The sequence below is a fragment of the Perognathus longimembris genome, chromosome 12 (assembly GCF_023159225.1).
Source record: "Perognathus longimembris pacificus isolate PPM17 chromosome 12, ASM2315922v1, whole genome shotgun sequence".
NCBI lineage: Eukaryota > Metazoa > Chordata > Mammalia > Rodentia > Heteromyidae > Perognathus > Perognathus longimembris.
The window spans coordinates 866,956-997,795 of NC_063172.1; the positions used below are offsets into that span (position 1 = coordinate 866,956).

At 63.9% G+C, this 130,840-nt stretch overlaps 13 protein-coding genes across 24 annotated transcripts in view; 8 read left to right on the forward strand and 5 right to left on the reverse strand.

Moving 5' to 3' along the window:
• The window catches only part of Iqank1 (IQ motif and ankyrin repeat containing 1), an 11,998-nt gene extending 11,151 nt beyond the window's left edge, over window positions 1-847 (reverse strand). Inside the window, 1 exon segment of the mRNA XM_048359216.1 lies at window positions 766-847. Coding sequence (XP_048215173.1) covers window positions 766-847 — 82 coding nt within the window.
• A 3,258-nt stretch (window positions 848-4,105) lies between these two features.
• On the forward strand, window positions 4,106-10,968 carry Fam83h (family with sequence similarity 83 member H). 2 transcript variants are annotated; one of them, XM_048358917.1, is made up of 5 exons: window positions 4,106-4,250; window positions 6,321-6,782; window positions 7,101-7,265; window positions 7,336-7,460; window positions 7,623-10,968. In XM_048358917.1, the coding sequence occupies exons 2-5, from the start codon at window positions 6,336-6,338 to the stop codon at window positions 10,249-10,251; spliced, it is 3,366 nt and encodes a 1,121-aa protein (XP_048214874.1). In that variant the 5' UTR covers window positions 4,106-4,250; window positions 6,321-6,335; the 3' UTR covers window positions 10,252-10,968. The 2 variants fall into 2 exon arrangements, with proteins under 2 accessions (XP_048214874.1, XP_048214875.1); XM_048358918.1 differs by lacking the exon at window positions 4,106-4,250 and adding an exon at window positions 5,517-5,602.
• A 1,258-nt stretch (window positions 10,969-12,226) lies between these two features.
• Mapk15 (mitogen-activated protein kinase 15) lies at window positions 12,227-16,948 on the reverse strand. Its single transcript, XM_048359123.1, has 11 exons — window positions 16,766-16,948; window positions 16,269-16,367; window positions 15,734-15,763; window positions 15,507-15,597; window positions 14,835-14,965; window positions 14,361-14,524; window positions 14,103-14,242; window positions 13,546-13,606; window positions 13,216-13,353; window positions 12,604-13,132; window positions 12,227-12,521 (listed from the first exon to the last, which is right to left on the reverse strand). Exons 1-11 carry the CDS (start codon window positions 16,832-16,834, stop codon window positions 12,255-12,257), a joined length of 1,719 nt encoding a protein of 572 aa, XP_048215080.1. The 5' UTR covers window positions 16,835-16,948; the 3' UTR covers window positions 12,227-12,254.
• Window positions 16,949-21,150: 4,202 nt separating this feature from the next.
• On the forward strand, window positions 21,151-21,787 carry Ccdc166 (coiled-coil domain containing 166). The gene has a single exon (XM_048359132.1). The coding sequence runs from the start codon at window positions 21,151-21,153 to the stop codon at window positions 21,754-21,756; it is 606 nt and encodes a 201-aa protein (XP_048215089.1). The 3' UTR covers window positions 21,757-21,787.
• Window positions 21,788-23,789: 2,002 nt separating this feature from the next.
• Znf623 (zinc finger protein 623) lies at window positions 23,790-33,382 on the reverse strand. Of its 4 annotated transcripts, none has more exons than XM_048358960.1 (2): window positions 33,289-33,382; window positions 23,790-26,615 (listed from the first exon to the last, which is right to left on the reverse strand). In XM_048358960.1, the coding sequence occupies exon 2, from the start codon at window positions 26,541-26,543 to the stop codon at window positions 25,047-25,049; it is 1,497 nt and encodes a 498-aa protein (XP_048214917.1). In that variant the 5' UTR covers window positions 26,544-26,615; window positions 33,289-33,382; the 3' UTR covers window positions 23,790-25,046. The 4 variants fall into 4 exon arrangements, with proteins under 4 accessions (XP_048214917.1, XP_048214916.1, XP_048214918.1 ...); XM_048358959.1 differs by lacking the exon at window positions 33,289-33,382 and adding an exon at window positions 32,568-32,868; XM_048358961.1 differs by lacking the exon at window positions 33,289-33,382 and adding an exon at window positions 29,349-29,766.
• Window positions 33,383-36,477: 3,095 nt separating this feature from the next.
• Gfus (GDP-L-fucose synthase) lies at window positions 36,478-50,605 on the forward strand. Of its 2 annotated transcripts, none has more exons than XM_048358535.1 (12): window positions 36,478-36,550; window positions 37,213-37,368; window positions 37,712-37,826; window positions 38,770-38,898; window positions 38,981-39,054; window positions 39,188-39,321; window positions 39,439-39,503; window positions 39,694-39,760; window positions 40,084-40,163; window positions 40,366-40,465; window positions 40,576-40,808; window positions 50,591-50,605. In XM_048358535.1, exons 2-11 carry the CDS (start codon window positions 37,223-37,225, stop codon window positions 40,626-40,628), a joined length of 963 nt encoding a protein of 320 aa, XP_048214492.1. In that variant the 5' UTR covers window positions 36,478-36,550; window positions 37,213-37,222; the 3' UTR covers window positions 40,629-40,808; window positions 50,591-50,605. The 2 variants fall into 2 exon arrangements, with proteins under 2 accessions (XP_048214492.1, XP_048214491.1); XM_048358534.1 differs by having other exon boundaries at window positions 40,598-40,808.
• Window positions 43,055-47,208, forward strand: Pycr3 (pyrroline-5-carboxylate reductase 3). Its single transcript, XM_048358536.1, has 6 exons — window positions 43,055-43,199; window positions 44,507-44,571; window positions 44,904-45,083; window positions 45,302-45,514; window positions 45,803-45,895; window positions 46,011-47,208. The coding sequence occupies exons 1-6, from the start codon at window positions 43,109-43,111 to the stop codon at window positions 46,191-46,193; spliced, it is 825 nt and encodes a 274-aa protein (XP_048214493.1). The 5' UTR covers window positions 43,055-43,108; the 3' UTR covers window positions 46,194-47,208.
• Window positions 49,386-52,677, reverse strand: Tigd5 (tigger transposable element derived 5). Its single transcript, XM_048358533.1, has one exon. It carries the CDS (start codon window positions 52,675-52,677, stop codon window positions 50,779-50,781), a length of 1,899 nt encoding a protein of 632 aa, XP_048214490.1. The 3' UTR covers window positions 49,386-50,778.
• Window positions 52,678-53,193: 516 nt separating this feature from the next.
• Eef1d (eukaryotic translation elongation factor 1 delta) lies at window positions 53,194-66,010 on the forward strand. 5 transcript variants are annotated; one of them, XM_048358530.1, is made up of 9 exons: window positions 53,194-53,264; window positions 60,781-60,904; window positions 61,160-61,231; window positions 64,578-64,634; window positions 64,917-65,016; window positions 65,087-65,187; window positions 65,289-65,510; window positions 65,628-65,822; window positions 65,911-66,010. In XM_048358530.1, exons 2-9 carry the CDS (start codon window positions 60,788-60,790, stop codon window positions 65,947-65,949), a joined length of 903 nt encoding a protein of 300 aa, XP_048214487.1. In that variant the 5' UTR covers window positions 53,194-53,264; window positions 60,781-60,787; the 3' UTR covers window positions 65,950-66,010. The 5 variants fall into 5 exon arrangements, with proteins under 5 accessions (XP_048214487.1, XP_048214488.1, XP_048214484.1 ...); XM_048358531.1 differs by having other exon boundaries at window positions 53,209-53,264; window positions 60,784-60,904; XM_048358527.1 differs by lacking the exons at window positions 53,194-53,264; window positions 64,578-64,634 and adding an exon at window positions 57,937-59,269.
• An 817-nt stretch (window positions 66,011-66,827) lies between these two features.
• Window positions 66,828-72,543, forward strand: Naprt (nicotinate phosphoribosyltransferase). Of its 3 annotated transcripts, none has more exons than XM_048359038.1 (13): window positions 66,828-67,088; window positions 68,673-68,800; window positions 68,883-68,965; window positions 69,103-69,233; window positions 69,314-69,429; window positions 69,678-69,874; window positions 69,955-70,095; window positions 70,267-70,351; window positions 70,474-70,554; window positions 70,639-70,741; window positions 70,861-71,015; window positions 72,244-72,351; window positions 72,431-72,543. In XM_048359038.1, exons 1-13 carry the CDS (start codon window positions 66,863-66,865, stop codon window positions 72,491-72,493), a joined length of 1,617 nt encoding a protein of 538 aa, XP_048214995.1. In that variant the 5' UTR covers window positions 66,828-66,862; the 3' UTR covers window positions 72,494-72,543. The 3 variants fall into 3 exon arrangements, 2 of the variants coding, with proteins under 2 accessions (XP_048214995.1, XP_048214996.1); XM_048359039.1 differs by having other exon boundaries at window positions 68,898-68,965; window positions 72,431-72,516; XR_007212822.1 differs by lacking the exon at window positions 70,861-71,015 and having other exon boundaries at window positions 72,431-72,472.
• Window positions 72,544-74,005: 1,462 nt separating this feature from the next.
• On the forward strand, window positions 74,006-80,498 carry Mroh6 (maestro heat like repeat family member 6). Its single transcript, XM_048359217.1, is given in 19 exon segments — window positions 74,006-74,433; window positions 74,800-74,952; window positions 75,118-75,272; window positions 75,822-75,939; window positions 76,346-76,511; window positions 76,514-76,529; window positions 76,613-76,750; window positions 76,894-77,008; window positions 77,099-77,158; window positions 77,160-77,243; window positions 77,321-77,494; window positions 78,795-78,873; window positions 78,876-78,961; window positions 79,342-79,384; window positions 79,387-79,460; window positions 79,602-79,671; window positions 79,674-79,703; window positions 79,932-79,997; window positions 80,089-80,498. Coding segments are annotated over 19 exon segments (2,328 nt in total). The 5' UTR covers window positions 74,006-74,142.
• A 3,644-nt stretch (window positions 80,499-84,142) lies between these two features.
• On the reverse strand, window positions 84,143-87,915 carry Gsdmd (gasdermin D). The gene is given in 15 exon segments (XM_048359069.1): window positions 84,143-84,274; window positions 84,276-84,391; window positions 84,394-84,475; window positions 84,569-84,642; window positions 84,731-84,748; window positions 84,751-84,831; window positions 84,834-84,873; window positions 84,945-85,117; window positions 85,207-85,281; window positions 85,428-85,484; window positions 85,658-85,760; window positions 85,894-86,062; window positions 86,518-86,710; window positions 87,110-87,330; window positions 87,664-87,915. Coding segments are annotated over 14 exon segments (1,440 nt in total). The 5' UTR covers window positions 87,327-87,330; window positions 87,664-87,915; the 3' UTR covers window positions 84,143-84,232.
• An 8,222-nt stretch (window positions 87,916-96,137) lies between these two features.
• Window positions 96,138-130,840, forward strand: part of Zc3h3 (zinc finger CCCH-type containing 3) — a 79,820-nt gene continuing 45,117 nt past the window's right edge. The window contains 5 exon segments of the mRNA XM_048358759.1: window positions 96,138-96,246; window positions 98,262-99,112; window positions 99,114-99,547; window positions 100,840-101,036; window positions 129,060-129,210. Coding sequence (XP_048214716.1) covers window positions 96,159-96,246; window positions 98,262-99,112; window positions 99,114-99,547; window positions 100,840-101,036; window positions 129,060-129,210 — 1,721 coding nt within the window. The 5' untranslated portion in view covers window positions 96,138-96,158.

Below are 130,840 nucleotides of genomic sequence, written 5' to 3' on the forward strand. Positions count from 1 at the left end.
GAAGCTGGCCCGGGCAGGAAAGTCCCCGTGAGACTCTCCTGTCCAGCCAGCCACCCAGAAAACCAAAACAAAAACCTAGACGTGGAGCCCAGGTTCAACTGGTAGAGCACTAGCCGTGAGCACAGAGGCTCGGTGACAGCGCCCAGGCCCTGAGTTCAAGTCCCACTATCAACAACAAAAAAAAGAAAACTGCAGGGAGGAGATAACCGTTGGAGGAAGGGAGGCGGCGAGGGGAAGGCTCTGCCCAACCCCAGCAGGACCCGGCCCAGCATTTCAACTAGGAAATGCCCTGGAAAGGGGGCCTCTGGGCAAAGCAGCAGTGGAGACCGGGAGCCGGGTGAGAGTAGACTGCACACTTAGCCTACTGCCCAACTTGGATCCAAGCCTGCTCTTTTTGTTTTTTTTTTTTCTTTTTGCTCAAGGCTAGCACTCTGCCACTTGAGCCACAGCGCCACTTCCAGCTTTTTTCTATATATGTGGTGCTGAGGATTCGAACCCGGGGCTTCGTGCATACGAGGCGAGCACTCTTGCCACTAGGCCATGTTCCCAGCCCCCCCCCCAAGCCCTGCTCTTTCAAAGCCCCTTTTTGGCCCCCTGCCCCTACCCTCTCCCGGCCTTCAGGGCTCTAAAGCTGTGCACCCACCTCCGCCCACCCAGGGCGGTGGAAGCACAAATCAGAGCTCTGAACCACCAGCCCGGGTCCAGCTGCTCCCAGGGACGCGCTCCAGGGGCCCGCGGCTGGGTGTCGGGTCAAGGGGCACTCACCGGCGGGGCGGGGCCTGGGCCCGGCAGGCGCGGCCGGCCCCTTCTTCGAGGCAGCTTTTGGGCCCCCCTTCCTGCTGCTCATCCTCCTGCGAGAGGGAAGAGGGGCTCAGAGGCACGGGGGGCAGGGCGCTGTCCCCCTGGGGCGCCGGGCCCCTCCCCGCCGCTTCGCCCTCGCCCTGACCTTGGCAGACGCTGCGGTCGGGTCCCCGGGTCCCCGAATCGGCGTCCTGGTGGAGAGTCACCCCGAAGGTCCTTTCCTCCAGGAGCTCCTGGCCTCCACGGGTCCCGGGCTGGGTCAGGTCCTCCCTGGGGGCCGAAGCAGCCATGGAGGGTCCGTGTGTAAAGGACCTGGGGAAGCTGGAGGCGACCCTGAAGATAGGACCGTGATGGCCAGGAGGACCAGGAGGGGACTGAGGTGCGGCTGGCAGGAAAGGCCGGAGCGAGCACCCGGGGGGGGGGGGGGCTGGACGAAGGCCGAGACCCAGGCCAGGGCCTAAGTGGGGGTCAAGGGGACCTGGGGCAGACTCGGCCCCTAGGGGCATCTGAGGCCTCCGCGTGCACACTACCGGGGGGGGGGGGATGTGTGTGCAGCGGTGTGTGCGTGGGGCCCCTGGCCTCGTCGCGGCTGAAATTTGCAAGGTCCCGGGTGCGTGAGGGACTCTGGGTATACCTGGATGGTTAGCTATGTGTGAGGGAGCCCCCCACCCCCCGCTCCTGGGCAAGCATTCCCTCGCGGTGCGGTCCCCATCTGTGGGACAGGAGGAGGTGTGAGTGGTCAGCTTGAGAGGTTTTCTGTGTGTTTGAGGGGTTCTCTGTGTTCGAGGGGCTCTGTGTGAGGGGCTCTCTGTATAAGTGAGGGGTTCTCTGTGTGTGGGTGAGGTTCTCTGTGAGGGCTTCCGTGTGTGGAAGATTCTGTGTGTGTCAGGGATTCTGTGTGTGAGAGGTTCTGTGTGTGGGTTCTCTGTGTGTGTGTGAGGGGTTCTCTATGGAGCAAGGGGCTGTGTATGAGGTTCTCTGTGTGAGTGAAGGGCTCTCTGCATGTTAGAGGCTCTTTCTGTGTGAGTGAGGGGTTCTCTCTGTGAGTGAGGGGTTCTCTCTGTGTGTGAGGGGTTCTCTCTGTGTATGAGGGGTTCTCTGTGCATGAGGGGTTCTCTGCGTATGAGGTATTCTCTGCTTATGAGGGGTTCTCTCTGTGTGAGGGGTTCTCTGTGTGAGTGAGGGGTTCTCTGTGTGAGTGAGGGGTTCTCTGTGCATGAGGGGTTCTCTGCGTATGAGGGGTTCTCTCTGTGTGAGGGGTTCTCTGTGTGAGTGAGGGGTTCTCTCTGTGTGAGTGAGGGGTTCTCTCTGTGTGAGTGAGGGGTTCTCTGCATATGTGAGGTTCTCTGTGTGAGTGAAGGGCTCTCTGCATGTTAGAGGTTCTTTCTGTGTGCGTGTGAGGGGTTCTCTGTGTGAGTGAGGGGTTCTCTGTGTATGAGGGGTTCTCTGTGTGAGTGAGGGGTTCTCTGTGTATGAGGGGTTCTCTGTGTGAGTGAGGGGTTCTCTGCGTATGAGGTGTTCTCTGCGTATGAGGGGTTCTCTGTGTGAGTGAGGGGTTCTCTGTGTATGAGGGGTTCTCTGTGTGAGTGAGGGGTTCTCTCTGTGTGAGTGAGGGGTTCTCTCTGTGTGAGTGAGGGGTTCTCTGTGTGAGTGAGGGGTTCTCTGTGTGTGTGAGGGCTTCTCTGCATATGTGAGGTTCTCTGTGTGTGTGAGGGGTTCTCTGTGTGAGTGAGGGGTTCTCTGTGTGAGTGAGGGGTTCTCTCTGTGTGAGGGCTTCTCTGCATATGTGAGGTTCTCTGTGTGAGTGAGGGGTTCTCTCTGTGTGAGTGAGGGGTTCTCTGTGTGAGTGAGGGGTTCTCTCTGTGTTAGTGAGGGGTTCTCTCTGTGTGAGTGAGGGGGTCTCTGTGAGTGAGGGGTTCTCTGTGTGAGGGGTTCTCTGCATATGTGAGGTTCTCTGTGTGAGTGAGGGGTTCTCTGTGTAAGTGAGGGCTTCTCTGCATATGTGAGGTTCTCTGTGTGAGTGAGGGGTTCTCTGTGTGAGTGAGGGGTTCTCTGTGTGAGTGAGGGGTTCTCTCTGTGTGAGGGGTTCTCTGTGTGAGTGAGGGGTTCTCCGTGTGAGTGAGGGGTTCTCTGTGTGAGTGAGGGGTTCTCTGTGTGAGTGAGGGGTTCTCTGTGTGAGGGGTTCTCTTTGTGTGAGTGAGGGGTTCTCTGTGTGAGTGAGGGGTTCTCTGTGTAAGTGAGGGCTTCTCTGCATATGTGAGGTTCTCTGTGTGAGTGAGGGGTTCTCTGTGTGAGTGAGGGGTTCTCTGTGTGAGTGAGGGGTTCTCTCTGTGTGAGGGGTTCTCTGTGTGAGTGAGGGGTTCTCCGTGTGTGTGAGGGGTTCTCTGTGTGTGAGTGAGGGGTTCTCTGTGAGTGAGGGGTTCTCTGTGTGAGTGAGGGGTTCTCTGTGTAAGTGAGGGCTTCTCTGCATATGTGAGGTTCTCTGTGTGAGTGAGGGCTTCTCCGCGTGTGAGCGGTGCTATATGAGTGAGGTTTTCTCTGTGTGAGTTCTGTGTGTGCATGTCCTGCATGTGTAAACATCTCCTGTGAGGCTCTCCCGTGTGCGAGGCTCTCCTGTGAGGGTCTCCTGTGTGAGGGTCTCGCGTGTGCGAGGATCTCCTGTGCGTATCTTCTGTGTGTGAGGGTCTCGCGTGTGTGAGCGTCCCCCGCGTGGGAGGGTCTCGCGTGTGTGAGGGTCTGGCGTGTGTGAGCGTCCCCCGCGTGGGCGGGCCTCCCCTGCGCGGCTCTCGCCTGCGTGCGTGCGTCCCCCGCGCGCCCCGTCGTCCTCGGCGGGCGGGAGGCTCCCTCGCGTGAGGGTGGGTTGGGTGGGGCGGGAGCCCCGGGGCGGGGCGGGGCGGAGTGCGGGGCTCGGCCCACCCCGGCGGCGTCCCCGCCTCGCCCGCCTCACCTGCGCCGCGACCCGCCCCGGCGGCCGCCGAGCGCCCCGCCCCTCGCGTCAGGCCGCCGTCTCCTAGCGACCCAGACGGAACTTCCGAGGCCACCCGACTTCCGGGGCGGGGGGGTCAAGGGTCAGGCGGGGGGGTCAGGCGCCGGGGCTCCCCGCGTTCGGCGGCCCGCGGGCGCGCTCGGGCGGCCCCGGGCCGGGCGGCGGGCGCGGGGCGCGGGGCGCGGGGCCGGGCGGGGTCCCGGGCGCGGGGGCGCCGGCGGGGGTCCGGGCCGGGGTCAGGAATGCGGGCGCGCCGGGGCGGGGCCGCCCCACCCAGGTGCTGCCCGGGCAGGCCGGGCGCGGGCGGGCGGGCAGGCGGGCGGGGCGGGGCGGCGCGTGAATCAGGCCGCGCGGGCGGGCGGGCCGCGCCGGGGAGTGGCTGCCGGACCGACCGGACCGCGAGGCCGCTGGGCGGCGGTCGGCTGCTGCTGCCCCTGCGCCGAGACCCCTCGCACCTGGCCAGGTAGGGGCCCCTCCCGGCGGGCGGGCGGGGCGCGGGGCGCCGCGGGGGGGGGGGCCGGGCCGGGCCGCCGAGGGGAGCCAGGGGCCCCGCTGGCGCGGGCGCGGGGTCCCCGTGCGGAGCGCGCGGAGACCTGGGAGCCCTGGCCCCCGCACGGGGCAGGCAGATGGCAGCCCCGGCTTCCCGTCGCGAGCGCGCCCCGCGGCCGGCGGTGCCCACCCGCGGGCCGCAGCCCCGCGCCTTCCGGCCCCGTGGAGTCTCCCCTCCCCGTTCCCCGCCCCTCCTCGCCCGCCCGGAAGCCCCAGGCCCTCCCGATGGCCCGGGGCGGGGAACCCCGGTGCCTGCGGGTCGGGCGGACGGGGTCCCGGAGCCCCGCAGGCCCCGGGGCTTCGGGTCAGAGCCCCTGGTCTGGGTGGGATGGGCCCCTTCCCCCTCCTGGGGCCCAGGGGGTGCGCCCCGGTGGGGAAGCAGGCCGTGGAGGCGCTGCGCGCTCCTGAGCCCGCCAGGGGTAGAGGCGTGGAGGGCTGCGGGGAAGCCGTCGTGCCCCGGGAGCCCCTCATTCCAGTCCGCAGGCCACATGCTCCTCACACCCTCCTCCCCAGTGAGATCGCCGGGCAGGAAGGCAGAGTCCCTTCCGGTGTGTTTTCCCCATACCCGGAAGCGCCCCCATACCTGTGGTGGACAGGCCCCGCCCCATGATAGACCCCCCCTGAGCCAGTGGCTGACCCTGCTCGCGAAGGCCCAGGCCGCGATGGAGCCCACCAGGCAGCCGGGTGGCAAGCTGCCTGCGGGCAGGAGGGCGGCCCTTCTCAGGTGCGCGGGCCAGGAGGCACCCCGAGGCGGGCGAGCCGCCAGAGGGCCGGGCACCAGCGTGCCTCCGCCTCCCCGCGGGTACTGCACCACTTGGGTTATCCTCCCGCCTGCTTCCCTCCCCGGAGCCGCACCGGACTCGGGGTCACACGCAGCAGGCCGCGACCCTCCCCGTCAGCCGAGGGTCTCCTTCCATCAGGCCCCGCCGCCCGCCAGCGCAGCTAGTCACATTTCCAGGTCCCTTCAGCAGAACCAACGTCTGGGAGGCTGTGTGCGCGCGCATGTGTGTGTGTGTGTGTGTGCAGGAGGGGGGCTCGCCGCGTCCTGAGGCTGTGTGTGTGTGTGTGTGTGTGTGTGTGTGCAGGAGGGGGGCTCGCCGCGTCCTGAGCGCAGAAGCAGCAGGGCTGCGGGAGCCCCCCATCCCCGCCCCCCCGGTGCTGCGTCCAGTGCCAGGAGCAGGCGGGCTCAGGTGCCCAGCGACGGTGTCTGACGGGAGAGGCTGGGCACTGGGACGGCCTCCGGCTCCATCCTCAGGGCCGCCGGCGGCAAGTTCAGGGGTTAACTCAGGCTCGGAAGGTTCTTGCGTCATGGGAGCTGTGTGGGGCCAGCGGGATGAGGTTGTGAACAGAGGTTTTAGCTAGGATGGGACAGGACAAGATGGGTGGGTGAGGCCGGAGGAAGAGGAACGGATGGGCACGGACAAAATCTAGAGGTCAGAGAGCTGGGATGGGATCGTGGGGGTCTGAAGGCTACACCCTGAGCATGGGAAGGGGGTGTGGCCAGCGCGAATGGGCGGGGCTTAAGGCCACCACCCCGGGATGAGTCAACCCCTGCCCTTTGTACTCCACTCCCCCAGGCCAGGTGTCTTGTAGAGGGGAGGCAGCCGGCCAGAGGCCGGCCCAGACTTTCCCAAGAGGGGCACGGTGTCACGGGATTCACCGAAGGACGCGTCTGGATTATGGTTGTCTAAACCAAAGTAACTGTATAAAACCTGTTCTTAGAGAAAAAGGGCCAGAGCCATTGCCTAGAAGTGGGGTGCCGGCACTCCTTGGGTTCCGACTAGAGCGGAGTCCCAGGCAGCCAGCCTAAAGACAACGCTGGTTACCTGTGACCCACCTGGCATCGCTGTGCCCTCCGCCTGGCTTGAACCCTGGAGATCCGCCAGACACGGGCGGAATGCGAGCCCATCCATGCGTGCGGCAGGCGCCCCCGCAGTGTGCCCGGTGCCCCTGCCCCCGGTAACGCGTCTCCCTGCCCCTCCAGGCCCCCGGCCCCACCATGGCCCGCCGCTCCCAGTGCTCCTCCCAGGGGGACAACCCCCTGGCACCCGGATACCTGCCGCCGCACTACAAAGAGTACTACCGCCTGGCGGTGGACGCCCTGACCGAGGGGGGGCCCGAAGCCTACAGCCGCTTCTTGGCGTCCGAGGGCGCTCCCGACTTCCTGTGCCCCGAGGAGCTGGAGCACGTGAGCCGCCACCTGCAGCCCCCGCAGCACGGGGCGCGGGAGCCCCCCGAGGGCAGTCCCCCCGACGTGGACATGGACGGCTCCTCGGGCACTTACTGGCCGGTCAACTCGGACCAAGCGGTGCCCGAGCTGGACCTGGGCTGGCCTCTGACCTTCGGCTTCCAGGGGACCGAGGTCACCACGCTGGTGCAGCCTCCACCCCCAGACAGCCCCAGCATCAAGGACGAGGCCCGGAGGATGATCCGCTCCGCCCAGCAGGTGCATGCACCCTCAGGAGCTGGGGGGGCCGGGGGAGGTGCGCCCCCACCTGGCCTGGAGGACGAGTAAGAGAAACGGGGCAAAGAAGAAGCAGCGTCCACGGGTGCTCGGTCCCTGCTGGCCGGGATTCGTCGTGCAGAGACACCTCTGCGGCCCTGTCGGGTGGGCCCAGCCAAGCCGAGGGGCTCAAGGGCGGAGCAGCTGCACCTTGGGGCTCTCTCTGCCCCGGGGCGTTTCAGAAGCCCTCTGGTGGTGGCCTGGGCGGCGAATGGGTGCACCGGAGGTGGGCCCACCCTCCTGACCCAAAACTGCCCCCAGGTGGTGGCTGTGGTGATGGACATGTTCACCGACGTGGACCTGCTCAGCGAGGTGCTGGAGGCCGCCGCCCGCAGGGTCCCGGTCTACATCCTGCTGGATGAGATGAACGCACAGCACTTCCTGGACATGGCGGACAAGTGTCGCGTCAACCTGCACCATGTGGATGTGAGTGGCCAGGCCAGGGGGAAGGGGGAAGGGGGGGCTCTGGCCTTGGCCTGACTCCTCTCCCCCTCAGTTCCTGCGCGTCCGCACCGTGGCAGGCCCCACCTACTACTGCCGCACGGGGAAGTCCTTCAAGGGCCACGTGAAGGAGAAGTTTCTGCTCGTGGACTGCGCGGCCGTGATGAGCGGCAGCTACAGGTGTGTCTGGCGGGGTGCCCCGCAGCCCGGGCCTCCTGGGCGGAACCCCCCAGCCCCCGGGAGCCCCGGGCCTCCCGGGCCCCCAGCACCTGCGTCCCGGGCCGGTGTGTGGGCCTCGGCGGCCGCGCGTCCTCCCCTGACCCCTGCCCGCGCCTCCCGCAGCTTCATGTGGTCCTTCGAGAAGATCCACCGCAGCCTGGCGCACGTGTTCCAGGGCGAGCTGGTGGCCAGCTTCGACGAGGAGTTCCGCATTCTCTTCGCGCAGTCGGAGCCGCTGGTGCCCTCGGCCGGGGCGCTGGCCCGCATGGACGCCCTGGCACTGGCTCCCTACGCGGGCGCCGGGCCCCTGGTGGGCGTCCCGGGGGCCGCGCCGCCGGCTCCCTTCTCCTTCCCTAAGCGGGCGCACCTGCTGTTCCCGCCGCCCCCGGACGAGGGCCTGGGCTTCCCCTCCTTCCTGGACCCCGACCGCCACTTCCTGTCCGCCTTCCGCCGCGAGGAGCCGCCGCCGCACCTGGGGCTGCGGCCGCTGCCCCGGCGGCTGGACCTGGAGACGGGGCCGGGCGCGGAGCTGGGCCCGCGGGGCTTCCTCCAGGCCCGGCACCTGGAGGTGGACGCCTTCAAGCGGCACAGCTTCGCGGACGGCGCGGGCGCCGTGGAGAACTTCGCGCGGCAGGTGTCCCGGCAGACCTTCCTGAGCCACGGCGGCGACGCGCTGCGCTTCCAGACCAGCCACTTCCACCGCGACCAGCTCTACCAGCAGCACTACCAGTGGGACCCGCAGAGCGCGCCCGCGCGCCCGCAGGGCCTGTTCGAGAAGCTCCGCGCCGGCCGCGCCGGCTTCGCGGACCCCGACGAGTTCGCGCCGGGCCCCGGGCCGCGCTTCCCCGAGCTGGGCGCCGACGGGCACGGGCTCCAGCGGCTGGAATACGTGCCGTCCAGCGCCTCCCGCGAGGCGCGCCACGGCTCCGACCCGGCCTTGGGGCCTGCGCCCCGCGGCCCGGAGCCCGGCGGGGCCCCGCGCCCCGGCCCGAGCCGGGGCTTCCCCTGCCAGGCCTGGGGCCGGCCGGGCGCGGAGCACGCCGGCGCGGAGGCGGAGCCCGGGCGCAGGGGCGGGCCCGAGGGGCGGGCCGGGCTGCGGGACTGGCGCCTGGCCTCCTACCTGAGCGGCTGCCACGGCGAGGACGCGGGCGAGGAGGGCATGCCCCTGGAGGCCGAGGCCCTGGACGACGACGTGCTGGGCCCGGGCCGCGACCTGGCCCCGCCCGCCCCGCGCGGGCCCGCGGCTTTCCCCGCCCAGGGCACGGGGAGCGGCGGCGGCGGCAGCGCGGAGGACGCGGGCCTCGCCAAGCAGGACTCGTTCCGCTCGCGCCTCACCCCGCTCATCCAGCGCAGCTCCCGGCTGCGCTCCTCCCTCATCTTCGCGTCGCAGGCCGAGGGCACCGGGGGGCCCGCCGCCGCCGCCGCCACCACCGAGAAGGTGCAGCTGCTGCACCGCGAGCAGGTGGTGAGCGAGGCGCTGGGCCCCGGCGGGGAGGCCGTGCGCTCCGCCGCCTCCACCAAGGTGGCCGAGCTCCTGGAGAAGTACAAGGGCCCGGCCCGCGACGGCGCCGTCACCGTCTCCAGCCACAGCAAGGCGCTCGTGTCCCAGGTCTGGCGGGAGGAGGCGGCGCCCTGCGGCCCCGGCCCCGGCCCCGAGCGCCGTAGCCTGGAGAGCTGCCTGCTGGACCTGCGCGACTCCTTCGCGCAGCGCCTGCACCAGGAGGCCGAGCGGCAGCCGGGCGCCGCCTCGCTCACGGCCGCGCAGCTGCTGGACACCCTGGGCCGCGGCTCCGAGCGCCTGCCCTCCCGCTTCCTCCCCGCCCAGGGCCGGGGCAGTCCGCCGCCGCCGGAGGGGCCCGGCGCCCACCCCGCGCCCCGCCCTGAGCCAAGGGGGAGCCCCACCTCCGCCTGCCCCGCGCCCGGGTTTCCCCCCCGCAGAGGCAGCCCCACCGCAGGGTTTATTGAGCAGAAAGGGGGCCCCGAACGCCGGGGCAGCCCGGTGCCTCCCGTGCCCGAGCGCCGGGGGAGCCCGGGACCCCCGGTGCCCGAGCGCAGGGGCAGCCTCACCTCCGGGGAGTGTCCGAGGACGGGGCCGGGGGAGGAGGCGGCGGGCGGCCCCATGGAAGCCCTGCGCAAGGGGTCCCTGCGCCTCCGGCAGCTGCTGAGCCCCAAGAGCGAGCGGCGCGGGGAGGAGGAGGGCGGCGCCCCGGCTCCCCAGGAGAACGGGCAGCCGGAGAGCCCCCGGCGGCCGTCGCTGGGCCGCGGCGACAGCGCGGAGGCCCCCGAGGAGCGGGGCGGGAGGGCGCGCCTGGCCTCGGCCACCGCCAACGCCCTGTACAGCAGCAACCTGCGGGACGACACCAAGGCCATCCTGGAGCAGATCAGCGCCCACGGCCAGAAGCACCGGGGGGCCGCCGCCCGCGGCAGCCCCGAGCCGCGCCCGCCCGCCGCGGGAGACCTGGCACCGGACATGTCCGACAAGGACAAGTGCTCGGCCATCTTCCGCTCGGACAGCGCGGGGCCGCAGGCGCGGCTGAGCCGCACGCTGCCCGCCAGCGCCGAGGAGCGGGACCGGCTGCTGCGCCGCATGGAGAGCATGCGCAAGGAGAAGCGCGTCTACAGCCGCTTCGAAGTCTTCTGCAAAAAGGAGGAGGCCGGGGCGGGGGACGGCCTGCCCGAGGAGGACCCCAGGGACAGCAAGGTGGGCAAGTTCATGCCCAAGATCCTGGGTACATTCAAGGGCAAGAAGTGAGCAGCGCGCCGGGCCCCTCCCGGGGGCGGCAGCCCTGCCGCGCGCTCCGAGCCTGCCCTTCCGCTCGCCCCTGGCCCGCGTCTGAGTAGCGGCCCCCGGGCCCTGGTGCTAAGGCTGTGCGGGACCTCACTGGGCGTTTCCGGAGCCCCGCTCCTGGGACCCGCCTGCTAGCTGTTCCCCGAGCAGCGCTCCACTTGAATTCGCCTGGCACTGCCCTGCCTCTCGGCCTTTCTCCCCGAATCCCCCCTCTTAGCCTGCTCCTCCACCTTCTCCTCGCACTCGGCCCCTTTGGGGGCAGCCCCTCACCTCGGGGCCCCACCTCTGTCTCAGGTCCTCCTCACTTGGTGCCTCCACTTCCTGATCTGCCTCGGGGCCCTTTTGTCTTCTCAGGGGCTTCTGTCTCAGGGCGCTGACTCCCCGCAACCTCGGGGACACACTGCCTCCGTGTCCTGCAGCCACTCTGGTTTCTGGGTCTGTCCTCTCGCCGCCATCTCCTTGCGGGGCTTACCGGCTTTCCTCCTCGGGCCCTGCCGCCCTCTTGGTGCCCGTCCTCCTGCTATGTGGTGAAGGTAAAGCTGTCTGTGGGCAGCGTGTGAAGATAGGGGTGGGGGTGATCCCGGGGTGACAGGGGAGCCCGGTGGACGGGCCACGGGGGGGCGTGGGGGAACCCAGAAACACCACCCCACTCCCAGGCTACAGCCCCCTCCAGCCATTCCCTGGGCAGCACTAAGAGGCCAAGAGGGGAACGCAGCACAATAAAACAGTCTGGATGGACACCTTGTGCCCCAGCCTCCTTAATCGCCCACCCAGGTGCCGCCCTCAGCCATGCTCCAGGAAGAGGCTGCAGGCGGAGGCTTGTCCTCGGCAGACACGGGGCAGGGCCCCTGTCCTGCAGGTCACCAGCGCGTGCCAGCTCCAGGGGGTCTTGGTCCTTTCCCATCTGTGGCCAGCACACGGGATCTGTCCAACTTGGCTTTTTGTTTTTTGTTTTATTTTTTTATTCTTGCCAGTCCTGGGCCTTGGACTCAGGGCCTGAGCACTGTCCCTGGCTTCTTCTTGCTCAAGGCTAGCACTCTGCCACTTGAGCTACAGAGCCACTTCGGGCCGTTTTCTGTACAGGTGGTGCTGGGGAATCAAACCCAGGGCTTCATGTATACAAGACGAGCACTCTACCACTGAGCCATATTTCCAGCCCCTAGTCTTTTTTTTTTCTTCTTCTTTTTGTATTGGTCCTGGGGCTTGGATTCAGGGTCAGGGCACTGTTCCTAAGCTGGTCCCGTAGAAAGATCTTCCACTATTATTAGGTGCTAGCTATAGCAATGTGAAATGTTTCTGTAGTTGGCTATTGTTTTTCCGGCCTGAGCAGGAAAGCTGTGAGAGTTTTCTAATGAGTCATGAAAAAGCCAGCACTAGAGCTGTGGTGGGCACTTGTCTGGAGTAAAAAAAAAAAAAAAAAAAGCTAAGGGACAGTGCCCAGCCTCGGTTCAAGCCCCAGTACCAGCTAAGAAAGAAAGGAGACAGGGCCACGGAGTAGGCAGCAGGGGGGTTTTGTTTTGTGCTTTACTCAGGCGTGGGGGGGGGGGGGCGCAGCGGTCCTGCTTTTGTTCCAGAGCTCAGTGTGAGGGTCTCAGGACCTCCTGCCCAGGTAGGAGTGGCAGCAGGGACTCGGCCAGGCTTCAGAGCTTTGGCCTTGGCGTGCATGCTGTCCCTACCTGTGTGGCCTTGAGCCCCAAAGTGTCGCTGTTCAGAGCTGACAGGTTCCAGGCTGTCAGCATTGGCCAGGAGCTGGCCGTTCACCTGGAACCCTCTGCGTCCCGACTAAGCCCCTCTCTCTCCACATCTTCCCAGCCCTCGGAGCATAGTGCACGTGCCGGGGACGGCAGCCCCCAGCTGTGGATGGTAACCTTGACCCCCAGCGCCCCTCCCCTTACCCGCAACCCCAACGCCTTAGAACGGAGAGCCTGCTGGCCGGCGCTGAGACTCGGGCTTTATTGGAGGACATCTTAGGGGCTTTGCAAAGGGGCGCGGCAGGCGGCCTGCGGCCCGGGGCCAGGGCGCTGGTCCAGCGGGCAGGGGGGTGAGGGGCTCGCGGGCTGTCTGGGGAGGGCAGGCAGGAGGCCCAGCGCCGAGCGCCCCACGGTCCCGTAGGCCTGGGAGTAGCCTCCGAGCGCGGCCTTGGCGGCGCCCTGAGCCCCCTGGGAGACCCAGGACCCGAACATCCTGCGGCCGGGCCGGGCTCCGGGAGCCTCCGGGGGCAGCCGGGGGGCAACCTGCAGGCCAGAGAGGCAGAAGGAGGGAGGGATGGGGAGGGGTTGGGGGCGGGTGGGGGGAGGCAGGGCGGGCCAGGCTCACCTGCCCGCAGTCCCTGGCTCGGTGGCTGCGAACCAGGACTCGGTTGGCCCCCTGGGCGGCGGCCTGCGAGGCCAGGGACGGCGAGGCCTGGGGCAGGCCCGGCTCCCCCTGCGGGGGCAGCGCGCCCGCCCCGGCGGGCTCTGCGGGACCCCCGCGCACGCCGCCGCCCGGCGCCCGCGCCCCGGCGGGCAGGGCGCTCCGGGCGGGCGGCGCCGCGGGTCTCTGCGGGATGGGAAGTTCGAGCCGGGGCTCAGGGCGGGGGCCCCCGTCCCCCACCGGCCCTGAGGACCGGGGCGGCGGCGGGGCACACACCCCGTGCGGGCCGGGCCGGGGGTGGGGTGCGGGGGTCTGGGCGGGGCGCCCCGGGGCCCCCGGTGCCCCGCACCCCCGCGGCTCCTCGCGGCCCGCGGCGAGGCCCAGCGCCCGGTAGAGGAGGCGGCGGTACTCGCGCGCGGACGGCCGGTCTCCCTGGGGCTCGGGGATCCGCACGTCCGCCCCGCACGTCCGCTCTGGGCCTGGGCGGTGGAACCTGCGGGTGCGGAGGGGGCGCTGGGAGGGCGCCGGGCTGGGGCCCCGGCCCCGCGCGTCGGGCGCGCAGCCCTCCCGGCCCACCTCTGCACGTAGGGGTGCCGCAGCGCCTCCGCCGCTCGCAGCCGCTTCTCCGGGGCCCACACCAGGAGCCGCCCGAGGAGGTCCAGGGCCTCCGGGGGGGTGTCCGGCGGCAGGAGGCTGCCCAGCGTCTGCCGCGGCCTGCAGGCGAGCTGCCCTGTCTCCGCCGCTCCGGGCCCGGCCCCTGGGAGTCGCCCACCTCACGCATCCCCTCTCCCAGCACCCTGGTCACTTGCTGAACTTGGGGCGAGCAGGAGAAAAGCAGGGCAGGCCGCGCTGCCCGCCGCGGAAAGGCGCCCCGTCGGGCCACACCTCCCCTCCCCTCCCGCTCACCCGGACCGCGGGCCGCCGCGCAGAGCCCAGGCGCTGTAGTCGGAGCCCAGAGCGGAGAGTTCTGGGGGCGGGAGGGGGGCAAGGCCTGCCTGATGGGGGGCGGCGGCTTAGCCCCCCCCAGCTGTGAAGAGGGGCCCTGTGAGTGCCCTGGGCCCTGCACCCTTCCTGCCCACACCTGCTCTTTGCCACCTTCCTCCACCTCCACCCAGCGCTCCACCGCCCTGGCCGGGCTGGGACCTCAGCTGAGCGGCTCTGCGGGCCTTGCCCCACCCCCCGGGGCCCTCCCGAGGCCCCGCCCACCGGGGGGGCCCTGCGCGATGCCCCGCCCCCGGAGGTCCTGCCTGATGCCCCGCCTCCCCAGGGGGCCCTGCCCGAGGCCCCGCCTCCCCAAGGTCCTGCCTGACGCCCCGCCTCCCTGGCAGCCAGCTCCCCACGCCAGTCCCTCAGCTGCCCCCTGGGCCCGCCACCGTCACAGCGGGGCTCCATCTCCAGCCCTGGTGCCTCCTCGCCCAGACCCCTCCCTGCGGAAGCACTGCCCCCCACCGCGGCTCACCCACCCTCCGTGGCCGGTGGGCCGATGGTCTCCAGGATCAGCTCCAGCTGGTGGAGGGCAGACGAGCCCTGGAACAGGGGCCGCCCGCGCAGCATCTCCCCCAGGATGCAGCCCAAGCTCCACATGTCCACCCCGGGGGTGTACCTGGGGCAGGAGGGGAGCGGGTGAAGGGCTGCTGGGAGGCAGAAGCAGGGGTGAGGTGGTGAGGGCAGGGTGGGCCCGGGGTGGGAGCAGCCCCTGGGACCGACGTGGGCGCTGTTACCGTGTTGAGTGGAGCAGCACCTCCGGGGCTCGATACCAGCGGGTGGCCACGTACTCGGTCAGCGCCTGGCCCTCAGGCCCCACGGGGGCGTCGCCCAGGGAGCGAGCAAGGCCAAAGTCACAGAGCTTCACGGAGCAGCTGGCATCCAAGAGGACGTTGGACGGCTGGAGAGAGTGGTGCGTTGCTGCCCAGGCGCTGGGCCCGGGGGGCAGGGGTGGGGCCCTTGGGAGGCCCTGGGTGCCTGGGGTGGTGGCGTGGCCCTACCTCTGGTGCCTTTTTTTTCTGGTCCTGGGGCTTGGACTCAGGGCCTGAGCACTGTCCCTGGATTCTTTTGCTCAAGGCTAGTAGCACTCTGCCGCGTGAGCCACAGCGCCCCTTCTGGTCTTTTCTATATATGTGGTGCTGGGGAATCGAACCCCAGCTCCCTGCATGCGAGGCGAGCGCTCTACCCCTAGGCCACATTCCCAGCCCGACCTTCTGGTCTCGATGGATGACCCTCCTGGAGTGGATGGACTCGGTGGCCCGCAGGAGCTGGTAGAAGATGTAGCGCTTGTGGGCGTCGTCCAGCAGGCTGCCCTTCTGGATGACGGCGTGCAGGTCGGTGTCTGCGGAGGGGCGGAGCCGGCGAGGGCTGTGCGGCCAGCCTGGGGTGAGCCCGCCCGACCCTCGGCCTGTCCCGGGCGCTCCCTGCCTGACCGCTCAGCACAGTCTCCACCCTGCTCACCAGCTCGGGGCACAACAATAAAGCCGCCCTGCGGATTTCTTTTCTTTTCTTTTTTGCCAGTCCTGGGCCTTGAACTCGGGGCCCAGGCGCTGTTCCTGAGCTTCTTTCTGCTCAAGGCTAGCACTCTGCCACTCCAGCCACATTCCCAGCCCTGGGTCTATTTTCATACTCTCATGTCACCCTTGTTTTATAAACTGAGAGGAAAAAGGCAAACGTAGCTGCAAGTGGGGAGAAAGCAAGCGCCCCATGGGAGCAAGCAGTGGTCCCCACCAGACCAAGAGGCCAACCCTTGCCAGCTAAGTGTCCTTGGGCACAGGGCACAGCCAAGACCCCTAGCTCTAGAAGGGACCGGGGCGGCAGAAGGGCAGAGAGGCCACGGGGTGGGGCAGAGAGGGGGTAGTGGCGGGCGAGGCCTTACGGACCCATGGACTCAAACACCAGGTAAATGTCCCGGTCATTCTCTGCCGGGACCACGGCAAGCAGGCGGATGATGTTGGGATGCCCCGCAAACGCCTGCGGAGAGTCGGGTGCTGCTGGAAGGCCGGGGGCTGGGCTCGGGCATCGAGGGGCCAGCTGCCCCCTTGTCTGTGCAGATCTGAGGCTGGGAGGACAGACGCGGGCAGGGCCGCCGGCGTCCTCACCTACTCACCCGGAGAATCATGACTTCCCGGAATGTCCTCTGCAGGAGACAGAAGCACGCCCCCCCCATCAGCCCGCCCTGCGGGGCGCCGCCGTGAGCTCCCCGGAGCTTCCGCCCCCCCATCAGCCCGCCCTGCGGGGCGCCGCCGTGAGCTCCCCGGAGCTTCCGCCCCCCCCCAATCAGCCCGCCCTGCGGGGCGCCGCCGTGAGCTCCCCGGAGCTTCCGCCCCCCCCCAGCCCGCCCTGCGGGGCGCCGCCGTGAGCTCCCCGGAGCTTCCGCCCCCCCCCCAGCCCGCCCTGCGGGGCGCCGCCGTGAGCTCCCCCCCCCAGCCCGCCCTGCGGGGCGCCGCCGTGAGCTCCCCTGAGCTTCCGCCCCCCCTCAGCCCGCCCTGCGGGGCGCCGCCGTGAGCTCCCCGGAGCTTCCGCCCCCCCCCTAGCCCGCCCTGCGGGGCGCCGCCGTGAGCTCCCCGGAGCTTCCGCCCCCCCCCTAGCCCGCCCTGCGGGGCGCCGCCGTGAGCTCCCCGGAGCTTCCGCCCCCCCCTCACCTGAGCGTCCGTCCTGTCCCGGAAGGCATCGAAAATCTTCTTGATGGCCACCACCTGCCCCGTCCTCCTATCCACGGCCTTCCACACGATCCCATAGGCCTGGGACGGCAAGGTCAGCGCGCCGGGCCGTCCCCGGCCCCCAGCCGACCCCGCGGAGGACCGCGGCCCGGGCCGGGCCCTGGGCTCTGGGAGGAGGGGGTGGGGGCCGGGAGCTCGGAGCGGGGGGGTGGGGCCGGGAGCTCGGAGCCGGGGGGGGGGGGGGGGACGGGGCCTCCGGGGAAGGCAGCGAGGGCGGGGAGGTGGCCCCGCGGGCACGAAGCTGGGGTTCGGTTCCCCAGCACCACGTACACAGAGAAGGGGCGCTGTGGCTCGGCGGCAGAGCGCCAGCCTCGAGCCAAAGAAGCCAGGGACGGCGCTCGGCCCGAGTCCACGCCCCGGGACTGGCGAGAACCCCAGACAGCAGAAAACGCAGCCGGGGAGAGGGGCCCTCCGCTCACCCCCTTCCCGAGCCGCCGCTGCAGCTGGTATCGCTGGGCCACGTGGCGGTCCACCTCCGCCGCGGCCATGGCGCCCCGGCAGCGGCTCCGGGCGGCCGACGCCAGACGCCACGCGGGGGAGCGGGGCCTGTGGACGGGTTACCGCGGGAACCGGCCCGGGCCCGCTCCGCGCCCTCCCAGCCCGGCGCCGCCCCGCCCGGCCCGGCCCGCCCCTGCCTCCCCCTGGCCACTCCCTCCCAGCCCGGCGCCGCCCCGCCCGGCCCGGCCCGCCCCTGCCTCCCCGGCCCGGCCCGCCCCTGCCTCCCCCTGGCCACTCCCTCCCAGCCCGGCGCCGCCCCGCCCCGCCCCGCCCCTGCCTCCCCTGGTTACTCCCTCCCAGCCCTGAACATAAAGAAAAGGAATTAGATCAAGAAACAAGATGTTGAAGAAACACCTAGAAGATGCCAAAGGGACTTACAGTGCCGCTCAGAATCCATCTATTATAGATTTTAAAAAGTAGATATTGAGAATATATTCAATAGAATAATGGCAGAAAACACCTCAATCTCAAGAGAAGGCCACTCTTGTGACAAAAAGGCAAAATGTGGTAAGGAACACCTTATATACATTATAGTAAAAACACTACCTATACAGAATTAAACAATATTGAAAGCTGCGGAAGAGAAGAGACAGGTACTTAATAACAGAAACTCATCAGATTATGAGATTTCTCAGCACAAAGTAAATAAATACAAAGAGGTCATGGAAAGACATCATTCAAACCTTGAGAAACAATCACCAACCTAGACTAATGTAGCCAACAAAGCAAAAGGGATGGAGAAATTGAAACCTTTGTAATTGATGGAGAAATAAAAGGCAGAAGTGGTACCGTGGCTCAAGGGGCAGAGTGCTGGCCTTGAGCAAAAGAAGCTCAGGGACAGCACCCAGGCCTTGAGTTCAAACCCCAGGACTGGCAAAAAATAAAAATAAAAGAAAGAAAGAAAAAAGAAACACACCTGACTGTCAGACACACACAGATCAAAAGTAAAAGGATGGAAAAAGACCTCCCAGCTGGGTGCTGATGGCTCACACCTGTACTACTAACTACTTAAGAGGCTGGATCTTAAGATCATGATTCAAAACCAGACTTGGCAGAAATATCCTTGAGATGCTTGAGATTTCCAACCACACACAAAAAAAGGCCAGAAATGGAGGTGTGGATGAAGTGGTAGATTACTAATAGTTAGGGACAGCACCCAGGCCCTGAGGTCAAGCCCCAGGTCATGCACACACAAAAAAAGAAAGAGAGAGAGAGAGAAAGGAAGGAAGGAAGGAAGGAAGGAAGGAAGGAAGAGAACGAAGCCTTTCAAACTAAATTGAAAGCAGGTAGAAGTAGCCATACTTATATCTGATAAAACAGAGTAAAAACTGAAATCATTCTGAAGAGACAAAGTCACCTCATATTAATAAGAGAAATGACACATGCTAAGTGAATTACAAATAGCAGCACACCTAAATTGATTAAACAAATGCTAATAGATTACAGGTATTGATAAAAAATACCAGCACAATAATAGTAGAGACTTCTATACTGGACACTCACCGATAGATAGGTCATTAAAAACAAAAAACCAGGGCTGGGAATATGGCCTAGTGGCAAGAGTGCCTTCCTGGTATACATGAGGCCCTGGGTTCAATTCCTCAGCACCACATATACAGAAAACGGCCAGAAGTGGCGCTGTGGCTCAAGTGGCAGAGTGCTAGCCTTGAGCAAAAAGAAGCCAGGGACAGTGCTCAGGCCCGGAGTTCACAGCCTAGGACTGGCCAAAAAACAAACAAACAAACAAAAAAAAAAACCCAAACCAGGCACCAGTGGCGAATGCCTGTCATCCTAGCTACTCAGGAGGCTGGGATCTGAGTATCGAAGTTCAAAGCCAGCCCATGTAGGAAAGTTCATGAGACCCTTATCTCCAATTAACTACCAGGAAATCAGAAGTGGCATTGTGGTTCAAGTGATAGTGGTAAAGTGCTAGCCTTGAGCTGAAGAACTCAGGGACAGGGCTGGGAATGTGGCCTAGTGGTAGAGTGCTTGCCTAGCATACATGAAGCCCTCGGCTCCATTCCTCAGCACCACATATATAGAAAAGGCTAGAAGTGGTGCTGTGGCTCAAGTGGCAGAGTGCTAGCCTTGAGCAAAAAGAAGCCAGGGACAGTACTCAGGCTCTGAGTCCAAGGCTCAGGACTGGCAAAAAAAGAAAAAGAACAAGAACTGAGGGACAGTGCCCAGGACTAGCGTTCAAGCCCCATGACCAACAAAAAAAAAAAAAAAATTTTTTTTTTTTAGTCCCAGAATTAAATGATGGCACCATTGGCTAAGTGGATTTGGCTGACATCTACTGGTTATTTTACCAAATAGCCTCACAATACCCCTTCTCAGCAGCCCATGGGACTTTCTAAAATAGAATACAAACTAGGATACACAGAAAGTCTTAAAAAATACAAGAAGATCAAAAATCCTTGTATATTCTTATCATCCATAATGAAATTAAACTAGAGGTCAATTGCAAGACATAGTACAGAAAATAACTACACAGAGATCAAACAACAAATTGTTAAATGGCATGCGGGTCTTTGAAGATTCGAAGAGAGAAATCAAACAGTTCTTTGATCTAAAGAAGCTTCAAACACAGCCTACCGGAACCTTTGGAATAGAGAGGCCGGGCCGATGGAGGCCCAGCGCCAGCTGCTGAGCTGGGCGGCACCCCGGCAGCCTTGCCCAGAGCGGGCCGAGCCTCCTCCAGGAAGTGGGGTGCAGGCGGGTGCGGGTTGGGCCCTAGCACTGAAGTTGAGGTGGGCAGAGGCCTAGGTGGAGACGCTGGGCTGGGTGGTGCTGGTGTCATTTTAGCCGCAGTTTAGCCATGGCGAGGTGGGGACAGGAAGGGGACCAGAAGTTGGTTGGTCAGGACAAAGGTAGGTGAGGCGGGAGTGAGGTGACCCAAACTACCGCGGGTCAAAATCAAAGACGTGGGGAGAAGAAAGCTTCCGCGCTGCCGACAGCGCTCAGCGCTCACCCCTGGGGAGAGAGGCAGCGTCCGGGAGCCGAGCGAGCCGGGGAGGGCTGCACACTGAGGCCGGGGCTCAGCGGTGGACCTCAGGGACCGGGCTGGGACCCCCGGGGGCCCCGAGGCTGTCAGATAGGCCGAAGCGTCTAAGGATGGGCGCCACTCACTCACACCCTCCCGGCAAGGCTGCGGACCCCCGGCCGCGCGGCGCCCCTCCGCCCCTCCAGGACGCAGAGCCACGGGGCGCCCGGGAGGTGCCCTGAGCAGTGCCCCGGTGCGGCCTCGGAAGCCCCGGAGGAGCTCGCGGGCCCCCGGGCCGCGGGCGGGGCACGCGCACCGGCTCCGCGCCTGCCAGGCGCCCCGTTCCCACCCCGACGGCGGAGGGCTCCCCAGGGCGGGAGAGGGCGCGGGGAAGGACCTGGTGAGGTTTCCCGGCAGGAGGCCTCACCCAGGGGTGCGTCTCAGGCGGACGGAAGACAAGAGCCATTAGCACCCTGGCACGGAGACCGTGGGGGCGGCGGGGCTGGGGCCCGGGTCGCTTAGGAGCAGAGGAAGGCCCGGCTGCGGAGGCTTCAGCCCCGGGAGCTCCGCCCCTCTTCCCGCGGAGCTCCGCCCCTTCCCCCGCGGCCCCGCCCTCCTCCCCTGGCACCCTGCCCCTCCCTGTGCGTCTCCGCCCTTTTCCCCCGAGGCCCCGCCCCTTTCCCATGGGGCTCCGCCCTTCCCACGCCAGCCGCGCCCCTCCTCTCCTGCCCCCGCCCCTCTCGTGGGGCCCCGCCCCTCCCGTGGCCCCGCCCCTCCCGCCGAGGCTCCGCCCCTCTTCCCGCGGAGCTCCGCCCCTCCCGCCGCGGCTCCGCCCCTCTTCCCGCGGAGCTCCGCCCCTTCCCCCGCGGCCCCGCCCTCCTCCCCTGGCACCCTGCCCCTCCCTGTGAGTCTCCGCCCTTTCCCCCGAGGCCCCGCCCCTTTCCCATGGGGCTCCGCCCTTCCCACGCCAGCCGCGCCCCTCCTCTCCTGCCCCCGCCCCTCCTCCCGTGGCCCCGCCCCTCCCCGCGGGGGGCCTTGCCCTCCCCCCGCCCCCCGCCCCCTTCATCCCAGGATTCGGAGGATCCGAGGCGGAAGGAACGAGGCAGGGTGGGGAGAGGAGAGCGACTACATTCTACTGCCATAGATACCGCTCGGACATCAACAGCGTCCGTGTGGGACGCGCCCCGCCCGGCCACCCCGGTGTGGGCCCCTGAGGTGCATCCCGACCCTGGGCCAGGGCCCGGGACCTGGAGGCTGAGCCGGCGGAGCGGGCAGTGCGCCGCACGGAGCCCTCAGGGGTCCTAGCGCCCCCAACCCCAACCCATGGCGCCTAAAAAGAAGCGCGGGCCGAGCGGCGGGCGCGAGGGCGCGGAGCCGCCGCTGTCGGAGCGCATGCAGTACCTGCAGCGCGAGTGCCAGATGCTCTCGGAGCAGCTGGACGCCTGCACGGGCGGCGTGGAGCGGGTGCTGCGGGACAACGCCGTCCTGGACAGCGAGTCGCTGCGCATGCGCGAGGAGAACCGGCTCTTCGGCAACTACCTGGCGGCGCGCGCGCAGCGCTGGGCCAATGCCATCATCACACTGAACGAGAAGAACCGCGTGGACTTGGCCCAGATCCACTGGCAGCGATCCGAGCTCGCGTCGCTCTACCAGGGCCGCGAAGACGGGGTGCGCGCGCAGCTCCAGGAGATGGAGACCCGAGCGGACCAGATGGCCCGCCAGGTCCAGGAGCTGCAGCCCTACAAGGCCAGTGCACGCGCGCCCCGGGGCGGGCCGGGGGCCCCGGCGAGGCGGGCGCGGTCCCAACCCCTGCGCTGTCTGCGCCCCCGCCCCAGGAGCTGCAGCTGGAGCAGCTGGCGCGGATCCGGACGCTGGAGCGGGAGCTGCTGCACATGCGCGTGGAGCACACGCAGCTGCTGCACCGGGTGAAGCGGCGCTTCCTGGACGACAAGGCGGCCTTCGAGCGCGAGGCGCGCCAGCACGTGCAGTCCCTGGGGCGGCGCGCGGAGCGGGAGGCGGCGCGCGCGCTCATCGCGCACACGCAGGGCATCAAGGCGGACAACTGGCGCCTCCGCCAGGAGCTGCTGCTGCTGCTGCACCGGGCGCGGCTGCTCGCCGGCCTGAGGCGCAGGCTGCTGGAGCAGCGCGAGCAGCTGCGGCGCGAGCACCAGGACGCGCGGGGCCTGCAGAGGGTGCACGGCTGGCTGTGCCGCGGCCCCGGGGGGCCCACGCTCTGGAAGCCCCCCGCCCCGGCCCCGGCCCCGGCCCCGGCGGCCGGTCCCCTCGGCTCCCCCACCCCCAGGACCCCGTCCATAGTCTCCCCGCACCTGGCATCCCTGGCGCCCATCGAGGGCCCGTCGCTCCCCGTTTCCCCGCGCCCGTCGGCGGGGTCCTCGCAGGCGGCTTCCCAGGTCCCGTCGGCAATGGCGCTGCGCCCCGCTTCTCAGGGCCAGCTGGCCCCCCTGCCAGCCGCCCCCCAGCGCGGCTCCAGGGCCGGATCCCCCGGCGGCCGCGCCCACTCCCTGACCCCGTCCCGCCCCAGCTTCCACCGGCCGTCGCGGACCCCGTCCCGCCGCGGCTCCAAGGACTCGTCTCCCACCCCGTCGCCCGGGAGCTCGGACTCCTCGTCCGTGGCGCCGTCCCGCGAGGGCTCCCGCTTCTCCACGCGGTCCTCCTTGCGAGGGGACGCACAAGACACGCTGGCCGCCGCCAGGTCGGAAGGGCCCGCGGCCCCGCGCCCCAAGAAGACGGTGAACATTGACGACAAGGCCCACGTGGTCTCCGGCTGAGCGGGAGGCTGGCGGTGGGGCCCGGCAGGCGGCATTAAAGGGCGACCCGCACCCGCACAGCCCCTGCGCGCCAGCTCCGAGTCCGTTTCATGCTCCCCGTGTGGTCCGCTGGGATCCAGCGGGGGTGGGGGGGGTGGGGGAGTGGGGGTGGCGGCAGGCAGATGGGAGGGGCCTGAGGCCTGCGAGTGGGAGGCCTGCGGGGAGTGGGGGGCCTGCGTGGGGCCCGAGGCCTGTGGGGGGGGGGGGCCTGCTGGGGGGGGGGGCGCCTGCGTGGGGTCCGAGGCCGGGGGGGGGCCTGCGGGGGGGGGGAGGCGTGGGCGCACGGCCTACAAAGTTCAGTTTAGGCCCCTCTGCCATCCGAGGCTCCACATCAGGACCCCCCCTGCCAAGGCAGAGGCCATCAGGCTCCTCAGCCTCCGCCACCCAGGGAGCAGCCCCAGAGGTCTGCAAACCGCCCCGCTCACCCTGCTCTTGGCCAAGAGATTTGTAACTTGGCAAAAAAAAGCAGAGATACTCACCTGAGAAATTAAAACGTGCAAACACACACTTCTACAGGAAAGTGGTTTATTCTTGAGTCAAAACTGGAAAGCCAAATTTCCACAAACAAGGAGACACGTGGCTGAGGGCTCGTCTTTGCAACGTCACACTGCCCAGCACTCACAACTACAACACAGCCTGGTTTCTAAACGCACAGAGTGAGTAGCGGGACAGGGGGGCAGGCCTCAGAGCCAGAGGAGGTTCTGGAATGCTGAGCTGCTGCAGAAAGCCATCACCCAGGGTGGAGGTCCGGCTGGTGAGAGGGAACTTGGTGGCTGGCACCCTGTCCTTTTCTTGGCTGTGGCGGTAGTTACCGTGCTGTAGGGACTTCCATGTCTTTTCACTTGGAGTGGGTGTTGAACTACACGGAAATGGTGTCATAACACCTGCGTCTCTGCCACCTGGAACACTCCCAGTATGGGTAAGTTTTCCAGAAAAGAACACGGTATGTCCTTGATGACTGTCTGTCCACTTGAGACATCCACGGTGCCTGGAATTCACTGAAAACTTGTAAGGCCAGGCCCCAGTGGCTCACATCTGCAATCCTAGCTTCTCAGGAGGCTGAGATTTGAGAATTGAGGTTCAAAGCCATCCCAGGCAGGAAAGTCCACGAGACTCTTATCTCCAATGAACCACCAGAAAACCACAAAGTGGCGCTGTGGCTCAACGTGGTAGATGGAGGGCCTTGAGCAAAGGAGCGAAGGGACAGCACCCAGGCACCAAGTTCAAATCCCGTAACTGACCAAAAGTCAAACACCTTAAATTATGCCATTATAGACAAGACTTACATCATCTCAAAGCTGGTGGTTGGTGCTCAGAGGCAAAGACGAGCGGCCTTGCCGGATGGGAGGGGCTGTGGCCTAACCCCGCCTGCTCTCACCCCCTCCTCCTGATTGTGTGAAGGCCGCCTCTCCCGTGAGGCCACACCCGCCTGCGTGCCCCGTACCGCGGGGAGCCTGGAACCCGCTGGCCCACGTCTGTGTGGTGGGCGGCGCCTGGCTCCTCCTCTTCCACAGCTGCACCGCTGCTCCTTGTAGATCTCGGCAGGAGACGCGAGCCGGAGGCAGAAGAGACGAGAGCGGAAACGATCTTGGCGCTGGTACGACGGACACACGCGCCGCACCTGGTGTGCATCCTTGAGTGAGGACGAGGCCTGAGGGCGGTGCACGGCCAGGGCTGCCGCTGGACACGGCGGGGGGGGGCGGGGGGCACTGGGTTGGACGGGTGGCTGAGCAGCTCTATTAGGAAGGACAGACATCACCGATGCTAAGCCAAGGGCCCCCAAGCCTGGCACGGTGCCACCCCTGTAATGCCAGCCTGGCTACACAGTGACACCGTCTGGAAAAGGAACAAAAGATGCCAGTTACAGACTTTGGGGTGTCTTTTGTTGCTATGTGCTAGTCACTGGGGACACGAACCAGAAATGAGGCAAGTCATAATTCTGGTATTTCAAAAGAAACACGGAGAGGGTTAAGCAGGAAGCATCTGAAGACCGCCCGCACGGCTGAGCACCTGGGCGGGATGCTCACGAGGCTGGCGTGGAGAGGAGGGGGGCGGGGGGGGGCTGTGGAGAGCATGTGACCGGCATCCGCAGCAGCCGTGTGGCCGGGAGCTGAGCCAGCGAGGAGGCAAAGCTGCAGGACGCGGGGCAGGGCTGGGGCGGCCAAGGGAAGCACCTCGGTCCACGTCAGCGGGAAGGCCGCCTCCTCCTCCACGACAGGAAGATAAATACAGTTCTGCCCGGCAGCATTCGGCTCGAGTGCTGTCACTGTGCATACAATCTAAAAACCTGCTCTTGCAAACCCCCAGCCTCACACCTCAGCTCCAGGAAAGCTAACTGGTCCCTGGCACAGGCCCTGGGGGCAGGCTGAGCCCACCCCGTCCCCAACCGCATCACGGACTGGGGGAGTGGCTGCCTTCTAAGCCGCCCGCCGGAGCCTCCGGATCTGTGACCCTCTCGCCCAAACGGAAGGCGGCCTCGCCCAGGGGAAGCCCTTCCTGTTGGACCAAGGCGGGGGGCGGGGGCCGGGCAGCGCGCTCATAGAGCCTCTCTTCCGTGTGCATCTTCTGGTGCTGGAGGAAGTTGGACCTCTGTATGAAGCCCTTCCCACAGTAACTGCACGCGTAGGGCTTCTCCCCCGTGTGGACGATCTGGTGCAGGAGCAGCTTGGAGCTCTGGATGAAGGCCTTCCCACAGTCTTTGCACTCAAAAGGCCTATCCCCAGTGTGGATCTTCTGGTGCTCCGTGAGGTGGGCTTTCTGCAGGAAGGCCTTCCCGCACTCCTTACACTCATACACCCGCTCCCCAGTGTGGATCTTCTGGTGTCGGATGAGGTAGGAACTCAGGAAGAAGGCCTTCCCACACTCGTTACACTCATAGAGTTTCTCCCCCGTATGGATTCTCTGGTGCTGGGTGAAGTTGGACGTTTGGCTAAAGCGCTTGCCGCACTCATGGCACACATAGGGCCGTTCCCCGGTGTGGATTCTCTGGTGCTGAATAAGCTTTGAGCTCCGAATAAAGGCCTTTCCGCACTCGCGACACTCGAAGGGTCTCTCCCCGGTGTGGATCCGCTGGTGCTCGATGAGGTCGGAGCGGTGGCGGAAGGCCTTCCCGCAGTCTCTGCACTCATACTGCCTCACCTCGGTGTGGATCTGGTAATGGCGGATAAGGCTGGAGCTCCGGATGAAGGACTTGCCGCACTCGTTGCACTCGTAGGGCCTTTCTCCCGTGTGGATTCTCTGGTGGCGGATGAGCAAGGAGCTCTGACTGAAGCCTTTCCCGCACTCTTTGCATTCAAAAGGCCGCTCTCTGGTGTGAACCCCCTGGTGCCGGAGCAGGTCGGAACTATGGCAAAACGCTTTTCCACACTGCGAACACTTGAACGGCTTTTCCCCCGCGTGAACCTGCTCGTGCTCCATCAGGCTGGTGTAGTGAGTGAAGTCTTTCCCACACACGTCACACACACACAGTCCGTCTCCCGCGTGGACGCTCTGGTGGTCGGCGAGGGGCGACATCTGACCGAAACCTCTCCCACACGGACTGCGTGGGTAAGGCTTCTCCCCGGCGTGAGAGATTTGATGTCTAACTAGATCTGAACTGAATGGGAAGCTTTTACCACAAATGCCACAGGAATGCACCTCACCTTCTATAAAATCCCTTTGAAGTCTAAGAAGGCTGGAGTTCAGAAGAGAGTTTCTTCCTGACTTAGCACATACCTGGGCTGTGCCTCCTGTCTGGATTTTCCAGCGGGTCACCGTCCCCTGCCCGAAGCCCTCTCCCTGTGAGAGGGAGCTCCCCGGGCTCTGTCCCTCTGGGCTCCCCAGCCTGGACTCACGGGCTTCCCCAGACTCGGGGGCGGGGGGCTCCATCACGGTGACACTGTCCGACATCGCCTTAGGTGAATCTTCATCCTCGGAGATTCGGGCTTCAGTCGCCTTTTTGCCAGCAGCTCCTAAGACGATCTGGAACGAGAGGAGATCATGTTGCCTCCCGTTAGAGCTGCTGAGGCGAGTCAAGACTCAACTCCCACCCCCGCCTCACCTCCACGCTCCCGACTACGGCTCTGGTGTGGCCCCAGTCGGCCATCCTCACGGGGGACAGGGCTGTCTCCAGCTCCACAAGTAGTCCTTGGCACCCAGCGTTGGTCTGACCCTCAGGGCGTCCCGCGGGGAGTGGGGCAAACGGGGTAGAGCTGGGATACGACTCAAAAACCAAGACGTGTGACTGGAAGGAACACTTGCACACGTCTTACTAGCCCTTCACATCCCGCCTTCAGTTTCTACCCAGTGTGGATCCCACATTCCACAATACTGCATTTGATTTGTTCCACATATTACGCACAGAACCAATACTTGGTTACAGCGGCCGCTGTAGCATTTCTTGTGTCTTTGCAGTGCTAGGGAGCAAACCCAGGGCCCCATGAACACCCGGCCAGATCTCTACCACTGAGCTCCATTTCCTGCTCAGCAGCAGATCTGGGGTAGGACCTGCTGACCTTCTAACCTGTAATCATCTAGCTCCCTGAACTAAATCTCAGGCTGCTTAGAATGGTTACTATGGTTTCTTTCTGACTGGCGTCTCCCCTGCACTATTGTGTGTGTGTGTGTGTGTGTATACACGTGTAGGTATCGGGCTTAAACTCATGTCCTCCTACTCATTTGCCTTTTTTCCCACAGCTGGTGCTCTATCATTTGAGCCACGCACCCAGCTTTTCTGCTGGTTAACTGGACAGAGAGTCTGTCAGAACTGTCTGCCAGAGCTAGCTCTGAACCTCGATCCTCGGATCTAGGCCATTGAGAGGCTAGGGTTACAGACATCCACAAAACCTGTTACTTTGCACAGTTGGCACTGCACTCCCTCGGGTTTCATACACGCTCAACTCAGCCAACCCCGGTTACACATACTCGGAAAAGCATTGTCTGTGCTGAACATGCAGAGACTTTCTTCTTGCCCTTACTCCCTGAGAAATAGTGTAGCACCTAGTTACACAGCACTTACAGTGAGGATGGTTCAAAATGATCATTTAAAGTAGACAGGGGCAGGTTGCTGATGGCTCACACCAGTAATCCTAACGACTCAGGAGGCTGAGATTTGAGGGTCGTGGTTCAAAGCCAGTCCCGACAGAAAAGTCCACAAGACTCTGTCTCCAATTAACAAGCAAAACGTCAGACTGGAGGTGTGGCTCAGAGGGTAGAGTGTCAAACACAGAAGCTGTCCACAGGCTCTGTGCGGCACACCATCTCCTACGCAGGATCCCTGGCCTTAGTATCTGGAGAGCTGAGGGACTGTCTGCCCCATTGCTGGCCGAGTGCTCTGCACTGACAGACCTGCCTGGCGACTGAAGAGCTGAGCTGGAAATCGCCCCCCACTTTCCCGGCCCTTAACCCCACTGTGACTTCAATGAGAAAGCAGGGGCAGTGAGGCGACCCCCTGTATCCATCCACCCGCTCTCTGGTGGCCAAAGTTAAGCTGCCCTCAACCCAACTCCCGGTGCTCCCGACCTTCTCTCCCATGGCCCCTCCCACCCCCCGAGCCGCCATCCCTAGCAGTGTGGAAGCAGCTGTGCTTCCCCCCACCTAAGGCAGGAGCAGGGGAGCCGAGGCCCAGGGACTCGTGCCTGCCTGGGAGAGACGTGACCGGCACACCCAAAGGCAACCACTCGTGCCTCCATCACCTTTCCTTTCACGAGTCCTGGTTCCCATCCCTAACAATCCATCTTAACACCAAACCAGAGCCAACCATGGCTGCTCATCCAAGTCCTCCTTGCAGGGAACCTGCCGGCTGGCCGACTCCCCTTCTCCAATCTCCTTATCACGGGGTTCCTGGACTTGTCCTGCCTGGGACTCCTGGTTCTCTGCCTTCCTTACCGACGAGCAGCTGCTTCCCAACCTGCGCTGGGTTCCAGGTCCAGTGCTCAGGTCCCTGCTCCACCTCCTTCACTCGGAGGTCAGCAACCTGGTGGGAGCCCCGCCCCTTCTGGAAGCCAGCACTGGGCCTGGAGCCTGAGCTCCTTCTGACTCCCACACTCCACTGGCTCCCAGCCCGATGTCTTCACTGGACGCACTGTTTGTCCTGTTTATCAAACTTTCCCTTTTTTTTTTTTTTTGGCCAGACCTGGGCCTTGGACTCAGGGCCTGAGCACTGTCCCTGGCTTCTTTTTGCTCAAGGCTAGCACTCTGCCACTTGAGCCACAGCGCCATCTCCGGCTTTTTCCATATGTGGTGCTGGGGAATGGAACCCAGGGCTTCCTGCATACGAGGCAAGGACTCTACCACTAGGCCACATTTCCAGCCCCTGAGCTTTACGTTTACATTTTTGCTTAAGGCAAACTTTCTACCACTCGAGCCACAGCTCCACTTGTGGCTTTTCTGGTAATTAACTGGAGATAAGAATCTCACATACTTTCATGCCTGGGCTGGCTTTGAACTGCGATCCTCAGATCTCAGCCTCCTGAGAAGCGAGGATTACAGGCGTGAACCATCAGCTCCTGGTGAAACGTTCCTTCTTAAATATACTCTTTATATAGTGAGAGACCCATAGTTCCATTTGACAGGCTACAACTGGCACAATAATCCTTAACGCTGTGTTCTGTTCCTGCATCCAATCTGCCCACAACCTGTAACTGGGGCCTTCACCTGCACCCAACTCAGTCTCAACTCAAAACCCCAACGCCATTCTGCCATTTCTCATCTCACCAAGGCAGTGGTGATCTCTTCACTTGCCTCCGTTCTTCTGTTTCCTCCTTAGAGCCAGAGTGATTCCTTAAATGCATGAATCAGATGTTGGTTTTCTGCCCCAAAAGTTACCAGGCTCACCCATTCCCTGACTACTTCGAAGAAGCCAGCATTCTTCAAGTAGGTGCGACGGAGATGGCAGAGCCAACTGCCTGGCATAACTGTGCATCTGGGCCCCCCACCCATCCTGAGGGCCAGCTGTTTCCAGGGGTGCATGTTTTGGCTGTTCTTCCACACCAGGAGTTCCCAGTAGGACAAGTTCTACAAGGAAAGGCAGCAACAAGGCAGTGCTTTCAGCCAGTGAGCAGCAGAGCCTAAGTGGCAGGGTGTGAGGAAGTTCAATGCTACTCCAAGGCCTCCATGGGTCCTGTTCTTCCTCAACAGCGTCAGGACTGCAGGACCCTCACGGCCCAGCCAGGCAGCGCCGAGAACACGCCTGAGCAACCCCACGCACTCCCCACAGGCCAGGTGGACACAGGAGCAAGGGACAGCACCCAACGCCATCACCCAACCTGGAGGAGCTAAGGTTCAAAGTCAGGTCTCTCTTCCTTCAGTGCCCATTCCTCATGTAAGACCTTTATCTTCTCAAATGTCACTCTTTTTACAGGGCTGGGGATATGGCCTAGTGGTAGAGTGCTTGCCTCATATACATGAAGCCTTGGGTTTGATTCCCCAGCACCGCATATGTAGAAAAAGGCCAGAGGTGGCGCTGTGGCTCAAGTGGCAGAGTGCTAGCCTTGAGCAAAAAGAAGCCAGGGACAGTGCTCAGGCCCTGAGTTCAGTGCCCAGGACTGGCCAAAAAAACAACAACAACAATGATTATTTTGCTTACAAAACTCAGGGGCAGCACCCAGCCCTGAGTTTAAGCTACACACACACACACACACACACACACACACACACACACACACACACACACACACACACACTACTACTTAAGAGATCAGCAGGGGTTTGTAGTAGGAAAGGAAATTTTTTTGTTTTATGGTGCCAGTCCTGGAACTCAGGTCCTGGACACTATCCCGAGCTTCTTTTGCTCAAGGCTAGCAATCTACCATTTGAGCCACAGCTCTACTTCTGGACTGATTTTCTGGTAGTGAAGTTGAGGTAAGAGTTGGCATAAGTGCTTGGGCTGGGCTTTGAGCATGGATCCTAAGCTCTCCGCCTCCTAAGCAGCTAGGATTATCGGTGAGAGAAATCAGTGCCTGCTGAAAGGAAGATTACTTTTAAGGTTGTCATTTCTCTTAACTGAAAAAGGAGGGGTTGCGGTGGGGATGTGGGTGTCTTTGGATGTCCTGATATCTCATTACTGTGTAATTGTTATTTTATGTAGTGGTAGGAACTGAATCCAGGGCCTTGAATATGATAAGTACTCTACTACTCCATCACTAAGCTTTACTCCCAGACTGACTTTTATTTTTAAAATGAGTACATGCTACCTGGGAACAAGCTTTCATCTGTTTACAGGAATAGCTAGAAACTGTATGTATGTTTCTTAATAGTTTTCAGAACTTCTTTAACTTTAGAGAAAGTGTTAAAGAAATTCTTTGCTGGGGCTGGAAATATGGCCTAGTGGTAAAGTGCTCTCCTCATATACATGAAGCCCTGGGTTCGGTTCCTCAGCACCACATATATAGAAAAAAGCTGGAAGTGGCGCTGTGGCTCAAGTGGTAGAGTGCTAGCCTTGAGCAAAAAGAAGCCAGGGACAGTGCTCAGGCCCTGAGTCCTCGCCCCAGGACTGGCAACATAAACAAAAACAAAAAAAGAAATTCTTTGTTGCAGAACTGGAGTTTCAGTCGGTCTGAACCACACTCCCAGCCCTCTTTGGGTTTAGTTACTTTTCAGGTGGGGGGGGTCTTTCTTTTCTGCCCACTGCCATCTTCCTGTGGCCTCCCCCATGGCCAGGACACCAGATGTGTGCTGACTAAGGCGGGGGTCTTGCTAACTGATCATCCAGGCTGGCCTCAAACCATGATCCTTCCCATCTCTACCCTCTAGGAAAAGAGATCCTAGGGCTTGAACTCAGGGTCTGGGTGCTATCCCTGAGTTTTTGTGCTCATGGCTCTCTACCACTTAAGCCACAGCTCCATTTCCCCCTCTTTGGTGGTTAACTGGAGATGTAAGTCTTATGACTTTCCTGACTGGGCTGGCTTCCAACCACAATCATCGGGTACCAGCCTCCTGATTAGTTACGATCACAGGCATGAGCCACTGGCATTTGGCAAGAAAGTTTTAAAAAACAGAATATATCTTACTTTGAAGGAACATTTATCTCAAAACCAACAATCTTCAGTTTCTGCTTAGCTCCTACTATAAACACATCATATTCCTGTTCAGGGATTACACAGATCAGCTGGGTCTGAGTTCCCAGGTGAGTTATCAGTTGTCTTCTATGCATCCGGAACATTGGCAGTTTTTCCTTAACACTAGTTTCCTTGGAATCATATGTCCATGAATACTAAGGGTCTACTGTATAACTAAAATTAAGTCAGCACCTTTCATTTGAGGGCCCTTGAACAGAATGAATAAAAGGAAGTAAACTATGCCAGGTGTCTGGCTGATGGCATGACCCTTTCTTGTTGCAGCATGTGGAATCTGCTAGAAGAAACACCACAGCTCAGTAGTCAATGCTAAGTGTCAGCTCAGCGGCAGGGCGGGTGGGGTGTCCCTAAGGTGTCCCTTACAGCACCAGAAGCCTGGGTTTCACATCTGAGGTGGTGAAGGGATGTCCTGGCCTCCGCTGTTAAGTAGCCAGGCAGTCTCTTGCTCACAGACCACAGAAAAGGAGGTGTGTGGACAAGGAATGAGAAGAGCAGGACAAGAGGGTGCGGAGGGGGCCTCAATGCCTGTGCGGGCAGGGGTCTGTGCCCATGCCACTGCAGTCAGGGAGGAGCCTGCGCCATGTGCAAGGCACGGTTGTTCACATTCTCACAACCATCCACACACTTCCACTTGACCCACTCAAAAGTCAAAAGTAGAACTGAAGCCAGCTCTGCCAAAGACACCTACAGCTTTTCCTCTTCCTGACAAACCGAGAGTTCTTTCATCAGCCATCCTCCACAACCTGATCGGATTCATGACACCACCCTTGTTTCTGGGCCCACTACTTCTGACTACCCCATCTACAATTCCAATCGTGAGAGTTGTTGGGGTATTCCCAACTTTGCCCTCGCTCCTTACCACCCCCAACATCCTTCCAGGAGAACCGAGAATCCACCCATAGATCCAGGAGAGGGCCCGGCCCCGTGTGCAGGCGGGAGAAGCCCCTTTCTGTGCCCCACAGACGGAGGCTGGGAGCGTTGTGTTACGTCTACGACAGAGCCAAGCATGTCTCCGATCCTAGGCAGGCGGAGGACACTCACTGCTCTCCTTCGTTGGGACCAGAGCTCAAAGGGCGATGACTTCGAATACCCCAGGCAGCTGTCACCGTGAACACCACAGGCAGTCTGCTTCTAAGGCCCCAGGGAAACCTTTGGAGAAGCCACCCGGGCCCCAGGACTGGCCCGCTAGGGCGCAGCCACCGCAGGAGGGCGTGGAACGTCCACGTCCCTGGCCTCAGCACGGAGGCCGGCCGACTCCGCCGCGGTCTTCCGGGGGGGAAGCCGGAGTAACGGACCGGGCCGGCTGAGCCCTCGCCCGGGCCGACTCTGTGGGCCGCACCCCTTCCCCACCTCCAGACCCGCAGCCCAGAGAAGCCTGCGCGGAGGCCGGAGGGCCCCGGGGGCGCGCGGGCAGGCGGGACCCGAGGCCAGGGCAGCGAAGCCCGCGCGGGCCGCCCCCAGCCCCCGGCGGCTCGACTCCGGCGGGCCGCGGACAGAGGCGGGGATGGACCGCACGAAGCTGGGCCGGGCGGCCCCGGGCGCTCGCCGCCGCCGCCCGGCCCGCCCGCAGCCCCACTCACCCGCGCCCGGCGGCGAGGCCCGCGAGCCCGACGCAGCAGCCGCAGCCGGCGCGGGCCACGGCGGCACGCACCGACAAAGCCGCCGCGGCCGGAAGTCGCCTCGAGCCCCGCCCGGAGGACTTCCGGCGCCGCTCCAGCCCCGCCCGGCGCCTCTCGGTGGTCGGAGCTTCCGGCGGAAGCGGGGCCGGAAGCAGGGGCGGGCCCCTGGGACCCGGGGCGCCGGAGCCGGCCCCCGGCGTCGAGCGCTCGCCCCGCGGAGAAGCCGCCGCTTGCGGGGCGGAGCCGGGCGCGCGGGGCGGGGCCTGGCGTGCGGGGCGGGGCCGGGCGTGCGGGGCGGGGCCGGGCGCGCGGGGCGGGGCCGGGCGCGCGGGGGACGTCCCCGGAGGCCGGCCGGCCTCACCCCCAGGCCCTCGGAGCTCGGGGAGAAGCTCCGTCGCCTGGCCCGGTGCCCGCCTGGCCGAGAGGCCGGGCGCGCTGCTCAGACCCCGACCCCGCGTCCGCATCTCGCGGGTACCTGCACGAAAGGAAAAGGCCCAACGCAGCACTCCACCCGATACGGAGGGTGCGCACGCCAGACGCCCAGGGGGGCCTCGAACCCGCCGCCACCACGCCGCCCGCCCTCAGGCTGTGCCCAGCGTCGGCCCCTCGCCGGGGGGGCGGGGGGGAACGGCGCTCGGCCTCCGCAGGGCTGGGGCTGCAAAGGCGAGCGTCCCACGCACCACGCACGGGTGGTCGCGCGTGTGAGGAAGCAGAACCGGCAGGTGGTAGTGCACACGATTACACGTAGTAACTATCATTCCAGTGACGTCTGAGCCGTTTAAGCAAGCAAAATACTCTGTTTAAGTCTTGGTTCTGGGTGTAATTGGTATTTAACTTCTTTATTTACCTTAAATCTGTCTCTGGAATTTCCCCTAAACTAAAACATGCAAATTGAGTAGCGAACACGCTTGACCTTCCACCTCCCTTTCTTTGGCAAGGGTCAAGCCGCTCTAGGTCAAGCTGCTTTCCGCTGACTTGGGGCGGCTCAGCCCCTTTAGCTGGGACCGAAGGTGAATTTCTTGGTCTGGATGTATCACACAGGCACATCTAACAGCAAGATGCCCTGAAAACTGGCACCACAGTAAATACAAATCCGGGGGGCGGAGGGGGCGTGGCTGCTCACTTCAGGATGCCTGCATCGATGGCTGCTATACTTAGCCATTTTTGTTGTTGGCATTTTGTTTTATCAATTGGGTCCAGAGGAATCAAACTTGGTCCACTGTTAAATTAGTGATAAATCAGCTCTTAAGTTAGGTTCAGATATGTGAACCTTCCTATAAACAACTGGTGGGGTCTAACAAAATCTCTTCAAGAAAGTATCCTGCCTAATATGTCTACCTGACCTAGAGAAGGGATAGAAAAACAGGGTTTAAGGTATCACAAGAAATGTACACACTGCCCTACTATGTAACTGCACCCTTTTTGCACAACACCTTGTCAAAAAATTTGTGTTCAATTAATAAATTAAATTAAAAAAAAAAGAAAGTATCCCACCTGAAGATCATTATTTTTCCTTGCAAATATTCTTTGTGTTGGGAAAATGGAGGAGAATGGAAAAGGAATAGGCTGGACTCTATCCCCAACGGGCAAGGACTGTTTATTGAGGAACAGCGAGGGGCTCAGACCTTCCCATGGGATTGGAAGCTGTGCTCCTAACTGGATTTTGGGGTGGGCTTATGTGGGGCTTAGCAAGGAAATAGAAAACAGAAAACGGGTTATGGTCCCAGGGTGATGTCCTCAACCAGGCCCACAGTGGGATGCCCCACCTGGGGTGAGGAGCTATTGTCCCCTAGGGACCAAGGGTGCTGCCCTTGGCCAGGCCCAGATTGGAGTAACTGCCTGCTGACCGCGGGCGAGTGATCAAGCGTGTTGTCTTGCTTGACTTTGGGAATGCGGCTGGACTCAATCCTTCGTGTTCCATGTTTAGATACATAGAAAGAATGGGCCTAGAAGGGAGAGGCAAGTAACCAGTCCTTCATATAGCGTCTTTGGATACATAAAAAGAATGGGCTGAGAGGGGAGCAACACGTAGTTATGAGAACAAAGCAGATTCCCATCACTTTGTACCTAGAAGTCATCTTCTTAATTGACACTTGAGAAACTGTCTCAGAGCATTGCGGGGAAAGCAGACAAATGAGAAAACTATTTGCTCTTTTTTCTCCTTTTCATGAAATGTTGCCACTTATGAGGGAGCATAAAGCTTAAAGCGAAGAAAATAGTATCTGCTATTAATCAAGCTATTCAGTAATATAGCGTGTATCTGAATTCCTGGCTGTTGTTGCCCATGTCTCATTTTCCCTGTCCTAATTCACTGCTGCCAAAGAGCTGGGTGCATTGGCTCACGCCTGCTATCCTAGTTAATTAGAAGGCCAACATGAGGGCATTACAGTTTGAGGCCCCCTAGGCATAAAGTTATGAGACTCTCCTCTCCAACAATCAAAGCTAGGCTGGGTAGAACCTGCCAATTTTCCTGGCTATGATGGAATTGTAAATAGGAGAGGCCCGGCCAGCCAGGACAAACAGTGATCGGCCAAAGAGACTGGTGAGAGCTCCCTAACTCGCAAAAAACGAGGGGCTGGGGTGTGGCTAAAATACAGCCACGTTAACCCCTCCGTACGAAGAGCGACCAGGAGGGAGCAAGCTGAGAGAATCTGAATTAAAACCCCAGTCTGAGGCCTGGGGCCTGGGGTTCAGAGCCAGCCCCAGCAGGAAAGCCCCGAAGAGAGAGTGGAGTGCGGCTCCCGGAGCAGGGTGGCAATCCTGGGGGGAAACAACAACTCAGCACAGCACCTAGGCCCGGAGTTCAAGCCCCAGGCCGAGCGCGGGGGGGGGACACGGGGGGCGGGAGGGCGCGGGGGGACCGGGGTGGTGGTGGGAGGGGAGGGGGGGGGTCGGCGGTGGGGCGACCGGCCGGCTCGATCGTCCAGGGCCAAGGCCCGCAGGGCCGGTCCGGCCATTCTAACTCGCGCCCTCCGGCCCCCGGAGCCCCCGCCCCGCGCTCCGCCCAGTCGGACAGGACTCCATTTCCCAGGAGGCCGCGCGGCCGCGACTACGTTTCCCAGGGGCCCCCTCCGCGTCGTGCCGTGGCAGGTCGAAGACTCCATTTCCCAGCGTGCCCCGGGAGGGGGCGGGTCCCGCCAGGGCCCCGCCCCCCGCCCGGCCCCGGGTGGCCGCCGACGCCCGCGCCGGAAGCTGCTGTTCCCGCTGGTGGGGCCCGGCTCAGGTGAGGCCGCGGGGGACAGCGCCGCCCCCCTGGGGACCGAGGCCCCGGGGATCGGGGCGGCGAGCCGGCCGGCCCCGTGCTGCGGGAAGGCGGCCCGCCTCGGAGCCCTCCGCGGGTCTCGGCCGGGCGCCCCTCCCGCCTAGGGGGCCGGGGAGTCCGGAGACGCCCCGCAGGGGCCCGGGGCTTCCAGCTGAGGGTGTCCCCGAGGGGGGTGGCGTCTCGGGGCCGGGAAACCAGACGCTGGGCCTGCCCGGGAGGGAGCGGGCCCCCGAGGGCCCTCGGGCGTAGCCAGGCACCCGGGGCTCCAAACGCGGGCGCCACCCTGGCCGGCCGGCGGAGCGTGAGCTTTGGCCGTGAGCGGCCCCCCTGACACGCGCACCCCAGCCCCGGGGTGTCTGCCGCCCTCCTGGCCACTGCGGGGAGGGGGGTGGATGTCCTGGCCCTCAGGTAGAGAGGCTGTTTTGGACTGCAGCCGCAGGCTCCGTGGGGAGCCGCGCCGCCGGGGGGCGGGGCGGGACGCCCTTCGGATGCATGCCTGTGTCGGGGGCCCCATCCCCTTCCTGAGGAGCCCGGTGCTCCGTGTCCACCGCCTCAGGAACGGGGGGAAGGGGAGGGAGGACGCGGCATCATGGCCTTGACCTCACGCCCGTTTGGTCCTCCAGATCAGCTAACATGGGTGAGCCCCAGGGGCCCATGCGGACCCTGGTGACAGGGGGCTCTGGGCTGGTGGGCAGAGCCATCCAGAAGGTGGTGGCAGATGGGGCCCAGCTCCCTGGAGAGGAGTGGGTGTTTGTCTCCTCCAAGGATGCAGATCTCACGTGAGTTGTCATCCCCAGAGCACCCCACTTTCCCATGAGCTCTCTAGACTGAAGAGCTCTGGTCTGGCTCTCTTCCTGAGCCTGGCGGTAACCACGGTCTGGGCCCTGCCTGCCAGCTGACTGGCCTGGCCCTGGTGTGCTGGCTGTGATGTGAACAAACACCTTCCATCCCTTCCTGGAAGCCCACACCCTAACACCTGCGAGGCAGGCACTGAACATGGCTACGTGTCCCTTGGCTGTTCCTCCCACTGTGGCCCCACCCAGCCCCTGCCCCCACTGCCCCCACTGCCGGGTGCTCTTTCCTGAGGCCTCCATGGGGCCCCTGACATCCGGCTCCCCCCAGGGATGCAGCACAGACCCAAGCCCTGTTCCAGAAGGTCCAACCCACCCATGTCATCCATCTTGCTGCAATGGTGGGGGGCCTGTTCCGGAATATCAAATACAATTTGGACTTCTGGGTAAGTTGAGGGGACGGCAAGCCCTTGGAGCCAGGAGTTCAGATCTGGGAACTTCCTGGCAGGCTTCCCGTGCATGCACACAGGGTTATGGTGCCACTCCAGGCAGTCCCTGTGTATTGGCCTTGGTGGAAGGTAGCCCGTGAGGGGGTCCCAGTAACCCACCCTCGGTGTTGTAGGCCGAGAGGCGTTTACCCTAGTAGAGTAGATGGAGAGCCGACCTGCAGGATTGGGAAGCTGAAAGAAGCCAGTGTTACCATGTTAGCTGGAGGCCTGAGGCCTGCTCGCTGCCGGACTCTCAGCCCTGGGAAGGTGCATGCTTGCACGACTCCCCAGAATGAGGTCCACCGTGTGCACAGGGGTGCCTGAGTGGCTGCGGGGTGTGTCCTGGGAAGAAGGGGCACAACCTAAGGCCTCTGCCTGTGCTTCCCCCGCCCCTGAGCGCTGGTCTGCCGTCCTCAAGGTGACCTTGTCCTGGGCAAGCACTGCAGTCAGAGGCGCCCACCAGATTCTGCCCCGGAGCTCTGTCATCTAGACTCTGGTTGTCCCAGCCCTCCCAGCCTCTCCCCTGTCCCGGGACCGGCTCAAATACCCGGCCCCTTCATGTCAACTCAGGGGCCCTGCAGGGCACTGGGGAGTAGAGTTGGGCCTGAGTCCTCCGTGGTGAGTGGTGGAGGGACCCTTCTCTCACGTACTTGGAGCCCCACCCCAGCCGTAATGGCCCCCCAGCTCTTTCCCATCGTCTACCGCCTGCCTTGCACCTGCAGCCCTGTCGTGTGGGCCTGGTCGGGCGGGGGCTTCTGTAAGGTCAGTGCTGGGAGAGTTGCCTCGCCCTAAGAGCGGTTAGGACGCACAGGTCCTGTCCACGCCTGAGTGGCCAGGGTAGGCCCCGCACCTCTGTACCTGGAGAACCTGGGCCTCCTGACCCCCAACCCTGTCCCCGCAGCGGAAGAATGTGCACATCAACGACAATGTCCTGCATTCAGCCTTCGAAGTGGGTGTGCGTAAGGTGGTCTCCTGCCTGTCTACCTGTATCTTTCCCGACCAGACCTCCTACCCTATTGATGAGACTATGGTAAGGGGGCAGGGCGCTCCGGGAGGAGGGACTTGGGCAGAGCTGGGAAGTGGGGGGCTCAGTGTACCTCTTTTCCCCCTAGATCCACAACGGGCCTCCCCACAGCAGCAATTTCGGGTACTCCTATGCCAAGAGGATGATTGACGTGCAGAACAGGTGTCCCCCCATGCTCTTCCCAGGCCCCGAGGGAGGGGGCAGAGGGCTCAGGCCCTGCCGGGCGCCGGGGCTGGCCGGGCGGAGGGGTGGGCGCGGGCCCTGGCATGAGGGCAGGAGGGCTGTGCCGCCACAGGGCCTACTTCCAGCAGCACGGCCGCACCTTCACCGCCGTCATCCCCACCAACGTCTTTGGGCCCCACGACAACTTCAACATCGAGGACGGCCACGTGCTGCCCGGCCTCATTCACAAGGTGCACCTGGCTAAGAGTGAGTGCGGCTGCCCGGCACACACCTGGCTGGGGGCGGCCCTGGGGGGGCTGGGGGCGGCCCTGGGGGGCTGGGGGCGGCCGGAGCGCTCTGACACCCCCCCCCCCGCACCCGCAGACAGCGGCTCGGCGCTGACCGTGTGGGGCTCGGGGCAGCCACGGAGGCAGTTCATCTACTCGCTGGTGAGAGGGGGAGGCAGACCCACGGGCGGGGGGAGGCGGCAGCGTCCTGGGAGTCCCTGGCGCCCCTGAGCTCCGCAGGAGCAAGGGCTGCCGTCCAAGACAAACCCACGAGGCGGAGCCGTGGCCCCTGGGGCCTCCAGGGGGGATCTGCCATCTCCTGGTGACCCTGCCCTGCCCTTCCGACCTCCAGGACCTGGCCAAGCTCTTCCTCTGGGTCCTGCGGGAGTACAATGAAGTGGAGCCCATCATCCTCTCAGGTGCGCCCCCAGCCCCATCCTGTCCCCATAGCGGGAGGGACCCCAGACCTCCAGGCCCGTCCCCATGGTGGGTAGGACCCCCCATGGCTCCCCTCCCCCTCCCACAGTGGGTAGGACCCCCCACGGCCCCCCTCCCCCTCCACAGTGGGTAGGACCCCCACGGCCCCCCTCCCCCTCCACAGTGGGTAGGACCCCCACGGCCCCCGTCCCGCCCCCCACAGGGTAGGCCCCCCGTCTTAGGAGCTAGCAGAGGCGTGGGGGCAGGAGTACCCCGAGGGCCTGGCTGGAGGCCTGACTGGCCTGGGACCTGCCCCTCCGCGCAGTGGGTGAGGAGGACGAGGTGTCCATCAAGGAGGCGGCGGAGGCCGTGGTGGAGGCCATGGACTTTCACGGGGAAGTCACCGTATCCTTCAGCTCGGGGGTGGGGCGTGAGGGGCGGCTGAGCTGACACGGAAGGGTTCCCTGACGGCACCTGCCCTGCAGCGGGGGGCCGGCTGCCGTCCCCCAGGCCTCCCTCAGGCAGAGGCCAGAGGAAGAAGGTGGAGGTGGGGCCGGGGTGGGGTGGTGGCCGTTCCTTCTGCTGTCGCCCTGACTGACGTGCCCAGTTTGACACCACCAAGTCAGACGGGCAGTTCAAGAAGACAGCCAGCAACGCCAAGCTTCGCGCCTACCTGCCCGACTTCCGCTTCACGCCCTTCAAGCAGGGTGAGCCCCCTCCGGCCGCCGGCCTCGCCTCCCGTGGCCCTCTTCCCCCGCGCCTGCACCGTCCGGGCATCGGGCCGGGGGGATGTCCACGCCCTCCGCTTCCTCACCAGTGCCCCACGTCTGCCTCCCCAGCCGTGGCGGAGACCTGTGCGTGGTTCACTGAAAACTACGAGCAGGCGCGGAAGTGAAGCCCCTGGCCGGGGCGGGCAGCCACCGTCCACAGACCTCGCCAGGAAGCGAGGGCACCGCCCAGCGGCCGGCCACAGCTCAGCCCCTCTTCTGGGGTCTCCACGTGTGTCTGTCCTCAGGGAAAATAAGGCCTAGGCTGGCCCCACTGTCCCACGTCTGGGAACAAATAAAATACATTTCCACAGGCTTGCTCTCATCACCTGTCACCCTCGCACTAGCACTGTCTTGCCAGCCTGGCTGCTTACCAGATGCCCCATCTATGGGCTGCTCAGCCCTGACAGAACAGCGGGGCCCAGGGCCAAAGTCCCTGGAAGGAGGCCCAGCACCGGAAGTGTGGGAGTGTGGTCAGGCATGGCCTGTCAGTGGGCTGAGGTGTGGGGCAGGTGACCCTGGTCACCTGTGACCCTGGTGGTGCCCAGCCCCTCCACACGTGGGGGTGGGTGCTCACCGAGGCCTCTGGGCCTCCACCCTCACTGCCTTGGGCAAAGAGGCCGGGGCTGAGTTTGGACACTCAGTGGATGCATTAGACCCGCAGGGGGGCAGCCCGGTTACTGCGAGGCTTGACCTTCCCTAAGTAGTTAGTTGGGCCAGATCTGGGCTCGGGACTCCTGAGCCCTTAGGACTCCAGCCTGGCCTGTGCTAGATCAGCTCTGGCCACCAGCGAGGTGGCCTTCATCAGCCTCCCCTTCTCAAGGAGCAGAAAACGAGGTCCCAGCCAGTGCTGGGAGCGCGGGGTGCAGACCAGGAAACGGCAGGTCTGGGCACCAGAAGCCACGGCCAGGGGCAGCTGCACTGGGCCCTGGCCTTGTCTCACTCGCTGCAGCCCCGAGTCATTGGGTTGTGGCCCCATCCACTTGGACAACAAGGTTGATGACACAGGGCTGAGGCACCATCCCTTCTGCCTCCCCTCAGTCCGGGCACTGAGCCACTGCTGTTCTGGAGGGGGAGGGAGGGCGTGGAGATGCCATCCTGAGTCTGGACAGGGACCTGGAGGGCCAGAGGGTGCAGTAGAAGTAGCCACAGGTGGGCAGAGGTGATAGTTTGCCTGGTTCCTCAGGTGCTGGGTTCACAACCTGTAGCCCCTACAGCCAAAACTCACATCCAGAAGGGTGGCCCCCACCTGTCCTATCCCCTAGAGAACCGAGCCCATTAATGTTCATCTTCCTGGATGCCCAGGAACGTCTCAGTGCAGCCCAACCTTCCCAAACATTCTTCCCCTCCGTCCCTCCGCCCGTCTTCTTTCTCAACCCCGACTTACCGCCTGGTCCGGTGGCTGCAGTTTGTAGCCTGATGTCCCCCTCCGACGCCCAGGGACTCCTCGGAGCAGGCCACACCTCTGTCCTCCTCTGCTGGCTCACGCTCCCACACCCCGACTTCCTGCAAACCACATCCTCTGACCAGTCCGCCAACCAGAGAGAAACAGGGCTTGGAACAACTTTCACTGCCACCCCCACCCACCCCTCCTGCCTGGAGGAACTGGCCTCAGCGGATGGGGTCCACTCCTAGTCGTGAATGCCCGTGACCCGGCCATAGGGCCTGGCCCCTGCGTGAACTGCCCTTCCCTCGGCTCTGGCAGCCACCAGTGTGTGAACTCACTGTCGTGACGATGGACAACCCACTAGATGTGCACAGACACCTGGGTCAGAAACCAGTGTTCTCCCCACCTTCTGCCTCCTAACTGATGGTCACTCACTGCCTTGACTCTGCCAGTATGTGGGCCCGAGCCCCGCCTCAAACACTCTCGGGCATTGATGACAGTGTCTAGGCGGAAAGAGGCCCGAGGCCCGGAGCCCTCGAGGTCCTGCGGGGCGCCGCGTGGCTGCCCGTGCGTGGCGAGGGCCCCGCAGCGTGGCGTCGGTCGGCTTCCCGCCGCTGTAACAGGTCCCTGAGCAGATGAACTGGCACGGACGGAAGGTTCATTCGGGGGGTGTGGCCACGGCGGGGCGGACCCCTGGCTGCCAGTGCTCTCGTGGCGGGGAAGGCGGCGGCACATTCGAGCGGAAAGGTGCGGGGAGCGAGTCTGCGCTCGCTCGTGGAGCAGGACGGGGTCCCGCTGTCCTCTTCCAGGCACCCAGGACCGGAAGGGCTCTCCGCGGGGCTCCGCTCGGGCGCCGCGGCCTTGCTGCGGCCCTCCCCACGGGCATGCCCTCGCGCGGCTTTCGGGGCGGCTCTCACCTCGGGTCTCCCCGGGTGGCACGGGCGGCATCCTCGGGAGCCCGGGCCCGAGCCTCCCCCCCGGCCCCGCGGCCCCCGGCCTCCCGCGCGCGCGGCTGCCTGCCTGGCCCCGCCCCCGGACACGCCCCCGGAGGCCCCGCCCCGGAGGCCCCGCCCCTCCCCTCCGCCAATGGGAGGCGAGGGGTCCTGTGGCCCTCTGGGCCAATGAGCGGCGAGGGGGCGGGGCCTGCTCCGCGGACGCCGGCGGGCGGGCGGGCGGGCGAGCGAGCGGCCGGCGCCATGGCGTCTGCGGAGTCTGGCCCGCAGCGCGTGGGCTTCGTGGGCGCAGGGCGCATGGCGGAGGCCATCGCGCAGGGCCTCATCCGAGCAGGTGGGGCGGCGGAGCCCGGGCGGGGGGCGGGCGGGCTTTCCTGTGGGGAGGATGCACGTGGCCCGGGCGGGGGGCGCGAGCCCTCGGGGTGGGGGGGGGGCTTGGCCCGGTCGGGGCGCGCGCGGCAGCGGGGTCCCGGGGCCCCGGGCCGGCAGGGCCGAGCGCCGGCGGCCGGGCCCCGCCTCGGGGTCCCTGCGGCCCGCAGCTGCTGCCCCACTGGCCACGAGCGTGGACGGAGCCGATCGGAAACGACGCGCGCCCTGAGTGTGTGGAATAAAGAAAGGCCTTGCCTGACTTGCAAGATGTCGAACAAAAAAGATGACACCTCCCAACTTTTAAACGGCTTGCCCGCGGGACAGGCGCCCCTCCGGATGCGCTGAGTTGGAATCAGAACGACCCTTGCCGGTCGCTTCCAGCCTTCTCACCGCGACTCGGTCATTACCCTGGATAGCAGTGCCTTAGCGGCCAACTTCCCGGCTTCGTGGCCTCGGCCAAGTTGACCTTTGGGAGTTTCTAATTCTCCCTCTGTTTGTGCACCGCACCGCTCCTGGAGGTGGACAGCTTTGTGGGACCAGATAATCCCCCTGGGTGTGGAAGAATGGGATGGTCAGGGTGAGGAGAGGGGTAAAGTTATCCTGGCCAAGGACCACTGGCAAAGAGGAGGGGACATTGTTGCTGCCCTGACACTAGGGCACAGCGTTAAAAAGAAAAAAAAATCCCTTAACGTAGAGTACAGATAGAGCTGGTGACCTTTGGCTCTCTGCTTTCAGTCATACTTCCAAGTCCAGAGGTATCACAATATTTTATTGCAAATCTTAGGTGTGTATCTGTAAAACCTGGCCTCTCAGCAGCCTCCCGGGACTGCTCGGGCTCATTGAGACGCGTATTGAATGTTGCCTTTCCTACTGAGGTGTGTGGCCGACACCGATTTGACTGTGTTCAGGTGGTGGTGTGCTTCTGTGTTTTACCTTACGGAAATCTAGCCCAATCCCCTCGGCCCGAGCACCACAAAGGCATGTGGTTTCTACTAGATGGCCTCATCCACCATGCCTCCTTAGACCCTCGGGGGCTGTGTCTTCACTGCACCAGACGTGCCCCTGACCCTGGCCGCTGACATAGCTGCTGGATGGAAGGGAGCTGATTGCTGGGCTCTGGGTTCACCCACATGGCTGCTTTCAGTTTCTGCAGAGCCTGGGGCCAGCCAGCAAGGGGCTAGGGGTGGGCTCAGCTTTGCCCAAGAAGGGCCAGGCAGACGCACCCTTTCTCCCCACCCCTCGACAACCTTCTGCCTTTCTCTTTCTCTCCAGGCAAAATAGAAGCTAAGCAGGTGCTGGCTAGTGCGCCCACAGACCGGAACCTCTGCCACTTCCGGGTGAGTGCAACCCAGGGCCTCGTCCCTCTGAGACGGTCGTCAGGGCCAGGGAAGGGTGGCTGATTAGCTGAAGGGTTGAGGCTGTCCGGGCTAGGTTAGGGCAAGGGGGCCCGAGGACAGGAAGAAAGTCAAGGTTGTGGAAGGCCAGAGCAGACGCAGGTACATACCTGCCTGTTCTCCCCTGTGGGGTCTGGGAGGAGCAGGCATTTGAAGTGGAGCTAGGGTAGACACTGCGGCAGAAGAGGGCAGAGGGGCCCGTGGGACCCCGGAGGGCCGTGGTGTGGGAGGACCCCTCCCATAGCCCCTGGCTCTGGCCGTGGCTTCCCGTGCAGGCTCTGGGCTGCCAGACCACGCACTCCAACCAGGAGGTGCTGCAGAGCTGCTCGCTTGTCATCTTCGCCACCAAGCCTCACATCCTGCCGGCTGTCCTGGCCGAGGTGGCCCCCGTGGTCACTCTCGAGCACATCTTGGTGTCTGTGGCTGCTGGGGTCTCCCTGAGCACCCTAGAAAAGGTGAGTGGCCCGTGAGCTGTGGCAGGGGTAAGGGTTTGACCCAGGCTTGGGGCAGACGGCCTCCCAGCGCTCTGCACAGGTGGCCGGTGGCCCGTCCGGGCTCGGTGTCTGGACTCCCTGTGCCTGGCACGCCGGGACGGGGGGGACTGCAGCCGGCTTGGGGGGGCGGCACCGCAGGCCCTGCGCCACAGGCGCCTGACCTCCGTCTCCCTGGACAGCTGCTGCCTCCAGGCACGTCCGTGTTCCGGGTCTCACCCAACCTGCCCTGCGTGGTCCAAGAAGGGGCCATGGTGCTGGCGCGGGGCTGCCACGCCAGGAGTGAGGAGGCCCGGCTGCTGCAGAGCCTGCTGGAGGCCTGCGGGCGCTGCGAGGAGGTGCCCGAGGCCTACGTGGACATCCACACGGGCCTCAGCGGCAGCGGCGTGGCCTTCGTGAGTACCGCCCTGCCCACGCCCCGACAGCAAGCCCGCCTCCGAGCGTGGCCCTTCTGCGTCCTGTGCCGGCCCGGCTCAGCCCGCTGCCCCTGCTCCCCTCGGAGCTCTGTGTCGTGGTGAGCTTTAAGCATGGCTCCCTCCTGAGCCCAGGGTCCACGCCGGCCCTGGGCCCTGCATCTGTGGCCCTGCCCTGGGCCCGGCCCGGGTAGTTCTGAGCTTCCTCTAGACCGGGTTCCGCCCCCGAGGGGTGGTTCACCGCCCTCCCCTCTCCCCACCCCCCTGCAGGTGTGTGCGTTCTCTGAGGCCCTGGCGGAAGGCGCCATCAAGATGGGCATGCCCAGTGGTCTGGCCCACCGCATTGCTGCCCAGACCCTGCTGGTGAGTGAGCGGGTTCTCGCGTGGTCAGGAAGGTCGGGGCGCGCCCTGCCTCCAGCGGACCCCAGAGGGGGCCGCTGGGCTTCCCCGGGTCACCGTCCTGACGCCTTTTCCCCAGGGGACGGCCAAGATGCTACTGCAGGAAGGGAGACACCCCGCCCAGCTGCGGACAGACGTGCTCACGCCCGCCGGCACCACCGTCTATGGGCTGCACGCCCTGGAGCAGGGAGGCTTGAGAGCGGCGGCCATGAGCGCGGTGGAGGCCGCCACCCAGCGGGCCAAAGAACTCAGCCGGAAGTAGGGCCGGGCTCCTGAGGAGACCGCCAGCCACTCGCCCCGACACAGCTGCACGGGGCGCCCGGACGCCCCGCCCTCCTCTGCCCTTCCCCTAAGGATCGTACTCCCCTCTCCTTACCCCGGGGAATGTCGCCCCTACCTCTGCAGACCTCTGCCCCTCATGAGCCCGCCGTCACGGGGGCAGCGTTGGTCCTCGGTCCCTTGGGGTGGGTGGAGACCACACGCGGAGCGCTGGGCCCGGAGCCCTGGCCCTTCCTGGGGTTTCTCATCCCAGCCGGGAGCCTGGCGTCTGGATGGCCCTGGAAGTGCTGCGGGGCAGGGCCCCGAGGGAGGTTGGGAGAGCCCAGGGTCCCCCAGCCCGAGCGGCCAGCAGGTAGTCTGCTCTCCCCCGAGCTGAAGCGGGGCGATACCCAGGAATCCCACCCCACAGAGCCGTGCCGGCTGGGTCTCCCACGGCCCCCGGGCAGCCCCTTTTGGAAAGACTCCTGAGATGGGGAGGGTGGGCTCTGTTCCGATGGGAGCACCCTTGCCTCCCCCCGGGCGCGGGCGGCTTGAGGGCGGCCACTCCCCCGTCAGGAGTCCACGAGAGCTTTGCACCTCTGCTACCACCACGCTGGCCAATGTCCCTGCATGGAGCAGCAGGTGGGGAGGAACGAAGCCTTGGGAGCGAGGGCTAAGCGGCACACCACGGGGTGGGGGGGGACTTGTGCTGGCCTCCTCCCACTTTGTCCCCTGCTCCCGGGCGCCGCCCTCCAAGGCTCTCCTGGGCCTCCCTGGCCACACAGACCCCAGGAGATTGACCCTTTCTTGCTTCTATCCAGCAATTTCCTGAGGCGGAAGGGCACCCACCCATCACTGCGGTTTGGGGCAGTGGTGTCTTCTGGCTGGGCGATAGTCAGGCTATCACTCCGTCTATAGACAGGGCCCGTGGCATGTATGTGACAGGAACGGATGGCCTATCCCTCGACACACCACCTACCTGCTGCTTAAACCTCAGCTACCTACCCTGACTGGCTCTGATGTCCTCGTTTGTGAGATGGGAATAAAGGCCCCATCTTGGAGCGGTGAATGAGCTGGCTTTGATCATGCCTGTCACTCAGGTGGTACTGATACGTGACCACCCGCGGTCCTGCACTCTGGCCTGTGGGTCCCCGGTCTGGTGCACGTCACCCCTGCTGGAACCCCTCAGGTAGCCCACCTACAAAGGGAGTCACTGTGGAAGGTGCGCTATCACCCGTCTCCACAGGGACAAGACTGGGCTCGGCTGGGGGCATGGAGGACACTCCTCCATTGCCTAGTCTTGGCCTAAGTCACAGACACAGATTATCCAAGAGGGGTGGTTTTGTGGGTACAGGGCTGACTCCTGCCCGCCAATACTCTTTCCCAACTACATGCCACCAGACTAAGCCCACCGCTTTCCCAAGACAAGCCGGAGGGTATGCCCATGGCGTCTTTCTAAGTCAGCACCATCCCATTCTTGCAACCCCCCCCCGTGGGTGCTCCAGACCCAAGTACCAGATCGAATCACAGAAGTACAACCGACACGAAGGCTGATCAAGCCGACGTGCTCACCTTTATTACACGTGTGCCGCTGCACTGCCTGGTGAGCTCCGTGTCGGCAAGGGGGCACGATGGGCCCCCCAGCGGCACAGCCCAAGCCACTGAAGACACCCTTGGGCAGTGTGGCTGCCAGCCTCCCCTGGCCCCCCACAGGCAACGGCACCCCGGTAGAGGAGGGGGATGCAGGGCCTCAGCGTTCTCCCTCTTGTGCCATGTTTTCACTTGCAGTCCAGCCCATACCCAGGTGATCACGCTCCAAGCACACATCTGGGGGCAGAGCTGCTTAGGACTGCTCCAAAGCAGCTGCCCCCCCCCCCCCCCCGGAAAACAGCAGCCTGGTGGTAGCTTACCAGAAGCCACACTCCCCTCTTTCCATGCTGGTCTCTTGTGCCCAGCCCAGAGCTCTGGATAGCCCCAGTGTGAGGACCGCAGTCTGTCACAGGGCCAGTGGGGAAGGCTGGCTGAACCTCCCAGGCAGTAGGGACCCCACCCACTGTGGAGATCAGGCAAAACCCCCACAGCAAGAGGTCCAGGATCGGGACAAGGCCTGATAGCTACCCAGCAGCTGCAGATGGCTGCGGAGGAACTGCAGCCTTGATTCTGCCACCCCCAAACGGGGAACAGGCCAAGTGGGTCTGCAGCCATGAGCACCCAGCGGGGCCCACAAACCTGAGGTCCCTGTTAATTTGCACTGAGCCCAGTGGAGGGGTGGGGTGGTTTCCAGCCAGCAGCAGTGCTAGGGGCTGAGCGTGCTGCATAGTGTAAGGTGCCGCGGACCCAAGGTCACAGGACCTGGTAACAACTCCGTCAGCAGGGCGCAGTCACCTGGGTCTCTCCATATGTATGGCATTACTGCATCTCTTCAAGGGTAACTTTTTTTTGGGGGGAGGTCCTGAGGACCAAACCCAGGCTTTTTTCCACATGCCAGCAAATGCCACTACACAAACCTCCCCTTGCCCCATCAGACAGGAAGGCAGGCAGGCTCTCTGCGGACTCTAGCTTCTTTGGGCCCAGGCCCGCAGGGGACTCTAGCTTGTTTGGGCCCAGGCCCGCAGGGGCAAAGCCGGAAGGTTGCCCTGGTAACCTCACAGCAGGAGCAGCCTGGGTCAGCCACGCCCCAGGGCAGCCTACACCTCTGCCACCGCCTGGCAACGGGGTTGGGCTGGGCTGGGCTGGGCGGCAGCTCCTCACCTGGGTGCCTGGGCCCCAGCCCAGCCGCTGGGGCCTTACTCGCTCAGCCATCTCCAAACGCCCAAGGCTGTGGAGGTGTGCGACAACGGGGAACAGCTGCCCTGGGGCGTCCAGATGGGGCCCAGCACACACACACACACACACACACACACACACACACACACACACACACACACACACACACACACACACACACGCCTGCCTTTCCCACTCCCAACTCCTCTGCACCTTCTCTCAGCTCTGAGACACACAAGTGGTTTTTATTTATTTATTTATTTATCTTTTTCTCCAGTCCTGGGCCTTGAACTCAGGGCCTGAGCACTGTCCCTGCCTTCTTTTTGCAGCACTCTGCCACCTGAGCCACAGCGCCACTCCCAGCCTTTTCTGTATAGGCGGTGCCGAGAATGGAACCCAGGGCTTCGCGCGCGCGAGGCAAGCACTCTACCGCTAGGCCACATTCCCAGCTTCACATGTGAGTTTTGAATAGAGACGGGAAGCCGTTCTGGGGAGCTGTTCTTACAAATGCCTCGATGGAACCACTTTGGGGAAGTGCACCCTTCAGCTGCCCCACTGCCAAGCCCGTACACAGCTTTCCCTTGAGTGTGCACTTGTTTCCCGAGTCTCTGGCTTTGGGACGGGTGACGACAGGGAAGAGCCCAGGAGGCAGGCAGCACCTCTCGCCACCCCCCTGCCCCTCCTAAACCGAGACCCAGAAGAATCTGGATGGGACATCACAGGGAGAGGGAATTTAGACAGCCCCCGGAGCCCTTTCTCCTCTCAACCTGGGCCCCTTGGCAGTGTCGAAAGGTAGAAAACGCTGGGGTGGGGGAGCAGGCTGGGAAGAGCCCTCGTAGGGGACACTAAGGCACTAAGACACTGGCGGGCAGTGAACGGGGCCTGACACAGTGGCCAGTGGGCGAGGGCAAGCTCAGGAGAGCCTGCCCGGCGGTTGGTCAGAGCACCAGGGGTCAAATCCGAAGGTGTGCCAACCTAGGGAAGTTTATTGTTAGGGACAAGTCTGCACCTGGGCTGGGAAGGTGACTTCGTGGTAGGGCGCTTGCCTAGCTCGCACGAAGCCCTGGGCTTCCATTCTCAGCACCACATACACAGAAAAAGTAGGAAGTGGCGCTGTGGCCCAAGTGGTCGAGCGCTGGCCTTGAGCAAAAGCAGCTCAGGGACAGTGCCCAGGCCCTGAGTTCAAGCCCCCCCAAAAAGTCTATACCTGCTGCTGTAGGTAGAGGTATTTCAGAACCCCAGGAAGTGCTGGACTTCCTCCTCACCCCACTGTGACAGGCCAGCCTGGGCCACGGGGCTGGGCCAGTTGCTGATGCTGACCCAGAACCAAGCCAGAAGTTTCTAGAGCAAGGGCAGGAGCAGCCCAGAGACCACCCCGTTCTGCCCGGTTCTCATGGCATCTTCTGAGGAGTGTCTTTAAAAGCAGATTTAATGTGCTTAAAAAAAAAAAAAAAACCCAACCAAAAGCCAAGCGGTATACCTCCCCCCTGAGAGGAGGGGAGGTAGCACCCGCAGCAGGCTGCGGAGGAAGGGAGCGGCGGCACCCAGTGCACACAGCAGGCCAGGGAGAGGCCAGGGAGCCCCACGGGGGCCAGAACTGCCGACAGGCGCTGTGCGACCGGCTATGCAAGAAAGCTCACTGCGCGCGCCGCCGGCCCAGCCAGCCAGGGGCCTGCTATCCCGGGAGCTGGGAGGCCGGGGCGGGTGCCTTCCTCCACTAACTCCTCCACGCCCGCCAGTCTCCTGCACCACAGGGTGAGCGGGCCACCCCGGAGGGAGACGTGACAGACTGGGTGCCCTTTCCCTCCCGGTGCACCAGAGGGTCACACCCCATCACCGGGAGCCACTGGGGAAGGCCCCACACCCCCCAGCCTCCGGGCCATGGAGATGAGGGAGCGCAGCTGCACCAGCCTCAGGGGCCCCACTTCCCTGGGGTCCTGGCTCTCTAGCCACCGCAGGGCTGTCTCCAGCCCCCAGACGGCCTCCCCGGCGGTGGGCACCACCAACACCCCCCCACGCTCAGCGGCGGCATCCTCCTCCTCCTCTCCCCCGCCCGTGCTGGAGGGCAGGCTGGCTGGTGAGGGAGGGGCGGCGGCGGCCAGGGGAGGCTGCCAGGCGGGGTCCCCCTCCGCCACGCGGCCCTCCGGGAGGCCCCCGTCATCATCCAGGTGCAGCCACTCTGCCATCTCCTCAGGGGCCATGCGCTTGTAAGCCAGCGCGGCCAGATGGGTGAGGTCTGTGAGCACCCTGCTGTGCTCGGCCGCCTCTTCCGCCTGGTGGACAGGCTGCTGCCCGGGTTCGAAGGCCGCGTGGAGACGCAGCAGCCAGCAGCGCTCGATGCTGCCGGCCTGCACCAGGTCCCAGGAGAGCCCGGCCAGGTACAGCATGTCCTTGAGCCCGAAGCTGCGGATGAAGTCCAGCGGGGAGCCGCTGGCACAGGACACGGCCAGACGCAGCAGCTCCCTTTTGTACAGATGCTTGAAGGCCGCTCCGACCCACTGCTCCAGGGGCGCGGGGATGTGCGCCCAGCCGTTGCCCTTGGACAGGAAGAGTAACCGAACGGTGCCGTCGGGGGTCTGTAGCTCCTCCGGGGACTCGAGGGGCTCGGGCTTACAAAGTAGCCTTGGGGTGTCCCGGCCCTCTTCCAAGGGGGGCACCCCTGCGGCCCACCTCGGGCAGGGCGGGTGGGCCACCAGCAGCACGGCCTTCTGCTGCAGGCAGCTCCGACGTAGGTAGCGCTTGACGCCCGGCACGAACTCTTCAAAGAACCAGCCTCGCAGCAGCGGGCGGCTGAGCCCGGCGTCGGGGCTGTAGCGGTAGGAGGCGGGGAACTTGTCCTGATTGTGGTGGCGCAGGCTGGGGGGGTCGGGCATCTGCCCGACGACCAGGGGCTTCAGCTTGTGGCTGCCCGTCAGGTTGGCGGCCAGCAGCACGGTCACTCGGTCGCCCCGCCAGCGCCGGCCGCCGCGGCCCCCCGCGCCCCGGGGCGCGGCCTGCTCGGGAAGCAGCCTCCAGTAGAGGCCGGTGACGTCGGCGTGGTAGATCTGCTCGTCGCCGTAGCCGCCCTCGCCCGGGGCCGGCGCGGCGGGCGCCGGGTCCGCGGCGGGCGCCGGCTCGGGCGCCTCTTCGACGGGCGGGCGGGGCGGGGTGGCGGCGGGCGGGCGCTCGGCCTCGCTGCCGTAGACGCGCCGGCTGGCGATGCCGTGGCGCTTCTGCCAGCGCCAGAACCAGCCGTGGCTGGCCTTGAAGGTGCAGTCGGGGCCGTGGATCTGGCGCGCGAAGGCCTCGGCCTGCGCCTGGATGGCGGGCCCGGAGAGCGGCACGCCGTGCCCGCGCAGCGCGAGGAACCACGAGTAGACGGCGCGGTCGATCTCCTCCTCGTTGGCCAGCCGCATCTTCTTGCGCTGCGTGCCCACCTCGCCGCCCAGCTGCTCCAGGAACCAGCGCAGCTTGGGCTCGTCCTTGAGCCAGCCGCGCAGCGTGCCGCCGGGCACGCCGAAGTCCCGGCACACGCTGGCCTGCCGCTCGCCGCCCTTGACGCGCTCGATGGCCCGCAGCTTGTCCTCGATGGAGTAGGCCTTGCGGAAGGCCATCTTCGCCGCCACGCGGGCCCGCGGGCCCGGCGCGGCGGCGGGGGGCCGCGGCGCCTCCCTCGGGCGCCCGGCCGGGGGGCGCCGGCCGCGGGCCGGGGCGGAGCCGGCCGGGGAACTCGCGGGGTACATGGCGGCGGCGGCGGCGGCGGCGGAGACCCGGAGGACCGCCGCGGCGCCCCAGCCCCGCTTCCGCCTGCCCGCCCGCGCGTCTGCCCGCCCGCGCGCGCGCGGGCTTCCCGGGGCGGGGCCGGAGGGCGGGGCCGCCGGCGGCCCTCCCTTTTGTCTCGCCGGCCGGGGCGGCGCCTGCGCGCTGGGCCCGCCGACTGCGCCTGCGCACGAGCCGCCGCCGCGCGCAGCTTCCGGAGCGCGCGCCCGCCGGCCCCGCCCCGGCTCGCCCGGACGGCTCCACTGCGCGGCCGGGGCGGGGGCGCCGGGCGGGCCGCGGCCCAGCCCCAAGCTCGCGGCGCCGGCCGCCTCGACGGAGAGCGGACTCCGAGGCCATCCGGCGCCCGCTGGCCGCCGGGGCGCCCCCGGCACGCGCGGCCCCGCGGGCCCCGACAGAGCGGCGGCGCGCGCGCGACCCCGCGCCCCCCCCCCCGCGGCCGAGGTGGTGCGCCCCGCCCCGCTTCCGGTGCGTGAGCCGGCGCACGCCGAGTCCTCCGCGGTCCCGCGCTCCTCGCACGTCCTCCTCCGGGTCGTCGCCCCCTTCGCCCGGCGTGAGTACCGCGGCCCCCGCCGCTGGCGCCGGCGCGCGCGCCCGGGAGGTTCGAGGCCGGGGCCCGCGTCGTTCGCCCTGGCGCCCGCGGCCCGGCGCGGGGGGGGGGCGGGCGGCCTGCGCGGGGAGGCGGGGAGGCGGGCCGGCGTCCACGTGGCCGAGGCTGTGGGCCGCAGCCGGCCCGGAGCGCGGCGTGGAGGCCCCGGGAGCCGCCGCCGGGGAGGCCTGGCGTCCGGGCGCTCGCCCCGCACGTGTTTGTGAGGCCCTGGGGCCCCGAGGACCCCCCCACCCCCCGGCGGGCGCCCTCCGTGCGGGAGTCGGTGGTTCGCGGGGAGGAGCGGGCGGGAGCCTTGCAGGCCTCTGCCCAGCCCGACACCTAGCCGGGTTACCGGCATGGACGGACCCCCGGGGCCTCCTACCCCCCGGGGGCGCCCTCCGCCTTCCTCGAGCCCAGCCTGTCGTGTGCGTGGCGGATGACGCCGAGATATCTTTCTGGACACGGCAAAGGACAACTGTGACCGGAACCCCCGCCCCGGAAAGACTTTCTCATTCTCCTCGAATGCCTGGCACATAAGCCCGAGTGCAGGGCTGCCTGGCCCTAAGCCATAGGATGGCAGAGACAAGAACCCACCTGGAAGCAAGAGAAAAGGAGCCCCCCGTCCCTGGCGGCGGCGGTGGTGGCAGACCCCACGCCAGCCTCCACCTCCTCGGAGGGAGGGGCCGGCCCCGTCTCCTAGTGAGCTGGGGAGTTTCAGAGCAGAGCCCTTCTGGCTGGCTGGCTTCCTGCCCCTTGAAGGGCCAGCCCTCCACTCTTGGCTTTGGGGGAGCTGAAAGGCTCGACAAGGTGGGCACGTGGGCTTGGCAGGGTTTTGTTCCAAAGAGTAGCTGGTGCATACTAGTATCAGCCGTTTCGGGCTCGGGGCAGGGAAGGCTGGGAGGTCCGGACTCGACCTGTGCTGGGATCCCAAGGCCATGTGTGCACATTGGAAGATGGAGGGAGGCAGTGAGACATTTTGTACTTTTGTCGTTGTCGTGTATGTGTTTTGGCAGGTACTGGGGCTTGAACTTGACTTGATGCTCTAGCTTGGTTTCCTCCTCTGAAGGGGGGGGAGCTGCCACTTGAGCCCACACCACTACTTCCTCCCTGCTTTTTGCTGTTTAGTTGGAGATTTGACTTTTCTGCCCAGGCTGGCCAAAGCTAGGATTACAGGCATGAGCCACCAGCAGCCAGCTGCAATGGTACATTTCTGTGGACTACGTACGTGTGTGAAGAGCATGCCCTGGGTTTCAGTCCCCCTCCTGTCTTGATGGCTTTCAGTGGCCATTGCACTTGGAGCCTTAATTATCCCATGCGCTAGTCCCCAGGTAATTTAGTTCAGGTCCGGCATAGGTATTGGGAACGGCTGCAAAGGCTTGCGTTATTAAGCAGGCCGAGTACCACAGGCCATGACAAAAATAGAACTGATGAGCTAGCATTTGAGGCAAGGAAGCTGTTGGGGCTAGCTAGACCTGGGCTGGAGCGATTTGGGTAGCTGCAGCGTCAGCTCCAGGCCTCAGCATGTAGGCCTCTTCTGCCATACGACAAGTCGGTGGTTCTAAGTAGGGCTGAGGTAGGCAGGATTGGAAGCAGTGAAGCAGTGAGTGGGAACTTCAGGGTGTGGAATTTAACCCCCCAAAAGGATGAAAAGGCCAGGCACTGGTGGCTTAGGTCTATAATCAGCTACTCAGAAGAGTCCACGATACCCTATCTCCCACCAGAAAATCAGAAGTGGAGCTGTGGCTCAGAGTGCTAGCCTCGAGCAAACAATGTCAGGGGCAGCACCCGGGCCCTCAGTTCTAGCAAGGTCCAGGACTGGCACCACAAAACAAAAAGGGTGAAGGATTGGATGCTGGTGCTTCTTCCCTGCCATCCTGGGAGGAGAGGGGATCAGTTTGAGGCCAGTCAGTGCAGAAACGTTTGGGAAGTCCCCCATAACTGCGCGCGTGTCATCCCAGGCAACGCCAGAAGCCAAGTTAGATCAGGATGCTAGGCAGAAAAGTCCAGAAGGCATCCTTCTCCACCAAAGGGAAGCAGTGCCCTATGGGACAACCAAAAGCCTAAAAACAGTAGGTGGCTGTGGCTCAGGCGTGCATCCTGGCGAAGCCCTATCCTAAAAGTAGGTAATGAGGCCTAGTTCAGTGTGCCAGCCTAGCAAGCGTGAGGTCCTGAGTTCAAACCCCCAGTACTGCCAGAAAGGAAAGGCAAAAGTATCACTCCTGCACACACATGACAGCACTCTGGCCACCGCGCTGGCACCCTCAGCATTTCACGTGCTAACCTCTGCCCTTTTGGACACCAGACAGAGTTCTACTGGACTGCACTGGTTCACATTCTCGGGCAGGTGGACACCGAGGAAGGTGTGGCTGGGGTGGGGGTGTGTGGAGCTGAGTTTGCTGGCAGGTTGACCCAGTCTTCTGCCCCCCTCACTATTCTACTGCAGCACAGGCTGCTTGAAGGGGTTGGGGGTAGGGCCAGGAAGCTGATCTTGAAAGCCTTCACCATCCATCCTGGTGCATGGAGATAACTGGGTTCTAGCCACCATGGCTGGCACTGCTAGCGAAGCATGTCCTTGGCAGAGGCTGGTAGGTGAACAGAGACTGTGAGAGGCCCTGTGCATACTACGGAGGCTGCAGCCAGTTCCTCCGAGTGCTCCTGGTGCTGTCTCCAGGCTGACACGGCCAGTACCACCGGCAGACCCACCCCCCACGGCACCACCCACCGACTCCCTTCCTCCCAGTGGCAGTGGGATGCGGCGCCTCTGGAAAGAGCTCCACTCAGGCTACTTCCCTCTGGGTCCTCGCTTTCCTTACACCTGAGCCTGCTTCTGTGGCAGCTGGCTCTCTTCATTGTCCTCCCTTCTCTTTTCAAGCTCCTGTCCCAGCCTGGAGAAGCCAGAGACGAGCTTCATTCCCCACGAGGGAATGTGGCTGGCCAGGGTACTCTGCGGGGGCTCGTAGCTTACGTCCCAGCGCCTTCCAGGAGGGGCTGACCCCGTGTAGGCGGCTTGAAAGCCTTACTGTGCGTTGGGTGGGAGCCTGGGCTGCAAGCCCTGCCCACCCCACCGTGAGCGCTGGGCCTGGCTGCAGCAGGGTGCACAGCCCATCAGCCCTCGGGAGGACCCTGACTCATCTCCACGCAGGTTCCTTGGGCTCAGAGGAGGACAGCTAGGAGAGGGTGGCTCCCGAGGGGAACCCCGAGAGCTACATTTCAAGGGCTGAGTCGGCGTGTGGGCTAGACAGTCACCTGAGGTTCTGCGGGGTGGCTCTGTCCTGCCCGGAGCTTTGTAGCCGCCTCCGTAGCCCCCCACCCCCAAGGCCCAGCCTGCTTGGGCTCTCCTGAGCGGCCGTCTGGGGCAGCTGACCTTTCCCACTGGTCTAACCTTGGTGCTTTTCCTTCATGCTGTCCTAGGAGGCCAAAGCAAAAGTAAGTACACCTTCCTGTTGGCTTGTGGCCCGAGGGAGCGACGTATTTCTGGCACGTTTCTGGCCCTGTCCCTTGCTGGGCCCACGCCTTAGAGGTGGCGTCCTCTCCCGGAGCCGAGGCCCCTGCTCCCCGGGGGGCTGCTCCGGGAGCCTGGAGTGTGGTCACTTGGGCAGTGAGGCCAAGTCCCCGGCTCAGTCTAGACTTGCCGCTCTGAAAGAGCCAGGCCGCCAGGTGATGTGCTAGTGAGCTGGGGGTCCGTCAGGCCTGCCTCCAAGCCAGTCCCCGTCCCCTTGGCAACAGTAAGTGATGTCACAGTACCTTGCCTCCGGGTCTCTTGCCCCTGTCCCTGCCAGTGCCCCTGAAATCTGCCCTTGGTAAGTGAGGGGTGGCCTGTCTGTCCTGGCCTCGGTGGCTCCTGGCAGTGGAAGGAGCCTGGTGGCTTCCCTCAAGGAGCCCCTGCTCTTACGTAGAGGTGGGCATCCAGCTAGGACCTCTCTCCAAAGTCCTTCTCCTGGGTGGGACTTGGGTGTGTGAGGAGAGAGCCCTGGACAGGGAGCTCACCGTTGCCTTCAGCTAGACTGTCCTCCAGCTAGGACGCGGCGGCCGGCCCGTGGCCTGGCCTCAGGCTGCGCCACGCCGCCCTGCCAGGGTGGTGGGGCACACGCCCCTCCCCCAGGCAGCTCGGCGTGCGTAGCTGAACCTGGCTAAAGGAGTCCCGGCGGCTTTTCCTCGGGGCACACGGGTGCTGACATAGGTCCCTAGAGCAGAGTCTGGGGCCCTGGCCCTCCGCGCCGTCACCACCGCCAGGGCCGGGCCTGCTGCTGACGGCCCTTCAGGCGCAGGCGGTCGGCCTGTGCTCCTGGCCTCTGTCTGCAAGGCCAGGCCCACAGCGAGGCAGTCCAGGGCGCTGCTTTGGGCGGGCGACGGGCTGGTGGTGGTGGGCACGCTCAGGTGGCCACGGACCTTCCTGTGGACTAGAAGCGCCGCCGGCCGGCTCCCTGGGAGGTGTCAGGCGCAGCACAGCCTTGCTCAGATGCGCCGGGGGTGACTTCTTAGCGGAAGTCAGTCTTGGCTATTCCACTAGGCGTGCTTACTGTAGGAAAGTGCTGGTTGTCCACGCCCATCCCAGCGGAGTGCAAGCTAGGTGGAGGTTTCTGTGGCAGGTCTGGACGTGGTGTCCGGTAGAGGCCTCCGCGCTCTGTGGGGCCCACTTAACTTTAGCAAAGGCAGCTTCTGCAGCAACTACGTAAACATGTGAATGCATGTACTTTTCATTTACAAGAGTTTCCCACGTGGCTTTGACTGTGGGCTGGGCCCTTGCATGTCATCTCTCGGACCCCCTTTAGGAAGGCCCCTGCCTCCCTGCCAGCCCCTCCGGTCAGGCTGAGGAGGGCGTGGGAGGCAGGTGCCTCTGCTGTGTTGCAACTGCCTTCTTGTGCTTGCTTTTTAATGCTGTGTCCGAAGATGAGGAGCGGGAAGGCCTCCTGTGCCCTGGAGACCGTCTGGGAGGACAAGCACAAGTATGAGGAGGCCGAGCGGCGCTTCCATGAGCACAGGGCCATGCAGGCTGCCGCCTCTGCCCAGCAGCTCCCGGCCAAGGTGCCAGCCGTAAATGGGCCTGGGCAGGAGGACACCGAGGACGCCGAGGCCCCCAACACCGGCGGCAGGAGCGATCCCAGGAAGAGCCACGACAGCAAGAAGCCACTGCAGAAGAAGAGGAAGCGCTCCCCCAAGAGCTGGCTGGGCCAGGAGGACCTGGCCCTCGTGGGCCTCTCCGCCGACCACGTGTGGCTGGACAAGCCACTCTTTGACCAGGCAGAAAGCTCCTACCGCCAGAGGCTGGCAGACGCCGCGGCCCAGCAGCCCTCCCCAGCCCCTCAGGGCCCCTGCACCCATGGGAGCCAGGTGGCCTGCCACCACGTGACCTGGGGCATCTGGGTCAACAAATCGTGCTTTGACCAGGCCGAGCGCGCGTTTGTGGAATGGTCTCAAGCTCTGCTGCTGGCTGCGGAGCCCAGCCAGACTCGGGGGGCTCCCGACACAGGCCAGCCCGGGGCCGCCACCGACCTGGCCCTGGCCCACCAGCCCGGCCTGCCGGCCAATGGCCAGCCCCCTCTGGGGAGCCTGCGGGCACTGGTGGGGGAGGTGTGGCTGGAGAAGCCCCGGTATGACGCAGCCGAGAGGGTCTTCTACGAGGCCCTGTTTGACGGCCACCCCCCCGGGAAAGTGCGCCTGCAGGAGCGAGCCGGCCAGGCGGAGGGCCCCCGGAGGGGCCGCAGGGACCGGAGGGGCCGCCACGCCATGGGAAGCAAGCGGGCTGGGCCCCGGCGCACGGACGGGGAGGTCCCCTCGGCCTTGCCTTACTGGTACTTCCTGCACAAGGACGCAGAGGCACCCTGGCTCGGCAAGCCCAGCTACGACAGCGCCGAGTGCCGCCACCAAGCTGCCGAAGCCCTGCGCATGGCCTGGCGCCTGGAAGCCGCCTCCCTGGCTCAGCGCCCCGGGCCTCGGTCGGGCCCATCCGTGTCCAGCCTGAGACCCAAGTAGGAGAAGTGGCAGAGGGGGCCTGGCCTGGCTAGGGCTGCAAGCACAGGGGTGACTGTCCCCAGGCTGGGGCCCCTCTTCCCCGTCCCGTCCCGTCCCGTCCTGGGTGGGAGCTGCCCAGACCTGGGGCCTGGCAAAGTTGAAAGGCTGGGCGAGGGCGAGCCCCTCCTTGGGGGGTCCCAGTTCTGAACTATTGGGGTTGGTGGGTTGCAGGGTGCAGGACAGGGCAAGTGAGAAGCCTCCGGCCTCGTTCCGGGGGCCATTTCAGGCAAAATGTGGGGGCCGTGTTTCGGTACCCCAGGCAGCCTTGTAACGCGTGCCTGCCTTTGAGGTAAGGTGGGCAGCAGGCCCGAGAGCACACTGCCAGCCAGCAGCCTCTGTCGGGCTTGGTCTGGGGCAGGAGAGAAGCCCCTCAGGGCTGTGCTCCGTGATCCTGGGGAGGGACCCGTGCCAGGCTGTGAAAGGGGCACAGCTCCGTCCCCTGCTGCCCGCTGGGCTTCGAGGACACGGGTGGGCTGACTGGGCATGGAAGGGAGGGTGGAGCTGACAAGTGGTCGGGGAAGCACAGGGAGGTCCTGGACACCAGTGTTCCACTGCCGTCCCTGCCTTGCGGCCCTGGGCTCGCTGGCCCCGCTGCCCAGCTGCCCAGCTGCTCAGGCGGGCACGGTGGGGTCACACGTGGCAGGGCAGCCGGAGGGTCAGGTAGCAGGTGGTGAGGGCTCCGCGGGGTGGGGACTGGGATATCTATTGACATTTGCCAGATAGGTCGCCATTGCAACCGAGAATATGCATATAAATTGGGTGCCGGTGGATCATGCCTGTCATCCTAGCTACTCAAGAAGCTAGGTCTGAGGATTGTGGTTCAAAGCCAGCCTGGGCAGCAAAGTCCATGAGACTTATCTCAAACTAATCACACACACACACACAGCCAGAGTGGAGCTGTGGCTCGAGTAGTAGAGTACTAGACCCAAGCTCAAGGATAGTCCCCAGGCCCCGGTTCAGCCCCAGAGCTCTCCTCACCCTCCCCCCCCCCCCAAAAAAAATAGTGCTTACGTATTGAAGGAGACTAAGCTTGTTATTAGTACCCATAGCATATTTTCATGGAAAATGTCTGACAGCAGAAAAATATGCAGTGGGCCTAGTAGTCATCGTGACATGGTTGAAAGTCTTGGGCCTGGCTTGGTTGGTGGCCGGGTTCTCATGTTCTTCTGTGCTCACACTGTTGCTGTGTGGTTCTTGTGATTGAAAGGGAGTAGTGCCTTGTGGATTCCCAGAGGTTTGGGGGTCACCTTAGGACCCTGGTCTGAAGACTCGTGCGTGTAGCGTGTTGGTGTGGCTGCCGGCTCTGTCCTGCTACGTGAGACCCACTCTGTTCTCCGTGGGCACGCGCAGCGCATGAGCCAGCGGGCCAGGACGGGACGAGTGGGGAAGATGAGGCCAAGGGGTGCCTTCTTCAGACAACCCCCCCACACACACACTAGCTGTGCTAACCTGACTTCTCCCCTCCCAGCAGAAAAATGGCGACAAACTTTCTGGTGCATGAAAAGATCTGGTTTGACAAGTTCAAATACGATGATGCTGAAAGGAAATTCTATGAGCAGATGAACGGGCCTGCAGCCGGTGCCTCCCGCCAGGTGAGGGCCGCCTGGGCCGGGCGGGCAGAGGGGCGTTAGGGCCAAGGGGCTCTGGAGGCTTGGGGGCGTTCTACACGGGACACCACACACTCCCAGGCCACCAGGGCCAAGCCTGAGCCCTGCAGCAGCCCGCTTTCCCGCCCTGCTTGCTTGTGTTCTGTGCAGTGCTGCTTTGCTCTCTGGGTGAGGATTCTTGGGGTTTTTCTAACTCAAAAAAAAAAAAAAAAAGACTGCTTCTTTCTGCGCTGTCTGCAGGAGAATGGTGCCAGTGTGATCCTCCGTGACATTGCCAGAGCCCGAGAGAACATCCAGAAATCCCTGGCGGGAGTGAGTACCCCGGCCCGCGTTCCCGCGTACCCGCGGGCTCGTGCTCAGCCGCCGCGTGTCCGCTTCCCCCTCCGTGCCGCTTTGAGCCAAATGGCGCCACCGCGTGGGCTGTGGTGTTCGTGAAGGGCACGGGGCGCTGAGGCCCGCAGGCCTTCCCGCGTGCCCGCCTGCGTGGCTGCTCCCGAGCCGAGCGCTGTCTCTGCGCTGCGCCTGCGTGGAGACCTCTCCCTTCCCGCTCGCTTCCTGCTGCGTGGCTGCTGGGCCTTGCCACGGAATGCAAGCTGCTTCACTAGCTTCCTTTAGTTCTGGCCATGGAACCAGCACCGTCTTGGACTTGTGGCCCGGTGTGGCCTCCAGGCAGCAGACAGATTGGGAGTGGTGGGCGGTCCACAGCGGTGTGACCTGCCGGGCAGGCTGAGGGGGTGTGCTCTTAGATGGCAAGTGGACCTATTGCCCGGGCTTCCTTACTCCCAAGGGTAGAGACCCACTGGAACAGATTACCCCTAGGTCCCAGCTTAAAGCAGCATAAACTCATCGTATGGTCCTGGATGACACAAGTCCAAAATGGGTCTTCCACGCCTTAATCCAAGTGCCAGCAGCACACAGCAGTGCTTCTCAGGCTCCAGGAGGGAATCTGTTTTCTGCCATTTGGGGGTTCCTTGGTTTGTGGCCTGTAGCGGGCAGTCTCAGCCCTCCAGCCTCTGCTTCTGTCTTTGCAGTCCTGTCTCTGCACCCTGCCTCCCCACCAGCCCAGGGGTTCTTGTGGTTGCAGCCAGCCTGTCCAGATAGGCTAGGATTTCCTTCCTGTCCCAAACAGCAAACCTCATTATATATTTGCTAATTCCCTTTCGCTGTGTAAGGCGAGGAGTTCATGGAAGGAAGGGGATCATCCTGTGGTCCACCCAGTACTCCATAGGAACCGCGCAGGTTCAGTCCATGCTCTAGCTGCCCTACGCCAACACCCTCGAAGTCTTAGTTCAGAACATGGGCAGAGTCAGGCATAGGCAGTCTGTGCCAAGGCAGAATTCCTCTCCAGGGGTGGACTTGTGTGCCTAGCACGTAAGTTACCCCCCAGAGTGAGCATGGGTCAGATGTGGCAGGTGTTCCTGCTAAGAAAGGGAGAGAGGAGGGCTTCACTGGTCCCGAGTCGATTCAAAAGCCAGCTAGGCACCATGCATGAAGCTTGAAGACGGAGCCTCTGGGCTCATGGCGCCACCTAGAAGTCAAGATTCACCAGAGAGCACTTGTTTGTAGCTGGGAATGGCTAGCATTCCTGCCTGCACAAGGCTGGTGTCTGTGGCTTTGATTTCGTTCTCACAGTCCCTTTTGGTTCAACTTGTCAGTATATACACTAAGTTGTATAAACTCTCAAGAGCCCTGTGAGTCTTACTTGTGTGTCACAGGCCTGCGTGCCAGCCGGGGCTCCCCACCATCTTGCAGGTGTGACCTCCCCTTTGGCACCTGTGGAGTGGACCCCATGTCGTCCTTCCTTGGCACTGGCCGGCTGGCAGCTGCCACTGGCTTCATACTGCATTCTTCCCTAGCTGAGTTTGGGTGCCTATCTTTTGCACTCTAGAGAGACTAATTTTTTTCATGCCAGTCCTGTGGCTTGAATTTAGGGCCTAGACACTCTTTCTGAGTTTCCTGTGTTCAAGGCTAGCACTTTGCCTGCCACTTGAGCCACAGCTCCACTGAGGACTTTCTGGTGCTTCGTTGGCAATAAGAGTCTCATGGACTTTCACTGCTTGGGCTACCCTTGAACCCCAGTCCAGATCTTAGCCCCCTAAGTAGCTAGGATTACTGGCGTGAGCCACTGGCACCTGGCTGAGAGACTAGGAAGTTTTCAGGCCATAAACTCCCAGTTCTTTTCTGCTTAGCAATTCTGTCCATCTTTCATCTTACTGTAAGCATCAAGAAGGAAGTAAGGTGGGCTGGGAGTATGGCCTAGTGGTAAGCGCGCTCGCCTCCTACACATGAAGCTCTTGGTTCGATTCCCCAGCACCACATATATGGAAAACGGCCAGAAGGGGCGCTGTGGCTCAGGTGGCAGAGTGCTAGCCTTGAGCAAAAAGAAGCCAGGGACAGTGCTCAGACCCTGAGTCCAAGGCCCAGGACTGGCAAAAAAAAAAAAGAAGGAAGTAAGGTGCTCCCCCCCGGTTCACTTAGAAGTCTCCACGGCACAATTGAGTCAGAGTGCCTGTCCACCTCCACCCGTGGCAGTGCCGCTCTTGCCTTCTGACTCCCCCCACAAAGCTCCTACCAACGGCGCCATGTGTACCCATTGTCAACCACTGACTTGAGGGTCTCGCCTGGGCTCCTTGCCCCCTTCCAGCACCCCCCCCCCCCCAAGGCGCTTCAGTGAGTAAGCAGGATTTTTATCATACTATTTAAGCCAGCTGTATCCACTGACCAACTCCATGTTTTTAAGATTTGTCCCAACAGTGTGCCACTTCCAGGGGCCAAGACCTGTATTCATTCTGCTTGCCATAACTGATTTGTGACATCATCGTTCTGTGTGTGTACAAGTGCCGCTGGGGCTTTATACTTGCCCCTTCTTGGGTTCTGCCTTGACTTCCTGACCCCTTCCCACCAGCCTCAGCCTAGCCTGTGGCCCGCGCGTGCCTGGGTGCCAGCCAGGCTCAGGCCTGGCATGTACGGGGTTAGAGTAGCATGGACTTCAGTGGACTGTGCAGTACCTGCTGGCTAGATTGGGTGTGGCACCCTGAGGCTCCTAGAATGTCTCCCACCTAGGCTGTGCTGGGGTTCACCTCCACGTCCCCGTATTTGGGGACAGGAAGAGGGTACATGTACACTGTTAGGGCTTAGGGACTGGGTTACTAAGACTTTCTCTTTGTTGTTTTTTTTTTGGGCCAGTCCTGGGGCTTGGACTCAGGGCCTGAGCACTGTCCCTGGCTTCTTTTTGCTCAAGGCTAGCACTCTACCACTTGAGCCACCGCGCCACTTCCCACCATTTTCTATATATGTGGTGCTGAGGAATGGAACCCAGGGCCTCATGTATACGAAGCGAGCACTCTACCACTAGGCCATGTTCCCAGCCCTGGATTGCAAAGACTTCTGTCACAAAGCTGAGCCTCTTACTGCACTAGTGAGAGCCGAGAGCATGCATGCGCTCGAGATGAGGTGTGGCTGGGACTTGCATGGGGCTAGCTGTGCCCTGATTTACCCCTTTGCCCCCCCCTCCCGTGCATGTGCACCCTGAGGCTGGAGGCCTGGGTTCCGCCCACCGTGGATTGGGCAGTTGCATGGCCGTGGGGAGGCAAGGTGCTGTGCTGACAGCCTCGTCCTTTCTTTTGGCCCTTTAACTGCTTTCCCCTCCCGTTTCCAGCTCAAGGCAGTGCTGCCAGGCCCCCCCGAGGCTCTGAGCCAGGTCGCCCCTGGGACTGTAAGTCCTGCTGGACAATGGCAGTTGTGAAGTGCATGCTGCCTCTGTATAGCCCCCGTGCTTCTTGTCCTGTGCCCTCTGCGTGGCCGAGAGTGCCGCTGTGTTCTGTGCAGCCTTCCTCCCTGCCGCCAGCCAGGACGGCCGAGGCTGAGTTGCGGCTCCGTGGTCCTGATCATAGCAGGGACCCAGTGGGGCTGACTGGGGCTCTTTTCCCCGAGTGGCTGTGAGTGAGGGAACCCTAGGGCACACTGGGGTGCTGAGTCCCAGGCTCCTTCCTTGCAGAGCTCGGGCCCCGGGGTTTCCAGCGGGCCTGGTGGAGATCACAGTGAGCTCGCGGTTCGGATCGCCAGCCTGGAAGTGGAGAACCAGAGCCTGCGAGGAGGTGAGGCCCTGGGCCTGGCGGGGGCGCCGCCCTCCGCCTCTGTCCCCTAACCGGCGTCCTGTTCCCGCAGTGGTGCAGGATCTGCAGCAGGCCATCTCCAAGCTGGAGGCCCGGCTGAGCGCCCTGGAGAAGAGCTCTCCCGGCCACCGCGCCGCCGCCCCGCAGACACAGGTGAGCCCCTCCCAGGCCACGTGGAAGCCATCCAGGCTGCCCCCTCGGGGGGGCGGGGGGCGGGGGGGTGGGGAGCCTCAGCCTCTGCTTGCCTGCGGCAGCACGTGTCTCCCATGCGCCAAGTGGAGCCCCCAGCCAAGAAGGCGGCCACACCGGCAGAGGACGACGAGGACAATGACATTGACCTGTTTGGCAGCGATGAGGAGGAGGAGGACAAGGAAGCGGCCCGCCTGCGGGAGGAGAGGCTGCGGCAGTACGCGGAGAAGAAAGCCAAGAAGCCCTCCCTAGTGGCCAAGTCATCCATCCTCCTGGACGTCAAGCCCGTGCGTGACAGGAGCGGGGCCTCCGTGCCCCCTGGGGCCGGCGGGTGCAGCTTGGGATACCCCAAGAGCCCTGGCAGTGTGTGAGCGGGCTCCCTTTTCTCTTCCGTTCTCCCCTAGTGGGATGATGAGACCGACATGGCCCAGCTGGAGGCTTGCGTGCGCTCTGTGCAGCTGGACGGGCTGGTCTGGGGGGCCTCCAAGCTGGTGCCGGTGGGCTACGGCATCCGTAAGCTGCAGATCCAGTGTGTGGTGGAGGACGAGAAGGTGGGCACAGACCTGTTGGAAGAAGAGATCACCAAGTTTGAAGAACATGTGAGTCCGCCACTGGCCAGAGGAGCGGGAGGGCAGTGGGTGGGCCTCGGGAACTGCTGGCCACAAGCCCCCCCTCCTGTCTCCACAGGTGCAGAGTGTGGACATTGCAGCTTTCAACAAGATCTGAATTCTGAGTGCATGGTTTGTGTGTGTGAGCCTCTGCTGAAATTAAAGACTTGAGACTCTGCCCTGTGACTCCTGTTGTGTCCCTTGGTGGGGCGTTCGTGCCCGTGCACACAAAGCTGCTCACGCACAGGGGCCTTGGGCTCCCCTCCCGCTCCATGCGCCGGTCACGCACACCTCTTGGTCTCTGCGCTACATTGCAGTGACAGCCTCTGTTCAGGCTGCGGGGACCGAATCTGTTGGCGCATTCCGTGGAGAAGCCCCCCTATCTGCAGTCTGCCTCCCTCCTGACTGCGGCGACCGCAGCCCCGCGCACCCCTCCACCCTGGGACCCCGCGCCTCCCACCTCCCAGCCCTCCGTCTACCATTCCGTCCCCTCCCTGCTTTGGTTTGAAGAGTCCTGCCCCTCCGTCCATTCTAAGTATGCTCTGCCATGGCCAGCCTGTGCCCCACCCCGCCGGGCTGCCCGCCCTCTTAACTCCCGGCCACCGATCAGCCACACGTGGTATTTGGATGTGGCTTCTTCACGTCAACTGGTATCCGCAGGGCCACAGGGGGCAGTGCCTTTCCTCCAAGGCTTAGAGAGCACTTCCTGTGGGCCTCAAGTGCAGGGTCTCCCCCCCCAAAAAAAACACCCCAAAACAGCTGCCACAGAAGCTGGCCTTTGGGGCGGGGCAGGCAGCGCCTAGCGGCGGGCTGGGGCCTCTTTCCTGGAGTCCCCCCTGGGCGCAGCCCGCCGGCCCTGGGGGTCCCGGCCCACGCGGGCAGCCTGCACCCCGGCCAGCCCGGCGCCCGGAGCGCAGCGGGAGGGCAAGGGTTAAGGGGCTGCGGGAAGCCCCGCCCGAGGTTCCGGGAGAAGGCGCCGCCTCCCGGTGTGCGCCGCTGGCCCGGGCCCCAGGGCCCCAGGTCACGGGTCGATGGCGGCCGAGGCGGGCGCGGAGGACCGGGCGGCAGCGCGGCCGCTGCTCACCGACCTCTACCAGGCCACCATGGCGCTGGGCTACTGGCGCGCCGGCCGGGCGCGCGACGCCGCCGAGTTCGAGCTCTACTTCCGCCGCTGCCCGTTCGGCGGCGCCTTCGCCCTGGCCGCGGGCCTGCGGGACTGCCTGCGCTTCCTGCGCGCCTTCCGCCTGCGGGACGAAGGTGCGGGGGTGGGGGTGGAGGGGCGGGCGGGCGGGCGGCGCGCGGGACCCCAGAGCCCGCCCCCCCCCCCCCCCCCCCGAGAGCCAGGGAGAGCCAGGGACCCCAGAGCCCGCCCCCCCCCTCCCAGAGCCAGGGATCCCAGAGCCAGGGACCCCAGAGCCCGCCTCCTGAGAGCCGGGGAGAGCCAGGGACCCCAGAGCCCGCCCCCCCTCCCAGAGCCAGGGACCCCAGAGCCCGCCCCCCCCTCCCAGAGCCAGGGACCCCAGAGCCTGCCTCCCCCTCCCAGAGCCCGCCCCCAGAGAGCCGGGGACCCCAGAGCCCGCCTCCCCCTCCCAGAGCCCGCCTCCCCCTCCCAGAGCCCGCCCCCAGAGAGCCGGGGACCCCAGAGCCCGCCCCCCCCAGAGCCAGGGAGAGCCAGGGACCCCAGAGCCCGCCCCCCCCTCCCAGAGCCAGGGACCCCAGAGCCCGCCCCCCCCCTCCCAGAGCCAGGGATCCCAGAGCCAGGGACCCCAGAGCCCGCCTCCTGAGAGCCGGGGAGAGCCAGGGACCCCAGAGCCCGCCCCCCCTCCCAGAGCCAGGGACCCCAGAGCCCGCCCCCCCCCCTCCCAGAGCCAGGGACCCCAGAGCCCGCCTCCCCCTCCCAGAGCCAGGGACCCCAGAGCCCGCCTCCTGAGAGCCGGGGAGAGCCAGGGACCCCAGAGCCCGCCCCCCCTCCCAGAGCCAGGGACCCCAGAGCCCGCCCCCCCCTCCCAGAGCCAGGGACCCCAGAGCCTGCCTCCCCCTCCCAGAGCCCGCCCCCAGAGAGCCGGGGACCCCAGAGCCCGCCTCCCCCTCCCAGAGCCCGCCTCCCCCTCCCAGAGCCCGCCCCCAGAGAGCCGGGGACCCCAGAGCCCGCCCCCCCCCAGAGCCAGGGAGAGCCAGGGACCCCAGAGCCCGCCCCCCCCTCCCAGAGCCAGGGACCCCAGAGCCCGCCCCCCCCCTCCCAGAGCCAGGGATCCCAGAGCCAGGGACCCCAGAGCCCGCCTCCTGAGAGCCGGGGAGAGCCAGGGACCCCAGAGCCCGCCCCCCCTCCCAGAGCCAGGGACCCCAGAGCCCGCCCCCCCCCTCCCAGAGCCAGGGACCCCAGAGCCCGCCCCCCCCTCCCAGAGCCAGGGACCCCAGAGCCCGCCCCCCCCCCAGAGCCAGGGACCCTAGAGCCCGCCTCCCCCTCCCAGAGCCAGGGACCCCAAAGCCTGCCCCCCCCTCCCAGAGCCAGGGACCCCAGAGCCCGCCCCCCGAGAGACGGGGACCCCAGAGCCCGCTCCTCGAGAGCCGGGGCCCCCAGAGCCCGGCCCCCCCAGCTGGGGAGAGCCAGGGACCCCAGAGCCCGCCCCGGGGGAGAGCCCTCCCCCACCCCCAGCCCCCCAGAACTCCTACAAAACCCTTCTTGACCCCTGTGGCGCCCTCCTGGGCACCGGTTGGGAGCTGGGCCACGGCCCCCCCAGCCCCTCCTGCCCGGTCCCCAGCGTGCCCCTAGCCCAGGGAGGCCGGGGACCTCGCTGGACTCTGCTGTCCCAGCCTTCACTGGGCTCCTGTTGTCCCCAGATGTGAGGTTCCTGGCGTCCGTGCTGCCCCCAGATACGGACCCCGCGTTCTTCGAACACCTTCGGACCCTGGATTGCTCCGGGGTGACGGTGCAGGCCCTGCCCGAGGGCTCCCTGGCCTTCCCGGGGGTGAGTTGAGGGCGGGCGGCCCCGGGCGGGGGGGGGGGGCGGGCGGGGTCTGGCCGCGGGGCCGCTCACCGCCCTTCCGCAGGTGCCCCTGCTGCAGGTGTCCGGGCCCCTCCTGCTGGTGCAGCTGCTGGAGACGCCGCTGCTCTGCCTGGTCAGCTACGCAAGGTGGGGCGGCCCCGCGCCTCCCAGGGCCAGCAGCTGGGCGGTGGGGGCGGGCGAGGGGCTTCCCCGGGGAGACAGGACCCGCTCCCCGGGGCCGGAGGGGGGCCGGGCGCCCAGTGGCTTCTCTCTCCCTCCCACAGCCTGGTGGCCACCAACGCAGCGCGGCTGCGCCTGATCGCCGGGCCCGGGAAGCGGCTGCTGGAGTTTGGCCTGCGCCGGGCCCAGGGCCCCGACGGCGGCCTCACGGCCTCGACCTACAGCTACTTGGGGGGTGAGGCCCGGGGCCCTGCGGGGGCTGGGCGGGGACGCCCCCGCCCGCGGCTCCCCCTCGCCGGCCCGCCTTCTCTCCAGGGTTCGACGGCAGCAGCAACACACTGGCCGGGCAGCTGCGGGGGGTGCCGGTGGCCGGGACCCTCGCCCACTCTTTCGTCACCTCGTTTTCGGGCAGCGAGGTGCCCCCGGACCCGGTCAGTACCTGCTAGCAGACACCCCGTAGGAGAGAGGACGGGCTTCCGGCCCAGCTCCGGCGCCCAGGGCGGGGCCGGGCCGGCCGTGCGCACTTGCGGGCGCCCCGGTCAGAGGGCGCAGGGCCCCCCCCCCCCAGCCGGCGCGGGACGGCGCTCGTGACCTTTGCCCTGGGGCTGGGGCGGAGGGCCCCTCCCGGGTCGCGCGGGGCACGCGCCTGAGCCCGCCCTCCGCCCGCCCCGCTCGGCAGACGCTGGCCCCCGCCGCCGGTGCCGGCCCCCGGGTGGACCTGGCCGCGGGCGCGGCGGCGTGGCTGGGGCGCGTGTGCGCCCACCTGGGGCTGCGCGCGCAGGACCCCCACCCCGGGGAGCGGGCCGCCTTCGTGGCCTACGCGCTGGCCTTTCCCCGGGCCTTCCAGGGCCTGCTGGACTCCTACAGCGTGCAGAGGTAACCGCGGGCGTCCTCGGGGGGGGGACCCCGGCCGGGGGGGGGCCGCGGCAGCCTCTCGCCCTCGTCTGCGCCCGCAGGAGCGGTCTCCCCAACTTCCTGGCAGTGGCCCTGGCTTTGGGAGAGCTGGGTTACAGGGCGGTGGGCGTGAGGCTGGACAGCGGTGACCTGCTCCAGCAGGCGCGGGAGGTCCGTGGGGTCTTCCGGTCGGCCGCCGCCCGGTGAGTCCCCGCGTCCTCTGAGGGGGCGCTGCTGGAAGGCAAGGGCTGCCGCCTGAGGCGGGGCGGGGGCAGCGAGGGCCGGGGGGCCCCGGGGCCCCAACGCCAAGGGCTGGGCGTGGCGAGGGGAGGGGACGGAAGGCCAAGGCCAGTGCCGAAGCCCCTTGCCTGCAGCTTCCAGGTGCCCTGGCTGGAGCTGCTCCCCATCGCAGTCAGCAACAACGTTGACGAGGAGGAGCTGGCCCGACTGTCCCAGGAGGTGGGGTGGGGGGGGGGGGCGGGGGAGGGCGGCCGGGGGGTGGGGGTGGGGGAGGGGGGTCCGGGAGCCCGGGGGGCCCTGCAGGCCCTGCCTGAGCTCCGTGCCGCCTCCTTTCCCGGCAGGGCAGCGAGGTGGACGTCATCGGCATTGGCACCGGCCTGGTCACCTGTCCCCGGCAGCCTTCCCTGGGCTGTGTCTACAAGGTGGGGGCCGAGCCGGGCGGGGGGGGGCGGGCCTGCGGGGCGGGCTGGGGTGGGAGCCCGTGACGCCCTCCACCCCCCCCGCAGCTGGTGTCTGTGGGGGGCCAAGCTCGGATGAAGCTGACGGAAGACCCCGAGAAGCAGACGCTGCCGGGAAGCAAGGCTGCCTTCCGGCTCCTGGACTCTGAGGGTGAGCCCCCCCCCCCGGCCGGCCTCCCCCCACCCCCACCGGCCTCCCCCCCCCCGGCCTCCCCCCCCCCCCGGCCGGCCTCCCCCGGGCCCCTCTAGCCCCGCCCTCCGCCTCCGCAGGCTTCCTGCTGCTGGACATGCTGCAGCTGGCGGAGGAGCCCCCGCCCCAGGCCGAGAGGGAGCTGAAGGTCTGGCCCCTGGGGGCCCGGGACCCCCGCACCGTGAGGCCCGCGCGGGTGGAGCCGCTGCTGCGACGCTGGCTGAGTGAGGGCCAGGTGATGCTCCGCGCCCGCCCTCCGCCTCTCCCCCCCTCCACACCCCCCCTCAGTGCAACCCCGACAGACAGCCTCTCACCCCCCACCCCCATCCCCCCACAGCCTCTCAACCCCCACCCCCCACAGCCTCTCACCCCCCCACCCCATCCCCCCACAGCCTCTCAACCCCCCACCCCCATCCCCCCACAACCCCTCACCCCCCCACCCCCATCCCCCCACAGCCTCTCAACCCCCACCCCCCACAGCCTCTCACCCCCCCACCCCCATCCCCCCACAGCCTCTCACCCCCCCACCCCATCCCCCCACAGCCTCTTACCCCCCCACCCCCATCTCCCCACAGCCTCTTACCCCCCACCCCCATCCCCCCACAGCCTCTCACCCCCCCACCCCCATCCCCCCACAGCCTCTCACCCCCCCACCCCCACAGCCTCTCACCCCCACCCCCATCCCCCACAGCCTCTTACCCCCCCACCCCCATCTCCCCACAGCCTCTTACCCCCCACCCCCATCCCCCACAGCCTCTCAACCCCCACCCCCCACAGCCTCTCACCCCCCCACCCCATCCCCCCACAGCCTCTCAACCCCCACCCCCATCTCCCCACAGCCTCTTACCCCCCACCCCCATCCCCCACAGCCTCTCAACCCCCACCCCCCACAGCCTCTCACCCCCCCACCCCCATCCCCCCACAGCCTCTCACCCCCCCACCCCCCACAGCCTCTCACCCCCCCACCCCCATCCCCCCACAGCCTCTCAACCCCCACCCCCCACAGCCTCTCACCCCCCCACCCCCATCCCCCCACAGCCTCTCACCCCCCACCCCCCACAGCCTCTTACCCCCCCACCCCCATCCCCCCACAGCCTCTCACCCCCCCACCCCCATCCCCCCACAGCCTCTCACACCCCACCCCCATCCCCCACAGCCTCTCACCCCCCCACCCCCACTGCCTCTCACCCCTCCACCCCCCACAGCCTCTCACCCCCCCCACCCCCATCCCCCACCAGCCTCTCACCCCCCCACCCCCACCCCCCACAGCCTCTCACCCCCCCACCCCCCACAGCCTCTCACCCCCCCACCCCCCCACAGCCTCTTACACCCCACCCCCCACAGCCTCTCACCCCCCCACCCCATCCCCCCACAGCCTCTCACCCCCACCCCCCCACAGCCTCTTACACCCCCCCCACCCCCCACAGCCTCTCACCCCCCCCCCCCCCCCCCGTCTCTTGCAGCTGTGTGAGCCGCTCCCGTCTCTGGCAGAGTCCCGGGCCTTCGCCCAGTGGTCGCTGAGCCGCCTCCGCCCTGCGCATAAGCGGCTGCAGAGCCCCGCTCCGTACCAGGTAGGCAGAGCCCAGCCGGTGGCCCTGGCCCGCGCGCCCGGTGCCCGGCGCCCGCTGACCCCGCCCCCCCTCTCTGCAGGTGGCGCTGTCCGAGCAGCTGCGGGCCCTGGTGGACAGCCTGAGTGCCGGGGGGCCCGTGTGAGGGGGGCCGGAAACAAGTCCCTCCCTGCGCCCACAGCGTGTGCCGTGTCATTTGTTCGCGCGGGTTCCGGGGACGTCGCCGGGCCCGGAGCCCTGACCGGGAGGGGCCGCCGCGGAAGCCCCCCCCCCCCGCGGGCGCCCGGCCGGGGCGGAGGCAGGACGGGGCGCCCGAGGGCCTGCGCGTGGCGGCTCCAGCTGCGCCCACCTGTGCGCCCGGCCCACCCTGGGCGGCCTCTCGGTCTCGCTCCTCCCTCCCGGCAGCCCCCGGGGCCCCGTCGCGCCGGCCTCGCCCAGGTGGCTGCGGGCAGCGGGCTCGCACACTTGCCGAGGATGCCACCGTCCCGGGCTAGAGGCCGGGGGCTGTGCGCACACCCATGCACCGGTGCGGGGGCTCGAACGCGGGGCCTGGCGCGGACCCTGCGCTCTTTTGCTCGGGGCTAGCACGCTTGCGCTCTACCCCTTGAGCCACAGCGCCGATTTAAGGCTTTCCGTGGTTAATTAGAGAAAAGGGTCTCGCGGACCGTCCCGCCCCGGGCGGCTCTGAACCGAGGTCCACGGGGCTCAGCCTCCCGCCTTGCTAGGGTTGCGGCGTGAGCAGCAGCTGGTGAGCCAGGAGACGCCTCCCAAGCGTAGCAGGGCCCCGTGTCCCCTGCCGGGTCCACCACCCGGCCTGCACGACGGCAGCCCCCGTCACATCCCGCTGGGCTACGAGGGAGGACGACGGGGGCTCCCTCGGGGCCGTCCCCACGCTGGGTAGCGAGCTAATGACCGTGGACGCCAGCGTGGCCGCCCAGCAGGGAGACTCTGGGCTTGCCAGGCGGCGGGGTGGGAGCCTGGGGCCCCGACGGCCTGGGGCGCTCGGGCCGTCCCGGGTGTGCGTGTGCCGTCTGTCCGGTGCTTCCCTTCCGGAGCACTTCCTCTGCTCAAGCGCCCCGCCGGACCCGCTCGTCCAGCTCCTCCGGTTCGGGGCTGGGCAGGGCCTATTGTGTGACTGGGTGAGGATGAAGGGTGGGGATTCGGGGCAGCCCCGGGGACAGGAGCCGGAGAGACACACTCACCCACTTAGCAGTGTCCGGGCACGATCTGGAATGATGAGGGTGGGAGGGTGACACCGAGGCAGAGCTCGCCGAGTCCCAGAAGGGCCCCCCTCCACAGTGGGGGCCCCCCGGAGCCCGGGAGAGGCGGCGGCCATCCACGGTTCACCCGTGCACACTCGGGATGCCTGGAGCTCGGAGGTGGGGACGGCACCCAGCTGCCCGTCCCAGCGATGTCCTCCTGTGCGGCACGCAGGGACCCAGCCCAGCCCCTGGCCCTGGCCACCGAGGCGCGGGGCCGCCAAGCAAGAGGAGTCGGCTCCTCTTCTCCCTCCTCCCACCTGCCTTCTCCCTGGACCCGGGAGCCGGGGCCGGGGCAGGTGCAGGGCCCAGGCCGGCCACTGGGCTCTCGAAGTCCTGCAGGCCCTGCCCCAGGCCAGGACGCCTCTGGGTTTTCTCGGCCACTCTTGACATGCGCTCAGACACTCACACACGCACACACCCACACAGGCACGCCGCCACGCTGGGCCACGGGCCCGCCCAGGGCCGGCTTCTAGGTCAGACCTGGATACACCTTCCCGGAGGAGCCCGGGCAGGTGCTGCCGGTGGGGGCCTCATGGCTGGGGGGGTGTGGGCCCGGGGCAGGAGCCAGGGGGCCCCTGTGGGGTCCCTAACTTTGACAGCTCTGGCGGAAGGCATCCGGGCTAGCCAGGGGCAGGCTTCTCCACCCCCGTGGACCGGCTCTCAGCCTGCACCTCCCGAGCCTGAACCCGAGGCTGAGCGCCAGGCACAGGCACCCTCCAGCTCTGAGGCTCGATCTGGAGATGGGGTGGCGACTCCCACAGCGGGCAGTGAGCCCCGCTCCCCACACAGTGCCCAGGACCCAGCCCCTGAGGGGCCCCACCAGGTAGAAACATGAGGGGTGCCAGGGACGGGGGACTGGATGGGGTTGGTGTGGGGGTGTCAGGTCTTGGGGGGGTGGACTGGATGGGGTTGGTGTGGGGGTGTCAGGTCTTGGGGGGGTGGACTGGATGGGGTTGGTGTGGGGGTGTCAGGTCTTGGGGGGGTGGACTGGATGGGGTTGGTGTGGGGGTGCCCTGCCTGGGGAAGGGGTGTACTGGATGGGGTTGGTGTGGGGGTGCCAGGGCTGGGGGGGTGGGAGAGTAGATGGGCTTGGGGTTTTGCTGCAACTGAAGGAATAGGGCGGGTGGAGCCTGAGGAGGGGAGCTAGGGGAGGCTTGGGGACCTCATACATCCACCCACCCTGCCCTAGGCCCCCCAGGGTTCCTGGGAGGAAGGGGCCCTGGCGGACCTCGCGGTGTACACGGCTGCCTGCCTAGAGGAAGCCGGCTTTGCCGGGACCCAGGCCACTGCGCAGAGCCTGACCTCCGTCCTGGAAGCTCGCGGGGAACGACTGGAGGACCAAGTCAGCCCCGACCCCTGGGGCCACCCTCCCAGGGGGATTTGGCGGGCAGCGGCTCTCGGGCCCCCTTCTGGGTTGATCCTGCCGGGTGGGGGGTTAGGTGTGGGCTGCTGGCGAGGGGGGGTCCCCGTCAAGGGCCTGGTCACTGAAGCCCGGCCCCTCCCCCAGGTGCACGCTCTGGTGCGCGGGCTGCTGGCGCAGGTGCCCAGCCTGGCGGAGGGGAGGCCCCGGCGCGCGGCCCTGCGGGTGCTGAGCGCGCTGGCCCTGGAGCACGCGCGGGACGTGGTGTGCGCGCTGCTGCCGCGCTCGCTGCCCCCGGACCGGTAACCCGCGCGCGCGCTGCCCCACGCGGCTTCCTCCCCCAGGCCAGCCCGGGGGGGGGGGCGGAGGCCCCGGAGCTTGGGCGCCGCGGACTTCCTCCCAGAGGTCACCTTAGGCTTTATTCTCTGCACCGATCCCCCCCCCCCCGCCCCGCCCCAGTCCCGGACTCGAGCTGGGGCTTGGGAGCTGTGCGCGGGCCGCCGCTCCACTTGGGTCCCGCCGGCCTCTGTTTCCTGGTGGTTGATCGGAGATGGGGGCCTGGCGGACCTTCCCGCCCCGCGCCGTGAGGGGCAGCCCTCGGGTCCCAGCCCCCTGAGCCGCTGGGATGGCGGGCGTGAGCCCCCGGCCGACCCCGCGGGGCTCAGCGCGCGTGCCCGCCGCTCCGGCCTCGCGGCCCAGCGGCGGGTCCGGCTCGCTCGCGGCCTCCGTGGCTGGCGGGGCGAAGGGGGCGCGCGGGATGGCCCGCCGCCCCTCCCTCCTGCTGGCGTCTGGGGGGGTGGTCCTCGCCCCTCTGGGGCCTCCCCGCGGCGCCTCACGCGGGCCCCCCCCAGGGCGGCGGCCGAGCTGTGGCGCAGCCTGAGCCGGAACCAGCGCGTGAATGGACAGGTGCTGGTGCAACTGCTGTGGGCGCTGAAGGGCGCGGCCGGGGCGGAGCCGGAAGCGCTGGCGGTGAGAGGCTCGGCCGGGGGGGCGTGGCCGGGGGCGTGGCCGGGTGGGCGCGGCCGGGCGGGCGGAGCCGGAAGCGCTGGCGGTGAGAGGCTCGGCCGGGTGGGCGTGGCCGGGTGGGCGCGGCCGGGCGGGCGGAGCCGGAAGCGCTGGCGGTGAGAGGCTCGGCCGGGTGGGCGTGGCCGGGCGGGCGCGGCCGGGCGGAGCCGGAAGCGCTGGCGGTGAGAGGCTCGGCCGGGGGCGTGGCCCGGGTGGGCGTGGTCGGCCGCGCCGCGAATCGGGCGGCGGGGCCAGAGGACCGGGCGCCTCCGGGTTCCCCAGGGGCGGAGCGCGTCCCGTCCGCGCCACTCCGGGGCCCGGTGCGGCGCCAGGCGCGGCTTCAACGCCCGGGGCGGCGGCTGCTCCGCAGGCCACGCGCGCCCTTGGGGAGATGCTGGCTGTGTCTGGCTGCGTGGGAGCCACGCGAGGCTTCTACCCGCACTTGCTGCTGGCGCTGGTCACACAGCTGCATGAGCTGGCCCGCGGCGCACGCGCCCCGGACAGCCCGAGGGCCTGGACCCCGTGCCACCGGGGGCCGCCCACGGCCACGCCAGGTGAGCGAGCGCGCGGCGGGGGGCCGGGGCTGGGCCTGCGCCCCCCGGGCCCCGGGGGCCTCTCACCCGCCGCCCCTCCGCAGCTGCACGGTGGAGGCCTTGAAGGCCCTGCTCACGGGGGACGGGGGCCGCATGGTGGTCACATGCATGGAGCAGGCCGGAGGCTGGAGGAGGCTGGTGGGCGCGCACAGCCACCTGGAGGGCGTCCTGCTGCTGGCCAGGTGAGGAGGGGCCCGGGCGACCGGAGGTCGAGGCTCGCTGCCGCCCGGTGCGAGGGGGCGAGGCGCGGGGCTCCGCGGCGGCGGTGGAGCTTCCCCCAGGACGCGCACCCCGGGCCGACGCAGAGCTCTCATTTGCCCCCCAGCGCCATGGTCGCCCACGCCGACCACCACCTCCGAGGCCTCTTCGCAGACTTGCTGCCCCGGCTGCGGAGCCCCGACGAGCTGCAGCGGCTCACTGCCATGGCCTTTTTCACCGGGGTGAGCGAGGCGGAAGTGACCCTGTACTCGAACCCTGCGGAGCGCCGGCCCGCACGGGAGCCGTGCGCTGACTCAGTTTCCCCCGCCCAGCTGTTGCAGAGCCAGCCCACCGCGCGGCTCCTGCGGGAGGATTTCATCCTGGAGCGGCTTTCGCGCGTGGCAGGCCGACCCCGAGCCCACGGTGCGCTGGCTGGGCCTGCTGGGCCTGGGCCACTTCGCCCTCAACCACGGGAAGGTGCGGGCGGGGCCGGGGCCGGGCAGGGCGGGGCCGGGCCAGGCGGCCAGTCTCCGTCCTAGTCTCTGTCCGCGCAGGTGCGGCACCTGGGCGCCCTGCTGCCCGCGCTCCTGGGCGCTCTGGGCGAGGGGGACCCGCGGCTCGTGGGCGCCGCGCTGGGAGCCCTGCGGAGGCTGCTGCTGCAGCCACGAGCGCCGGTGCGGCTGCTGAGCACGCAGCTGAGGCCCAGACTCCTGCCGCTGCTGGACGACGTGAGCGGCTGCCCCCCCCGTCCTCCTGCCCTGCTCCTGCCCCCCGTCCTCCTGCCCCCTGTCCCCTGTCCTCCTGCCCCCTGTCCTCCTGCCCCCTGTCCTCCTGCCCCCATCCTCCTGCCCCCCGTCCTCCTGCCCCCCGTCCTCCTGTCCCCTGTCCTCCTGCCCTGCTCCTGCCCCCGTCCTCCTGCCCCCGTCCTCCTGTCCCCCATCCTCCTGCCCTGCTCCTGCCCCCCGTCCTCCTGCCCCCCGTCCTCCTGCCCCCGTCCTCCTGCCCCCCGTCCTCCTGCCCTCCGTCCTCCTGCCCTGCTCCTGCCCCCCGTCCTCCTGCCCCCCGTCCTCCTGCCCCCCGTCCTCCTGTCCCCCGTCCTCCTGCCCCCTGTCCTCCTGCCTGCTCCTGCCCCCCGTCCTCCTGCCCCCCGTCCTCCTGCCCCCCGTCCTCCTGCCCCCGTCCTCCTGCCCCCCGTCCTCCTGCCCCCCGTCCTCCTGCCCCCCGTCCTCCTGCCCCCGTCCTCCTGCCCCCCGTCCTCCTGCCCCCCGTCCTCCTGCCCCCCGTCCTCCTGCCCTGCTCCTGCCCCCCCGTCCTCCTGCCCCCCGTCCTCCTGCCCCCCGTCCTCCTGCCCTGCTCCTGCCCCCCGTCCTCCTGCCCCCCGTCCTCCTGCCCCCCGTCCTCCTGCCCCCCGTCCTCCTGCCCTCCGTCCTCCTGCCCCACTCCTGCCCCCCGTCCTCCTGCCCCCCGTCCTCCTGCCCTCCGTCCTCCTGCCCCGCTCCTGCCCCCCGTCCTCCTGCCCCCCGTCCCCCTGTCCCCCGTCCTCCTGCCCTGCTCCTGCCCCCCGTCCTCCTGCCCCCGTCTCCTGTCCCCCGTCCTCCTGCCCCCCGTCCTCCTGCCCCCCGTCCTCCTGCCCCCCGTCCTCCTGCCCCCGTCCCCCTGTCCCCCGTCCCCCTGCCCCGCTCCTGCCCCCCGTCCTGCCCCCCGTTGCCCTGCCCCCCGTCCTCCTGCCCCCCGTCCTCCTGCCCCCCGTCCTCCTGCCCCGTCCTCCTGCCCCCGTCCTCCTGCCCCCGTCCTCCTGCCCTGCTCCTGCCCCCCGTCCTGCCCCCCGTTGCCCTGCCCCTTGCCGTCTCCAGGGCTGGGCTTTCAGGCACCCGTCCACCTCCAAGCCCTCACAGGCTTCTCCTCCTGGCGGGGCCTGGGCCGCGTCCTCAGACGGCCTCCCCGACGGTGGCCTTGCCCGGGCTCTGCCCTGGCTGGCCCTGCCCTGCCCTGCCTCACCGCACCCCCCATTTGCACCCTCACGAGCAGGCCCGGGACGCGGTCCGCGCCTCGGCGGTCGGGCTGCTCGGCACCCTGGTGCGGCGGGGCCGGGGCGGGCTCCGGCTGGGGCTCGGGGACCCCTGCGGACACTGGTCCTGCAGAGCCTGGTGACGCTGCTGCTGCGCCTCCACGACCCCAGCCGGGACGCGGCCGAGGTCAGTCCCTCGGGACCGCGTCACCCCCCCATGCCACCCACTCCCCCACGCCCACCCTCTGCCAGGCCCGCACGCCCCCCGGGATCTCGTGGGCTCCCAGGTTCCCCATCTTCCCTCCACTGCTGAGCACCAGCCCCCCGCCCCCGACCTCCGCCCTCCCCTGACCCCCGCCCCCGACCCTCCGCCCTCCCCCTGACCCCCGCCCCGGCCCTCAGCCCTCCCCCTGACCCCCGCCCCCGGCCCTCAGCCCTCCTCCTGACCCCCGCCCCGGCCCTCAGCCCTCCCGCCCCCGGCCCTCCGCCCTCCCCCTGACCCCCGCCCCTCCCCCTTCACTCCCTGCCTCTTCCTGGCCCCCTAACTCCGTTCCCTCCCCGCAGCAGAGCTCGGAGTGGACGCTGGCCCGCTGCGACCAGGCGCTGCGGTGGGCCTGCTGGAGGAGGTGGTCACCGTGGCCCACTACGACAGCCCCGAGGCGCTGGGCCGCGTCTGCCGCCGCCTGGTCAGTGGGGGGGGGGCTGTGGTCCGCTGCCCGCTCGCTCTGCCAGGGCTGCCCTCCCCAAGTGGAGCGGCCCCGGCCTCCGAGCCCACCTTCCCAGCAGCAGCGGCCCTCCAGGCCTGCCGCAAGCCCTTCCGTCTGCAGGTTCAGCGCTACCCGCGCCACGTGCCCCGCTTTCTGAGCCAGACCCAGGGCTACCTGCGGAGTCCGCAGGACCCCTGCGCCGGGCAGCTGCCGTGCTCATAGGTAAGGCGGGCCTGGGCCCCCGCTCCTCGAGCTGCTGCCCCGGGGCTCCTCGAGCTGCTGCCCCGGGGCTCCTGGAGCCGCTGCCCGGGGCTCCTGGAGCTGCTGCCCCGGGGCTCCTCGAGCCGCTGCCCCAGGGCTCCTCGAGCTGCTGCCCCGGGGCTCCTGGAGCTGCTGCCCCGGGGCTCCGGGAGCCGAGCTCAGCCCCGGCACCGGTCTGCCTCGCTCCAGGCTTCCTGGTCTATTATGCCAGCCCCCGCGGGGTGCCCCGGGACCTGCTGGACTCTCTGTCTCGGGGTAAGTGGAGGGCGCCGGGGCCGAGGGGGGGAGCGGAGGGGGGTGGCCCAGGGCCCCCTTCCCGCTCCGCCTGAGCCCCCTCTCCCGGCAGACCTCGGGCAGCTGCAGGGGGACCCCGAGTCCGCCGTGGCCACTGCCGCCCAGGTGTCGGCCCAGCAGGTGGCGCTGCTGGCGCGGGCACAGGGCCGGCCACACAGGCCCCGCCTCCTGCGCCTCCTGAAGCGAAGCCCTCGCCCGCCGCGAGCCCCGCCCCTCTACGCAGACAGCCCCTTCCAGCGGCGGAGTCTGGCGGGCCGCTGGAGCTGCCCCCGCCCCGCTGAGCCCGCTCCCCGGACCCAACTGAGGGCCGTGGCTGGGGCTCCCGGCCCCCACCCGCCGCCCGCACGCCCACAGCCGCAGATCTGCGGAGGAGGCCCGCGCCCGCCGCTGGGCACGCACGCGCCCCCCGCCTGGACGCTGGCCAGCCCTGCTGCCGACAGCCGGGCGGGGGCCGCCCTGTGAGCGGAGGCAGAGAGCAAGCCCTCCACCCACCAGGCCAGGGTGGGGACCCCGTGCAGGGCAGGACGGGGGCACCACGCAGGGCAGGACGGGGGCACCGCGCAGGGTGGCACCCAGGACACCACGCAGGGCAGGACGGGGACACCACGCAGGGCAGGACGGGGACACCACGCAGGGCAGGACGGGGACACCACGCAGGGCAGGACGGGGACACCACGCAGGGCAGGACGGGGACACCACGCAGGGCAGGACGGGGACACCACGCAGGGCAGGACGGGGACACCGCGCAGGGCAGGACGGGGACACCACGCAGGGCAGGACGGGGACACCACGCAGGGCAGGACGGGGACGCCACGCAGGGCAGGACGGGGTCACCACGCAGGGCAGGACGGGGTCACCGCGCAGGGCAGGACGGGGACACCGCGCAGGGCAGGACGGGGACACCACGCAGGGCAGGACGGGGTCACCACGCAGGGCAGGACGGGGTCACCGCGCAGGGCAGGACGGGGACACCGCGCAGGGCAGGACGGGGACACCACGCAGGGCAGGACGGGGACACCGCGCAGGGCAGGACGGGGACACCACGCAGGGCAGGACGGGGACACCACGCAGGGCAGGACGGGGACACCACGCAGGGTGGCACCCAGGACACCGCGCAGGGCAGGACGGGGGCACTGTGCAGGCCAGGACAGGGACACCACGCAGGGCAGGACGGGGACACCACGCAGGGCAGGACGGGGACACCACGCAGGGCAGGACGGGGGCACCACGCAGGGCAGGACGGGGTCACCACGCAGGGCAGGACGGGGACACCACGCAGGGCAGGACGGGGACACCACGCAGGGCAGGACGGGGGCACCACGCAGGGCAGGACTGCACAGGGCAGGACGGGAACACCACGCAGGGCAGGACGGGGGCACCGCGCAGGCCAGGACTGCACAGGGCAGGATGGGAACGCCGCGCAGGGCAGGACGGGGTCACCACATAGGGCAGGACGGGGCACCGCGCAGGCCAGCAGGGGGCACCACGCAAGGCAGGACGGGGGCACCGCGCAGGGCAGGACGGGGGCACCACGCAGGGTGGCACCCAGGACACCGCGCAGGCCAGGACTGCACAGGGCAGGACGGGGACACCGCGCAGGGCAGGACGGGGTCACCACATAGGGCAGGACGGGGCACCGCGCAGGCCAGCAGGGGGCACCACGCAAGGCAGGACGGGGGCACCGCGCAGGGCAGGACGGGGGCACCACGCAGGGTGGCACCCAGGACACCGCGCAGGCCAGGACTGCACAGGGCAGGACGGGGGCACCGCGCAGGGCAGGACGGGGGCACCGCGCAGGCCAGGACTGTGCAGGGCAGGATGGGAACGCCGCGCAGGGCAGGACGGGGACACCACACAGGGCAGGACGGGGGCACCGCGCAGGCCAGCAGGGGGGCGGCACCCGGGACACCACGCAGGGCGGAATGCAGCTGGCATGACGCGACGGCAGGAAGACGCCCCTGTGGGCCGCCAAAGCCGTGACCTCGCCCCTCTAGGTCACTGCCTGGGCAGGTCCCCCCGCCCTCCACCCCCAGAGCACCTGTCTGGAAATGCCCGCCTCCCTCCCCACCCTTCAAGGCCTCCCGCCCACCGCGTGCACAGCCTGGGGGAGCGTGGGGCCGTCCCGCCCACGGGGCCGCCGAGGCGCAGGAACGGGTCCTGCCCGTCTCCCCGACGCCCCCACGGAGGGGTGCTCAAATAAACAGGCAGACCGCGTGGGCCAGCATCTGTGCAGCTGGCGGCGGGCGGGGCCGGGCGGCGCACAGGCGAGGAAGCGTGGGGCGAGGGCCCCTGGCGGCGTGGAGGCCGCGTTCGGGGCCAGGCCGCCCTGGCCAGCACCCCCGGCTCAGAGGGGGCGCTGGGGGGCTGGCGTCACGCCTTCAGGACAGCAGGGCCGCGTTGCAGCCGGTGCTCAGGGAAGGGCGGGCTCGGGCCAAGCCATGGGCTGCTTAGAGCCGCGCACAGGGTGGACTGGGCATAGAGGACGCGGAGGCACGCGCCGGACAGGCCGGGAGGCCCCCACACTGCGGGAGGCGGGGCGAGCCAAGGGGGGGCTGGTGCGGCCCTGGAGGTGCCCCTGCGGCCCCCCAGGAGTTGGCAAACTGGCCACGTGTCCCAGGCACCCATCTGCACGTCACGACACGGTCCCCCGGAACCCCTCGGTAGCCTCCGCCCGAGAGGGACGCGAGCGTGTTCTCCTCGCGGCCCCGGGTGAGCTCGGGAGGCCTCCTCTCCCACCAGGCACGGGCCGGACGGCACCCAGGGCGGTGGCCTCGTCTAGCGGGGGGGGGGGGGGCTGCCCGGGGGCGCTGCAGAACCCACCCCTGGATGGCTGCTTCCGGGTGCCACCCCGCCTCGCTCTGGACGAGCACACTTTGTCCTTCTGCAGTCTACACGGGGCCCGGGTGTGTGCGCCCTATGAACCCGCCACCACGGGCGGGAGTCCGCCCTGCCGGCCTTGGCCCGCACCCCCTGGCCGGCAGCCAGGACGCCCCTGCTGGGATTCCAGGAGAGCGGGAGGCGGCGCCGAGGCCGGGCCCTCCCGCGGTCCCTCTCCACACGGGTCCCGCTGGGTGCTGCCACCCGCCCTGGCCTTGCTCTAGGGTCTGCACGGGTTGGCAGGGAAGCGTGGGCCTACCGTCTATTGACCTTCTTCACTGTGTGGGGAGGTGAGTCTCCTCCTCCTCCCTCCTCTCCTTCATGCTGGTCCTGGGCCTTGAACTCAGGGCCTGGGCGCTGTCCCCGAGCTTTGCTCAAGCTAGTTTTCTGCCACTTTGAACCACAGCTCCACTTCCCGCTCTCTGTTGTTTTTGCTGTTATTTATTGGAGATCAGAGTCTCACAGACCCTCCTGCCAGGGCTGGCTTTGAACTGTGATCCTCAGATCTCCGGCTCCGAGTCGGCAGGGTGACAGGTGTGAGCCACGGCGCCCAGCTGGGGCCTGTCCTTCTCCATCCCCTTTCCCCATTGCTGCGGGCCAGTGTTGGGCCGGGACAGCAGGGGGCGCTATTGCTCCCTCCGTCTCCCTCCCGGCGAGTGGGCTGCGGCCACCACCAAGTAAAGGCTTCTCCTGTGGTGTCTTCCAGCACCCTGGCCCCGTGGGCGATACGCCCCTCGCTCTAGACTCGGGGGTCCCGGGAGACCTGGACTCCGCCGTTGAGTTCGCAGGACCGGCCGCGCGGGCCTCGGGGCAGGGGTGTTTGCGAGCACAGGCCCGGAGGTCTGCCTGCGTCTCCAGGGACCTCCGTGGGTCCCACCCCCCCACCCCACGTGCTCTGGGTCTGCCTGCCGGCCACGCTCGCACCCCTGCCCCACGCGCTGTGCTCGGGAATGGGCCTGCTGCCTCCACGTGCACCCCGAGCCTAGCCTAGACTCGCTCCCTCCGTGGCCCTATTGTCTTTCCCAGACGGGCAAGGGGGGGGGGGCGGGGGACCAGGCCTGGCCGCGCCCCAGCTCAGACCAGGCTCCCCTTAGCCTCGGGGCTGGGAGCGAGACGGTGCGGGCGACGCCCGCTCTTGGTCCCCAGGTCGTGGCTGCTCCCGTGGGCACAGACCCCTCCTCTCCCAGAGGGCCCCTCAAAGCCTCGGCCGCCGCGCTCTCCTTTGTGCATCGTGTTTATTAAACGTCTCCAACTCCTGGCCTCGTGGTGCGGTGAGCCTTGGCCTTCCTCGACGGGCAGAGCGCGCCAGGCCTGCGGGCCTAGCAGGGCTTGGGGCTCAGCTTCGACAACAGCGCCAGCGCGGGCGTAGAGGGCGCAGGTGGGGCCCTGGGCCCGCGGCTCCCAGCGCACCTGCGGGGCGGGGCCCTGGAGCTCCAGGCCGCACTCCTCCAGCAAGGCCCAGGCCGGCCCCCCCTCCTCCAGCAGCCCCCCAGGAGCCCGGGGGGCAGGCTGACGGCGCCCGGCCGGTGCCACGGGGCGCTCTGCTCCAGGACCTGCTCCACCTGCCGGGGCAGGGCAGGGGTCACGATGGCGCCCGCCCACACCCCCCTTCCCAAACACGCCAGGCCCCCCTCCGTCCCCCCCGTGCCCCTCACCAGCCTGAGCTGCTCCGGAAGGGCGTGTGTCTTCAGCACCTTGGCAAGCAGCTGGTGCTGGGGTTCACTCAGCACTGCGGAGGGACAGGGTTCTGGAAAGCCCCGCCGGGAAGCTGGTACGCCCCCCACCCCCGGTCCCACCCGTGTCCCGGGGGTTCTCACCGGTCAGAGCCCCGAGCAGTAGAAGATGGGGGTGGCGAGTTCGGGCGCCAGCACCCGGGAGGGGAGCACCAGGCACTCCAGGATGGCGCCCGCCGGGCCTCCAGCGGCTCCACCGGCCGCCCGCCGCTCAGGCCCTGCTCCAGCTGGGGCGAGGACGGGCGGTGAGCCCCGGCTGGCAGGCACCCCGCCCCCCCCGCCCCCGGCCCGTGCTCACCGCGGCCTCCAAGGCCCGCAGGGCCGGCGCGTCCCGCAGCGCCTCGGCCAGGCCCCCCAGCAGCTGCCGCCGCAGCGCCGCCTCCGCCTGCTCCAGCTCCGCGCAGCCCCGCCTCCACCTCCGCCCGCAGCCCCGGCAGGTCCTCCGCGGCCGCCCAGTCCTCGGGCCCCCGTCTGTGGGGACAGAGGACGGGCAGCGCCCCGAGCCCGCGGGCGCTGGGCAGAAAGGGCGAGAAGCCCCCCGGGGCGGGGCGGGCACTGACCTGACAGGAGTCGGACGCGGTCACAGAAGGACGTGAGCATGGCGGACAGGCTGAAGGCGTGCGGCTGGCTGCCGTCTGGGTGGGGGGAGGGGGAGGGAGAACGGGGGAGGGCTGAGGCGGGCACGACCACCGCCCCTCAGGGGCTCGTGTGCGGGTGCCCACCGCCCGGGAGGCGGCCCGGGCGTCAGGCCCGGAGCGCGGGGCGTGGCGGGCGTCCTCACCTGCGGCCGGCGGCGGCGGGAAGCTCCTCTGCCTCTCCTCCGGGAAGAGCAGGATGTCTGACGGCAGGCAGGAGCAGGGGGGAGCGGCGGGTCACCCCGGGCCGGCGAGGCCCCTCCTCCCCGGCCCCCCTCCCCAGAGCTGGCGGCCCCGTGTCCCCCCAGCCCCGGGCCGCTCCAGAGCCCTCCCCCCTCAGCCCCCAAGTCCGCGCCCCTCACCCGGCCCTGCTCACCCCAGTCCGAGGTGAAGACCAGCTGGGCCACGCGGAAGGCGAGGATGCTTTCTGCGGGGATGGACACGGTGTTCTTCTGGCTCAGGTGGCCCTGGCCCTCGCCCTGCGGGACGGACGTGGGCTCGCGGTTGGGCGCCCTGTGGGCTGCTCCCGGGGGTCCTAGCGGAGCCCGCCCCCCCGCCCCGGCCGCACGGGGGCCCCTGCGGGACCAGGCAGGGCCCAGCCTGGCCACCGACCTGAAGGCACATGGCTGCGGTGAGGGTGAAGTGGCCCGAGCCCTCCTTCCGGTGGGTCCGCGTGACGCGCACCTCCTCCTGCGTCTGCAGCACCTCCGTCACCACGTACAGGTCGTCCCCGCGGCGCCGCAGCTGCTGCAGGATCTTGTGCTCGGGCTGCCGCAGGCGCCTGGGGGAGGCGGGCGGAGTGCATGCCGGCGCCCCGCCCTCGCCCCCTAGCGCGCGGGTGGGGGGGTGGACGGCGCTCCCACGGACCCGTGGGTGCCAGGCGTAGGCACCCCCCCCCCGGAGCGCACCCAAGGGCGTCTGGGCAGGTGTGGGGAAGAGGGACGCGGCTCACCAGGAAGTGGGCGGGTGAGGGGAGACGGCATCGTCTGCGCCCCTGCAGCTCTGCCCGGGCCTGAGCCCACGGCCGCCTGTGCCCCTTGCCAGGCCCCGGGACCCCACCCTGCAAACCGGCCCCGGCGACGCGCGCGGCCTCCTCGCACCCTGCGGGGCTGGCCCTGCCCGCGCCTTGGGCGTCCCTCCCCTGATGCCGGCGCCGGGCCTTGGCTCTCCCCGGGCTCTCGAGACCCGGTGGCCGCCCGGGGCCCCGTGGCGCACGCGGGGCTGTGTGGGGCTCACCTCTCCTGGTGCATGGCTTCCCAGGTGTTGGGGTCCACACGGAGCGTGCACACATTGATGGAGGTGCTGGAGCTGTCGGACACTGCAGCCCCACCCGAGATCTTCCCTTGTCCCGGAGCTGCCAGCTCCACGCTGCCCTTCAGCTGCCCGTCCACGTCGTCCGAGAAGTGGAAGGGGCCACTGCGCTCTAAGTCTGAAGCAAAGAGACCAGAGAGCTCGTCCCAGCCGGCGCCTGCCCGCTCCTGCCCCGGGGCCCTGGGCCTTGACGGGCCCCTCCCAGCCCAGTGCCGGCGGCTCGCACCCGTCATCCCAGCCACGTAGGAGGCTGAGATCTGAGGACTGCGTTCAAAGCCAGCCCAGCCAGGAAAGTCTGTGAGACTCTTATCTCCAGTTAACTTTCAAGAAAAGCTGGGAGTGGAGCTGGCAGGAGAGCACCAGCCTTGAGCAAAGCAGCTCCCGGGCCGTGAGTTCGAGTCCCAGTCCTGGCTTTCCCCGGCCCCCCTCCCCCACGGCTCTCCTTCTGGAAACAGGCCAGAGGCCCGGCCCACCACCTGTCCTTCCCGACCCAGGGGCCGCACACGGGGCGGGGTACCCGGCTCCGGGGCCTCAGGCTCCAGGATGTCGGCGATGGACAGGTTGACGCACGTGTACCGGGGCTTCCAGAACCGGGACCGCGAGGGCTTCCTGCTGAGCAGGCGGTAGGGCCGGAAGCCGGTGGAGCTGCGGAGGCTGTCCACGGGAACGAGCCCCCCGCTGGGGTCCAGCTCGCGGACCACGCTCCGGACCACGCCCTCGAAGGCGGACGGCATGCTCCTGAGGAGGGAGGGGCTGCCCTGGCGATCACCCCGCACCCCGGGCGGCCCGGCCGCTCCCCCACCGGCCTCGCCCTGCCCGCCCACTGGGCAGCACTGAGGGGAACTGTCTATCCGGGTCCCCAACCCTCGCTCCAAACCACCGGGACCCCCTGCGCTGTCGGGGGACTGTGGCCTCTCGGGCGGGGCTGGGGCAGCGCCGAGGGGGGCTGCACCGCCCGCTGTGGCAGGGCCGCGGCTCCCTGGTGGGGAGGACCCGAAGGCCGCAGCGTCCCCAGATTTCCGCTGTGTCCCGCATGGTCTCCCGTGTGCCCGCGGCTGGGCCCAGGCTCACAGAGGCGGAGGCCGGGCCGCCTCCCGGTCAGAGGGCGCGGGGCAGCGCCGGGGAGCTGGCTGCCGGGCTAGCGAGGGAGACCGGGCCGGGAAGGTCGGTGGGGGCCGCCGCACGCGCCGGGTTCCTGCGGGGGCCACTTCGGGGCGCGGGCCACAGGGGCAGCCCAGCCAGCGGCTGGGGCCCCCCCGGAGGGAGCTGGAGCCGTCTGGGGCCGGCCGGGCCTTCCGGGAAGAGCCACATCCTCTTCCCCTCGCGAGGCAGGGGAGATGCCGCCCCGAGGGGGGGGGGCGGCGGGGCGCAGGGCAAGGGGAGGGGGCTCACCGTGGCGGTCGGGCCGGACGCCTGGGCCCCCCGAGGAGGAACGGAGGAGTGCGGGCCGCGCGCTCGGCCCCGGTGCTGCCGCCGCGCTAGGGGGAGGCCGAGGGCGGACGGGACCCAAAAGTGAAACCGGGAGCTGACGCAGCCCGCGGCCCGGCCCGCCCCGCGCGCCCGCCCCGCGCCCCGGCCCCCTCCTCGGGGAGCCTGCCCGGGCCTGGGGATCCGCCGGGACGCGCTCACAGAACGCTCGGCTCTCCTGCGGGGGGGGGGGGGGGATGGGGCGGGTGGGGAAGGAATGCCAGGCAGGACTCCCCACCACCAGGGCGGCTCTGAGGGGGCCCTGGGCTCCGTCACCCACCGCCGCTCACCCGGCCTCCCCGTCCCCTCTCAGGCACCGAGAGCAGGAAGCCAGTGCGTGCGTGCGTGCCTGTCACCGCCAGGACGTGTGTGCACGCCAGTGCTAGTAACCGCAGTCGTGATCAAATAGTGGAGATAACCCCCACGCCCACCCACTAACTGCACGCGGAAACATGTCGCTTCTGTGCAACTCAGTTCTGCCGGTAAAAACCGGGGTCTCGCATGTGCGCAGGCAAGAGCGGTGTCCTGAGCTCCGTGTCCACCGCTACTCACCGAGTGCTGCTGGCAACCACGAGAATCAAAGCGCTCAAGCACTGTCGCATGTGGACGGTGCACGTAACCATTCGGCTGGCTGTCAGTGGCTCACACGTGTCATCACAGCTACTCAGGGGGCTGAGATCTGAGGATCACGGTTTGAAGCCAGCCTGGGACAGCAAAGTCTGCGAGACTCTTATTTTATCTTTTGCCATTCCTGAGCGCCTGAACTCAGCGCCTGAGCACTGTCCCTGAGCTTCTTTTGCTCAAGGCTAGCACTCTGCCACTTGAGCCACAGCGCCACTTCGGCTTTTTCTATGTATGTGGTGCTGAGGAATGGAACCCAGGGCTTCGTGTATGCTAGGCTAGCACTCTACCACTAAGCCACATTCCCAGCCCTGAGACTCTTTATCTCCAAGTAAGCAACAAGAAAAGCTGGAAATGGAGCTGTGATTCAAGTGGTAGAGCCATAGCTTTATGCAAAAAACAAAAAAAAGCAGCCCAGGGATAGTGCCTAGGCCCAGAGTTTAAGCCTGAGGACAGACAAAACAACACAAAAAACAAGATTCTATGACATGTCCAGAATAAGCAATGACTTGAGTGGTTTCCAGGTTCTAAGGGAAGAGAAAACACAAAGGGTCTGCTTGTGGGGATAAGGTTTCTTTTGGGGGGGGGGTGAGAAAAATGTCCTAACTGGGACTGGCAATGTGGCCTAGTGGTAGAGTGCTCACCTAGCACGCATGAAGCCCTGGGTTCCATTCCTCAGCACCACATACACAGAAAAGGCCAGAAGTGGTGCTGTGGCTCAAGTGTTAAAGTACTGGCCTTGAGTAAAAGAGGCTCACAGACAGAGCCCAGGCCCTGAGTTCAAGCCCCAGGACTGGTAAAAACATGTCTTTTCTTTAAAAATTTTATTGTCAAACTGATGTACAGAGAGGTTACAGTTTCATACGTCAGGCACTGAATACATTTCTTGTACTGTTTGTCACCTCCTCCCTCATCCCCCCTCCCCCTCCCCAAACATGTCTTAATTTTGATGAAAATCTTCTAAAATTGATGGTGGCAATGGATGCACACGTGTGAATATGCTAAACCCATGGCATTATACCCTGTACTGAATGCATTAGATCATATGTGCATTACATCTTTTTTTAAGTTTTATTTTTTGCCAGTCCTGGGCCTAGGACTCAGGGCCTGAGCACTGTCCCTGGCTTCTTTTTGCTCAAGGCCAGCACTCCGCCACTTGAGCCACAGCGCCACTTCTGGCCATTTTCTGTATATGTGGTGCTGGGGAATTGAACCTAGGGCTTCGTGTATGGGAGGCAAGCTCTCTTGCCACTAGGCCATATCCCCAGCCCCTGTGCATTACATCTTAATAAACCCATTTTTTCCCCTCTTTGGTCAGTCGTAGGACTTGAACTTGGGGCCTGGGCACTGTCCCTGAGCTCTGTTTTGTTCAAGATTAGCAGTGCTCTACCACTTTGAGCCACAGCTCTACTTCTGATTTCCTGGTGGGTAATTGGAGGTAGGAGGCCACAGAGTGTCCTGTCCCGGCTAGCCTTGAGCTGTGAGCAGCCTCCTGAGGAGCTGCGGTTTCAGGCGCGAGCCACCGGCACCTGGCACCACTTGCTTTTAAAGATCTGGAGCCCCTTCTCAGGATTGGCTGCTGGGGTGAGGGTTTGAGCTAACAAGGAGAAGAAAGGAGGACCAATGCCCGGGACGTAGATTGTTTACAAGGACAAATATGGAACAATGAAACCTGTTCAAATTGTTTTGGGAAGGGGAAGGGAAAGTGATAGAGAAATTGATTGGAATATATTGACAATGTGAGGAAATGTAATAATTACTCTTCCATAACTAATGTAAGCTAATATTTAAAATATCTGGCCTGGGGCTGGGAATGTGGCTTGGTGGTAGAGTGCCTGACTAGCATGCATGAAGCCCTGGGTTCGATTCCCCAGCACCACATAAACAGAAAATGTCCAGAAGTGGCGCTGTGGCTCAAGTGGCAGAGTGCTAGTCTTGAGCAAAAGAAGCCAGGGACAGTGCTCAGGCCCTGAGTCCAAGGCCCAGGACTGGCACAAAAAAATCTGGCCTGGCACAGGTGGTTCACACCTGTGATCCTAGCTACTCAGGAGGCTGGGATTTGAGGATCACGATTCAAAGCCGGCCTGGGTAGGAAAGCAGTGAGACTTCTCTCCAATGACCCACCCACAAGTTGGAAGTGGAGTTGTGGCTCAAGTGCAGGGGTACAGGGGTACAGGTTACCCCGTCCTGACGTGGGCATGGGGGCTGCAGACCCCACCCCGCCCACGGTGCAGGCTGAGCCTCCTTCCTTGTGCTCCCCACAGAGTTCAAGGAGCCCTGGATTACGTTTCTAAAAGGCCTAGCTGTTGCGTGGGGGAGCGCGAGGGGCGGGGGAGCGCGGGGAGTCGCTGCTGCGTGGGGAGCGTGGGGAGTCGCTGCTGCGTGGGGAGCGTGGGGAGTCGCTGCTGTGTGGGGAGTCGCTGCTGCGTGGGGAGCGTGGGGAGTCACTGCTGCGTGGGGAGCATGGGGAGTCGCTGCTGCGTGGGGAGCGTGGGGAGTCGCTGCTGCGTGGGGAGCGTGGGGAGTCGCTGCTGCGTGGGGAGCGTGGGGAGTCGCTGCTGTGTGGGGGAGTCGCTGCTGCGTGGGGGTGGGGAGCGTGGGAGTCACTGCTGCGTGGGGAGCATGGGGAGTCGCTGCTGCGTGGGGAGCATGGGGAGTCGCTGCTGCGTGGGGAGCGTGGGGAGTCGCTGCTGCGTGGGGAGCGTGGGGAGTCGCTGCTGCGTGGGGAGCGTGGGGAGTCGCTGCTGCGTGGGGAGCGTGGGGAGTCGCTGCTGCGTGGGGAGTCGCTGCTGCATGGGGAGTCGCTGCTGAGAGCGGCAGGTGCCATACATGCTACACGGGAAGAGGAGCGGCAGCGGCAGCGCTGTCCACGCGTGTCAGGAGGCCCGCAGGGGTGGCCTGGGTCCTGGCTGATTTCGGGCATTTATTTATTTATTTTTCCAGTCCTGGGCCTTGAACTCAGAGCCTGGCCTCCCCGTGCCTCTCCACACTCAGGGCTGGAGCTGCCACTCGAGCTGCAGCACCACTTCCGGCTTTTTCTGAGTCGTTTATTGGAGATAAGGGTCTCATGGACATCTCCTGCCCGGGCTGGCTTTGAACCATGATCCTCACATCTCAGTCTCCTGAGTGGTGTTCGCCACCAGCACCCAGCTAGACGGAGTATTCTGGACACAATTCTAGGTTCTCGTGTTCAGTTCTTCAGTAATAACACAAAACCAGAAGTTGCTTGGTGCTCGATTCCACACTGAGGGCTGCCAGCTTGAGGGCGGGCGGGGGGGTGGGGGCAGAAGGGCAGGTTCTGCACCCTTCTGTCAGGCTGGTGGGGCTCGGCGTGAGTCCTGGAGGTGGGGGGTAGGGATATTTCTCACGGCCACTCTGCGGTGGATGGGCGCTGTGGGAACCTGGTGCCGGTTACCCAAGTGGGTCGGCACAACAGGATGGGTGGGGCCGGGCGCTAAGGAAGCTCCGTGCGCATGCCCCGGCCCGCACCAGCCAGGCAGGGGCAGAGGGAGTGGGGGGGAGGGAGGCGGCCCCGTAGCCTCAGGAAGGCAGGGCGGGGCTGGACAATGCAGTCTGGGAAGTGGTCACCCCAGGCCTGGCTCAAGGACACTGGGGAGGGGAAGGGTGTGGTCCTGGCTGGGGGCCTGCATCCTGCCTGCCGCCCTCAGCCCCGGTGGGTCACCGCTGGCCTCCGCACCCTGTCCACACTGGCGTGGCCCTCAGCCCCGGTGGGTCACCGCTGGCCTCCGCACCCTGTCCGCGCTGGCGTGGCCCTCAGCCCTGGTGGGTCACGGCTGGCCTCCGCACCCTGTCCACGCTGGCGTGGCCCTCAGCCCCGGTGGGTCACGGCTGGCCTCCGCACCCTGTCCACGCTGGCGTGGCCCTCAGCCCCGGTGGGTCACGGCTGGCCTCCGCACCCTGTCCACGCTGGCGTGGCCCTCAGCCCCGGTGGGTCACGGCTGGCCTCCGCACCCTGTCCGCGCTGGCGTGGCCCTCAGCCCCGGTGGGTCACCGCTGGCCTCCGCACCCTGTCCGCGCTGGCGTGGTATCATGGCTCCATCCCCTCCTTTCCTAGAGGTGGCTCTGGTCCCCGGGCACTGGTGGGCAGTGAGCATGGCTGTCAAGTTCTGAGGTGCTGGAGGGGCTCCAGAGGAGGGAAACAGAGGCTCGGGGGGGGGGGGTTGGCTGAGAGGGTGGGTGACCCCAGGCCCCGGCATGCTGCCCTCCAGTCGGATCCCTTTGGGGGTCCTTGTCTCAACTGAGTGGGTTGAAGGGTACCCCACGCCGCCCTATCCCGGACAGGCTGGCTTCTCAACCCTCTTGGACCTTGGTCGCTTTGCTAGGAAAAGCCGTGATTGCCAGAAGCTGGACCCGACCTTGGGGTGAGGCTCATTTCCTATCACCGTCGGGGCAGCTGAGGTCGCCCAGGACTTAGTGCCGGCTCAGGGAGTCTGACTGGAAGGTGAGACTCTCACCCTCTCCACCCCCAAGACTGCTACGAAAGTTCCATCCTGGAGAAAATGAGACCAATTTCACCACAGAAAGCGGGTCTCCAGAAAACGATGGCATGTGTTCATCGGGGGGGGCTCTCAGGGGGAAGGGGGAGACCCCGTAGGCAGGCTGCTTGGGTGTAAGTCCCTGGGCCTGGCGGCTGCACTGCTGAAAGCGCCTTTTCTCTCTCTTCAGAGTATGTGATCTGAGCTGTTGCAATGTGCAAGATCCGCTCTGAGCTGTTGCAATGTGCAAGATCTGCTCTACTAGAGACTTGTGTGTGCATGCTTGTGTGTGTGTGTGTGTGTGTGTGTGTCAGGTGTACGAGGCATGGAGTATGGAGACAAGGAATCTCCCATGGCGCTGGTGGGAAGTCCTGACTCAGGAAGGCCCAGGCTCCCAGCTGGCGCTGCTCTGTCTAGAAGGATCTCATCTGTGGAGCGGCAACACGAGGAACGGTCGTCTGTCACTGAGGAGACCACAGGGAGAGGCCACAGAAGAGCTACCCATGATGTGCCCAACAGGGAAGGCCTGCCAGGTGGATGGGAGGCAGGAGGCTGATCCACAGTTGTATCTGTGGATACCACGGATTCTAATTGAGTTGGCCCCAATGCCTGCTACTCTGTGCAGTGATTCCTCCTCTCCAAGACAGTTAGGACATCTGACAGGGTTGTGAAGATTAAATGTTAGAGCTGGGAATGTGATTTAGTGGTAAAGTGCTTGCCTAGTATGAGCAAAATTCTGGATTTCATGCCCAGTGGTGCCTGGTTAGCATGAGGCCTTCAGTTCAAACTCCTAAAAACAAATGGTACATTTTCACAATGTTGGCACATACTGTTCAAGTTCAAGCGAGACTCTTTCTCCCTTGTTACTGAAGGTAGATTGCCAGTTTGACTGGTGTCAGAGTTGTTTTACTGGGGCTTGAAGTGAGTCTTGTACTTACTTGATCAGCTTTCTGGTTCAAGGATGGCACTCTTACCAATTGAGCCATTTTTCTAGCCCAGCTTTTTGCTGGCTATTTTGGAAATAGCATCACAGACTTTCCACTTGGAACCATGATCCTTTGAATCTCAGCCTCCTACACAGCTAGGATTACAGGCAAGAGCTGCCAGTGCCCAGCTCAGGCGTCTAGAGTTTTAAGTGTAACTGACAAGACCAGCATCTGCGAGTTAACTACAAGTGTACATCACATTCGGATCGCATTCATAAATGAACTATACAACTGTGGGTGGTGGGAGGGAAGAACTGGGAGGGAGGGAAGGGACGAAATGTACTCATTACCTGACCAATGTAACTGTAAAGTCTCTGTACATCACCTTTATGATAATAAAAAAGAATACCAATAAACAAAAGGAAAAATAAAAATGCTGAATCCTAAAAAAAAAGCCATTTAGACAAGCGTGAGTGGGTCACCCACGGTGCAGACGGAGATGCCACGATCCCACCAATTTGGGTGGTTCCTTGTGGAACTTCAGGCCCTGCTGTGATATCATTTTTCTGTGGTAGCTGTCCAAAATCAGCACTGTCCCTGGCTTCTTTTTGCTCAAGGCTGGCACTCTACCACTTGAGCCACAGCGCCCATTCTGGCTTTTTTCTATATATGTGGTGCTGAGGAATCAAACCTAGGGCTTCATGAATATGAGGTGAGCACTCTACCACTAGGCCACATTCCCAGCCCCTGTGGCTTTTATTTTTTATTTATTTATTTTTTTTGGCCAGTCCTGGGCCTTGGACTCAGGGCCTGAGCACTGTCCCTGAGCTTCTTTTTGCTCAAGGCTAGCACTCTGCCACTTGAGCCACAGCGCCACTTCTGGCCGTTTTTCATATATGTGGTACTGGGGAATTGAACCCAGGGCTTCATGTATATGAGGCAAGCTCTCTTGCCACTAGGCCATATTCCCAGCCCCTGTGGCTTTTATTTTTATAAACAATCTAGTAGTTTGAAATAATCTAACTGAATTTTAAAATTATCCTATCTTTTATTGAGTTGAAGTTACTTTCACAGTACACATTTTAACCTTCACAATGATGAAATTATCATTTTACATAGCTTACAAAGTCTATGAACTGTAACAATAAAACTACCGTGTATATTTTATAAAATGGGAAAAGCTAAAGATTAAAAAGATAACTTTTTTTTTTATTTTTTTGGTTGTGATGGGGCTTGAATTCAGGGCCTGGGCAGTGTCCCTGGGCTCTTTTGCTCGAGACACAGCTCCACTTCAGGCTTTCTGGCAGTTCAGTGGCGATAGGCGTCTCACCTGGCCTTCCTTGCCCTGGCTGGCTTTGAACCCCGATCCTCAGGCCTCGGCTTCCCGAGTAGCGGGAGCCGCCAGCGCCGGGCCGAGAAGAGATAACTTTCAAATAAAAGTTTAAACTGCTGTTAAAAGAAAATCACATTCACTCACTCAGTCGACAGGTCATCGTTACACAGCCCCGCGAGGCTCCCGCGTCTCTCCGGCCGCCCCGGCCGGCGGCGGAGCGGCCAGGGCCGGCGCCAGCGTTCCGCAGACCGTCCCCAGCACCGGGGCGCCGGGGCCTCGCGGCGGGCCCGGGGGCGAGGCCGGACGCCAGCCCGGGGGGCCGAGGGCTCGGGCGGGGACGTCCGCGCGGCCGGCCCGCCTCCCCCTCCCCCCCGCGGGGGCGCGGCGCGGGGCGGAGCCGCCGAGGCCCCGGCGTGAGGCCGGAGGGCTGCGCGCACCTCGGGAGCTCCGCCGGCCGGGCGCTCCGGCGCGCGAGCCGCGGCCCCGACCGCCCTCGTCCGCGGCGGGCGCCGCCGCCGGGCTCCCCGGGCCCGGGCCGGCCGCTTCCGGGCGCCGCCCGCTGACGTCACCGCCAGCCCCGGCTCGGCGCCCGCGCGCGCGCCGCGTTGCCGGGGCGACGGCGCGGCCCCCGCAGCGCGTCCGGCCCGCCCGGGGGAAGCGGCTCCGGCGCCGCCCCGGCTCTCGGCTGTTGCGGCCCCGCCTGCCGGGGGCCGTCGCGCAGTGATGACGTCGCGGGAGCCCGGCCCGGCGCCGCGGACTCGGGAGATGGAGGAGAAGGAGCAGCTGCGGCGGCAGATCCGCCTCCTGCAGGGTGAGTCGGCCGCGGCCCGAGCGCGGGGCTCCGGCCCTCTCCTCACGCCGCGGCCGGCTCTCCTCGGCGGCGTCCGGGTCGCCCTCGCTCTCGTGGGCCCCGGGGGCCGTCGGGGCGGCCGGGCGGGGTGGGGCCCAGGGCGTTTGGGGCCGGGCCCGACCCCGGCTGGGGCTGGGGTGGCGCCGCGGTCGGCCTCTGGGGAGGGGCGGGCGGGCGGGCGGGCCGTCGCGCTTCCCCGCGGGCGGCCGCGTCCCCGGGCCGCTGCGGTCCCTCTCCATCCTCGGAGTCCCGGCCGACTCCCGGGCCTCCGCTCCCCGGATTTTGGACTCCAGTTGGGTTTTCTAAGGACGACTCAGAAATTCTCTCTCTCTCTCTCTCTCTCTCTCTCTCTCTCTCTCTCTCTCTCTCTCTCTCTCTCTCTCTCTCTCTCTCTCTCTCTCTCTCCCCCCTTCTCCCTCTCCCCCCACCCTTTTCTTTTTGCCCGTCCTGGGACTTGAACTCAGGGCCTGAGCACTGTCCCTGGCTTCTTTGTGCTCAAGGCTAGCACTCTGCCTCTTGAGCCACAGCGCCCACTTCCAGCCCTTTCTGCTTATGTGGTGCTGGGGAATGGAACCCAGGGCTTCATGTATGCCAGGCAAGCACTGTACCACTAAGCCACATTCCCAGCCCCAGGCAGAAATCCTTTTTAAAGTTATTTACACAAAGAGAAGACTTGGGATCTGGAAAGCAGGTACAGAGAAGAGTCCAGGGCTTTAGAACCCTTCTGGGGCTTCCCTCTCACTCACCCTGAAGTGTCATCAGTAAGGGTAGGAGTTTGTGGCATGCGGGTGCGGGTGCGGGTGTGGGTGTGGGGTAACTGCCTTCTTACCGATTTGGTGGCTCAATGCTCCTGTTTGTTCCTGTGGGGATGCAGGTCCCCGCCCCCTTCTGTAGGAGATGGTGTCACGTCTGGCATTTCACTAGCCTGCGTGTAAATTCTTTTTTCTTGTTTGCGATGAGTGTCAGATCTGTTACACTCAGTGGAGATTACTGAGGTTCAATTCTGTGACCTTCCCAGCAGTGGGCAAGCTAGAAGGCCTCTGTGGCTGACCTCCTCCCTCTTGCCTAGACATCACTGGGCCCGACTGGTCTGTGTGCATATGGAGTGATACTTGCCCTCAAAGCATTGTGAGCCCAGCACACTATCAAATACAAACTGTCATACCTCAGGGCTGCATGTTCAGGAAAAGCAGATAGAAATAGGATTAGAGTTGGACTGATAGGGAAAAGGCACCTGGGATTGATAGGCCTACGGGTTTGGGCTAAACTGTCAGTGGTTCCTAGGACTGAAGCAAGCAGGGGCTCGTGTATAAGATAGAGTCTGAGTGGGGTGTCTTGCCAGCCGATGCCCTTCCAGGGGTTTGGTTCAACAGCAGTTGGTTTGACTCTGTGTATATGTGTTGGCACTGGTGCTTGAACTCGGGGTCTTAAGTTTGCTAAGCAAGCACTCTACCATTTGTTCCTAGGGCTTGAACTCAGGGCCTGGATGCTGTCCCTGAGTTGCTGTTGTTGTTGTTTTGCTTAAGGGTATACGGTACCTACCACTTGAGCCACAGCTCCACTTCTGGGTTTTTGGTGGTTAATTGGAGATAAGACCCTCACAGGCTTCCCTGCTGGGGCTGGCTTTGAATAGAAATCCTCAGACTTTTGGTCTGCTGAGTATCAACTAGGGTTATAAGTGTGAGCCACTGGCACCTGGCTGATCATTATGTTTTGTTTTGTTTTTGCCAGTCCTGGGGCTTGGTCTCAGGGCCTGAGCACTGTCCCTGGCTTCTTTTTGTTCAAGGCTAGCACTTTGCCACTTGAACTACAGCGCCACTTCTGGTTTTTTCTATCTATGTGGTGCTGAGCAGTTGAACCCAGGGCTTCATGTATATGAGGCGAGCACTCTACCACCAGGCCACATTCCCAGCCCGATCATTGTTATTCTGATTTATTCCTTCTGGTTAATGGACCCTGTGACTATGTCTTCTCAGGTCTAATTGATGACTACAAAAATCACCATGGAAATGTCCCTGCCCCGGGCACCTCAGCAGCTTCCCGGTGGCAGCCATCTTCTTATCACAGTGGCCGTGCCTTTGGTGCCCGCTATCCTCGTTCAAGTCGCAGAGGCTTCTCCTCCCACAATGGGCCTTCGTGGCGCAAGAAATACTCCCTTGTGAATCGGCCCCCTAGAACATCCGACACAGCTGGTGACCGTCCTATGACCGCACCTCTTGGAGCTGGAGGAAGCCAAGGCCCCAACCCCCAGCAGTATGTCTTTGAGAGACAGGTCCAGCTCAATCCAGATCAGAACATGATCATCAAAATCAAGCCACCATCGAAGTCCAGCTCCATGGGTGCTCCAGGGGCCCAGCGCGGCTTTCTGGAAGAGTATTGTGACCCTTCCTGGAGTGACCAAAGACCCCAAGTAGGTGAAGGTGAGCCCCCTGGTGGGCAGCTGCCAACCTCAAGGCCAGGGAGAGCCAGAGGAAGCTACAGTGCAGAGGAGCCCCTTCTGGTCTGCCAGAAGGAGCCTGGCAAGTCCAGAGTAGTGAAGTCTGTGGGCAGCAGGAGTGGCAGTCCCCCAGAGCCCCGGCGGACAGTCAGCGAGAGTGAAATTGCTGTCAAAGGACACCTCCCATCCTCTACCCTAGCCCACAGGGCAGCTCCTGCTGCTGCCAGCGGTTGTGCCATGCATCCTTTTGATGAGCGGAATGAGAATTCTGGCCTCCCAGATGAGCCAGCTCCCTCAGGCTCTGTGGTGGCTCTGACAAGACCAGTTTCAGGGACCAAGCAGGGCCGAGAGGCCTCTCTGCTAGTATCTTGTAGAAGCAACAAGTTCCGGAAAAAACAACTACAAGTGGGTGGCGGCTTCAGCCAAGAGCCCCCGGGCCACTCGGAGGTCTCTCAGTCCCAGGACAACAGTGGAGAGTGTGAACAGAGCTCCCTGTGGTGCAGCTGGAAAAGCAGAGAAGCCGCAAGCCAAAGCTGACCCAGAGGCCAGGTCCCGGAAGCTGGCCGTGTCCTCCAAGCCCGGGGCCCCCCATAGCAAGTACAAGTGGAAGGCCTCCAGTCCCTCTGCCGCCGCCGCCGCCTCCTGCTGGCAGCCGGAGGTTGGCAGCAAGGACCACACCTCCCGGCTTTCCCCAGTCCCATCTAGATCCCCGTCAGAAGACAGATCAGCAGTGGGATCCAGCAGCCTGAAACCTGTCTTCGGGGATCCCTCAGCATACAAAGTGAAGAGCCGCACCAAGCTCATCCGGAGGCGGGGCAGTGCCAGGTTTGCATCTCCATTGCTGAGATGTCCTGCGGGTGCGGGGTGGGCAGGAGCTGCCCACGTCACTGCCCTCGCCTGGTGTCCGGCTGGGAGCAAAGGAAGGAGCATGGTGGCCTAGTCAGTGTTACTAGTGTGTCGAGCTGGAAGCTTCGAGGATGGTTCTCATCCGTAGTAGGAGGGAGGCTAGGGGTACTGTTGTCTTTTAAGGATGCATAGGATAGGGCTCGGGGTGGCTCTGGCCTGTGCCCTGAGGGGCCTTAGCAGGGGCGCTACCACAAGGCCCTCCCTTTCTCCTGTTGTGGAGCGGCCGTTTTTTCCTTCTAGGCATGTGGGGTTGAAGGACAGATGTGGTCGTCCGGGTGTTGGAGGAGGCGTCTTGTGGGTCTTGCTAGTGTGTATCAGGAGGGGGAGGTTGGAGACTCGTGGCTGCTTTCAGCCTGGAGCCTTGGGCCCTGCCCGAGGGTGCCTGGGCTTTCTTGCTCTCCTCTTGGCTCTGGGAGACCGGGCCGTGGGCGTGCCGCCCTGCCTCAGGGTGTGCCGTGGTGGCCAGCCGTGGTTGGGGCCGGTGCACCGCAGCTCCAGGGCTTTCCCAGCTTTGGGTGCTGCGGCCACCCGGAAAGAGCGCTGCGGTGGCTGGTGGCAGTCGCCCCAGAGCAAGCAGGTTGGTGTATCCCCACCCTCCCTTTGTGGTGGCAGGGGGATCGGTCTGATTGCTGCATTAGGAGGGCGTGCCGCTTTCTAAGCTCCCCGTGCTCACAAGATTGCGGGAGACTCAAAGATGGATAGCATCATTGCCCCCGAGTTTGGTCGGCAGCTGAGGTGCGGTGGTGGCTGCCCTTGCCGGGCAGAAGGCCCAGCTCCCCCTTGGGGCCTGAGCTGGCCCATTCCTCACCGTAGCGGGAGGCCTCTTGCTCTGACTGAGCTGGTGGGGAGGACCAAGGGGAGCCCGGAGCTCCTCTTCTGCAGCTAGGCTGGGGAGTCGTGTGGCCTGTCGGTGTGGTGCCAGCTCCTCCTCAGGAGCCACCCTCCTCCAGCTCCTCCCGTAGCCCGGCGCAGAGGCTCATGTAGATTGGGGAAATAAGAGGTGGCTCTGTCTGTACCCCAGACCAGCTCGGGGGGGGGGGGGGCAGGGGCAGCAGCCAGCTCGACACTGCCTGGCTGGCCGGGGAGGACGGTACCTTGCGTGGCTCCCGGCTAACCTCCGATTGCCTTCCCTACCTCCCTCTCCCTGGGCTCTGGGTGGGCAGAGCCACCTGGCCAGCCTGGTGGTAGCTGCATGTGTTTTGTCTCCATAGCCTCCCTGGGGACAAGAAGAACAGCCCCTCACTTGCCACCACCACCAGGAGCCATTTCAATCTGCGACGGAGACAGGTCCTCCGGGGAAAGAACAGCCCAGTTCTGAAGAAGACCCCCAACAAAGGCCTGTTGCAGGTCACCAAGCACCGGCTGTGCCGCTTGCCGCAGAGCCGGAGCCACCTCTCCGCCAAGGAAGGTACGCCTGGAGAGGGTTCGGCGCAGCCTGGGAAGGCTGTCTTGGCTGCTCAGAGCTAGGGCTGCTGTCTTCTCTTGGCAGATGCCCCTGGCTCTAGCAGGCTCTGTCGGGCAGTGGGTGGGTGGTCTGATGGGTGAAGAGGCCAAGGTGCTCTGTCCCCTACATTGGTACCAGTTGTGTGGCTGGGAAGGTGACTGTTGGCCCTTCCTGTCCAGTCCTCATTATGTACCTGTTGCACCTCAGGGGGAAGTTGAGGGTGGTAGCCATCCAGTGCTTCCAGCCTCTGCCCCCTCAAGGGCTCCTGGGGCCGCGGGGCGCCCCTTCCTGCCCTGAGCCAGTCTGGTGGGAATTCCGCGGCACTCGCCTGGTGTCTGCCTACGTGTGTGGTGAGAGTCTACAAATTGTGGGTGTGGCATGGTCCCTTGGCAGCCGCTCCCCACTGGGAGGTGCTGGTGTCAGGACATGCCCAGGATGGCCTGTGCTCACGGATGGTGCTCTGGGTGTCTGTGGGGAGTGGGTTTGTCTGTTGCTTCCAATCCCGTGGCATCTCCCGTGTTCTCCCTTGGCGTACCGGGATGGAGAGGGCGAGCGCCTGGGGCCCAGCAGGCCTGGGTTTAGGCAGTCCGAGGAGCACTGTGAGTGTGTGCCGCGTGTGGCGCTTGGGGACTGTCGCTGGCTGGACAGGCTCACAGAGCAGTGGTTCTGGGCAGAGCCAAGAGCCCACAGCGGTCTGGCCACAGGAGAGTGGGCTATGGAGCCCGGGCAGAAGGCTCGGGGGGCGCTGTGGCTGTGGTCAGAGGGTGTGGGGAAGTGGGGCTGGGGCCCAGCTGCAGGGCGTCCTGTGTGTGGAGGTGGGGCTGGAGCCCGGCTGCAGGGCGTCCTGTGTGTGGAGGTGGGGTATGGAGCCCGGCTGCAGGGCGTCCTGTGTGTGGAGGTGGGGCTGGGGCCTGGCTGCAGGGCGTCCTGTGTGTGGAGGTGGGGTATGGAGCCCGGCTGCAGGGCGTCCTGTGTGTGGAGGTGGGGCTGGAGCCCGGCTGCAGGGTGTCCTGTGTGTGGAGGTGGGGCTGGGGTCCGGCTGCAGGGCGTCCTGTGTGTGGAGGTGGGGCTGGGGTCCGGCTGCAGGGGGTCCGGCTGCAGGGCGTCCTGTGTGTGGAGGTGGGGCTGGAGCCCAGCTGCAGGGCGTCCTGTGTGTGGAGGTGGGGCTGGGGCCCGGCTGCAGGGCGTCCTGTGTGTGGAGGTGGGGCTGGGGGCCCGGCTGCAGGGCGTCCTGTGTGTGGAGGTGGGGCTGGGGCCCGGCTGCAGGGCGTCCTGTGTGTGGAGGTGGGGCTGGAGCCCGGCTGCAGGGCGTCCTGTGTGTGGAGGTGGGGCTGGGGCCTGGCTGCAGGGCGTCCTGTGTGTGGAGGTGGGGCTGGGGCCCGGCTGCAGGGCGTCCTGTGTGTGGAGGTGGGGTATGGAGCCCGGCTGCAGGGCGTCCTGTGTGTGGAGGTGGGGTTGGGGCCTGGCTGCAGGGCGTCCTGTGTGGGCGTCCTGTGTGGGCGTCCTGTGTGGGCGTCCTGTGTGACAGAGGATGTGTGTGGAGCAGGGCCCGGGGCCTGTGGAGGGGGCTGTGTGGCAGTGCACACAGAAGGGTGAGTGGACAGTGCACCTGTGACCTGCGGCCAGGTGTGGGGTGGGTGGAAGAGGCCTCTAGCTTTGAATGGTAGAGGTGGACGGCTTGCTGGTGTGGCCAGCACGATGAACAGAGAGCTGTGGAGGCCATTGCTGGAGTCCCCAGAGTTGTGCCTGTGCTGGGCTAGCCTCCTTCCTCTTTCGGCCCAGGGCAGAGTGGGGTGCAGGCTGGCTCCTGTTGGCAGGAGAGGGAGAGTAACCCCGAGCCCCACGGAGAGCAGCCAGGCAGGGAGGCAGCAGGGGGTCCTGACACCACCAGCTCTACCTGCAGACAGCGCCCAGCCTCGGGCTGGCTGCATGTTAGCCGGGGCCCGGGAAGCAGAGGAGGCCAGTGGCGGCCACCAGCGTGCAAGGAAGAGGGCTGCTGTGGTTATTACTGGCAGCGTGGGCAAGGCAGCGGAGGGGGCTGTGACCGCGTCGGTGTTGGGGAGAGTCAGGTGGGAGTGTGGGAGCACCAGTGCCCAGCAGGCTGGGGCCGGCAGGGGGTGTGGAGGGCCTGTGGCGGAGGTGATGGCATGCCCAGGCGTGGCCTGTGGAGGCGGTACACAGGTGTGGACCAGAAAGTTCCTGTACACGGCTCCATCCTCCCTGCCTGCTCGGGTACCGAGGCTGTGTGTCGTGGGCCCTAGCCGGGGCTGCCGTGGGTTCGGGGCTGGGATGTGCCACGGTGCTGAAGTGGAGCTCTGCCTTGGGAGGGAGGGAGTGGCCGGCTGCGAGGTGGCGTGGGCCGCCCCTTCACCTGGCTGCTCGGAGCCCTCTCTTACCCCATAGCTTTGCAGAAAACACTTGTCCTCAGCTCCGACCCTCCTTCTGGAGGGGACACGGGTGCCCCGGTGTCCAGGGAGGAGCCTGGTTGCCAACTGGACTCCTGTGCTGGGCAGGGTGGGAAGGGGAAGAAAGGCCTTGGCGCAGTGGGCCAGCTGCAGGCCTGCTGCGAGGCCCAGCTTCCAGCAGAGGGCACCCTTGTTCCTCTTATTCCTCCAGCCACCTTTTTCTGGTAATTGATTGCCTAATTTCCTCTTTATGTGAAAGAAAGCAGATATCAAGTAATTTGCAGCAATAACCTGCTAATGCTGGGCCAGTATCGAAACTCCCCTGTTCATTTCAAGTGGCAGATAAAACACTAATACATAATTATCCTTGCAAATTGGATTGTTTTAAATAACCAAAAGGCTACGGCCAGGAGAAAGCGATCCCATCTCCTTCGAGTTACTCTTGCAGCGTAATTGCCGCGTTCAATCAATTTCCCTGGCATTAGAAATTCCATCACAATCAACATTAAGCTTTATTCATTGTGATGGCTAAGAGCCGGGCCATTTCTCCTCTTTTTCTTAACTGGCAAAATTAATCAGGGAAAAGATTTTAAACATTTACCCGTGTGAAAGAGGTCAGCCCTGCCACTATATTGCTCAGCAGATAAGGGGGCTAATAAAAAGAAAATTGAATTACTAATGATCGCCAGGAACAGAGTATATAAAACCTGGCCATCGCCAGTTCAGGAGAAGGAGAATCAATTTTCTTGGGACAAGGTGCGCTCATTTTTTATTTTGGCGCATATTATCAGCAATTTAATTTGAGAGCACATAAACAGGAGGAAACAGTTAGGGAATAATGAGCCTGGAGGTGTAAAGTGCCGCTGGATATATGCTGTACACAATTTATTTGGCACAACAGATAATCGCTTTAATTGAATTCAAAACTGCATTGTTCAGCAGCCGCGGGGCTGCTCCCGCCTGGGGACTGAGAGTGTCCGGAAAGTTCCTGCCTGACTCAGGACCTTCCTCCCATCCGTGGCGCAAGCTCCTCCTGAGGGTTCTCTGCGAAGACTCTTCCGCCGGGAATCAGACTTGGGCGGGGAGTGGGCGGCGGTCCCCGTTGTCACCGTGTCTCTTCCTCCCCTTGGGACGGAGGATGGATTGCCGAGCCGGGGGCTGGGCACGCGGCAGACGCCACGCCCGCTCCACCTGCCTCCTGTGGAAGAGGCTAGAGAAGGCTGGTGGGCAGAAGAGAGGGGACCTTCCGGGCTCTCAAAAATGGGGCCTGGCCTTCTGTCCACGTGACGGTGACGGTCAGCAGTCACAGCATGACGACTGCCCGCCACACTCAGCACCACATAAGCAGAAAAAGCCGGAAGTGGCGCTGTGGCTCTAGTGGTAGAGTGCTAGCCTTGAGCAAAAAGAAGCCAGGGACCCTGACCAGGCCCTGAGTTCAAGCCCAGGACTGGCAAAAAACAAAAACAAAACCTGGGTCCTATTTGGGAAGTGGGGCCTTTTTAAATATATTATTTTTGTGTGTGTGCTGGTACTGGGTCAGGGCCTCTTGCTCTTACTTGGCTCTTTCCACTCAAAGCTGGTGCTCTGCCACTGGAGCCGAACCTCTCCTTCCCGCTTTTTGCTGGTTAACTGGAGATAAGAGTCTCACAGACTTTGCTGCCTGGGCTGGCTTCAAATGTTGATCCTCAGAGCTCAGCCTCCTGAGCAGCTAGGATTGCAGGTACAAGCCGCCCACACCTGGCTAGGGTCCTTCCTCTGACCATTCGGAGGCTGTAGGGACTCGCCCATCCGTCTGTGTCTTTTGGCGCCCCCATCCGCCCCCAGCGCTCCTGCAGAGTGCCGAGCTGGCTCTGGGGCATGGATGGGGCCCGTTCTCAGTTGCCGCCTCAGCCACCTGGGGGAGGGAGCAGCTTGGGAGGCAGCCTCAGGTGTGGAAGTCTAGCTGGTGTTCCTCCTCCAGCCAAGGCTTTCCCGTCAGTGTGCTCACAGATGCATTGGGGGCCTGGAGTATGCTAGCTTCTTAGCCCCTCTATCCCCCAACAGCTCCTTCTGTCATCTCCAGAAGCCTTTAAACCCTTCTCACTTCTCACTAAAGTCCTGTGACTTCCCCGGCCACCTTCCCTCTGGCCAGGCCTGGCCCTCGGAGGATCGAGCTCCTCTCTCAAGGCCTCACCTGGTCTCTGGCCGATTGTTACCCTGGCCCACCCTCCAGAGCCCCTGCCCAGCCCTCCCCAGGCTCTCCCCCTCCTTGACGAGGCCCTGCCTTTCTGGGCCCCACTTCTGGCAAAGCTCTGTGGATGCCTACTTTTTTTGTTTTTCATGGTTGCAACTGTTTTCTTAAATTGACTTATTTATTGTCAAGGTGATGTACAGAAGGGTTACGGTTTCATACGTAAGGCTGTGAGGATATTTCCTATCAAACTTGTTGCCTCCCTCATTTGTCTCCCACCTTCCCCTCCCCCAGCATGCCTCCTTTCCAGTGCAGTTCCTCTCTCAGAGGTCCTTGTTGCCGTCCGCTGGGTGCGTGTGGTCAGCCCTCTCGGGTTCTCTTCTGGGTTACCTTCAGGCTGCCCCGAGTGCCTCGGACAGCCTGATCCATTCCCCACTCCTCTCCCCTCTCCGCCCCCGAAAAGTAATGCTATACCATGCTTTGAACTCAGGTCCTTGTACTTGCTTGGCTAGCTTGCTTGTCTGGAACTTCGCTACTTGAGCCTTATCCCTCCCCCTCGCTTTTTGCTAGAGTTTTGGAGATGGAGTCTCACAGGCTTCAAACTGCCACTGAGCCACTGGTGCCGGCCTGCTCCCTTCCCTCCCTCCCTTCCTTTCTTCCATCTGATGGCACCGGGGTCTGGACTTAGGGCCTCACACTCGCTGTGCAGGCACTGGACCCCTTGAGCCATGCCTCCAGCCCCTGCCTTATTTTAGTTGTGTGGCTTGCCTGTACTCCTGCGTTAGGAAGGTGTGGTGGTCGGGGCCCTGTCCTACCCCTGGTATCTGTCTGATCCTGGCACACTCGTGTGAACCTCTTGGTGTCAGACAGAAGGGGGGCAGACAGTGTGGGGGGAGGGCCGACTTCACGGTAGCAGCCGCCCCCTGCAGGAGGCCCTGTGGGGTAGGCTTCGCTGCAGAGTGTGCTGCAGTTCCGTCACCACGTGTGTGGAGAGCCAGGCCCCTGCCCTGTCTGACCTGGGCTGCCATGGCCTGGGCCGTGTGCCGGCGGGGGCTGTGGATGCAGCACTGCTCACCTAGGAGGCTCCAGGCCTCCTGTGGTCCGGGATGGTCCAGAATGGTTGGAGTGTCAGCACGTAGCCTAGGAAGAAAAGAGGGCTGCAAGGAACTGACCTCCTGCTGGTCCTGCCCCTTGCCAGGTGGGCACCGTGGGCGGGACGCTCCCTTCCACCGTGGGCTGTAAATGACCGCTGCTGCTGTCTCACCCCATGTCAGTCACCCGGGGCCTTGGGATGGCTAGGAGCTGAGGGGTGCCAGCCAGCTGCCCCTGAGGTGATGGCGTAGCAGCCCCCTGGAGCCGTAGCCTCGGGGCCGGTCCTCCGGCGGGTCCTGAGCCGGACAGCTTCCCTGGAAGCCCACTGCCAGTGGAGTACACATGTCGACAGCCCGCACTGGTGACACAGGCTCAGGAGTGGCCGTCTGGTTGTGACACACCTTCCCTGCCTGGTCCCGGCATGGGCTCTTGAGCCAAGAACGGACCCCTCTCCCTGCGCGTGGCAGGGACGCCTGCAGTTCCCGCCCCAGCGCGGGGGGGTGGGCGTGCCCTGGGACCCACAGTGCTGTGGGCAGTGCTCTGGAGGGCCCGCTGTGCCTTGACAGGAGGGGAGAACTGGGGACAACCGCAGGCCTGAGGGCGGGGGAGCCGCCAGGCTGGATGGCCACCCTTTCTTGCTGGGTGCCGGGAGCAGCCTGTGCCTGGTGTGAGGGCCTGGACCCTGGCTGGGGGGTGGGCGTGTCTCCGCTCTGCCCTCTAGGCTCGCTGCCTGGGGCCCCGTGTTCATTTCCTTGTCTGTCGGGGTCGAGGCTGGACTTGCTGTGCAGGTGGAGGGAGTGGAGCCTTCAGCTGCTGCGGCCGGCCTCGCATGCCCGCCCTCTGTGGGGTGGCGGGGCTGTGCGGGAGCCCTGCCCGGAGCTCGGGGGCCTCCATCCATCCCGGCCTCGCATGCCCGCCCTCTGTGGGGCGGTGCGGCTGTGCGGGAGCCCTGCCCGGAGCTCAGGGGCCTCCATCCATCCCGGCCTCGCATGCCCGCCCTCTGTGGGGCGGCGGGGCTGTGCGGGAGCCCTGCCCGGAGCTGGGGGCCTCCATCCATCCCGGCCTCGCATGCCCGCCCTCTGTGGGGCGGTGGGGCTGTGCGGGAGCCCTGCCCGGAGCTCGGGGGCCTCCATCCATCACAGCTCACAGCTCTGCAGCTGGGCTGTTCGATTTCACTACAGTGAACACTGTGCAGGGTGTGAGAGCAGTTAAATCTGGAGTCCTGCTTTCATAAGGGAAAAGCAAAGTGCTGAGTTAGGCTCTGGGAAAGGCAGCCGCAGCGATCCTCGGGTCTTGCATAAATTATCAGGCACGCCAGAGGCCTCCAATTTTACGTGTGTTGTGGCTGTGCTAATTAATTTTCCACAAGAATTGGCGTGGGAGTGCATGCGTGTGGGGTTCATGGTGAAGACCCCAGGCCTTGCCAGGCCCACAGGATTCCTGGCTAGAGCCTGTTCCTGTAGGGGCCCTGGGTCCCCTGGCTTGCGACAGCGTGGCCTACTCCACTGTCAGATGCCCTGAGATGGTCCTCTTGTCACTCGCATGCCTGAGGAATAACATCTCCCGGGCTTCTTGGCAGACTTTAGGTCAAGCATAGCGCTTGGCAGCCAGGTCCGGGCAGGCTGGAGCACTGTTGGGGAGCCCAGGCCTGACGTAGGAGCAGGGTCTTAGGGTGAAGGCTGTGTCAGCGCCTCTGGCTAGGCTGCTGGGGGAGTTCCCAGGGAGCAGGGCACAGGGTTGTCCCGCCATTTCCCGGACGCCATTTCCACTCTGCCTCCTCGGGCACTGGGCGGAGCCCTGTGGTCGTGCGTGGACACGTTTAACACACTGGCCACTTCCTGGCACTGTCGTTCACCAGCAGGAAGTTCTCCTGGCCTGGGAAGTGTGCGAGGCTGTGCCAGCCGTGGTGGTGTGGCTCTGGACCCCTTGGAGTGCCAGGCCCGGGGCCCCTCTTTCCCTTGGCTTCCCCTTGATGCCTTCTCGTCCCCCCCTTCGCGGAGCTGTGGTCCCACCAAGCCAGGCTGGCTGTGGTCAGAGCCCCAGGTGGGTATGGTCCAGCCAGGGCCGCCTTGGTTCTCATGGGCCCCCTGCCCGGCGCTGCCTCACCTTCCTGCCACTCCCCGTCCTCTGCCATCCCTGCCCCGCCGAGCGGGGACGAGCATATTGTGGCCTGGGGACAGCCAGCACAGAGTGGAGTATCCAGCTGGGGTCTCTCCTTGTGAGAGGTGGCTCTGGACTAGACAGGGCTTCCTGGGGGCCAGCAAGCAGGTAGTCCCCTGGAGGTTTGGGGTGAGCCAGAGGACAATCCAGGCCGCTGGGCACAAGTTGGGGTCGCTCCGCCCTGTCCCAAAAGGTGGCTGGCCTTTGGCTCTCCTCACTCTGACTGCTGGGAAGGCTCCCTGCTGTGCCTCTCTGTTGTCCAGGCCAGGTGTGGTGGGGGCCGTCCCTCCCTGTGGTCCTTGACTGTTGCCCGGGCCAGGCCTCCCTGGTTGCTCTGCGGCTGAGGGGAGGAGCCAGTGCCATTCCCAGAGGTGCCCGGTGTGCGTGCTCTGGAGGCTTTCCTGTCCAGAGTCTGCCTGCAGGCCGCCAGCTGGAGCCCTGTGCACTCCCCTCAGGGTGCTGGGGGTCTTCCCAGGTCTGCTGTCCCTGATGGGCCTTTCCCCAGAGCCAGTGGCTCTGCATGCTGCCTGGCCTGGGAGGCCATGCTCATGACAGGCCTGAGCCTTCCAGGGGAATTCTTTCTGCGGGTGACCGCTGGGTACAGGAGGAAGGCCAACCAGGCTGGCACGGGGGGACGCATTGTCTAAGGGTGGGCAGGTTTCCTCTTGCCCCTTTGCCAAGCTGCCCCGCCTTGGGGATCTGCTGTGTGGCAGGACCTAGTGTGGCCCCATCTGGCCTAGGGCACTGAAGAAAAGGGTATGGGGATCCCCAGAATCATCACACGCTCTAGGGCAAGGACAAGTGGGGTGCCGGGGGCTGGGAGGCACCGCTGAGGGGTCTGGGGACTGTAGACAGCCAGTAGGAGGCCATCTCCTCGCCCGTCGTGCTCATCCACCTGAGTAGCTGTCCCCGAGTCTCAGGTCTGCTCTCTGGGGAGGGGCGGAGTACGGCTGTGTTAGGGTGGACTCTGGGTGCACAGCAAGCCCCTGTTGGAGCCTGTGCTGAGGCTAGCTGTGGCACACTCTGAGACCCAGTCTGGCGTGAGTGCCCGGCTATCTGGGCCTGTCCCTGCCTCCTGCCCCCAGCCAGTGGGCCTTCGTCCTTGCAGCCAGTAGGGTGGGCATTGCTTGAAGAGACCCTGCACCTGTTCTTGGGTCCTTTCCCTCTTAGCATGGGTCTCTTCTTCTTTCCTTTTAAAGGAAAGTGCATCCAGGTTAGGTTGGGGCTGGCTGTCAGGCCCTGCCTGAGGTTGCTGTCCTGCTATCACCCCGTGGCTGTGCTGCTCTCTGGGCGTGGGAGGGGCAGAGGGAGCAGGCTCTGGGCATCAGGGATGGGACGAGTAGCCCTGGGCTGCCCTGGGAGTGAGGATTGGTTGTGTGTGGCGGCGCCCGAGGGCCCTCACGCGGAGGGTTGGCGTCCTGTGAGGCCCAGCCGCCATGGAGGGAGAGGAAGCGTTGAGAGGACCGTCTGAAATAGGCAGCTTAAGGTTATGAATTTCCCTCCAAGTGTAGCTTTAGTTACTGTTAGGTTAATTATTTTTGCTCTCCTCCAAAAGATTTTCCAATTTTCATGCCGTTTTTTTTCCTTTGACTCATGAGTTATGTAGGGAGGAGATTTTGAAGTTATTTTAACTGATTAATTCTGGGTGTGCAGTCTGACTGCAAACTTCTGGCATTTGCCTAGACTTAACTTTTGGTCAACTTGTGAGGGTTTTTCAGTCAACCTGTGGTATGTGTTTGGAAAGAACGTGATTTCCAGCTCTGGATGTGGAGGTGTAAAGTAAATCGTGTAACTTGTGCTCTCGACAGATTTTGTATGCCTCCCAGCCCTGAAGGGAGGGAAAGAGTGGCTTTCTGTGGCCCTGTGGCCTGAGGAATGTGTCAGAATCTTTCGCTGTGTCAATCTAGCACTTAATATCTGGAGCTCACTCTGCTGGGTGCAAACCGAGTTGAGATTGTATCTCCTTGGAGGAGAAATGTCCTCTCTGTCATTAGTAATGCTTCTTTTTGCTTTATTTTCTGCCAGTCCTGGGCCTTGGACTCAGGGCCTGAGCGCTGTCCCTGGCTTCTTTTTGCTCAAGGCTAGCACTCTGCCACTTGAGCCACAGCACCACTTCTGGGTGTTTTTTGTATATGTGGTGCTGGGGAATCGAACCCAGGGCTTCATGTATATGAGGCAAGCACTCTTGCCACTAGGCCATATCCCCAGCCCTCAGGTAGAGTCTTAGGTTTTCCCCAGGGCTTGCCTCAGAACACTGTCCTACAGCCCTCAGAATCGTAGGTGCATGCCACCATACCTGGCTTATTAACTGAGATGTCCAGGATAGCCTAGAGCTATGATTCTCCCCATTGCCGGTCCTGTGTAGCTGGGTTACATGTGAGCCATTGTGCCTGGCCCAAAGAGTTGATTTTTAAGGTCTTTTTTTTTTTTTTGCCCATCCTGGGCCTTGGACTCAGGGGCTGAGCACTGTCCCTGGCTTCCTTTTGCTCAAGGCTAGCACTCTGCCACTTAAGCCACAGCGCCAATTCTGGCCGTTTTCCATATATGTGGTACTGGGGAATTGAACCCGGGGCTTCATGTATACGAGGCAAGCTCTTTTGCCACTAGGCCATATTCCCAGCCCAAGAGTTGGTTTTTAAATGTAGTCTTAAAACACCTTTTTAGAATATTTAGTCCAGCTGGGTGCCAGTGGCTCATGCCTGTCTGTAATCCCAGCTACTCAGGAGGCTGAGATTTGAGATTGCGGTTCAGAGCCAGCCTAGGAATGAAAGGAGACTCTTATCTCCAATTATCTGCCAGAAAACTGGAAGTGGCGCTGTGGCTCAAGTGGTAGAGCATTAGCCTTGAGCTGAAGAGCTCAGGGATAGCACCCAGGCCCTGAGTTCAAGCCCCAAGACAGACAAAAAGAAAGAAAGGAAGACTTTTCTTGGGGGTTGGAGGGATGACTTCATTGGTAGAGTGTTAGCCAGTGAGTGAAAATGTTGGTAGGTACTGAGTTCGAGTACCAGTCTTGGACTTTAAAAAAGAAAAAGAATGTTTCTCGGATTTGTCTGTCTAGGCTGGCTTTAAACCCTGATCTTCAAATCTCAGTCTCCTGAGTAGCTAGGATTACAGGCATAAGCTACTAGCACAGTGTATTAATATATTGGGGCTTATATTTGCCATTTTAAAATTGTTTATTTAATTTAATTTTTTTTGTACTGATACTGGGATCTGAACTCAGGGCTGAGCACTGTCCCTTAGCTTTTTACCTAGGCTGGAACTCTGCTGATGGAGCCACAGCTCCACTTCAGGCTTTTTGGTTGGTTAATTGGGGATAAAAATCTCATAAACTTTGCCGCCCAGGCTGACTTTGAACCATGCTCCTCAGATCTCAGCCTCCCAAATAGCTAGGATTACAGGTGCCCAGCCATTCTTTTATACTTTTAGTGGCTTCCCTTCAGATTGTACTGTGTTCCCATCACTGTAGATATCACTGTGGATACTTATAAACTAGCATGTGCTCATGCCGTGGATAATAGAAGTGTAGGGGGCTCCTTTTTGTGTCACATGCAAGAGCTGTCATGATTTAAACTCTGTATATACATATATGTATGTATTTTCTTTTCTTTTTCTTTCTTTTTTTTGTTGTTGGTCATGGGGCTTGAACTCTGCGTCTGGGCGCTGTCCCCGAGCTCTTCAGCTCAAGGCTAGTGCTGTATTCCTTGAGCCACAGTGCCACTTACAGTATTCTGGTAGATAATTGGCGATAAGAGTCTCATGGACTTTCCTGCCTGGGCTGGCTTTGAACCACAATCCTCAGATCTCAGCTTTCTGAGTAGCTAGAATGACAGGCATGAACCACCAGTGCTGGGCTTCTTTCGTTTTTCTTGATTCCTTTTTCTGCTTATACCTAGAGAAAAAAACTTCTTAAGAATATTTCTTGGGGCTGGGAATATGGCCTAGTGGTAGAGTGCTTGCCTCACATACATGAAGCCCTGGGTTTGAGTCCTCAGCACCACATACTAGCCTTGAGCAAAAAGAAGCCAGGGACAGTGCTCAGGCCCCTGAGTTCAAGCCCCAGGACTGGCAAAAACATTGGGCTGGGAATGTGACTTAATGGTACAGTGCTTACCTCGCATGTGTGAAGCCCAGGGTTCGATTCCTCAGTACCACATACACAGAAAAGCCAGAAGTGGCACTGTGGCTTAAGTGGTAGAGTGCTAGCCTTGAGCAAAAGAAGTTCAGGGACAGTGACCAGGCCCCCGAGTTCAAGCCCCAGGACTGGAAAAAATGAATAAAGTGTGTGGGTGTGTGGGTGTGGGTGTGGGTGTGTGGGTGTGGGTGTGGGTGTGGTGTGTCTCTTTTTCTTTTTTCTTTTTTTCTGTGTATGTGGTGCTGAGGAATGGAACCCAGGGCTTCATGCATGCTAGACAAGCACTCTACCACTAAGCCACATTCCCAGCCCCAGTGTGTACGTGTTTCTTAAATAATAGGGTTCTACCATGGACCAGTTCCTTCAGTGTTTTTATGATAATGCCTTTATTTTTACCTTAGTTTGTGAAGGGTATTTTGCTTGTTAAAGCATTTTAGTGGCAGAGCTTTTGCCCAGCATCTGTGAGGCCCTGGGCTGATCCTTAGCGCTGCAGAAAATGAAACAGACTAGTTTTAGAGTATTTTCTTTCCTTTGTTTGATGATCTTATTCCATTGCTTTTGGAGTTGGCAGCTGCTGTTGAGAGATCAACTGTCAGGACTTGAAAGTCACACATCTGTCTTTGCCCTCTGGTTGTTGCTGAGGTTCTTCTCCCTCTTTGGTCTTCGGGTGGGTTTGCTGTCACATGCTTAGGTGTGCTTTTCATTAATTCTGTCTAGCTTACTTGTCTGCTATTCTGCTCAATACATTTGCCACTAAGTTCATTCCTTGATTTCAGTTAGATTTTTTGTTGTTGTTTTGTTTTGCCAGTCCTGGGGTTTGGACTCCGGGCCTGAGCACTGTCCCTGGCTTCTTTTTTTGCTCAAGGCTAGCACTCTGCCACTTGAGCCACAGCGCCACTTCCAGCTTTTTCTGTTTATATGGTACTGAGGAATTGAACCCAGGGCTTCATGCATGCTAGGCGAGCACTCTACCACTAAGCCACATTCCCAGCCCTGAACATAATCTCTGTGTGTGTGTGTGTGTGTGTGTGTGTGTGTCTGTGTCTGTGTCTGTGTCACAGGATCTTACTATGCAGCCTGAAATTTGTGGTCCTCCTCCTCAACCTTCTGAGCAGCTGGGGTTAAAGGCACACGCCACCATTCCTGGCTTCATCTAACCACTCTCAATTATCCCCTCTCTGCTTTAACAATTCAGTAGGTTTTACTTTCTCCTCCTTCCTTTTCTCCTCCTTCCTCCCCCTTCCCTTCCTCCTCCTCCTTCCTTCTTCCTTCTTCTTCCGTCTTTTCTTGCTGGTCCTTGGGCTTGAACTCTTGGGCCTGGACCCTGTCTCTTTGCTTTTGTGCTCAAGGCTAGAGCTGTACCACTTGAGCCACAGCTCCACTTTGGCTTTTTGTCCATAAGTAGAGATAAGCGTCTCAGGGACTTTCTTGCCTGGGCTGGCTTTGAGCTTTGATCCTCAGATCTCAGCCTCCTATGTAGTTTAGGATTCCAGGAGCGAGCTACTGGTGCCTGCTTTATTGTTCTAGTTTCATGCATGCAAACAAACTACTTCAACTGTATTTATACTCATTTACTCCCTGGTTAGTCTTTCCCCTTTGTGCTTTTACCACCTCCAGTAGACCCATACTTTCCCGTCATTTTTTTTTTTTTTTACCAGTCCTAGGGGCCTGAGCACTGTCCCTGGCTTCTTTTTGCTCAAGGCTAGCACTCTGCCACTTGTATATGTGGTGCTGGGGAATTGAACCCAGGGCTTCATGTATACAAGGCAAGTACTCTTGCCACTAGGCCATATCCGCAGCCTCCCCCATCATTCATTTTTTAGTGTTTGTTAATTGTACCACCAAGGGGTATCACCATGATATTTCAGACATGTATATATTATGTTTTGATCAGAATAACTCTCTGTATTGCTTTCTCTCACTCTCTTTTTTTTTGGGGGGGGGGGCAGTCCTGGGGCTTGAACTCAGGGCCTGAGCACTGTCCTGGCTTCTTTTTGCTCAAGGCTAGCACTCTACCACTTGAGCCACAGCGCCACTTCTGGCAGTTTTCTATATATGTGGTATTGAGGAATTGAACCCAGGGCTTCATGTGTAAGAGGCAGGCACTCTTGCCACTAGGCCATATTCCCAGCCTGTATTGCTTTCTCTTTCTTCTTTCTTTGCAAACCCATTGCAAACCCAGCTTTCATTACACCATACGTTGTAGCTGTATATTTTGAAATTATTAATGTTTTCTTTTTCTCCTCATCCCCTTACTCCCCTAAATAGTCCTTTAGTTAGAATCTTGTTCTATGTATATGTATATAAACTTACATATATTCAAAAAAGAAACTTAGGTATATAGGTGTATATGTATGTCCTTGTCTTTGAATATGTATGTATTTCCCCCATCCCTGGTTTTAGAGCTTGAACTCGGCCTGTTCCTGATCTTCTTTTGCCCAATGCTAGCACTCTACCACTTGAGTCACAGCACCACCACTTCCAGCTTTTCTTGAGTAGTTTATTGGATATAAGAGTCTCATAGACTTTCTTGTCCAGGCTGGCTTTGAACTGTGATCCTCAGATCTCAGCCTCCTGAGTAGCTAGGATTACAGGCGTGAGCCAGCAGTATCTGGCTATCTGTGTCTTTTAGGTTTAGCTTCTTCATAGGAGCCCAGTACTACTTTTATGAGACTTTTTTTTTTTTTTTGCCAGTCCTGGGGCTTGGACTCAGGGCCTGAGCACTGTCCCTGGCTTCTTTCTTCTCAAGGTTAGCACTCTGCCACCTGAGCCACAGCGCCACTTCTGGCCATTCTCTGTATATATGGGGCTGGGGAATTGAGGCGAGCACTGTTGCCACTAGGCCATATTCCCAGCCTCCCAGTACTACTTTTATTTTATTTTATTTTATTTATTTATTTATTTATTTTGGCCAGTCCTGGGCCTTGGACTCAGGGCCTGAGCACTGTCCCTGGCTTCTTCCCGCTCAAGGCTAGCACTCTGCCACTTGAGCCACAGCGCCGCTTCTGGCCGTTTTCTGTATATGTGGTGCTGGGGAATCGAACCTAGGGCCTCGTGTATCCGAGGCAGGCACTCTTGCCACTAGGCTATATCCCCAGCCCCCAGTACTACTTTTAAAGGGCACTCAGTTACTGAGATGTGTCTATTGTTGTTTTTCCTCTTAATTTTGAATCGCATCTGATGTGCTCCAGGTTTGGTTGTTTTGTGGAGTAGTGAGCCTTGAATGTAAAGTGTTTGGAGGTTGAGACCGGTGATGGGACCTGTGGCGTCAAGGCTAGGTAGAGGATCGTATGCCCAGATGGCGCTGTCTGCTCTGCTGCCCAGGGACTAGCCTGAGCTTAGACTGTGGCTGGCGTATGGTGTCCTTCCCGGAGAGGGTCTCTGTACTGGGCAGGCCGAGGGACTCTAGCCCCACGGGCCCTTAGTAGCCTGCTGGGCACGTGGGAGGCTGGCCCCTGAGAGCCCCAAGGACTCCCCATGGGGCTGACTCTTGAGCCACTTCTCTGTTTGCCTGACAACAGGCTGTGACGCCCGGGCCCTTCACCGAGTGGCCTTGCAGCAGCCAGGAGGGTGCAGGGCTCAGGTATGTGGCTCGGGACAAGCTCCAGGTAGGTCCCTACGCGCCCACCGCAGCCCCCGCTCGGCATAGGGAGCTTGCGGGGGGGGGGGGGGGCAGCCGCTGGCAGGCTCTGGGATGCGCCCCCACAGCCCCACATGGGTCAGGAAGCCTCTGCAGGAGCCCTGTGCTGCAGGGCACGCACACCCACACATCCACTGTGCTCAGAGGCCTGTGTGCCCGCCGTACCCACTTCCAGTTCATTAAAAGTGTTGGTGTACGCTGCCCGGCATGGTGGCTCACGCCTATAACTCCAGCTACGCAGAGTTCTGGGCTTGAGACTAGCTCTGACAGAAAGGTAGTGAGGCCTCTCTCAGTTACTAAGCTGAGCGTGGTGGTGCATGTCTAAAATACCAGCAGTAAGTTATAGGAAGGAGGGTCATGATCTGAGGCAAAAACTCCAAACACTAGACACGAAATAACTAAGGGCAGAAACCACTGGGGTTGTGGCCCAAATAACAGCACCTGCTACCAAGTGGGCGGCCTCAAATTCAACTCCTGGTACACTTCAACAACAACAACAACTGCATGGAAGGAACCTGAGAGATCTGAGCAATGCCTTCACCTCCTGTCCAGAGTGACCGGCCTGTGTGGGACAGGGATCTTCCTTGGGCTCCGCTGCCGAGGGCAGGCCGTGTTCTCATGGGGTGGACCTGAGCCTGGGCTCCCATCCAGGGCTGCGCGCTGCCTGCATCTGCAAAGCTCCGCCAAGCTGCTGCGGACTCCATGGGGTTCCTAGCCCGTCGCCTCCCTCTGTGGGCTCTGCTTGTCTAAATGAGTCCTGGAGCCGTGGAGTTCCCTCCTCGTGGCGTGTTCTAAGCCGCGTGGATCTGTGATGGGCTCTGGCAGCTCTCCTCCTAATTGCCCACCGTCCGCCGTGGAGTGAGCCGGTGGCGGTGCTAGCGCAGGTGGGAGCATGTAGAGCTCCTGGCGCTGGCGCCGCGGGCTGAGGGCACCCCGGGCCGCAGTCGCTCCCCCAGCCAGCTGTGTGATTGAGAGGCTCTGAGAACGGGTCAGGCCCATGGTGTCTCACAGCGCTCTGCAGTTCTGAGTGGGGAGGCCACCCGGAAGGCTGGAAGGCGGCAGGGACGGTAGCCTCCCTTCCCGCCCTGTCTCCTGCTGGGAGTGTTGGGAAGGCCTGCTTTCCTCTGGCGCTCCCCTCCAGGGACACGGGGGCAGAATAGGGGGACTCCCCGTGGGGCACTGGGAGGGCAGAGCTGGGTCTCGTGGGGTGTCTGGCTTCCCCAGAGCTCTGAGCAGCCAGAGCAGATGAGCAACGTTGTGTGCAGCGGGGCAGACTGTGGTCCAGGTTCCCCCGGCAGAGTGGGGGCTGCGGGTGGAGCGGCTGGCGGTCCCCTCGCCACCCCTCCTCCTCCTCACCACTTAGTGGCCCACGCCGCTCGCCAGCTACCGCAGGTGGGGGCGCATCCCAGAGCCGGCCAGCGGCTGCCCCCCCGCAAGCTCCCTATGCCGAGCGGGGGCTGCGGTGGAGCTTGTCCCGAGCCACACACCTGAGCCCTGCACCCTCCTGGCTGCCGCAAGGCCACTCGGTGAAGGGCCCGGGCGTGCTCTTCCGCAGCAGCTTGGCGGAGCTTTGCAGATGCAGGCAGCGCGCAGCCCTGGATGGGAGCCCAGGCTCAGGTCCACCCCATGAGAACACGGCCTGCCCTCGGCAGCCGGAGCCCAAGGAAGATCCCTGTCCCCACACAGGAGGTGAAGGCATTGCTCAGATCTCTCGGGCCCCTTCCATGCAGTTGTTGTTGTTGTTTTCTCCCGAGGGCTGCCTTGGGTCCTGTATGCCAGCACGTTGGCCGCCGGTTTGACCCTGGGCTGGGCGAGGTGGTTGTTCCGCGGCCGGGGACTGGGCTCAGTTTCTAATGACCGGGACAGCCCCTTCCATATTGCCTGTTGTATCGCGGAATGGAAAGGGACGTTTATTGAGGGCTCATCTACTGTTCCAGTGCACTTCTTACTTTCAGCTTTTGAAGGTGACCCTTCTAACATTTGTTCAATGTCATGTAATTTCCCTGACTCCTCATCTGTTTAACTGCTTCATTTCCCCCCTGTGTAACTTGGGTACCATTTACTGTTGAGAGGGGTACACAGGGCAGTAGTCCATCTTCCTGCTGAGAGGGGGCTGTGGGTCCTCAGGAAGGGGCCCACCTGATAGAGGAAATGATGAGGAAAGATCAGTTGGTAGCCACCGTGATCAGGATAAGAAAATGACTGGGGTCAGAAGACATCAGGTTGTTTTATTTGTTGTTGTTGTTGTTGGTTGTGGGGCTTGAACTCTGGGCCTGGGTGCTGCCCCTGAGCTCTGTTAGCTCAAGGCTAGTGCTCTACCCCTGGATCCACAGCACCACTTCCGGTGGTTAATTGGAGATAAATCTCATGGACTTTACAGCTCGGGCTGGCTTTGAACTGCGATCCTCAGATCTCAGCCTCCTGAGGAGCTAGGATTACAGGCGAGAACCACTGGCAACTCGCTTAAGTTACTACTGTAGCTGCTCCCGGGAAAGGACTACATCTCCTTTGATGCGAGTGGGTGACTTGCTCGTGAGCTTCAACTCCTGGCTCAGGCTTGCTCCCTGTCCCCAGAGAGCAGACGAGGGGTCCCCTTTGCTTTCCGGTCTCCATCCCAACCCTTGAGATGCATGTATGCGCTCAGGAAGAGCATTTCAGGGTGTCTCACAAAGGAGGAGTCTCAAAGGTAAAAGTTTTAGCAAGGATTTATTTGAGTACAACAGGGTTATAGTTTGGAGAAATAGAAGTATTTCCTGTTCCCACGCAGGAAATGGGAGTTCAAGACACTCCCCCTCCGTCCCTTTTTCTGAACTGGGGGCTCACCTGGCTGTACAGCCCCGGGCTGTGCAGCGGTCTCGTGCTGATTCTTGGCCTAGGCGGTGCCTGCCTTCTGCAGCAGTCTCCTTAGCTGCCTGCTGCTCCGTCCCCTCGGGCCTGCTCCCATGGGGCTAGCGGCAGTAACCTTGTGGTGGTGGGAGGTGCTGCCCTCGCCCCTCCCTCCCCTGCCTTAGAGGTCTGGAGTGATGGTTAAGAGGGGAGGGAAGGACCCACCCTCTGTAATCTATAGCGACTGTCAGGAAGCAAACTACTCCCATTTCATACTGGCGGGTCAGGTGTCAGCGCGCGATCGATGGCTCGCGTACAATAATTACAGGAACTAGGGGCTTGTGTTGCTTGAGTGACTTTGGGAAGAGTAGGGTCTCAATCTTCCCTCTAATAGGGCTCTGACAGTCTGAGGCCGCCTTGGCGGCAGCTCCAGCGGCGCTGAGTCTTGGTCTGACAGTGTTGTCATTAAACATCAGGTAGTGTGGAACAACAGAGAACACGGGTCCTGCATGGGGGACAGGACGGCTGACAGCGGTGATTTGTCATCACCGAGCTACCCAAACTCCTCGCCGTGCCGCGCGCGCGGCCGCTTAGGGTGACTTATGGGCCTGTCTGGGGCCGCCGTGGTGATTTGATAATCCGTAAATGTTTGTCAAGGATGGATCCCTGCGGTGCCGCGAGGGAGGCCGGCCAGGGGCTGGCCGCCAGCCCAGGGGCGCGGGGGCGTGGCCCGGGGGCTCCCCGCATCCCCCGGGGGCGCCGAGCGGCTCCTGGCCTGGCTCTGGCACTCCACCGTCTGCCGCGAGGGGGAGGATGTGTGTGTGAACGCTCGTGTCCACTCTCTCATCCACGGGCGGCCCCACCGCCACGGCCGGGCTCCCTGCTTGCGGTGGGCCTTGTTCTTGTATGTTTGAAGTGCTGGGAACCATCAAGCACGGGGAAAGTGGAGTGATTTATTAGACTCATAAAAATTCATACCTTGTGATTCCAGTCATCCCACATCTGACGCTTGTTAGAGCGTGGTCCCTGGCAGCTCCCACCGCGCCAGCAAGGGGCGGGTGCTCTCCCCACGCCCGCCCTAGCCGCCATCCTGTCTCATTTAGAGAAATAGACGGGCTCTGGAAACATGTGAATGTCCCTTCTCAAAACCCGGACAGGTAGCGGGGGGGGGGGGGGGGGCGGTTGTGACAACGTGGCTCTGTCCTCACAGACGAGAGCAAGTGGGCTAAACCGTGTCAACCAGTTCCCAGGCCCACACCAGCCAGGCACAGGAACCTGAGCACAGGCGTTCCCTGTGCCTGGCTCAGGTAGGCATTGCACTAGTGTGCGGGCACAAGTCACCGTCAGCCCACACAGGTAGCCCTCTGCGGCACAGCTGGAGATAGGCTGGTCCGCTGGGCAGGCATATTTCCGGCAGTTGTCACGAGTAGCGAATCAAGGGCCTTCACAAATGTCCTCAGGCTGGTGACAGTGGAAATCACGCCCTGGATATCCTTGAGAGGCTCCTGCCGTGGCCCGTGGCCTGCGTGGTCCAGGTGGAGCCCGTGTGCCGGTGGGGTGGGCAGACCGCTCTCCTGTGCCGGCGCCCCAGAGGCTGGCACGCCCTTCCCTCGCTCTGTGGCTGCGCCGGGAGTTCTGTGTGAGGGCAGAGGCTGTGGCTCCTTCGCTTCCGGGTGAGAGGCCTGGGCTCCCCTGTCAGGTTCCCGGGGCATCTGGCCTGTCCAGGCCTCTTGTCATTCCTGCTTTGGTTCTGTTTCCCTTCAGAGCTGCAGCGGTGTGTCCCCACAGCGTGCCAGGGCCACCGGCAGGGGGACAGGTGTCACGCACGAGCGGCCTGGGGGGCGATGCTCAGAGCACTGATCACTTCCCTCTGCTGGGCCTCAGGGCCCTTGCTGCCACCTGCCCGCCGCCTGCCCGCCTTCCGTGATGGAGAGCTAGAGGCAGGGCACACTCCACTCTTCAGTCTCCATGTCTGGGAGAGAAGAGCAGCTGGAACCTCCCGGTCGTGTGTCAGGGAGCAGAAGGCAGAGGAGCTTCTGGGCGGGGTCCGGTGGAGCAGCCGTGCCACGGCCGGCTTGGGGCTCGGGGAGGGAGTGACGGGGGTGGCCCGAGTGTGCGGTGGCAGGAACTGAAAGTGGGGAACGGTGGAGAGAGGGCTCAGGAGCGGGGGTGCTTCTGGATGGCGCGTCAAGGGCCTGGGGCCTGCCTCAGTGCCCGGTAGCGATGGACGCCTGCTGCCCTGGGAAGCCTGGCTACAGGCGGGCCATGCAGATGAGAGGGGGTGGAGGTGCCCAGAGGGACAGGGAGAGGGTTGCCAGGAAGACACGTTGGGGCAGTGAGACGGGAAGGAGCACGTGTGAGGCGCGCGGCCTCAGAGCGGCGCGGCGGACCTCCACGTCACCCGGCGTCAGGAGCGAGGTTGCCGCGCTCAGGTCAGGCGCCGCGCAGGCCCGTCCAGCTGCTGGGCGCGGGAGCTTGCCCAGAGCATGGTGCCCCAGCCCTCCCTAGCAGGGAGCCCGGCCTGCCATAGCACCAAGGCAGCTGTGGGAGCAAGAGCTCGGGGCGGGATGGCCCTGTCCCTTGCCGGAGTGGGGAACCTTGTTTATGTAGAGGGCCACTTGGTTATTTAGGACATCACGTGGAGGCCATACGAAATGATCAATACAGGCACATGACTGGGCAGCAGATGAGAAGCACACGGGAGGAGTGTGGATCGGTCCTGCCATGTGCCCGGTGATTTCGCCTGCTTTGCGTGGCTCAGTGCTCCCCGCTCCTGCGTGTGTATGGGAGATGCCAGTCAGAGTGCCTGGAAAGCTGAGCCCCTGTGTGCACAGGCGCACCTGCTGTGTGGCACAGCCACTATCCGACATTAAGGGCGGAGTCCGGGCAGGCCTGGGGCAGGTCATAGGGCTCCAGGCTGTGACAGTGCTCCATTGGGGGTATGGCAGGCACTGGGGAGAAACAGGCCTGGCCCTGGAATGGCCCTGCGGCGGCCGCCTGAGGTCAGATAGTGTAGGTGTCGCCTAGGGAGGTTGGTCGCCCGTGGCCCTCCGTCCTGACACGTGAATACCAGAGCCCCCCTTGTTTGGCCTGCCGATAGTGTGTATCAGATGGCCCTTGCTGCAGCCCCAGTGGGGGGACCCTCCGTGTGGGGTTGGTCCTGGGCTGGCGTCCGTAGCAAGGCGGAGCCCCTGGTCGGCCTGTGCACTCTCACGGGTGTTGTGCATTCTACAAGGTGGTGCCCCCGGCCCTCACTCTAGGCCTTGTTGGACCGTGTTGCTGCTCTTGCTGGACAGTCTCTCATCCCGGGAGCAGCATTTGGCCCACGCTGCCCTTTGCGAGACAAAATTGTGCTGACGCTGCCTCCGCTCCTGTGGCAGCAGTGGGCCCCGTGCTCCCACCAGGCCTGCAGGCTTTGCAAACAGCCCAGAACTATGTCACGGCCTTAAATGTGGGCAGAGGCCTTTTAGAAACGTATGCTGCATGTCCTGTGTAGAATGTTGTGGCCATTTTCTCAAAAGTGCAACTCAGCATTGCTGGGGAGGAGGCCGCGCGGTCGCGGCCGGGCCCGCGCTGGCCTGACGGGCCGCACCGACTGCAGCGGCGGGTCCCGGGAGGCCTCCTGTGCCCGCGCTGCGTGCAGCGTGCAGCCCGCCTGGAGGCGCAGCCGAGTGGGGCTCAGGAGGGCCTGCATCTCCCACAGCACCCACTAAACGGCAGGAGCCAGGGCTTCGGGGACGTGGGAGCGGGTGGAGTGGGAGCGTTCTCTGTGTTGTCTCTGGGCTGCTGAGGGTCTACCCTCAGCAAGACTCCTAGCTCGTCCATCCCGGGCCCAGCGGGGCCAAGGCTCCCCGCCCAGCAGCTACTGTCTGACCCCATGCCCTTCGGCACGCTCCTCTCCCCTCAGGAGCGCCTGGGCCGTGTCCCGCGGGAGGAGTCGGGGAGCCAGATGTCCAGGCAGGGTCGTGCTGGGTGCACGGAGGGCAGGCCCTGCGCCGACGAGGTGGCGCAGGGCTGTTGGCCTAGCGTGCTCTGCTGCCCTCTCCACGCTGCCAAAGGCTGTCCCTGCTTCTTGAGGCCTGGGCCCTTCACTGTTCCCTGGAGCCCTGGGCCCTCCTGTTCTTGCCAAGCCAGGCGCAGAGTTGCTCTGGAGGGACGCTCTGGCCCTGCCTGCCGTGTGCACAGGCGCCACCTGATGCTGCTTGTTACGACCAGGACTAATGGGGCAGTTACTTGCTTTCATTTTTTGCTGGTCCCAAGGCTTGTGCTCGGGGCCTTGTGCTCTTGTTTGGCTTTTTCACTCAAGGCCAGAGCTCTTGAGCCACGGCTCCACTTTGACTTTTTGATTGTTAATTGGAGATAAGAGTCTCATGGATTTACCTGTCTGGGCTGGCTTTGAACCAAGAACCTCAAGTCTCAGCTTCCTGAGATCTAGGATTACAGGTTTGAGCCCCCAGCCCCCAGTGTTAGGCAGTTACTTACAATCTTGGGAGAATGCCTCTGCTTTGGGACTCTTCTGGGGCTGTGGGGACAGGCAGAGCCACCTGCGCCTGTGGGCTAGTAGGGACAGTGCCTGAGACAGAGGTCCTGGCCTCCCCCAGGGTCGCTACCTTCCTCCACTCTCCGTGCCTCCTGTCTCCAAGGTCAGGCAGCCCTCCACCGCCCTTCTGTGCCAGTGGAGGGCCAGGCTGGCACCTGTTGCTCACCCTCTGCTTCAGGCTCAAGGTGCCTCTCCCGGGCCAGCTGGGACAGAGCTGGCCTGTGCTCAGAAACAGTAGTGCCAGCGGACAAAAGGCCTTCGGGCCACTGTCACAGGAAGGCTGCCCTTGCGGGGCGGCGCTGTGAGCTGGGTGGGGACGCCCCGTGCCAGGTCCTGAGGTGGAGGGGGTCCCGGGGGCCTCATCAGGTGGGGGCCCCGGAGGCCACGGAGTGGGCGCGGTTGACAGCAGATGGGCCAGCTGGGACCCGAGCTGACCGGGAAGTGAGCATGGTTTATGGAGTAGGAGAGCAGAAATCAATGTGGCTCTGAAAGGGCTGAGCCGCAGCAGCGTTTTAGAGCTGTCTTCAGCCAGTGAAGGGTATGGACAGTTTGGAGATATTGAAGAAGTGTCAGGGCAGCTGTTGATAAAGAGCAGATTAGGCAATATATGAGGAAAGTTGAATTATGCCAAACCAGGGAAGGAGAGCCTGGTTGGGCAGAATGCCGTCTCTGCAGCCCAGTCCCTCGCTCTCGGCCTGCAGGGGCTCCAAGGAGTCAGCACCAAATTGCCCCCTGCCTTTGCCCCACTCCCCCTGCAGGTGGCCTCCCGGTACGCCTGGCCCTGCCCAGCCTGCTCCCCAGGGACTTTCCTTTCGTGTCCCTGGCATGGTTCCTGGGACCCGATCAGACAGGTCATGGGCCCGACCTCTCCTGTCCCACTGGCATGGCTGCGTTGTTGGCTGACCTGGCACGTTGTGTGCTCAGGTACCAGTCTCTGGCCTTCACTGCACCTGCCATGAAGGGCTTCTAGCATTGGGCATTTTCTTGGGCTAGAGCAAGCAGGACAGTGGGCAGCTCCTCCTGTCTTTGTTCTAGCAGCCATACAGAGGCCTGCTGCCCCACCTCTTTGGGATGACAGGCATGTCCCCCCCCCCAGCCGTGGTGTGTGTGTGTGTGTGTGTGTGTGAGAGAGAGAGAGAGAGAGAGAGAGAGAGAATGAGTGTGTGTGAGAGTGTGTGTGTGTATGTGTGTATGTGTGTGTGTACGTACATGTCCTGGGGCTTAAACTCAGGTCTGGGCACTGTTCCTGAGTTTTTTCACTTCAGACTGGCTCTCTGCCACTTGAGCCACAGCTCTACTTGTGGCTTTTTGGTGATTAATTGGAGATAATAGTCTCACGGACATTCCTGCCTGGGCTGGCTTTGAACCGAGCTCTTCCGATCTCAGCCTTGTGAGTAGGTAGGTTACAGGTGTGAGCCACCAGCGCCTGGTCAGTTCTGTTGTTGTTAGCACTGGGGTTTGGACTCAGGATCTCCGTGGTCGGGTGAGTACTCTGTCGTTGAGCCACACCTCCGGTCCCCGCCTGCTTTGCTCTGGGGCCCCCTGGGCGTCTTCCTGGGGCACGGTGGGAAGCTTAGGTCTCCGTCCCCTGCTGCCGCGTGCCCTGTCAGCTCCCGAGGGGCTCCCAGGCTGGCCTGTGAGAGGGGAGGACTTGCCCTCCCTCACCCCCAGAGCAGCCTCAGGCAGTTCCTTCACACTAGTAGTAGTTGGGGTTTCATGGTATTCGCTAGCCGCTTGTGAAATTAGCAACTCATTTTCTTCATAGTTATTTCTCTTTGAAGTTCCATAAAAATCTGAACTGCCTCTCAACTCCCGCCTGTACTAAAACTGAGCGGGAGCATGACCTCAGTATGCAGCTGGCCATCTGTGGTGAGGCCTGCCTGCCCGGGAGGGGCCCTGCCCGCCCAGGTCGGGGGGGGGGGGGGGGGAGGGCTAGGGACTGACTCCCAGGCTGCCCAGCCTGCCACCTAGCTCTTCTTGGGCCCGTGGCTGGTGCTGGCCTACCTCTTGAAAGCACACCTTGGGGTGATGTTTGGAGTAGTGTAGTCACATTTTTGGGGTGCCCCTGGGTTGCCCATGGCCAGCTCTCGGCCTGCTTAGGGGTGGGGGAGAGGCCAGAGCCCAAGGCCTCACGTGGAAGGCACCGTGCCTCCAGCAGGAGCTGGGGCCCTACTGATAGATGGGGCTCATATCCCATTCAGATATGATGCCAGCAGTTTTTTTGTAGTTTGTCTTCCATTGCAGTAGTAAAGTTTTTAATTAGGAAAGCTAATGAGATCGATTAGTCATTAGAAGTGACCTCTGGACGGCGGGCGGAGAGGGCTGCGTGTGTGGGCCTGATAACGCAGCGCGGGCGGCGTGGGCAATAAAAGCGCAAGGGGCTTGATTTGAGTGAAGCGTGCCACGGGGGATACATCATGCGGAGAAAAAAAATTACAACCCTGGGAGTCTGTAATGAAGGGAATTAAACCAACATCCTATCTAAATAACATGATTATCTACACAAAACTCCTCAGCCAGCAAGGAGGGGCGGGCTGCCCCCCGCCTGAGTTCTGAGGAGGCCAGACTATTCCTGACTGAGCTTGGCTGGCCTGCAGCCCCCCCGTTTGTGCCGGTGAGTGGGACCCCAGCGTCTCTCAAACCTGACTTTCTGGGTCCCTGTAGCCACACGTATTCCCAGGGCCCCTTGCTGCCGCCAGCCACTGGGTCCTGTTTCATTTGTCCTAGCGTGTCCTGTGCCCTCAGGACCATTGTCAGGGGTGCATCTGAGCCTCCTTCCTGAGAAAGAGGGACTGGGCCAGGCTGAGGGTACAGCCCCGCCGTGGGGTGCCATGGGTTGAGCCCTCCTCCCTGTACTCCCTTGCAGCCTCCCTCTCTGACGAGAGGCCTGCTCCTGGAGGCCAAGAGAGGTGAAGGGTGCAGAAGGCACAGTCTGATTTGTTACTTTGTGCCTTCTGAGAGGAAGCGCAGTGAAGCGGACCTGGTGGAAGGCTCGGGAACATGTCCACACGCAGCTCCTCAGCAGGCAGGAGGGAGGGCAGCCACCCAGGTACAGCTTGCCGGGTGACCTGCCAGGGAGGAGCTTTCGGGAACTGAGAGTCCAGTCCTGTGGGGGGGATGGGGGTTTCTTGGAGAAGGTGACATCTGCAGTTCCAGGAGGGGAAGAAATGCGGAAGAGCATCCACTCCCAGCTCCGGTGAAGGTGACTTTACCTGAAGGGACGCTTTGCCCCTGGAAACAGGAGTAAAGACAGCAGCCGGGGTGGGGCTCTGCGCCAGACGGCAGGGCCCAGTCCCCACTCGTGTCGCGCCCAGCTGCGGCCCGCCTCCCAGCCTGCGAGGGTGGGGCCCCTCCTGCTCTCCACAGGGCCGGGGAGGACGGGCTGACGCAGGAACCTGGGGTGCGGCTTCCAGGTGACGAGGTCATCTCGGGGCTGTTCACTTAGGGGATCTGAGGTTATTGACAACTCGGTGCAGCCTTAGATTGTTGGTAAGTTATTGAATCTGAGGTGGTTGATAACTTACCAAATCTTACATTCTGGAGCTCTTAGTTGGAATAAGGTACTGTTGACTTTTGTTGGTCTTTTCTTGTTTGTAAGACCTGGAAAATCCAATTCAGGGAATACTCGCTGATGCCCACTCTATATACCAGCTTCCCCTGTGTCCCAAGCTTGGAGAGGGATAGGGGAGGTGCTCAGAGCTGAAGATCCCCGCTTTGGTTCCTGAGCTCTTGCTTTCCCTCTGGCTCTCCCAGCTGCAGAGAGTGGTGAGAGGCGGAGAGACTGGCGGGGTTATGACAGCTGCTCAGGAGGGCCACTGTGGGAGGCCAGCCCAGGCAGAAAGCTCTCGGGACAAGCCACGCACGGTGGTGTGTGTCTGTGGCCCCAGTGAGGCGGAAGGCAGAGGTGGAAGGAGCGCGCCCCGTAGCGGGAAGGGCTGAGGCAGGGGGAGGCCGGAGGGCCTGCCGCGGGGTGTGCTGTCTGTTGTAGGGCCCTCATCCACGGGTGGCACGCGTTTCCAGAGCCCAGGATAAGAGGGGGCCTCATTCCCGCCACTCAGGGGCTGCAGGTGGGGGGGCCCACACTCCCTGTGGTGGGCTCTGGGGGCCCTTTGAGGGCGTCACCTCTGCACCCCTGGAGAGGCTGTGGCTCAGACAGGCATGAGAGGACACCCAGAGGAGGGCCTTGGATGACCTTCGGTGTGGGGAGCAGCCCTCCTGGCCCTGTGGCCAGGGCCAGGCTGGGGAGGTCTGCTCCAGGCCCCAACCTTCATCCCTGTGAGGGCCCTGTGTGGGGAGCTGGGGTCTGCGGGCGGGGGAAGGTTTCCCGGGTCAGGGGGAAGCCAGGCCACCTGGGAAGGCTGGGCGGAGATTCTGCCTGGGGCCCCGTGCCCAGGGCCAGAGGGGAGCAGCCATGAGTGGCTGCCGTGTTAGCTTTAATTATCTGGGCAGTTAGAGCTGTACATTATGAAGGCCGGGCAATTAGGCTCGGTCCTTGAAGCTATGGAGAAATTGCCGGCTATCAAGTGGAAGGGAACTCGGGCAAAACAGATCCCTGCTAATTGCAAGAAACATTCAGCAAGAAAAAGCCGTGTGGATATCACCCTGCAGAATGTTATGAAAACAGTGATTAAGTACATAAATCTGTCTGGGCACAAGAGAACGCTCTCCGGTGCCCGCCTGCGTGGAGGCACGGGACCAGCACAGGAGCTCGGCCCCCCCCCAGCCTCCGAGCCACCTGCGATCGGGGTCTGGGGGCTTCCTGGAGTGGACTCTTGCCTGCAGTGCCTCCCCGTTGGCCAGGGCCTGACCCGCTGGCTTCGTGCTGTGCAGGGCAGACACGCAGCACCCCAGCCTCCCTGTTGACAGGACAGCTCTGAGGCTGTGGTTGCTCCTGCCGGGAGGCCAGCTCCCAAGGCCTCTGGGGGGCAGGCACATATGTGCCCTGTGGGGTAGGGCTGCAGAGGAGGTGTCAGTGAGGCCCTCACTGACCCACACCTGTGCCTTGGGTTTTCTCTGCAGCATCCAGCATGCACCTGCGGACTCCGCCCACCAGCAAGGTGATCAAGACACGCTACAGAATTGTCAAGAAGACCTCAGCTTCTCCTCTCAGCATCCCGCCCTTCCCCCTGACTCTGCCCTCTTGGCGGGCCCGGCGGACCTCACTGTCCAGGTAGGAGACCTCATCTGGGCTTCTCAGGCCTGAACATGGGGCTGGCTTGGGTATCAAGGCTGTAGGCTGGGGCCTAAGGGTGTGGGAACCAAGCTTGCTTCCGGGAGCTGTGTGACGTACAGCACGAAGGCTGAGCAGTTTGCAGATGAGCTATATGGACAGTCTACCTGTACCATGTGCACACAAAGCACACGTGGACACGCACGCTCCAGTGCTGTTGCGAGCCCGTAGCTCCTAGGGCTTCGTGCACTGCAGAAACAGCCACCACCAAGACCACTGGAGTGCCACGATGAGCCATCTTGCTCTCAGAGAGAGACTGCTGGCGAGAAGCCTGGTCTGGAGGCTGCTGGTGTGTTGCCAGGTGTGGTGATGTGGGCTTCTGCCCCGCCCAGGCCACCTTGGGCGGTCTTGCCCTGACCTGCCGTATCCTAGCGCAGTGGGGTAGGGACAGGTATCCGAGCCGCTTGCACCTGCCTTCCGGGGCCTCTGACAGGCTCTACCCCTCCCTGATCGAGGCGGCCCAACACGGGGTCCAAGGAACGGTTCCTTCCCTTGCTGAGGTAGAGGTGCCCCCCTCCGGGCACGGGGAAGGGTGGTGGCAGAGCCCGGCCCCGGGGAGCTGAGGGCTCCCTGCAGCTCGAGGGCGGAGCGGAAGGCCCGGGGTCCTGCCAGCAGGCCCTGCCTGGCCATTTTCCCCGCCCAGCCTTGACATCAAGCCGTGGGCGCCGGGCCGCGGGGACACGCGGGGCTCAGCCTGCCTCAGCTCTCAGCCTCTCCCTGACGGCTGCTGCTGACTTTCTGGAGGGAATAGCTGGAAGTATATTTTAAATTAATTTTACTGCACTTTTTGTAATATTTTTGTTTTAAATAGATTTATAAGCATCTTGGGGGCTATTTCTACAAATTTATGAAGATAATTTTTACTCTCTCGATAAGGTTAAATTTACACCTGCTATTTCCATATTAATTCACATTGCTAAGTGGATCTAATTTTCTTCCGTTCCTCTATCTGGTGAGCATGGCCTTTCCTAATGCAATTTCCCCCTTACTAAATCACTGTGATCGGGAGCCATGATCGAGCTAAATTAACTTAAATTAATTTACTTAATAAGAGCCCCAGATCATTGTGAATGAGGTTCAGATTTATTGATTCTCAGCTCGGAGAGCCGCTGCCTCCTACATTCCGCATTCGCCCGAGGCCCTCCTCTCCCAGGGGCATGGTTAGGGGACTCAACCTGGCCTTGCCCTCTGGCCTCTGAGAACTGAAGAGGCCCCAGGTTTGAGCCTCGCTGGGCCCCCAGGAGGGCCCCCAAATGGCTTGGCGGGCCATGGTAAGATTGGGGAGGCCAAGGCCACTGTGCACTGCCAGTGCCCTGTCATGCGGCCTCCCGTGGTATCCACGAGGCCGAGTGGCCAGGTCAGCTGACTTGCTCTTTAGAGCTGTGTCCTGCGTGGGTGGGCAGGCGGTAGGGAAGACCTTGCCTTTAGGTGGCTCGAGACCTCTAGCTGGAGGCACCCTAATTCAGCCACAGAGCCTACGCAGGATGGACGCGGTCACTTGAGGGTATGTGGGAATGGCCCTTCTACTCTTCCCTTACCACCTCAGCCTGGTCCTGGCCAAATCCTTGCT

What these genes read in the sequence shown, in the direction of transcription:
- Tigd5 (XM_048358533.1), bottom strand. Translation starts at nt 52,677, where the DNA reads ATGTACCCCGCGAGTTCCCCGGCCGGCTCCGCCCCGGCCCGCGGCCGG.
- Mapk15 (XM_048359123.1), bottom strand. Translation starts at nt 16,834, where the DNA reads ATGGCCGCGGCGGAGGTGGACCGCCACGTGGCCCAGCGATACCAGCTG. An exon ending in TCATCCATCGAGACCAGAAG is followed by an intron (nt 14,525 to 14,834) that starts GTCGGGCTGGGA and finishes CACTCTCTCCAG; the next exon opens with CCGTCCAACGTCCTCTTGGA. An exon ending in GTGCTGCTCCACTCAACACG is followed by an intron (nt 14,243 to 14,360) that starts GTAACAGCGCCC and finishes CTCCTGCCCCAG; the next exon opens with GTACACCCCCGGGGTGGACA.
- Naprt (XM_048359038.1), top strand. Translation starts at nt 66,863, where the DNA reads ATGGCGGCCGAGGCGGGCGCGGAGGACCGGGCGGCAGCGCGGCCGCTG. An exon ending in GACCTACAGCTACTTGGGGG is followed by an intron (nt 69,234 to 69,313) that starts GTGAGGCCCGGG and finishes CCTTCTCTCCAG; the next exon opens with GGTTCGACGGCAGCAGCAAC. An exon ending in AGAGCCCCGCTCCGTACCAG is followed by an intron (nt 72,352 to 72,430) that starts GTAGGCAGAGCC and finishes CCCTCTCTGCAG; the next exon opens with GTGGCGCTGTCCGAGCAGCT.
- Eef1d (XM_048358527.1), top strand. Translation starts at nt 58,176, where the DNA reads ATGCTGTGTCCGAAGATGAGGAGCGGGAAGGCCTCCTGTGCCCTGGAG. An exon ending in GTGTCCAGCCTGAGACCCAA is followed by an intron (nt 59,270 to 60,780) that starts GTAGGAGAAGTG and finishes CTCCCCTCCCAG; the next exon opens with CAGAAAAATGGCGACAAACT. An exon ending in TCCAGAAATCCCTGGCGGGA is followed by an intron (nt 61,232 to 64,916) that starts GTGAGTACCCCG and finishes CCTTCCTTGCAG; the next exon opens with AGCTCGGGCCCCGGGGTTTC.
- Ccdc166 (XM_048359132.1), top strand. Translation starts at nt 21,151, where the DNA reads ATGGCGCCTAAAAAGAAGCGCGGGCCGAGCGGCGGGCGCGAGGGCGCG.
- Fam83h (XM_048358917.1), top strand. Translation starts at nt 6,336, where the DNA reads ATGGCCCGCCGCTCCCAGTGCTCCTCCCAGGGGGACAACCCCCTGGCA. An exon ending in TGATCCGCTCCGCCCAGCAG is followed by an intron (nt 6,783 to 7,100) that starts GTGCATGCACCC and finishes AACTGCCCCCAG; the next exon opens with GTGGTGGCTGTGGTGATGGA. An exon ending in TCAACCTGCACCATGTGGAT is followed by an intron (nt 7,266 to 7,335) that starts GTGAGTGGCCAG and finishes TCTCCCCCTCAG; the next exon opens with TTCCTGCGCGTCCGCACCGT.
- Znf623 (XM_048358958.1), bottom strand. Translation starts at nt 26,739, where the DNA reads ATGGCCGACTGGGGCCACACCAGAGCCGTAGTCGGGAGCGTGGAG. An exon ending in CCGTAGTCGGGAGCGTGGAG is followed by an intron (nt 26,616 to 26,694) that starts GTGAGGCGGGGG and finishes CTCTCGTTCCAG; the next exon opens with ATCGTCTTAGGAGCTGCTGG.
- Gfus (XM_048358534.1), top strand. Translation starts at nt 37,223, where the DNA reads ATGGGTGAGCCCCAGGGGCCCATGCGGACCCTGGTGACAGGGGGCTCT. An exon ending in TCCAAGGATGCAGATCTCAC is followed by an intron (nt 37,369 to 37,711) that starts GTGAGTTGTCAT and finishes GGCTCCCCCCAG; the next exon opens with GGATGCAGCACAGACCCAAG. An exon ending in GGAGCCCATCATCCTCTCAG is followed by an intron (nt 39,761 to 40,083) that starts GTGCGCCCCCAG and finishes CCCTCCGCGCAG; the next exon opens with TGGGTGAGGAGGACGAGGTG.
- Pycr3 (XM_048358536.1), top strand. Translation starts at nt 43,109, where the DNA reads ATGGCGTCTGCGGAGTCTGGCCCGCAGCGCGTGGGCTTCGTGGGCGCA. An exon ending in GCAGGGCCTCATCCGAGCAG is followed by an intron (nt 43,200 to 44,506) that starts GTGGGGCGGCGG and finishes CTTTCTCTCCAG; the next exon opens with GCAAAATAGAAGCTAAGCAG. An exon ending in TTGCTGCCCAGACCCTGCTG is followed by an intron (nt 45,896 to 46,010) that starts GTGAGTGAGCGG and finishes CCTTTTCCCCAG; the next exon opens with GGGACGGCCAAGATGCTACT.